Source organism: Cygnus olor, chromosome Z, assembly GCF_009769625.2.
Source record: "Cygnus olor isolate bCygOlo1 chromosome Z, bCygOlo1.pri.v2, whole genome shotgun sequence".
NCBI lineage: Eukaryota > Metazoa > Chordata > Aves > Anseriformes > Anatidae > Cygnus > Cygnus olor.
This window is the reverse complement of record NC_049198.1, coordinates 55,572,274-55,716,452: the sequence shown is the minus strand read 5'-3', so window position 1 is coordinate 55,716,452 and position 144,179 is coordinate 55,572,274. Positions and strand designations below refer to the sequence as shown.

At 39.6% G+C, this 144,179-nt stretch overlaps 1 protein-coding gene across 1 annotated transcript; it reads right to left on the bottom strand.

Moving 5' to 3' along the window:
• Positions 1-78,469: 78,469 nt before the first annotated feature.
• On the bottom strand, positions 78,470-141,394 carry ST8SIA4 (ST8 alpha-N-acetyl-neuraminide alpha-2,8-sialyltransferase 4). Its single transcript, XM_040541081.1, has 5 exons — positions 140,889-141,394; positions 136,272-136,403; positions 126,103-126,360; positions 115,952-116,245; positions 78,470-84,331 (listed from the first exon to the last, which is right to left on the bottom strand). The coding sequence occupies exons 1-5, from the start codon at positions 140,999-141,001 to the stop codon at positions 84,049-84,051; spliced, it is 1,080 nt and encodes a 359-aa protein (XP_040397015.1). The 5' UTR covers positions 141,002-141,394; the 3' UTR covers positions 78,470-84,048.
• Positions 141,395-144,179: the final 2,785 nt, after the last annotated feature.

Genomic DNA, 144,179 nt, shown 5'->3' with positions numbered 1-144,179 from the left:
TGCCCTGGGGAGCCTGTCCTAGTGCCCGACCACCTTCTGGTGCAGAACTTTTCCCTAACACACAGCCTGACCCTCCCCTGTCCCAGCTCCATGCCATTCTCTCGGGTCCTGTCGCTGTCCCCAGAGAGCGGAGCTCAGCGCCTGCCCCTCCGCTCCCCTTGTGAGGGAGTTGCAGGTCACCATGAGGCCTCCCCTCAGCCTCCTCTGCTCTGGGCTGAACAAACCAAGGGACCTCAGCTGCTCCTCATATGTCTTGCCCTCTGGACCTTCAGCCATCTTTGTAGCTCTCCTTTGGACACTGTCTAATAGTTTTACGTCCTTCTGCTGTGACACTCAAAACCATACACAGTACTCAAGCTGAGGCCACACCAGCTCAGAGCAGAGAGGGGCAATCTCTTCCCTTGACCTGCTAGCAATGCTAGAGATGTACCTCTTAGTAATGCAAAGAGGTGTCATTATTATTAGAGAAATACATTAATACGAAAAATTATTGAAACTACCCCCCACTCAAAGACAAAACAAAACAAAGCAAAACAATAACAAAGGAAAGCTGTTGCCTTCTTTGCATTGAAAGGAAGACATTTTTCAAAAATTATTCTGTTGTTTTCAATATTTGAGGGCACTTCTAGCACATCTCGTTGATACACCCACAAAGTACCATAGGGCCTTAAATTATACATAGCACTAAGTAAACAATAATCAAATGGAAAATGGTACATCAGCAACCAAACTGCCTTAATCATATAGCACCTTCCACAAATGATTCAGTTCATTGCACAAATGGAGCGTAATAAACTTTCTTGTTTTATCTTGCTTGGGGTAATTATAAAGAATGTACAGTCTGAAAACTAATTAAGGTGAAAGTCTAAACAACTGCAAAGGCTAATGAATTTTAAGCAGCATTCACAGATAAGTGGTGGGGGAGTTTTTTTGAGTTTTTTATTTCATACACACATACAATGAATACATGCTCAAATAATATTTGCTTGGGCCCAAACCAAAAATAGGATCTATTCCCTGTGATACAGAAGCACCCATGAACTGCAAAAGTTCACTTATGCTGTTTTTTCTTATCAGTTCTACAGCAAATATCAACAGGAGTTATGCTGGCAAGTACCTGTGGGGCTTTTTTATATTACTGCTACTGCAGCTACTGACTACTCTGGCATACTGGAGTCTTAGATCCAGAGTTACTGAGCCCATGGCCAGGCATAACAGGGTGAAAACTGGTTATCTTGGACAACTTCCTTTGATAAACCTGAATAGCAGAGCCTGGGCCACTGTAGTGGAAGATATTGTCAGGGCAAGGACTGGTATTTTCCAACGACTTGTGTTTTGAACCTTGGTCTACGCAGATTAAATGTTCATCACTCATGTAGATAACACTACAGCAGCTGCTACTAAAAACAGCCTAAGAGAGAGAGAAATCAGGGAACTGATCCTTATGACAGATGTGAGAGCAAAGGAATATTGCCAGCTGTTTTTGTGCAACATTTTATACACTCAGTGCACACAATTTGGCATATTTCTTTCTCTATGGACAACAACAAAAAAATGTATGCATTTTACAGGAATGAAATACTTACTATGAAAATATCTTCTATGCAATTTTTATGTACCAAAATTATTTTTATGTACCAAAATTATGCTACATATGTGAAAGTTAAAAATATTTTAAAATTGAAACTTTTTAAAAATGGTATTTCATTGATGCTCATGATGGAATGAAAATTATTTTTCCTTAACATGCAAACACTTCGTTTGTTTGTTTTAATTTCTTCTAATTTTGACTAGGAAAGAGAATATATGTATATATAAGATATATATCTGTTATGTCATGTAAATAAGGAATAGCAGAGGGTTTAGACAAGATTTCAGAGCTGCCTTTGAGCAAATCAAGTGACTAAGAGAGAATGACAACAAACCCTTAACAGTTTATTTTAGAAACTTCTCTTTTTTTCTGTGCAATCTAGCTCATAGCAGGAATGCAATTTTGAAGCAAATCTCCCAACTGTCCCCATTTTCCATGCTGTAGTTCGCATCACTGAATGGCAAGATGAAAATAAGACAGAAGATGTACTCTGTGAAAGCACCTAATGGACTCCAACCACTGATGGACATTCAGTTCTTGGCAGACTGGAGCTAGTCAGAGTTAAACCCCTTAAATGCGTGTAGCAAGTAGTACCCTGATATATCAGCATCTTTTTTTTTTTTTTTTTATTTCTCTACAAATGTACTGTTTGCTAAGGTGAGCATACCCTTGGAGGACTAAATTTAAAATCTTGCTATAGTAACACACATAGCAAGCTATGGATATGATAAATTCTTGTAGGAATGTTAAAATGGGTGTATGTGTTAAGCTTTCTTGATATATACAGAGATAGCATCAGCCTAATGTTATGGGTTAAGCAGGTCAACTCCTTGAGTGAAAAATATTACAACACTATTATAATAGCTAAGCTACCTCAAGCGGAAGCAGAATATTTAGTCCTTCCTCAAGCAGAAAACAGTGTCCAGGAGGGCTCTTCCTTGCTTTTTTAGGGATGGGAACAAAAAGGTGGATAGCTACAGAGAATGCAATGCAACAGTGGTTTGAAAGCTCTGTTCATTAACTAACTTAACAGAAAGATGAACCATGTAAGAAACCAATTAAGTGGAATTGATGTGTATAATCCTTACTTGTGCCAACCTTTGTTTTTATACAAAGCTGACAAAATGCGTCAAGTACATTTCCCTCTGCCTGGATACAGAAAAGCAGTTTTTTTCTTTTTTCTTTTTCTTTTTTTTTTTTTTTTTTTTGACTACACTTCAAAAAATGGTTTGGGTCTTGTGCTTCCCCAAAAGTTTTCACAGCAATGCTCATTCTTAGTGTCTGCTTCTCTGAGACCCAACAGGCTTTGGAAATGAAAAGGAAATATATAAGACAGACACTCAGCTGTCTGAATATTAGAATAGTATTAGAGAGTGAGTGATACATTGCAGGCATGGCAGTTGCAGATACAGATTAAATGGTTTAAAAACACTACTTGTCAACAGGTTTTCAGAAATGCAACCCACTGGAGGTGACTGTCCCCCCACATGATGCATCACAAGGGCTGTGATGTGAGTGTGCAGTCCCTCCACGCTGCTCTGACTCTGACTCACCTCTCTCATCTGGCTTGTTTAGTCAGCTCAGCTGGGCATGGGAAAATGCCAGAAGGCCCATAATGAAAAGTTGAAGGAGCAGGATGGAGAGAGGTTCTGATATGCTATTTCAGTTGTTTCCAGTGTCAATGCATAACAGCTGGAGGGAAGTTTCTTAACAACAAAAGAGGACCTAGAAATGTTTTACTCATCCTCATTCTTGCGAGTGGCATTGGTTTGTTTCCTTGCCCTTTTGATGCTCAATGATGCTAAACCCTTGTTGTATCAGGCACTGAGACTTGGGTAGCTCTTTCTTTACTGAGAAAATGCCTAAATAAAGAGCCAGCAGGCCCCTCTCTCCCTGGTCTGCTCTGTGACCCATATGAAATCGGAACTTGGCATCACTCCAGACTTGCGAAACTGGTTTTCATACCCATCACACAGTAAGACATGTCATATTGAGGTGAAGAATGCTGATGGTAGAAGGGAGAACAGAAGGGAAGATGTGGACTCAAATTTCCCTATTCAGATGAAGAAATGGCAAAGGTGAAGCAGTATATCTGTGTACATCTGCCAAGTATTGGTTAAAAAAGTGTGTCTGTTGCTGCCAGATGTGTTTTCAGAGAAAGGCCAGGCATAAACATCTGACCTCAGAAGGGAGTTCAGGACTTTACATGCCAAATGGCCTTTGAGACAAAAGTGTTGTAAGTCTAGAGACAGACAGGAATGCAGTCAGACCTTGGTCCCCAAGGTTTCTTTTGGCTAAAGCACCTCTTATTTCCTGCTGATGGCTGTTAGGGACCATCTTCTAAGGCATATTTATCTTTGCATACTCAGATAAGGCCTATATGCACAATAAAGTGTAATTTCTCCTGGCCACAGAGAATTCCAAAATATTTAAGGTATCTGAAATGAACCACTTCAGAAACATAAATGATTGATCTACTAGCTAAATACAGGGAAAAAAAATATATATATATATGCAATATTAAACATTCCCTTATTTCTGTTTAAATTTGGGCTAAGTTGCCTAGTGCGAGTCACCAACCCAGTAAAGCTCCAAGTTTTCCAAAGCCCATTTACCTTCATGCTTAGATGTCCCCAAAACTTTCTAAACAAATGAGCTAGTCCAGTAAGCATCCCTTCCAGAGTCATATTTCCCTGAGTACTATTCACTGCTTTATGCGCATCAGCTTGTTACACAGCACTGGGAGTCTAATAGGACATAAAAGAAAAGCCATAATGAAATGCAAGACATCATTTAAGCACTCTTCTGGTCTTTTTGTTATCTGAATATCTGCTGAGAATTTAGACAGTCTGTCATTTTAATAACTTAGATGTTTTTGTGATCAGGATGTATTTCTAACTAATGCAGAAGAGCAGAGATTACTTAATAGATGCCTGTCCACCATTACATTCAATAAGCAGGTCAAAGTGACCACTTTCTGCTGCTACCAGTCACATTCATGATACTAAGACTGTACATTATTAATTCATAGGCTGGCGTAACCTCTAGTCCTTTGTACCAGCTATATTTTAAATGTCTGACTATAATTTTGATAGTCCCTCCTTAATTATTGAGTAACAATAGCATGATTAATTAAATTGTGTGACTATTACCATATATAACATCTTTCGGAAGTTATACTGCATTGAAAATGGAATTGTATCTTGTCAGCTTTTCATGATCTTGGATAACTGTTCTGTTACAGCTTCTCAATAATAATGCTTAATTATACTAGCTAAATATGTAATTTTAAAAAGCTTCACTTAGAAAAGTGTCATCACTATCCTAATAAAGGATAAAACTTTTAAAAAGCATTGGGGAAAATATTTCATGTGACCATATAGTATGAAGTCATGGGCGATTTCACAAGAACATGTCATACCCTCTACTGTAGGTAAGTCTAAAAAGTGTTAAAGTATCCCACCAACACAATAAAATAAGTGAATGACTTTTTAGTAGAACGGACAACTTGAAAAGAGGTTCTTATTTCTCTGATATTTATACAGCTGGTAGCACTTGTTGAAGATCTTGAGGATGCTTTATTAACTGTTCCCTCCCTGTCCCATCACCACAAGAAAACTACACCTTCCTGGGTACTAAGTGCAATGTCCTTCCAGATGACAGTTTCATCAATGGCTTTTTTAGATACATAACATCTTTTAACAAGACGCTGTTAAATAGTTCCTCAACCGACTGATAAAAAGATTTAGAAAAGCTTTGCTGAATGAGCTGAGGAGAAATGTAAAATGGAAATGAAAACATCTGTCAGGTTTCATCATGTGGCTTTCTTTAAAGCTTCATTCTCCCACAGTGTGAATCCTTAACTAGCTATTTCAATTTCTGAAAGAAACCTTTTTTCTCTCTACATCTTACTGTGGGTATCAATATCAAGACAACTATTTTTTACACAAATCTGGTCATTGGATTATTTTTATTTTTGTAATCAAGGTTTCAAAATCTTTTCCCCGTGATTTGTGAAATCCTGTATTCAGAGTGTTTGGATTAAACACGATATGTGTATAGGGTAATGCTCTTGTATTGTAAAGATTTTGCAACAACTTTTCTGGAAATTTAATTATCATTAAAATTTTGTGAAAAGGTGTCTAAAACACACCTGGAAGACCAGACTTAAATAGAGATACTAAAGCAGTCAGAGGAAAACAGAGAAACAAAGCAAAACAAAAGGCTAAACTAGAAATATGTTTGTTCGATTGAAGGGCAAAGAATATTATTGTGGATGTTGGATATTACACCTGTGTATTGTAGCAAATCAACAACTCCCCCACCATGCTTTTCAAACTGGCACTGCAAAGATGTGCATAACACTCAGAGCCTGTGAACAGAGCAAGAGAGCATAACATTGTATTCCTGTCTGGGTAACAGCATACATCCAGATTGCTTTGCTCTGCAGCTTGAATACTCGCTGTCAGGAATAGCAAGGAGAAGTGTGTGTACTTGTATACAGAATTACGTTTAGACTACAGGTCTCTATTATAATAGCATGCAACAGTAAATAGTCTTTTTATTTATTGAATTAATTAATTTTCAGTAATAATAAAAAGATCGCCTGTTTGAAGAGGAACAGTACAGGATGTATACAATACTTAAGTTAATATCAAGGATTTAGATGGGATTTATTCAGCACTAGCACTGCCTTTAAGAAAATTTCATATATTGCCATTTGCCTTGAATCTTCTTATTTGTGCTGCTGAAAAACTCTAATACAATCCCTGTTTTTATATGCATGCTATTTCTTGTAATTGCAAAAGCCAGAAAACTGTACTAAGTAATTATCAGAAAGACAAAAGTGTTTAGATTGCTTTCAGTCTTAAAGCACATTTTGGACTGCAATCCAATCCATTGGTTGTAAAGCATTGTTACTTTTTAATTTCATTTTTAATTTAGAAAACACTTTTTTGTTGGATTTTCTTTGGTTTTGCTCAATATAAAATTTAACTGAAGAAAAGGCTACTAGACATAGGAAAAGTAATTTCTAATCACTCATTACATTTTAAACATTGTGTTCAGATTTTATTTTTTTTTTTAAAGGAAAAAAAAACTCTACACAACTGATCTATAATATTATTGTGGTGATGGTATGATGTTTTGTAAAGTTCATCTTAACAGTGAAACAGAGTCAGTGGGAGAATAGTACTGTAACTCTAAATAATGGAAGGATGGATCTGAAATCTAGTTTTGAAGGGTGCCATAAATTGTTACATGAGATAAGTTTCTGATAAGCATTTGCAGACAGCAATGATAATGCTGGAATTTCCAAGAGAGTGAATGAAAGCAGTTCCAAAGAACACTGCCTGAAAATGTCCCTGCAAAGGCTTTGCTAGTAAGTATGTAAGTGATCACATTGAGGTGGTGACCTGGCACAAGCATTTCTCTAGTTTTAGGTTCCATCCATTTCCCTGGTACTGCTCATGGGTTTAAAAAGAGCCAGAACAGTTCCAGAATCTAGGCCTCTGGACTGGGTGAAGACAAGCTTTGCATATATTTTCACGAAAATGTTTCACTGTAATTTTCCCAAGCTCACCAAAGCTGGGTTGTTGAACTCTCTTTGAGGAAGAATCAGAATTCAGGTAGGCACTTCCGTGGCTCTGCATAACATGAAAAAATTCAATGTTTAAAAACTTTTCCCCATATTTAAAAATCAGTCACCTTTGAATCACATTGACCTTTCTTGTTTATCCACATGTGGACTGAAGTCAAAAGATCATGTTCAGGTGCAGTCTGAACTTTAAAGCTCTGCTTATAGAAATTGTTAGAGGCCCAGCTTTTTATGCAAAATGTCAAGCTGTTAATTTGTTCATTCCAATTCAAAACATGACAGCCTTTTTCTGAAAGGCAATCTACAGCAGACTGTCCTGGAAATAGCTAAAATGTGAATTATAAGCAGCCGGTATTACTTTGACAGTGGGATAGAGGGAGTGTGTGCTATTGTTCTGCTCCACTTTTTAGAAAGACAAACTAGGACCTTCAAGTAGTGTTTTGCTCCTCCAGTTCTTTTGCATACAAAGTGAGGATAGATGTTTTGATTAGTATGTAATATACAGTGTCTTAAGTGTCCTAAGTAGATTTTTTTTTTTTTTAATCTGGTAGTATTCTGTATCATTGAAGTGCTGTGAAATAGCTTGGCTTCTTTGTGATACTTACCTTGACACTGACTTTGATAATAGCTTGATGAGTCACTGGCTGCTGGATGGGATACAAAACAACAGGCAAGTGGGGCATCAAAGAGAAAAGGAAGATGCCTTAATTAAAGATATCTAAATCTAAACTGAAAATTTAATCTCTGTATATATGATAGTATTAATTATCTTGACTTAAAATTCTAATCATAAGGTATTTAAAATACCTCTCCTGCTAACCACTATGTAATCTACAACTTGAAACACATGCAGGAGCCAAGTGCATTTGCTGCCTGATGCACAGAAAAATATGCTTTTGTTTGCAAATACTGATAAAGGCGCTAATGTATGTCTTAAAGCACAGAGATGTAGCCCAAAAATGTATGGTTATATGTTATGTTAAAAAGAATTATCACAAAGAAAAATGCATGCTAGGTTTTGTTTTGTTTTTAGATTATTCTTTTTTCCTGGTTTCTTAGCTGGGATTAAACATTGTCCAGAAATAAATAAATAAATAAATAAATAAATGCTGACCTGTAGGCTGTACATTAGTCTCTGCAATGCCTTTTACTCTTTGTTGCCTGGCATAAGCAGCACCCTGGGCTTCAGCCAAGTGTGACAGGTTACACTGCCTGAAGGGTGCAAGTGTGGGACCCCCATAGCACTGCACTGTCTGTGCTGATTTACTGCCAGGTTGGGGGTCTCTGGTGCAGTGCTGTGCCATAACATAAGGACTTGCCCTGTTCCTGTGCTTGTGTGAGGGAGCCCTGCAGCTGTGCCTGCAGCCAGGTGACAGGCCACCAATGCACGAGGAACCCTGGCTCTCTTGTATTCTACTTTTAGCTTTGGCTGAGACATCATAAGAACTCACTTCATCTCATTTCCTTCCGTCCAAATCTTCAAGACTGAACAGGAGCTGAGAACCCATGCTCTGCTGACATGGAGAAGAGCCCAGAGTGAATAGTCACACTGAAATCGTTGGGTTTGGATCAGAACTTAAGGACACGGTTGGAACTTTTTAAATTTGTTGGCAGCCATACTTTCATCCAGAACGGGTGTCACTGTAATCAGGTCTTGCGATCTCATTCAGTCTCACAGCAAATTGCCACCTCTAAGCTGTAAGAACTGTGCTAGCAAAAATCCTTTTGTGGATATTTACAGGAAAATTTCAAATTTCTCCCCTTAACAGTGAGTCAGGTGGAGAAACACAAAGCCAAGGGCACACATTATAGAAATCCTGGATGATCAGTACACACACATGCAAAACTCTGAAGACAACCTCTTCATTCTCTACTGAATAGACACAGAGCTAGAAATTCTTTACTCAGAGGGTGGTGAGGCACTAGAACAGGTTGCCCAGAGAAGCTGTGGATGCCCCATCACTGCAAGTGTTCAATGCCAGGCTGGATGGAGCTTTGAGCAATCTGAACAAGTGGGAGGTGTCCCTGTCCTTGGCAGGGGGGTGGAACCAAGTGATCTTTAAGGTCCCTTCCCACCCAAACCGTTCTATGAGTTTATAAGAAATAGCATTTTATGCTGTTAGGGAATAGAAAGATTTCAGGGAAGGAAAAGATTTTTAATACTAAGCAAAGTTCATCATTATTCAGTCTCACAACCCTCAGAATTGCATAGGATGTGCTATTTCTTCCAATTTCTGCCAGTAGTTAATAATATTTAAAAAAAAAAATAGATCTGTAAGTGCTCAGTAGTGACGATACTTCTTTCCTGTGATTTCTTTTCTCATCAGTGGAATGCAGACATGAAGCTCTGATACCACTTTTGGATAACAATTTTTTATTTTTATTTTTTAGCAGCAGCATCTGGCATCTTGGCAGACAACTCAAGCAATTTTGTTGGCAGTTCCAGACTTCTCCCTTGGTGCACCTACTGTTAATGGCCTGTCTGAGATATCTCATCCTCTTAACCAACATTGTTTGATGATATATACTTTCTATTCAGGGAACTCACTGAGTTTCCATTTGCACATCAACTTTCACAGAACAGTCTGCAATATGGAAAATGTCAGAAACTGCAAGAACTTCATAACCAGCTGACCTCAAATAAAGTCACATAATCCCTACGGCTCTATTAGCATGTAATTTTGAACTTCTTTTTCTCTCTTATTCTTTTCAATTACCACATCAAAACAAATCATTTCCACCCTGCAAATAATTTTAATTCTTTATGTCCAATTTTATTTATCAGGTCATACAGAAAAGCAGGTTGTGAACATTTCCATGTCTAATCAAAACAGCAGGCTAATATTTTTACCCACTTCACCTCAGTAAAAACTTTCATTTTGCATTAGAGTTCATCCTATTTAAATTACATTACACCTGTTTATTAATATGTAATACAAAATTTTCTGTACTGTATTAATCAAGAAATAGATATTGGGCCTTATATCTTCTGCTGCTCTGAATAGCTTGATTCCACAGTAATTAATGCATAATTTGTCTGGGAAACTGAGAAATATTTGGCTTTACTAACCTTTGGAAGGAAAACCACTTAGAAGTCCTACACAGGCCTGGTATTGTGGTGAATATTTACCAACCACTTGAACATAGAAACAAATGAGTTGAAATAATCTTTTAGCCTCTGCTGCCACTACTTAGATATCAGAAGGGAAGGGAGAGGGAACTTCAAGTTACAGTCAGCTTCCCAGTGGCCCTGTTGTGGAAAATAAAAAAGATGTTTCTAACAGCTTGGGTTTGGTGGTAACAATTAATTCATCTGTAGGGAGATTAAGAAATGGGTAATGAATCAAATATGGATTGACTCTTTCCTGCTGAACAGATAAACTTTGTTTGTTTGTTTTTTAATAAGAAGTTGCTAGCTTTCTTTTTTAAGTGCTATGAGGGAACCTGTCATAGGCACTTGGGACAGCTGTCAGCAGTAGTGGTGCTCTGGAGACACAGGAAGAGAAAAATACATCTGTGCATGTATGTGTGAAAGATTAAGTGGATGGCAAGCCAACAATATCTAATAAATATCAGAAATATCAAATTGGACAACTCTCATGACTGCATTCTCAGAAAACAACAAACACCAAAACCCAACATTTTCCACAGCAAAAAGAAATCACCACAATTTTCACTGGAATCTGGAATTTGTCAATGTTTTTCAAAATGCTTCCAACTAGTATGACTAATATAGATCATGTATTTACTTGTAGGCACAAAACTACTGTGCAAAACATAGGGTTTTTCCTCTTACATCTTTACTGGTTCCACAAAAGAGAAGTGAGCCATCAGTGTGCATTTTAAGATATGACTTAGTTGCTTCAGTCTTGAGGGAATTTTTGGCTGTGAATCCCCATACTAAATAGGCATCTCTAGCAGCACTTTAATTTGGGAGGGGAGAAGCAGGGAAGATCTCATGAAAGTGTTTAAGTGCTTTGGAAAACACAATAAATAAATATTAGACTGCTCATCCTGTAATTTTCTAACCCACAATTAGATTGAATGTGTACTGCTTAAAATAAATTAAGTAAACTGTCCCATTCTGCATTCACCTCTCACTGTCCCAGATGTTTTTTGAGAAATTATACCTTCTGAGAAGGCATCTATTTTCCCTGTGGTTTTCTGCAAGCTAAAGAAATTTCTGTACCAGTTTCTATTAAAAACTGTATATCTTTTCTCTTTTAGCTGCAGGAATATCATCAGAACAGTAATTCAGGAGCAGGAGAAGACTGAAACATCCCTTTGAGACTGCATTGCCCCATCTATCATACCATGCTGTGGAGAAATGGATTCTGCATTTTCTTTATTTATTTTTTTTCCCTTTCTTGGCTTCACATACAGGAAAATGAGGCCTGTAGTTTGCACTTACTACTGGAACCCAGTTAATATGAGCAAGAGCAGGCTGGGGTTACATGACAGCTCAGCAGAAAACCAAACCCCCGGTCCAGTTTTCTGTGTTGTTTCCACCTCTCTGTCATAGGATGTTATCAATAAAAAAAGTCCCTTTACTGTTAGCATAGATGAGGACTTTAACTCTGGTTTCACCTCAGCGATATTACCAGCCCAATCACAAGTAAATGGGATGTTGCTCCTTGGCAGCACATTGTTGTGCAATATCCTTGAGTTGCCTCCCAAGCAGGTGGACAGGATGCAGCTGCCCAAACAGGTTTCATGTCCCATTGGAGAATCCGTGGGGCGTGCAAGTTATCTGCTTGGCTTGGCAGGCAAGCACAGGCCTCACAGGGCCTGTAATGAGAGGGCCTGTAATGACAGGGCAGGTCTGCCATGATGTATTTTATATGGCCTAATATGTTATATGGCCTAAAATGCCATAAAGTTTAGGCACGACATGGTTTAGGGAACTGGCTGCTGCCAAATATGCCTAGAAGTCACAGTGTGGCATAGTTCAGAGATGTAGGCCTGAACCAGAAAGCAAGACAGCTGTTTTGGCATGCCACTGCACTTCTGGTGCTTTCCAGAGGAACTGGATTACTTTGCCTGTAGTGATGAGGATGATTTGCTTGTGGTACCATAACTAAACAGACCAGAGCTAGCTTGGGAAATGCCACAGGTCTGCGTGGGGCAATGCTTCAGGAATGATACCTCTAGAGTTACTGCTCAATGCGTACCCTGTATGGCAACAGGTGAATTTTTGTCATTAAAAAGTACTTTGCTTAACATAGGCTAGGAAGTTATTGCTTAATGACTGCTGTGTAGAAGACTAGCTAGAACAAATCATGCATATAAACCACAAGAAACTTATAGAACTACAAGAAAAAAGTTATACAATTATCCTGGTTTCAGTTAGGACAGAGTTAATTTTCCTCCTAGTAGCTGGTAGGGTGCTATGCTTTGGATTAGGATGAGAAGAGTGCTGAGCGAACAGCTGTGTGGTGTTTAGCTGCCAGCTGGGTTAAACCACCACAACAATGTTCTTTATGTAGGGTGACACAGCTTCAGAACTTGAACGTTTATGAATTGAGCCAAACTCAGAGGTGCTGAGCAGAAGCATACTGTCCCAAAGCCACTGAGTCCTATATTCAAGGATATGCCATTTGGATTTTTGTTATACCAAATATATTTCGTATGTTTTTTGTTTGTTTGTTTGTTTGATTGATGTTTATACATTCTTGGGTACCTAAGAACAGCTCTTTTCATCCTTGAAATCTGAATATTCAGAGTTCAAAGCTCTACATCACCTATCCCAGTTACAATACCTTCAAAATGCCAGTCCAGTACCTTACCATCTAAACAATTCCTTAGTCTCTAAGCAAGAGGCCTCTGAACTCTGTTACTGAAAATCAGGCTCCTCAGGACTGTCTAATGCATTTTATATATAGGCAATATGTCTTCAGCAGCAGTTTAAAAAGAAAAAAAAAAAAAAAAAAAAAGGACAAAGAGCACTTAAGGGTAATGCAGAAATTGAAAGAACCAGTATCAACATTTGTAAACCCCCACATACTAACATAATAAAAGAGAAGCTGGACATTCATAAATACAAAAGCTTTCATCCATAGTAACTACTCAGCAAATGCAGCTTCACGAGCTATAATGGTAACACAAATAAAATGCAGTGAACTGCTACAGTATACTGAAACAAGAAATAGTTCCTCAGTGCAATAAAATGAAAGACTGTGGGTGAAAGATTTCATTGTGGTTATTCCTAGAAGCCTAGAAGAGAAATGCATTTTTTAAAGCAGAGTGGTGACACCCAGACTGACACGTGAGAGCTGGAGCGCCAGCTATCAACCAACAGAGCTCTGGAGTAGGCAAGATGAAAACTCCTTCCAAAATATGAAGGAGCTCAGCCTGAAGCATAGTGTTTTGCCAAGAAAAAGTGGGCCACCAAACCACTAGGTTTTCCCCTGATTTGTAAATGTCAGCCAGCAGCCAGCCAGTGTCCCATCACAGCCTACCATGCTGCTCTCTGAAAACTTATAGAGGTTTGGAGTCTCCCTTTCTTCCTTTTTTTTTTTTTTTTTTCTTTTTCATCACATGTCCAAACATCAGACAAGGACTCACCTCACATTTTTCATTTCCCATGCTTCCTACCTCTCTTCATCTTCTCCCAAAAGAAAGAAAAAGCTCCAGCTTCTCCAAAAGACAGACACGCCCAGGCTAGTGTTCCCTGACTTTCAATCCTAGCCCAGAAGAGCAATAGGATTTGTATGCTGTCAGTTTAGATGTGTTCAGGCCTCCGCCAAGGAGAGGCTGTGGGTACTGGCAGCTCCTCTCCATAGAAGCCTGGCTCTGCCTGCTCTTACCCCGACTCAGCTTTATGCAGCAACCTGGAGCCCAATGCTGCTGTGCCACTGCCCACCCTGGTACCACTTCTGCTGTTAGAGCCATAGTAGTCACAGGCATTTTTCTAAGCAGGCAACTCAGACTGGTCAATTAGTCTCCACTGAACCTGCTACAATTTAATTACATATTTACAGTTTATTTCTTTTTCTCAACCCAAGAAATTATTAACCATGTAATGCACTACTACAAAATTTTTGGCTTTAATACTTTGCCTAAAATATTCCTATCCTATTCTCTGATTCTTTGTAGCTATATACAATATATATGAATTCATATCCAATAAATTTGAACTTTAAGTATAAAATATATGTAAAAGAAAGAAAAAGTATTTTAAATAGAGGGAATGTACAGAATAATTCTTCAGCATATGACTCATTTTTAAATCTGTGAGTTCCAGTATTTTTAGCAGATATATCTGGACTTCTTTTTCTTAGTTCTTTTTCTTTGCCCTAATTATACTTTTGGAAATATGCTTAATAATTCCTCTCTCTCCTTTTGTGCTTTAGTAGGAATGCTATTCTAGTGGCTCATTTTTATGTCTAAGGTAGTTTCGTATTTGTGGCAGAGACAGACAGTTTAATAAAAAGTGGTAACTACATCAAAACAGCCTGTGCATTCCCTGTCACAAAGAAACCCCAGCTCTGAGACCCTTTAGAGCAAATCTCTTCTGCCTGCATTGATCAAAACCAGGTCTTGATAGAATAAAAGTCTTCATGCATGGTGTTTATTGTATTCAAAATTGTATCTTAAATGCATGATTGTCTCATAAACCTTTCTTACTCAGGCCTCTGTCACTATTTGTGAACCTCACATATGTTACACCTGATTTACCATCTAAAGAATTATCCTAAGTCTTCGTGAACCATGGCACCAGTCTCTGGCAACTCCACCTATTTTCATCTGTGTTATTGATCAAGAGTATAGTATCAGGGATCATTCCTGATCCCTTTGTATCAGGAAGCCAAGTGATTATACCATCAGATAATAAACCTGTAAATGGCTGGAGGAGCTGCTAAGGTTTTGTGTTTAGACCAGATTTAGCAGCACCACATATATTGGTCACAGGCCTGGATCATTTGTTGGCTCATGAAAACTCAAGCATTCTTATCAGGATCACACAGGGGTTTTGGCTTACCGACCACCAGCTGACGAATGTGGAGGATCACTTCAAGGCCAAAATCAATATTACCATGGAGATCACATCAGCCCGTTGCAGTCTGGGTAAGGATGTTGCAGAGACAAACTACGAAAGGTCTCTATAATGTGTCATACCATGCTTTCCCAGTTCTCACACTCTGCGTAAGCATCCTGTTTTCACCACTGTCATCCTGAGAATATAACTGGAGAACATTGGATCAAATACATCCCACACAGTTGTTCTTACATTTGTGCACACACACACATTGCACATTTGTGCACCCCACCACCACCCCGAAAATAAAATAAAATAAGCTTTGCTTGTCATTCAATTCTTTGCCTCAAAACCATTCAAAACAAACTCAGCCTGCCTTCTTTCATTCTTCTCCCTCTTAGCCTCCAAGAAAAAGAAAATAAAACCAAACAAACTAAAACTCTATTTTTGTCTCTGCCCTTCTTTTCCAACCCTGAAAATTCTTTGCTTTTCCCTATGCAAAACTAGAGAAAAAATGTTTTGTTTTGTTTTGTTTTCCCTGTCTTCCAATCTGAAAGACAGCAAATTTTACTTCATCTAGTGGTCTCCTTTCCCAATCACCCTGCACAGCTTCCTACTTTTCTATGAACCATTCCTCGATGTCTTACTACTTAACTTTATGCTCATTTATCCACTTACCCTTACCCTAAAACAGGCATGCATGTATGAGCCCAATATTGAATGAACATTTGATATAACACTCGATATAACATTCGAATCATTCGCATGAACATATCGAATAACATTCTCACACCTACACCCACCTTGGGGCCTGAATAGTCCCAAGCTATTCTTTTCTTGCCTAGCCATGCTGCTATGTCTTAGGGTAGGTTAATCACACAAATAAAGTTGGAAAGGAAAAAAAAACAACAACAAAAAAAAAGAGTGCAGTTTAAGTCAAAGTATACCTTTATTGAATAAAGATTGCTAAACGAGAAAATTGAAGGAAAAAAATGAAACCTTTCTGCCCAACAACCAGAAAGGGTCAGTGAGCATATATCACAGCAATCATAGCAGCAAAAATCCTGGATAAATAATCCAAATTAATAAGAGAGAGAGGCTACTAAGAGAAGTAGAACCAACTGTGAAATGACTGGTATCAGAAAATTGTGGAACAGGAAACACAAACCTCTGTGTGGTTCTGTAAAATGTAAGAAAAATGAGGATGTTTTGCAACATAGCCCAGGAAATTGATCTACTGTGTCTAAAGTAAATCCTCTCCCACTGGACAGAGGGCCTGTGCCTGAAGGCTGCCAGGGTAGCTCTTGCCGAAGTCAGGGAATCAGGAGAAATACCAGGAGTTTGGCAAGGTGGTAACGACACTTTGCAGTTCAGCGTTGAGGTTTCTGACTTCTCCTAGGCCTCTTTTGCTGGGAATCCCTGTGGTAGTTTCACCTGGTGGCTAGAGTGCTCTATAGTGCCTGTCAGCAAATACTTCTTAGTTGCTTTTTACCATTGTCACATGATCATTTGAAACATCTGTGGCAAAGAGAGAAAGCACTTCATTACTAATGGCTGGAAACAAACAATATACTGCACTGCTGCCCAAATCAGTCTTTCTGATGACCATTCACATATCAACACCATCTGAGAATATGTCTGAAGCCTGGACCCTAGAACTGGGCAGGTCCTTTTCATACATATTTATTTATTTATTTATTTGGCGGGGGGTGGGGGGGGGGGGGGAATGGCCTTTTGATCAGCGGCATCTGTGTACCTGAGACTGCAGTTCCTCTGGGAATTTAGCTATAAACAAGGGTTCAGAAAAATCTGCCAGAGACTGATAAGAAGTGATATGGTTGAGAATGGCATTATAAAAAGTATTTCAAACTGCTGTGAACTGTCTAGCTCTCAAATACATTGTGACCTGAAGAAAGGGGGGGGGGGGGGGGGAAATAAAAAAAGCAAACAAACAACACCAAAACAACAACCCACTGTTAAAACAGCACAATGGGAGATAGAATAATATATATGTATATATATATGTATGTATATATATGTATGTATATATGTATATATATATATATACAAAGATCTACCTCTAAACTCATGATCAGCATTTATATAAAATATTATTTAGACACAGAGAGTAACAGACAGGAGAGCCTTGCCAAACCTCAGACTATCCCTGCCTGACTTATTGGAGTGAGACACTTCTGGCTCCTGATGCTAGAACTTGTTTAATCTTACAAGTTTCCAGGTTCCTGGGCATGTTCTGCTCTGTTGTGGTATCCATGGAGAAATCACCACCAAAGTCCTGAACTGAGAGAGAAGAAACAGGTAAATATCCACAGCGTGCTTGGCCAGTGGCTTCAGGCCTCACTGCCCTGTGGGGAGAGTTAAAGAAGGCTTCTAGAGTTGCATTTAAGACTAGAATAGCCTGTTTTATACTAGTAGACTGACTTTCAGTAAAACTATAGGATATGGAACCCAGAAGTATTTTTGTTTTGTTTAGGGGCAGATCATGGACCACTGTATTGGGACTGCACCTCAGCCCTTTATGGGAGGCAGATATGTCTGCGAATACAGCTTGTGGCTGCATACTGCTCTGACATAAGATAAGCAGACCCACTGAATCACAGAATCACAGAATTGTAGGGGTCGGAAGGGACCTCCAGAGATCATCGGGTCCAATCCCCCTGCCAAAGCAAGTTCTCTAGAGCAGGTTGCCCAGGTAAGTGTCCAGAGGGACCTTGAATATCTCCAGAGAAGGAGACTCAACAAACTCCCTGGGCAAATACACTGAAATACACCTACATTTTTGAAACACAAGAATTTTACTAAAATATCTCATGTAGACATTTAAGTAGTGAGCAAAACAACAGGAAAAAACAGCACATGCCAAAGGTAATGGCAATTCATTTTCTCTTAATGGAAAATGCAGCTTTCACTGACATGGTGTGTCCTGATCCTGTCAGAAAAACAAGCATCCTTGCTCTTTAGTGAAGTTCAATAAGTGAAGGAATCATGGTCTCTCATTTCTACAAAGGGCATTTGTAAATAATTGTGGTAGAATGATGTGTGTCAACACAAAAGCTAGAAAGTTAGGAAATACGACAGGCTGATGCTAAAACGAGATGGAATGTGTAAAATTGGCATTGTCAGGGTACATATTCCTGAAGCACTGCAGGGAAATTTGAAGCGAGAGGAAAACATTTAGAGAAATATGTGAGATTTTAAAGAAAATTTGTTCTCAGATGCAATGCCTATGCACCCATGGATTTCATTTGCCTTTTTTTTTTTTTCTCTCCTTTTTTTGTATGTAGAACTCTTTCTGACAGGAAATGAGTTACAACTTTCAGCATGATACCTCTGTAAATTATATTAAAAAATGGTCTTTTTCTTTGCAATAAACTACTTCAGTACTTAAGAACAGGAAGCCAAGAATCTGCATTAATTTTAACATTTGTAATTCAGCAGACTGTATACATGTCATCAAGTAAATAATACAGAAACTGGCTACAGCCCTAATAGAAAAGGCACATAGCACACAGATACCAAATGTGAAGTGTAGTTGATAAAATTTAAGTCTGCTGTTCAATAGCAATACACAACATGAATGCAAGAGAAACAATGTGCCTGTGTACATACAAGTAGAAATGCTTGTATGTGGCTGATGGCATAAGGAAATTGATGACAAATGGGGAAATTCTGGATTCCTTTCTCATCTGGTGTAAATCATGATGCAGCAAACACTGTGAATCTGGTCCATGAATTTAAGGAAGATTCCTTTCATGTGTGCGTGTCTGTGTGAAATTGTTAATTTTTGCAGAGATAAAAATGCAGAATATGCAACAAAGAAAATACCCACATAGAAATATAATAACCATAATATCGTGTTGTATTAAGCATCATATTGTAGTTATACTTTTTACTAAAATGTAATCAACTTGACATTTATCCAGCATTGTTTTAACAGAGTGGTTTATGGAGCAGATGCATTTAAGCCTCGTGGAGAAATTGACTTCTTTTTGTTATTGCTAATTATTACTTCCATTTTTGCAGGATTGACTGTTTGTGATATTTTTTCCTCAGTAACATGTCACTGCTGATTATAACTATTTTCTTTGACTAATTAATCAAATACAATTGATATTCATGAAAAGAAAAAAAAAAGAAAGTACTGTAAGATAAGGAAGACAAATAATATTTTCAACAGCATCTTAATCCAAATTTTCAAAAGGTTTCAAAAACCATTACTCCCAAGGTGATTAGGTGCATAAACTACTTGCATAAGGCAGCACTAATTTTCAGAAATATGTAAGAATCTGAATGCAGAAGCAGAAAGAATGGCTTTAGGGGCAGAGGGAACATGTGCTGATGAGAAATTAGGAGCAGACCACATATTCAGAATCATATCAGTCATTGCTTACCACCTGAACCGACATTATATATCTAAGGTCTGGCTCGTAATTCATAAGTATTAGTCCTGGTCCTGAATAAAACCCTAATCTAGGAGAAACTGACCTTTCTATTTCTTCGCTTGTGAAGTCCGGATGATGCCTCTCATAAGCACAAAGGGCCACAGAGTGCAGGTGGGATGCTGCCATGTCTAGGCTATCCTAATTTTGCACCCAGGGAAGCCTGGGGTTTGTGCCATTCTGAGGTCAGGCCGTGCTGACCTGTCCACAACATGGGCTCACAAAGATTTGCAAAGCAGCTGAACTAAAGGGAGTATGACCTCTGAGATCATACTGATCTGTGACAATATATTTTGGAGAGTTTTCATGCAATCCGAAGCTAATGAGTCATGAAGACTTTGTAAGGAATCATCGTACAATGATACTTTGCGTTATTGGAATACTAAGCAATATTTTGCTTATGTTCCTCTAAATGAAATTAGTCATATATATTAGTCTTCCTGACCCTTGAAAGTAATTACTAGTGTAAAGACATTGTATAAAAATATTTGATAAATTGTTTCATTGTTCTCATTTGTTCTGAGGTCAGCATTTTTTGTTAGTCCTTTACTGTGTTTAAATTTCCAGATGATAGAAGGAGATACTTCCGTAATTAGTGGTAAAAGGATTGGTTTTATCAAAGATTACTGTAAGTCTCCCTGAGTACAGAAATTTTCAAAAAACAGATTTTCAGACTTTATCTTCCTCTCAAATACTGCCTTTTCTGTGTGCAAACAGCTCTTCTTTTTTTATAACAGCAACCACAAAAATTGACGGAATCGACTTACAGTTTTAGACAACCCCGTTATCCCCCTACAGACTCTTCCCTGAAAGTCCACTTTTGCAATGACCATACACAAGTGTTTTCGGTAGTAGTAAGGCATGTGTTAAAGCAAATGCTAGTATAAGAAACCTCTATTCATTTTCCCTCAGAGGAGTTTCATACTGTGTCTCACCAAGTAGAAAGTTAGCAAAATCTTCTGTCATAGTAGGTTTGTCAAAGACTTGTATGCCTGACATGGCCTGATATGCCAAGGAAATAAAATCTTTTGGCTTCAGTGGCAGTATAAACAGTAAACTACAAAAGCCAATTCTTCATTTTAGTGCCAATCCTCAGTAAGAGGTAGATACCTCACCTTCAGACAGCATGATCCTACAGAAACAGAGTGCACAATACTTCCTACACAAAAGTGTTTTCCAGGTGTGTTTAAAAAGAAATATTACTGCTAGTCTTGCAGTGAGTTATCTGTAAGTCATCTTATTGATTGTTACCTTATAAAGCAGAATAGATATAGAAAAAAAAAAATCAATACAAAAATACTGGGAATACAGTTAGCCTAAGGAGGAATTTCAGCTTGCCAAAGTCATGTCTGACAGGTATCAAACTTCTGTCATTATAAAGGAAAGAACAGTGGTCTGGTAAGACTAACTCTGACATAACTTGGGAACCATTTACCCCATCTGGAGCACTGTGTTCAGCTCTGGGATCCCCAGCACAAGTAGGACATGGATGTATTAGAGCAGTCCCAGAGAAACTGGGAAAGATGATCACAAAGATGATCAGAGGGCTGGAACACCTCTCCTATGGAGACAGGCTCAGGGAGTTGGAGCTGTACAGCCTGGAGAAGAGAAGTCTCCAGAGAGACCTTATAGTGGCCATCCAGCACCTTAAGGGAGCCTACGGGAAAGCTGGGGAGGGACTCTTTGTCAGGGGGTGTAGATAGGACAAGGGGAAATAGCTTTAAAGAAAACAAAACAAAACAACAATAACAACAACAACAACAAAAATAGAATTTGATTATATATCAGGAAGAAGTTCTTTACTATGGTAGGTGGTGAGGCCCTGGAACAGGTTGCCCAGAGAAGCTGTGGATACCCCATCCATGGAGGTGTTCAACGCCAGGCTGGATGGGGCTTTGAGCAGCTTGGTCTAGTGGGAGCTGTCCCTGCCCACGGCATGGAGTTTGGACAAGATGATCTTTAAAGGTCTTTTCCAACCCAAACTATTCTATGATTCTATGATGCTGTGATTCTATGATTCTACGTTTCTATGATTTAAGAAACACTGAAAAATAACCAGAGCCTGATGTATGTCAGCCTTAAAGTCATGGCACTGAAAGCCAGGACAAAACATCAGTTGTCTCTGTATTGCGTCTGATTCAACTATACAAACCAATGTTTGTATACAAACCAATAATTTGCTTTTCTTGGTGCACATTTCCCCATAAATGATGGCACTTTTTGATCAGAAAACAGCAAAAGAGGGAGAATCTGTCATGTTAATACTGCAGTGATTTCTTAGTTCTCTTCCATTCTGTATCCAGTTTTTTTTTTTTTTTTTTTTTTAAAGCTACATGCCAGAACCAAACAGTCTCATCAATTCATCCTCAAGACTCATTTCCTTCTTGTTTTTACTTTCATGTTATTTTGCTAGAGGAACACTCTAATCGTTTATTGTGTGGTCTAGGTATTGAAGTATAACTCAAAAACCAATCCATAAGGTAGACTTTTTGGAACGTTTGCTATATTGTTTTTACTATATTGGTTTTGTAGCTTTTACTCAGCATGTTACATGGTCATATAACTTACCACATCTAAATATATCTGCTTCATTACCTTTCTCAGGTAAATGTGTTATTTATCAAAGAATAAAATTAGACATGTTTGAGAAGATCTATTTTCCATATAAGATTATCAACTGAATTGATTTTTTGTTCTTCAAACTGTTTACCAAATCATTCTAGTAACAGTTTTTTTCACTATTTATGTAGATCTTCCTTTGTTGCGTTTCCCTTTTTTTTTTTTTTTTTTTTTTTTTCAAAATCAGCATAGCTTTAGCAGTCTTTTTTTAAAAGTTTTTATATTACTGGTTTTTTTTGGAACTCTCAGGTGTCAGTTACTGCAGCCCCACGATGTAAAAATATTTTTCTTGATGGACCTTAGGTAGCACCCTCCCCTAATAATTACTAAAATTCATATCACTCTGAGATACAATCAAATCATCCTCATTCATAAATATTTGTTAGGTGGATCCCTATTTTTAAAAAGCCTTATCAAGCTTTCCATTCCAGTGTAATAAATATCAAATTTCTTCTTGAATATTGTAAACTCCCTATCTAGCTATGGAGTGTTAAATTAAATCTTTACTTCCCTTACCAGCTTTCTTTACTGCTGAACTTCTCATCTGTACCAGTAGCCATTTGGCAACTGATTTCCTATTTGTTATATATATCCTATTCATAATACATTAAATTATGGCATGTTATACAATACTGCTTTTAAATATCTAATTCACTTCACAACCTCAGCAGAGGTGGCTTATCACCAAAGTTTCCCGATTCTGTGTGAGAGGAGGTGGACTTCAACATGCCTTGCAGGTGTTTTCAGCAAGCACTTTTCCTTTACATTGTTCTCTTAAGAATGTGGGAAAGAAAACGATGAATTCTGAGTACCCTTTAGTTTTGGAGAAGACAATATGATCTGATGGAGGGATCAAACAGCTAAAATGCAAGAGTCATTGAAACAGCTGTAGTGTCTAAAGCCTCCCCAGGAATACACATGGCTGGCTGATCTCCTCTTTTTACGCATAGGCTGATCTCATGAAGCTGTTCTAAGTACTTGTTCTGGCTGAGAGAAAGACTACAGTTGGGCATTACACAGTATTTAAGTGTTTAAACAGTAATTTAAAGACAAGGAGAAAATGAAATTACTAACCAAATTGATCTCTATACTTCAGTTGATGGAGTTAACAGGAGATTAAGCAAATGATATTATGGGTCAATGAAATTAAAATGAAAGTGAGTAGTGTAGAAGGTCTACATTCTCTAAAACAGAGATTTTCCAGACTAAACTGAAGTCTTTGAATAGCAAATGCCAAAATGAATGAAACAGAGATTGAAAGTAGATGGATTAGAAAAATAAAGTAGGAGAAACAATCTGTCATCTTGACTTGCCTGAAAGGGAGAAAAAAACAAGAATGGAAAAATTAGGAAATACCTCTTTAAAGAAATGTTTATAGAAAATTATATGGATGCATCTTTTGTCATGCAAAGGACAGAGAGCAGAGCACCTGGTGGCCTCCACAAAGCAATGATAATAAAGTTCCTTAATTATAGTAATACAGATAAGCTGTTACAGCTGGCTAGACTGAATAAAAGTCTGATTTATAATTCAGATAAGTATTGCTATTCCTTGATTGCAGTATGAAAATACAAAGGAAGCAGAATCCATAGAAACTGAGAGGAAGCTTTGGGGTTATGAAATGGAGCGCTTGCTTTATCCTGCTAAACTTGAAATTGGTGTGGGTGAAACCAGACTCTTTCTTCTGTAGTACAGAATGATTATCAACCTTGATTTACACAAGAGAGGAAAAAATGAGATTGCTATAAAACAGAAGTGATATCCTGAATGTCTCAACACACATGTTTAATAGTCCTCAGTGAGTGAAGCATCCTTAAGGACCATTCTCAGTATTACCTCTGGATTTTAACCCATGACAGCTTTATAGGTAACACTCAAAGCAGGACAGAGCAGTAACTATTCCCCAGGTGTCCTGTCCTAGTGTTTTAAAATCATGATTCTTCTTTCTTGAATCCCCCTTCCTTTTTGGGATGGCAGGGAAGGGTACATATGTGTCATGTATTTCAGTGGGCTCCCTGACTCCTACAGAATGTGTGCACACATAACAGCCCAAACATATATGCCTGCAGACAGACAATCACTACAAACAGACACACACAAAGACTCTCAAGCTCACTCTCTAGCATTAGTTTGGGTGCTGCAGGCTCAGATTCTTGCAGTCTCAGGCACCCACCGTTCTGCACAGAACAGGAGATTAAACTGTAAGAGCACCGTTTGAAATAGGGTGTTTTATCCATAGGCAGTCAATGGTTCATTTTTAAAAAGCAAATAATTTATTTGCCCATGCCCAACTGTGTGAGATGGACACCTAATACTGGACACAGTTTCACAGTTTCTGTCACTGAGCCCGTCTCACAGAGGAACTTTCCTCAGTGCTTTTATTAGGCTACTAAGAAGGAGAGAGCACATTCACTTCTTCATTATTTCTTTTTAAACATATTAAGGATTTTGCTGCTCAGTATGCTATCTTCTGTGAATGCCTTTTGGAGTGTCTAAATCTGCTCAAATTGCAGTAGAGAATTTAGTCACTTTAATTCAGCATTGTGAATTTCACTTCTAAGAAAGAAATCTAACTTGTAGATGTGGTAGTAGACGCAGCACAACATGTAATCTCCTCCTGGCATTTGATCCAAGAGCTTTGCAAAGATGTAGAGTAGGAATGTTCAAGCAATCTTAAGAGTCTCTTAGCTCAGCCTCTTGTATGTTCACTAGCTGTCAATTATCACTTTTTGATAGTGTTACCTTTTTAAGGTATGGGCACCTCAGTTTGTGAATATATTTATGATTTTTCTATCCAAGAATGATGCAAACTGAATAAAATATTTTGGCCTTTAAAATAGCTATGGAGTAAATACTTTATAAATATTCTGTATTGCTGTTTCTCTTGAGGAATTTCCTGGTAGGGGGTTAATGGAAATAATGTCATTCACTGTGGTAACTATGGCAGTTTCTGTGCAGATAAGGCAGCTGGAAATGTGATCAGATTCTCCCAGGCTAGTTCTTCACAGAGTTGTCTCATAGTCACTTATCACGAGCTCTGTTGTGATGTGGAACCAGGTATTACAACTGTGTTTCCAAGCTTTACGCCTTATCATATGTTAAGACTCTCCAGGTGGCAGGTAATATAACAGTAATAATAACCCCTTCCTCTGCTTTCTATGTTCACAATGAATTGCTGACAAGTCTTCCTGATAACCTAATAAAAATAGAAGAGATCAATTATATACAACACATGGTTAAAATGTTGAGCCCATGTTGGGGTAGTGGAGGAATGGAATTGTTGCAGCTCAAAGACTGGTGTAAAATTTACAAGCACTATCACTAACCGCTCATGAACATTTTTTTTTTTTTTAAGAAAAAAGCAAATGAAAAAGAAAAAAGTGAAAGTCCCAATAACAATCCTCCTATATTCCTGTCACATGCTGAATTTTACTAAAACCTCCCCTCTCCAAATAGATGAGCAGACTGAAAGGGTCAAAGAGCTGGACAATCTTTGGAAGTAAATGTAGCAGCTTGTATTTCTTAATGGATAAGATCATGAAGGAAAAGGAATCACCTTACTTATGAACATTTGCCACATCTAGATGTACAAACAGAACTAAAATGGCTGTGTAGACATAAACATTGCAGTAAGAATAGAATGATCCAGAAGACAAAACACTTGGGTTCCTCCATTTTGTGGGAAAGCAGCTCAAATGCCTAAAGAAAACCTTGGACAACACAGTCTACCAGAAGAGAATGTACATATTCCAGATTGGCAAGTGTAATACACCCTAGACAGAGAGTAAAATGAAGAGCATATTAGCAACCGTGAAATCACTTTTGGAAAGAAAACCACTAAGATAGTGAATTCTTTATAGAACAGTACAAGTTTAATGCAAATTCTAGAATGTGTGAATCAGATTACCACATGTGCACACTAACATATAATTCTGCAACATTTGCACAAAATGTACATATTTTTGTAAGTATAATTCCAATAATCTAGTCTCTGAATCATTTTTTCAGTGGCAGACACACCAAATGTTCTTGCGCTACTTTTACAGTTTACCAGATACAAATAAGGGTATAAAGCTCAACAGACTCTCAGATTTTGGTAACATCCCGCCATATAGATCACAAACCTGAAGGCACAGAAGTGTGACAGGCAGAATTCACTGGGAAACACAAAAAAGTGGCACAGATCTCTGAGTCATTTCTGCTTCTTCTCTAGCCTGTTTATTATGCTGATCCTAAAACATATGAGGTATACTACAGAGACATCGCTTGTTCATGTCAGATCATGGTTTACGTGTTTCCTTCTAATTACACAGAACACTAAAACAAAGGCTGACGTCTCACTTATTGCACCTTCACACACTGAATTTTCAGCAGACTGCATACTGCTGCTTTTATGTTCCAACTACAGCTATCATATAAGGATCTTGACAGTCTACTGAGATAGGAGTTTGAGCAGTAATAATTTCAATAACATGGAAGAAAAAGTTAAACATACATTATCATGATCTGCTGCTAGAAGACACTGAGAAAATGCATTAGACACACATCAGCTATTTTAATTACCATTTTTAAAGCTCCACTAGTTCTTTTATCCTTTGTGCTTAATAAGCTCTTATAGCAGCTTTATATTATCTTCAAATTAAATTTTTTTCTACTCTATTTTTTTCTGTAGAAACTAAGAAGCAAGTCAAATATTTTGTTTCCAATATACAAACATTAAAAAAAAATAATAATCTTAGTTTCTCCTTACCACAATATTGTCTGAATAGCTAATGAACATGAAGAACATCTTCTACAGGGACAATATTTCTCATCTATCTGTCTTCAGAATACAAATAAATATGGATTGATATTCTACTTTCCTAAGGACTTCAGAGAGCTTACAAGCTAATTAATGGCTTGAGAAGAGGTTGATCCTGCAATGCAAAGTCCTAATATTCAAATCTGAAATGATGTGAAACCTTCTTTGACACAGGCAGATATGTGTTGTGGCTGACATATACATGTATTCATCCCTTTAGTTGGTTAAGATTCTTCACAGTGATTGTACTTCATGTGTTTTTCTAGTACCTTCTCAACAACAAAGGCCATGATTTGTAGTAGAGGATTTCTCTCAGGTTTGTTGCCCTTCAATGGAAAGGTATATTCTAAGAATTTTAGAACATTAAAAAGATCAGTGAGAAGTCTAGGGAAGAATATGCACTTTGTAGAAGACCTCTTTCAGGGTTAGATAATTAGAAACTGTTGGTTTCTGCTGCTTCTGCTGTTACACTGCATGACGAGTCACAAGAAAAGGAAGGAAGAAACTAAAAGACGTTTCTCACAAACAATTACACACCATGCTATGAGTGATCATTTATTCTGATTTCTGCATTCTATATATTATTATTATTATTATTAAGGTCAAAAAAAAAAAAATTAAGCAGGAGATTCAAAACAGAAAATGACATACCATTTTGGAAACAATGGTATTTTCAACTTTAGCAAAGTACTTGATCTTCTTATTTAAGTTATTGGTTTTACTGACAAGACATAATTATTGGTGCTGCTTGCATTGCTTTTAGAGAAAAAAGAAGGAAAAAAAGGGGGGGGAGGGGGCTTTGCAGACAGACATATTAATCACAACAAAGATCTAACCAAATGAAAAGTTAGCACACAAGTTCCTTTACTTTGACAGTCTGCTACATTTTGATTTTAAGAAATCAAAACGAAAAAGATAATGTACAGAATTAATTCCTGGTAGTTATGGCTGTTATTTCAATTATATGAATATTCATTTTCTAGAGAACTGGGTTTTAAAAGCTTTCATCTAAGAGAAAGATAGTAAAAAAGATTTAATGACTCCAAATTATTACTGTTCATTTTAAGGGCCTTTTAAAGCAAGGGGACTCCCTTTGCTGCTGCTCCTCAGGATTATGTTCATAAAGCTCTGTGTTTCTGACTGCAATTATATCAGCTAGTGGTAATCAAGGAAGACTAAAATACTCATAGGCCACATTTCTTCTGCTTGCATCTAGGAAAAGGCATAATAAAGTCTAAAAGGACTCCTTGGAGGGATTGTTACATGTTTTATTCCGACCATCTTCAAAAACAGACTGTTTAAATATGATGGTTTTTCACTTTTGCCACTGTAGCCAAGGATACATAATTTGTGTATACAAAATCTATCTTAGCAATGAGTCCAACATACTTTGTTAAATGTTGTACCATACATTTGTGGAACATTATGTTGTTTTTTGAAGCAGACCATGAAATAATTCTGAACATCAGACTCAGGGATAGGTTCTTCATTAAGACATCCTTTGAACTAGGAAAATGAAAGTCATGCACACAGTGAAAATAGAAAGATGGACAGTGAAGTCAGTGGGGCTTTCTAGGGAGACCATTCAATGCTCTTTTCACCCACAAATCGATTCAGTTCTGATCCTGCACTGGTCAATCCTTAGTCTCCTCTTCTCTAAGCTAAACAAATCAAGTATCAGCTACTCCTTCCAAGTGAGGCCCTCTAGACCTTTCAGCATCTTTGTTGCTCTCCTCTGGACACATTCTAGTATTTTTATGTCCTTCTCATATTGTTTATCCCAAAACTGCACACAGTAGTTGAGGTGAGATCACACCAATGCTGAGTATAGAGGGACACTCGCTTCCCTTGATGGGTTAGTTGTACTAAGCTTGATGCACCCCACAATATGGTTGGCCCTTTTGGCCACCAGGACACATCATTGACTCATAAGTATTTATCACCAGCCAAAACCCCCAGATCCCTCACTGCACTCCAGCCACTTGTCCCCTAGCCTACATATCCAGGATAGCAACGTCCCGGCTGCAGAATCTAGCATTTGTTCTTGTTAAATTACACACAGTTTGTTATTGTCCAGTGCTCCAATTTACCAAGATCTTTCTGAGACCTTGTGGAAGTTGGCTACTGGTGACCAAGGGAGTCTTGGTCATCCCTGACAACACAGGTGTGTGTTTGTGTGTATGTATATGTGTGAGAAGCTCTGTGGCAGCCAGAAGAGTGGGGCTGTGGCCTCAGGGGCTCGTATACCCAGGTGCCAGCAGCTACAGAAACTGGAATTCAGGGGCAGTGTCCTGGTTTCAGTTAGGACAGAGTTAATTTTCCTCCTAGTAGCTGGCAGGGTGCTATGTTTTGGATTAGAATGAGAAGAGCGCTGATAACATGCTGATGTTTTAATTGTTGTAGAGCAGTGCTTACACCAAGCCAAGGACTTTTCAGCCTCTCTCTGTGCTGCTAGCGAGCAGGCTAGGGATGCAGCAGGAGCTGGGAGGGGACAGACCCAGGACAGCTGACCCAAACTGGCCAAAGGGGTATTCCATAGCATCTGACGTCATGCTGAACAATATATAGGGGTGGCTAGCCGGGGTGGAGGTGTGGCCGGCTGCTCGGGGATAGGCTGGGCATCGGTCAACGGGTGGTGAGCAATTGCATTGTGCATCACTTATTTCGTACACATTATTACTATTAATACTATTATTATTATTATTGTTGTTGTTATTCTTTTCCCTGTCTTAATAAACTGTCTTTATCTCAACTCACAGGCTTCACTTTCCCGTTTCTCTCCCCCATCCCGGAGAGGGAGGGGGGAGGGTGAGCGAACGGCTGTGTGGTGTTTGACTGCCAGCCGGGCTAAACCACAACAGGCAGCTACTGGGCAGTGCAAGTGTCTGAGCCCAGCTGTCGGAGGGACCCACACTGTAAATACATGTATACATGTGCTCTCTACGCATATGTCTGCTGGGAACACACCTTCAGCCCCACAACTGGTCATACCTGGGCTATGGAACTGCAGTAGCTTCAACTGTCTAGGGCTGTTAAATCTAGCATGATATATTTTTCTCCTAATAATACTGACTACAGTGATAAATGTGAAATTGAATCTATACATGTGAGGCCTACTTTCCTGGGCATGGAACAGCGTATCTTGAAGACAACTTACAAAAGAGCTGAGATTTGGGACTGTGAGCACAGGAATTGTTTCTGTTTTTACCTATGCTAAGGAAAAACAAGATGTGCAACTTGGGGGGAGGGGAGGAGGTGAGAGAGAGAGAGAGAGGGAGCTGCACAGAGAAACCTAACTTGTCAACAAGCATTTACATGCTGAAAGGTCAAATGTTCAAAAAAAAAAAAACAAAACAACAACAACAACAAAAAAACAGGTTAAAAAAAGTATAACAGAATTTAAAATATTTGACAAATCTGAAGTATTATGGAGGATAACCTAAATGTACAATTGGCTTTAAAATGAGGAAGAGAGGACAGGACTGTACTAGCCTTGTGAGCTACTCTGGACATGTGTTTTAAACAACTGCTCCTATTATAATCCATCTCTTCTATTCTTCATCTAGTGTAAACAAGTGTCTCTTCTTTGCAGAGTTAACCAAGATAGTTAACTGGTTGCCCCTCTCATCCACGTACCTTACGGTAAACTGTACTGTGGCAGCAGTATGGATTGAACAGCACATTTTGCAAAGAAAATGCAAGACAAAGCCATCAATTTCTAATGGCTTACTTACATTTCAGCTGTCTTTCCAGAAGAGGCAGTTGTTCTCCCACAGTCTACCAGCATGAGATCAGAACAGCTCACCTTTACTGAAGCATAAACTAGCAAGGAATATATCCCAGAAGATTACATATAACAAGAGGAAATTACACCTGAGTTCATCTAGCACATCATTGCTGCTGGAAAGGGTGTTAGATTGGTTCATTCCACGTTGTGCAATTTTACCCTTGATGGAATACATGTGCAGCAGCAATAAAACTCAGTAGGTATTGTCAGTTAAATCTTTGCACCCAAATTTATAACAGAAATGTGAGTTACACTGAATGCTGTCTCTTATAATCTATACTTTGGATTTGTTTAACTTTGTTCCAATACTTAAAAGAGGCTGGATCTGTCAGATTCATGAAGTTTCAGACAAAGGAAAGACTGATGCATTTTTTGTTTGTTTTTGCTTTCTTGTCATTGTTGTTTGCTTGTTTTCCTCACATGTTAAGACTTTATCCATTTTCCTTTCAGATGGAAAAATAGTTTGTTAACTTGATCTTCAGGCAGTACCTTTATGGGTTGGAGACCAAGCTCTGGAGTTTCCATCATTTTGCTTGTTTTGCTCATCACTAAACACATAAGGATACATAAAAAGGAACAACAAAACGCTCAAAGCATTTAGCATGACTGCCTAGTACTATTTTATTTTATGCACTACAAAGCTCTTCATATTAGGCAGGTTTATTATGGCTTTTGCAAACTCGGTCAGCTGCAATACTGTTTCGGAATTGATCTTTATGGTAATATAAATGTTAACTAATAAAGTAACGGTTGTGTTCTTGGGGCATGTTCTCCTTCCCTAGTTATCTTTTTTTCATTAAGATCAATATGACAGAAAGATAGATTGCTTTTCCACTTCCAGGGGCACATCTGGCAAGCTTTTAACTATGTAGTTATTACATCATAGTGTTTAGGAAGATACCAAAAATAACAGTAATGCCTAAAACACCAATCACTTTCATCTTCCCCTGTCCATTTGTGATTTATTACATTCACAGCAATAAAGGTCCAGAGGAAGATGACCAAAATTCTTTGTTCTTTGTGTTTCATGTCGGTGAGAGCCCCTGAAGGTCCCAGCAGGAAAAACAAGACAGGAGGACTTGGAAGAAATTTAGGCTACATAAAGTTGAGCCAACTTTTTTTGACTTTGTGCCTATAATTTTTTTAAATCTTTTGGTTGGCATTCTTGTGGACTCTGGGGGTTTGTTCCACTTTCGATCTTTGATAATGTGTGTCTTTCACTTCACATTTTTCATCTTGCAAATCAGGCACAGTGGCTCTGCAGCTTCCAGAGGTGTTATTAACTTCTGCTATCTAGCTGTCATGCACTATATGACCCAAATAATTCTCAGCACGTTCCTCTCTCCTTCTCAGTTTCTGCTGTAGATACTGTCTCCAAACAATCCTAGTTCTCTTTGCCTGGTGTCTTGTTGCACTCACATTACAGCAGAATACATCAGCCTATGTATGTACTACTTTCTTCAAAAGCCAGTGTCACATTTAAACATTGTCTTAAGCTTTAAGATCCTAAAGGATTCAACTCAGAACCCTCATTCAGAGAGTGGAGGATAAGCAACATCGTTTCATTTATCTAAATTTAGATTTCACTTACTTTTTTTATTATTTTTTTTTTTTAAATTGACAACAGCATGCACTAAAACCACATTTACTGAAGTCTGTTGTTGCAGTGAGGTCCACTTTTTTTTTTTTTTTTTTTTTTTTTTTTTTTTGTGGTCCACTTCGTGGACTCACCTTTCAGAGGCTACAAATCCTCGTATTGCTAACAGCTAAGGATCAGTACCTTAAAGATCAAAAGAAAGAACTCTTTAGTTTTGGAGCCAAAGACTTTAATTCCACTGTTATATGAGCTGTCAAACAGTACACACGGAATGGAATAGATGATAACTTTTGATTCTTCTTCTTATAAACATCTTACATGACAAGCAAATGAAGCTGGAAGATATTTAAAACCTCAGATAAAAACATAAAGTACATGTTATTTATAACTTCACCGAATCACTGAATGGTTGGAAGGGACCTCTGGAGGTCATCTAGTCCAATCCTGCTGCTAAGGACACCTAGAGCAGGTTGCCCAGGACTACATCCAGACAGCTTTTGAATATCTCCAAGGAAGGAGACTGCACAGCCTCTCTGGGCAACCTGTGTCTGAGCTCCATCACCTGCACAGTAAAGAAGTGTTTCCTGACCTTTGGACAGAATTTCTTGTGTGACAGTTCCTGCCTATTACCTCTTGCCCTGTCCTTGAGCACCACTGAAAAGATCCCAGCTCCTTCCCTTTGCACCCTCCTTTCCAGTATTTACATACATTAATGAGATCCCCCCTGATCCTTCTCTAGGTGGCATAGTCCCAAATCTCTCAGCTTCTCCTCGTAGGAAAAGTGCTCCAGTTCCTTGATCATCTTTGTGGCCCTACCTTGGACCTTTTCCACCTAAACTAATTTGGTTTAGATGCAAAGTAATGAAGAAATTAACCTAAAAATATTAGAGTATTTGGTACCTAGAAATTCTAGAATATTTGATGAAAATACTAGTAAATTGAGAAAGACAACACTATGAATTTGGAAGCCAACTCAAGTGTCTTACAAATAGAATAAATCATAGTTGTAAATCTTTGTTGTAGTTCAGTGAAAATGGACTGTGTATTCAACTTGAAATCCTAATGAATACACAACTATAACTGAAATTGAACAATGCTGAAATCAAATTAATGTATCAATGAATTAATAATGACTGAGAATTAAATCAACAAATCCAATTAATAGAAATCCTCAAGCATGATGTTATCGAACTTAGTATAAGCCCTCTGAGACAGCAACCCCAGATAATCTGAATAACAGCGCCACTCTTCAACACTTTTAGGCTGCAACTGCATAATTTTAGGTTACTATTTTCCAAGCAACATGTGTAGCAAACTCTTACCCTGCCAAAATAATTTATTGGGATACAGAAGAGCTTGCAACTACTACTCTCACTTTCTTATGTTGTACTAGTTTTATGTAGATCCTCCAGACTCATGGTGAACAACTACTTAGTAATTTCTAGAAATATATCCATGGACACACTAATATTTTAATTCAATTTCACTCATACTATAAAATTATGGACTGTAGTAATAAGTAAACAAAAAGTTACTGAGAATAAAGAAAGAATCATTCTTTACTTTGCTTATCATTATAGCATATATTTACAAACAAGCATAGAACATGCATGTAGAAGCCTTTCCAGAACCAGTATGATGTTCAAAGCAGATCAAAAAATATACAGTCAATGAAAGTCTCCCCTAAGCAACACTCACTCTGCAACAAGCAAGAATCAAAGCTGCCATTTCAGGTGCCACAGTTTTCAGTTAGTATCTCCAAACATAGTTATCCTTTGGACCCTTAGCTCTTGAGTTGATAAATTAAGAAGAATTTCTCACTTTTTACTGCCTTTTAGACTGATAGGATAGCAAAGGTTTGAACCTTCCAGAATTATGAGTATGCTGAAGGAAGACATATCTTTTTGATATTTTTGAATACTGAACTTCACAGCTGAGACATTAGGCATTTCTCCAGAATTATTCTAAACCAAATAGATATTCAATTGTTTGCTGTGATACTTGTAATAGGATAATAGTTTGATGTCAGACAATATAGGTACATCCCAAAGCAAACTTCCTATCAGTCAAAACTGTTTTTCAAAGATGTGAAAAAAAGTTTGAAAGGAGATGTCCTCACAGGCACAGTGTTAATGTCATCACCCCTCTCCGAGTGATATCTGCACAATCCCTGATGCTTAACCTGCTTAATTTCCTCTCTCATTCTTTTTATGTTTAGTTACCAAGTAAGTAATACTCTTGTTTTTCCATTTTTTTTCCCCTCAAACTTCCCTATTTTCATTTCCATTTCCATTACCTAAAGAAATGTAAAAGTTATCATGACCCCCCCGGTTTACCTGAAGGAACTATAAGTAATTCTATTAACTTGGTCAGTGAGTGCAAAGACATCCCTGACAACCCATCTCTCACTTGTATTAATACAGGTTTCTTAGGTATCAGTTACTGCATAACTTAAGGTAAAGTTTGCATGTTTTCATTTTACACACATAAAACTCCACTCAGCTAAGCCAACACATCTACAGTAGCACAGGTTATAAAATAAAATCCAAAGTATTTTCTATAAAGGGCATGTATTTGATTTTGCAGCAGTGAAAATATATGTGAAAATAATAATGGAGATTATTTGTAGGAGATTTTTCTTTAATGTTAATTGTTATAGTGCTTCTATACCACTTTTCCTACAAATAACAGTTTTTTATAGTTTTAATCAGTATTTTACAGTGTATATCTATGTCTGCCAAGACTAGATCATAAACTGTAAAAAATTCTTATTCTTGTCATTCTTTAGGAAGTACAGAACTTAAAGTCTTAATTACTTCATAAGGTGAGACAGATTTTTTCCTTGCTGGAGCTACAGCTACTGATCAATTTATTTATTTATTTATTTATCTATTTATTTATTTATTTTACTCTGAAAGATAGACTGTGCAAAAATATCATTTTATCTACTCTTCAAAGTACGGCCCACCATCTTTTATTTTCACCTTCTAAGTTTAGGGACCAACAGTAAGCACTATGGAAAAAAAATCAAAAATCTACGGGAATTTTGTTTTAAATACGCTGAAGACATTTCCATTAACCAAAGATTTTTGTTCGTTTGTTTGTTTGTTTGTCAGTTGGTTGGTAGTTTTTTTGATCAAGTTTAAATTTAAGACCACTTTTAGCAGGAAGCCAAACTGACAGAACCTTTGAGCATCTTTGCATATGATGATATGAACGCTGCAGAAGTTCTGCTGTGGTTACAGCATGGTCCCACAAGCTCAAATAAGAACAATTTTCATAAACTCAATATTAAAAAGAAAAAAAGAGCAATGATCTCACCCTAAGTGTTTTCACTATCAGATGAAATTTCCAAATGCAAACTCTTGCATTGCAGAAAACACTCTTCCCTCACCCTGGTGTTTCCACATCATTCAGATAAGCACTGGTCCAGGAAGTGAAAGAATGAGTGAGACTTTCATTTCTCCAATCTATCAGCGTGGAAAGTTTTTGCAGTCTGATCTGAAAGCATTGATTTTAGAAATGACTACTTTTCATCATATCCTTGCTTTCTGTTGAAAGCACAGGGCAGAACCAAAATGGGGTGAAGCATGCCAGTGGGAGAGCACACACGAAGGCATTAACGTAATCTGGAGTAAATCATCCCTTTTCCAGCAAAGCTTACAGATCTCTGCGAACATACCCAGGTTGAAGGACTGCTCTGTGTTGATTAAAATGCCAGAGAGAAGTGGACACTTAACTAAGATGGGACATACTTGTCAAAATTAGAGTAATTGGCCCAGTAATGATTACCAATGGTGTAGACAATGCACAGCTAATTAAATATTTGCTGTTTAACAGCCAAGATCATAGAGGGCTTCCTTTTTCATCTCAGTCCACACACTATGGGCTTTCACAGCCTTCAAAAAGAAAGGTAGATAAAAATTCCAGGGCAAAAAAATGGGAATAATTAAAAGATAATATGTAACACATACAGAACAAAGTAATAACATGGCACTACTTTTCGAGGAACTGAAAATCTTGCAGAAAATATCATATGTAATTTGGCTAGGTTATATATGTATATTTATTATAAACAAATTTTGCTTCAAAAATTCACTGTTATCTCTATATATCTATTTACATCTATCTATGTTCTAAACCTGTGAGAAAAAAAGTGCAAATGCACATTCACAATTAGTAAGACAAGAAACTAACTCCATGTCCATTGGGAATTAGGAAAATGAAGAACTTCTGTGCTCAGAATAGAAACTGATTTAGAAGACTTCTGTGTTGTAGAGAACCTGATGTGAAACAGACTGACTTCAGCAGTAAGACAACAGTTCCCTAATATCTCAGTTTCCTGAAGTTAAAGAACACAAAATATCTTCTTAGCTTTCCTGGGTATGTTGTCAGGGAGTCCTGAGATTTCCTAATGGCTAGGTATGAGAAAAAGTAGGCACCAGACCTCAGAAACCCAGCCACAGAATCATGAATAAAAGAATAAAGGTCAGGCATGGGAACAGGCTCCCCAGGGCAGTGGTCACAGCACCGAGCCTGCTGGAGTTCAAGAAACATTTGGACAATGCTGTCAGACATGTGGTCTGATTTTTGAGTGGTCCTGTGTGGAGCCAAGAGTTTGACTCATCGATCCTTGTGGGTCCCTTCCAACTTGGGGTATTCCATGAGTCTGTGATTCTATGATCAAAGCACACAGACTCCATCATCATTTGTCATGGTAAGGCTAGAGAAATCAAATTTTGCACTTTCTAGGGACTAGATATCTTCCAGTTCCCCAGAAGTCCCCCTTTTTTTTTTCCCTTGGGATAGCATTGTTTTAGAGGCCTGTCAAGATCTTATCCTGTTCCAGCTTAGCTCTGTATATATACCCTCCATTCTCCAGAGTTAAGCTCTGGGGCAACCACGTCAGGGAGACTGTAGAGTAACATGCTCCCTGTTCATACAGCCATTAACCTTTATCAAATCCAATTTAAAAGTGTGGTTTTTGTTGTTGTTGTTGTTTGTTTGTTTTTCTCCCAGGTATGGTGGGCTTTTAAGTATATAGGAATGGAACAGTTTCACTTTAGAAGTTGACATCTGTGCTTTCAGGTCCTTGTACAAGTCTCTGTTACAGTACTAAATTTATGCATTTAGAAACAAAAGCTGAGCTGACAAAATATAAACAGGAAAGCTTGTCATTGCCAAGTGTCTCAGGTTTTCTTAGTCTATGTACCACTTTACAGTGATCAACCAGGATGATCTTAAAAATATATAAATATATATATTTGTGTGTGTATATACATATGTGTATATAAGTGTATATCTATATATATATTTACAAAAAATTAGGGTGAGAGAAATTGTTGTAAAATCCCCATCTCTGGAGGTTTTCAGAACTTGACTGGACAAGGTGCTAGATAAACTCATCTAGGCTCCCTTTTCCCATGAAAAGTTGAACCCGATGGTCTTTCAAGGTCCTTTCCAACCTGGGCTATTCTATGACTTTACGATTCTATTGGCTTTGGAGACTTCAGAGAAAGTCTCTAGCATCATGAGGGTGAGCATATTTCCTTTTTTGTTTGTTTGTTTGTTTGTTTGTTTGTTTGTTTCCCCCTTCATCTGTTTTGGTTTATGCACACACAAAATTCACAAGCGAAGGGAAGAATATATTCCCACTTCTTCACTCTGTCGCTCCATGATATAGTCCTATTTTTTTTTTGTTTTGTTTTACCTTCCCTCTGATTCTTAAAAACTCAATTTATTCTGACCTAATCAGCTATGATAAGTCAGTCAATAAACATGTTTGCCTCAGGGGAAGATTTCTGGAGTATCTAGAAACACGTTACCAATCCCCACACAAACCATGGTATGAGCCTGGGATTAGACAGAGGTCAGTTTAAGCCTTTCCTTAGATGTGTGATGTAGCTGATGTGTTCCTGGTTACATATGTAAAGTGCCCAACAACACCCCAATTATACACCATCATTCTAGATTTTATCATCATGAAGTGGATGAACATCCAATAGCTATTGAGGTATCCACTCTGGTGCACCTAGCCATGTTTGCTACTTGCTTTATTCTCAACAGTGGGGAATGAGTTAGATGACATGGATAATTTGTACTAAAAGGAGAGTGTTTCTAAGGCCTCGTTCCATTTCCACTATGAGTGGCCTAATAGCCAGTCAGCTAATGCTTTGACTGATAGCCTCTTTGCCTCTGGTTCATCTAGTCATGGGATCTTCTTCCCAAACAGCTTGTTCCTTTTAGTCATTCTTCACCTTTATCCTTAGATCTCAATGCTCATTTTGGCTCCTCTACAGAAATTAAAAGATTCCAAATTAAACCTGCACAAACCAGTTGAAATCAAATAATCAGCAGAAGCAAACATAAAGATTAGCTGATTCTCCCACAAACTAACCTCAGCTAAATACTGAGCTGAGAAAGAAATATACTTGGTTGCAAAGCTGAACCAGTTAGAAACAAGTAAAGGAGAATAATGGTATCTTTCCATTTCAGACACTGGTTTAATATATCACCATCTGCTATAAATGGCTATTCGAGACTCACATTTTTATGTTATTCTTACTTTTCTATCATTATAGCTGATGATTAAAATTAGGCTGAAGAACGCTTTAGTCTGTTTTGTGCACTCTTTAGTAAAGAAAGAAAAAGAACCTGAACAGTTTCATTTCCCCCTCTTACCTGTAACTTCAGGAAGATTTGTTTAATGAAATTTTCAAAAATAAAAAATAAAATAAGGTAATGGGGTGTAGTGGTTTTACCCAGCAGGGCAGCCAAGCTCCACCACAACCACACTCTCACTCCCCCTCCTCAAACAGAAAGGGGGAGAAAATACAATGAAAAGGGCTCAAGGATTGAGATAAAGACAGGGAGATCACTCAACAATTATCGTCACGGGCAAAACAGACTCAGCATAGGAATATTAACGTAATTTATGACCTCTTACTAACAACCTAGAGAAGTGAGAAACAAAGGAAAGAAACCAAAAATGCCTTTCCCCCGTCCACTCTCTTTCACCAAGCCATACAGGGAAACAGGGAATGGGTGTTGCGGTCTGTGCATCTATAGCGCTTCTCCTCCACCTCTCCTTCTCAGTCACTCCCTGCCCCTGCTCCACGCGGGGTCCCTCCCACGGGATGCCATCCTTCCCGAACTGAGCCTGCGGGGGCTGCCCACAGGCAGCAGCTCTTCAAGAACAGCTCCCACATGGGTCCGTACCATGGGGTCCATCCATCCCCCAGGAGCAAACTGCTCCAGCACGGGTCCCCCACGGGTGGGCGGCAGCTCCCCCCAGACCCCCTGCTCCTGCTGCAGGGGCTCCTGTCCACGGGCTGCAGCTCCGGCCCGGGGCCTGCTCCTGCGGGGGCTCTCCATGGGCCGCAGCCTCCTCCAGGCCACATCCACCTGCTCCACCGGGGGCTCCTCCACGGGCTGCAGGGGAACTGCTGCTGCCTGCCTGGAGCACCTCCTGCCCTCCTGCTGCACTCACCTGGGTGGCTGCAGGGCTTCTTCTCACTCCTCTCTGTCCCAGCTGCTGTTGCTCAGCTCCTTTTTTTCTTTCCTTTTTTCTTTTTCTTTTTTTCTTTTTTTTTTCCTCTTTCTTAAATCTGCTCTCACAGAGGCACAAGCAACATCAAGTATTGGCTCAGCTCTGGACAGAGGCAGGTCCCTTTGGAGCTGGCTGAAACTGCCCCTTATCTAATGTGGGGCAGCTTCTAGACTCTTCTCAGAGGGGCCAGCCCTGCGGTCTCCACTACCAAAACCTTGTCACATAAATCCAATACATGGAGAAAGAAGACATAAAAGAGTGAGATTGGTAAGCTAAAGGAGTACAACAATTCTAAATAAACAATTAGGAGATCAAAAATGAAAGACAATCATAGACTCTGCCTGCAAGACATCACCTACATGTTTAACTAAACAACAGTTAATTATAGCTTCTTTAAATGGGTCATCAGTTAAACAAATAGCATGTAGATGAGAAAATAATTTCTACATATCTTAGCAAAATGCAATTTCTTAATGTATGGCACCTTTTGGATGACAATAAAAGTAAGACTGTAAGAGCCGTCATACATAGAAGAATTTGGATTTTTTTTTTTTTTGAGCTCACACTGTCATTTAAATACAGTCTTGTTTGAAATTATCCCAAAGAAAGAGATTAACTTGATCTAACAAGGAGTAAGGCTAAGTCCAAACTGTTTACTTTATGAGTGCTGTTTACCTTAAATTCAGAGGGGAAAAAAACAGCTTTATTAGTTGAATTTTCCATTTTGTTATTTTCACATGAGCTTATTTAAGATGCTTTCCATTGATTTGGTGTGAAGACATAGGAAATGCAAGTGTCATTACCAAAATAAAAGAGACTTTTACAAGTATTATAAGTAAATATTAAGATTTTGTACTTAATCTCATGTATATATATTCAGAAGCTTCTTATCAAATAAGATTTAATCAATGTCATGAGCTCAGGGACACAGCAAGGAGACCCAAGAGAGGGCTTTCTACATTCTTAATTGACTGAACTTCAAGAAGCAGAAATCAAATCATCAGAAGTCAAGGATCGAACATCCAAATTAGCTGCTATTCATATAGCCCAGTTTCAGCTGAGGCACTCAGCTGCAAAGCAGCGTATTTGTCTGTAATTTTGAACTTTTTGTAGGCAAGTAAAAGACAGTATTGAACACTGGAGCAGAGACCAGAGTATCATATGTTTAAAAATTGCAATGCATTCCTTTTATCCCAGGACTTCTGTTCTGATTGTTTTACCATGTCTAAGTCTCTATGTTTACTATGCTTATGACTTCCCTAACAAAATCCACTACTAATGTTTTCAAAAGGCTGGGAAGGATTAAAACAAAAGTAGGTTTTCTTACTGTAACTTGCTGGGGCAGCAGGATTGATACTGAATCTCTGTGTTCAAGAATTTAGAATTGTGGGGCATCCAGAGAAGATCTGTTTCCAAGAAAGACTGAAAGGGAGGGCAGGGGTGGAGGGTAAGAGACAGCGAAGAGGAGAGAGAATGAGAGGGACAGAAAGAGGGGAAAGCGAGAGAAGGAGAGGAGCAAGAAACTGAGTGAGAGGGCATGAAAGAGAGAATGGGGTGGTGGTGGGGAGGCAGAGAATGAGAAAACAGAGCGGGTATAGGTGAGAGTGTGTGAGAGAAAGTGAGGAGAGAACTTTATCTTGGTACAACCAAAAATTATTTCAGACATCTAACCAGCAACTTTCTAATGAGAAGTAAACATAATTTCACAACAAACATTTTCCTGCCATCATTTTTCCTATTTTGTTAAATTAATTTTCATCTTCATTTTTCTGAAACTCTTTTAAACCAGAAGTTTTCCCCTTTTTGCTGCCCGTGCCAACTGGCCATATCCACAATCCACTGACTGACAGGTCCTTTCAAGGGAACTGGTCTGCCCTGTCAGAGGCTACTACATTTGGACTACAGTGCTGCAAAGCTGTGACATCAAAATGCTTCCAAAATGCCTTTCTACCAGTAAGCAGGTCAGTGAGTCCAAGTGTAACAAACATGGAGTTTAATCTCTTTGCTGTGAAATGGTGAGTGGCTATTCAGGTTCCATCCCTTCAGGCACTGTGATGTACTTAGCACAAAAGCTGTATTTCTGTCAAACTGTGTTTAAGGGTCATTCTATATTAAGTTGGTATGAGAATCATTAGCACTTTTAGAATTTGGAGTACAGAAGTAACAAGCAAAAAATAAAATCCCCACAAACAGCCCACCCCCTATTTGTCACCTCCTGAAGATTCAGTCTGCAAGAGGCAGTTCATTGCGTGTACTGTGTGCACTATATAAAATCTATTATAGCCACTGATTATAATGAAGACAGTGTTTTAATACGGTGGCATCATCTACAGCACTTCAGCTGGGCTATGGCTGCTTTCTTTAAGAGTTTGACTTGTCTAATCACAGCCATTTTTCTGGGATGCTAACCACAGACTTCAAGCAGAACACATTCATCCCTCATGGTGTCTTGCAGCATACAATGTGGAATAACATAAATGGGGGCCTGAAAAATGGGATCAACATAGAACTAAAAGCCTCTGCTAGAACAACTGGACCGCCTGAAGGTGAGTCACAGAGATGTGAAGGGTTATTGAGAACTTCCCTATGAACCATCTTAACTCTGAGCAACTGGTCATAAATTAAATGCCCATTCAATACTTTTCATTAATGTGATTTGCATACTGTTTTCCACAGAATTTCTTTAAAGAATTACAGCTTAAAATATATGCTAAGCTGCAAGCAAAAAGACATACAAAACACCTTGAAAATGATAAAGGGATGGCATTATGTTTTGATCCATTCCTGTATCAGAATGTAGTACAGAATGGAATCGTCCCATTCCATTGGACAGTTTCTCCACCGATATTCACAGTCATCACTGGTGTTCGGGCTATTCCAGGCTACTCCCAAGTACTACTGTGCTACTGTTCCCTGTGTCTGTCCAGCACAGTAGCCTCTGAAATGAACAGGATGCAAGAGACATATGTTGGTCTGGCAGTAAAGCTCTTTTTGCTGGCTGTAGCTTAACAGCAAAACCAGATTTAACTTCCTCTTCTCTGTATTACTGGCAGGGGAAAGGAAAAGGGTGCGGTGGTATGAGAGGGGCTGTGACTGCATCCTATCACTTAGATCTTGCATCATGCTTACCAGAGTAACTTAAAACACAAGATAACAGCATATTAACCTTTCATATTTTTTTCCCTGTATATTATTTCAGTTAAATTTTCAATCAGGAGGAATGTAGATTTTTTTAAAACCCATTGCTAAGAATTAACAGTTTTCACTCTAGCAATAAGAAGCATCAAAGAGTTATGTATTCCTTTGATTCTTACTAGAAGTCATGGTTATTTTTAAAACTATACGAATGGCTGTGGTATATAAAACAATTACACACACATCTGCCTAACAATGGGTTAGCATGGGTGTATTTGATGCCAGCAATGTTTAGTCCTGTAGTCCTCATCCAGGCTCTTTTCAGAAGATACTAGCTCTCTCAAATAAGATTAACAGTGCAAAGCTGTGTACGATAGAGTTACACAGATGTCCTTTGCTAACTGCACACGGCTATCTGTTTTTGAAACGCAAGGAAAAACAAGGAAAATTAACAAAGAAGCACAAGGAAAAAAGGAAAATTAACAAGGTAAAATATGTGCAAGGTGACTTTATCATAACTTGTAAATGAGAATTGCCCACAGAACCTCTACTGTAGCCATCTCACCATTAGCCACAAACACTGCCAAATACCTTACGACGTCCAGGAGATCAGTAATGCAAAGTAATTCATGTTCTGTATAGAGGCATCAGGGACTTTGTCAGTCTTTGTAGACAGCTCTATTAAAAAGGAAGATATACCTCTCTACCATGTTTTGCTGATACCAGAAAAACTTTTGCAGGTGCGGGGTTTTCCATGGTGCTTCCCATGCTGTTTTCTGCAGGCAGAATGACCACAGATCATAGGATTTCTTCCTTTTAACAGTTCAGTGATTGACAGGTCTCCCAAGGCCACTTCAGCTCAACTCAAGTGAGCTCCAAGAATACTTTGATATTGCTGAGGGGCTGCTCCATGGATCAGGGAACACAAAGATGGACAGTCTGACTTTGCAGTTTGTTTATTTTATCAGTCACACTTAAAATGTCAGAGTTGCAGCGATCCCATTAAATTACATATATTTGAAAGTTATTGCCCTCTGAAAATTTGCATAAACATTCCATGCATATTTTATAGAAAAACTGACAAAACACATTTACAGAAAAATGGTATTAAGCAGCTGAATAGTTTTGGGGAAAGAATATATGCAGGCCAATTATGATCACATTCATTTAGTGATATAAGATAATGAGTTAGGAAAATGACAGTATGAATGTTATCTGCTTTCCAAGGACAAAGCTCGTGGAACACAAACATGAAATATCATTTTAGATGAGAAAGCCATTAAGAACCATTTCTCTTTTTTAAAGATAATCAGAATAAAAGGAGTAGTTACAGTCTTCTCGATGATATATGTTAAGAATATATGTGACAAATAAAGACTTTATTTTTGTCTTTGGCATTTAGGGCTTGCACTGATCCTTGAACATCAAACATACACCTTCCCCCACCCGCCCATTTTCCCTTACTCACTCCTATATAAAGTGAGGTTTCACAATCACATTTTTAATAAGACACACAGACACATACATACAGACCTTTGTTATTAAGTACTGAGTTGTAGTTTGTTGTTTTGTTTTTAAATACTCAGAGGAATGAAAAGCTAGTATTTTACAGTCTTTTAAAACCAAGCTTTATTTTAAATAACTCTTCAGTAAGCAGCTCCCTTTCCAATAGACTTGAAACTTTTAAATATATTAGCTAATTGCTTTTTACACAACTTGTATTAAGAGTTGTCTTAAAATATTGAATAAAAAAAAAAAGCATATACAATATTTATTAAATAGCTTTTACCTAAAATATGCTTAAATAGACAGAATGTATGCTTACAGTCCTGAAGAAGGGTAGCTGCACTGCCCCAGGAATGAACTAGTAATACAGGAGGAAGTATTCTATGCAACTGCATGAAAATATTTTACTGTAAAAATTACAACCATGTACACTTCTCAGCAAGCTGATATGTGTCTCTGTTGGGAAAACTTCTGTTATGTCCCTCACAGAAAGTAGGCAGGAATGTCCAAAAGGCATAACTCCCACCAGAGATGAAGGTTGTCTAGAAGAGTGATGTTTATAGCACACACATAAGTGTGTTTATAACCATCCAGTTTTCCCTGTCATGACATCTTATACTGTCTAGTAAATAAATGTCGGTAGGTAAAATCCACCTGATTAATCAAGCTTTTTTTTTTTTTTCTTTTTTTTTTTTTTCCCCTGTTACTGTCACTGATATTTGAAATTGTAATTAACTATGTGGGTAGAATTACAACAGAAAACATAAATGAGAGGGATGATCAGAACTGAGTTTGCAGTTCTAAACCTACATGGAGATAATTCATTTTCTTACATCAGATAAATAAAGTGTATGTAAGCAATGGTAACTGATAACTTCAGTTAAGGAAAAATCATTTCTTGTTTCTTTCCCTTCCTCTGTCATTGTTAAGACTAATTCCACCATCCCTGAGGTACATAGTTTCCAAATACCAATTACCTTTATTGAAAAAAATATTTTTTGCACACAAGCAGTACAGAATATATGTCTGTACATATATTTCTGGATTTTCCCAGAGTAACATAAGTCCCTTTCAGTAATGGGATCCTACTCAACATGGTAATTTCATCATTTATAAATAAATTAATATATAGACTCTTCTGAAATCCTTTTAGTCATCTCCAGTCCCTTTGAACCAAACTTTTGTCAGCTTTCTTCTGTGAAACATCATCATGATAGAAGATATTTTTTGCCAATATTTTAAGCTAAACAGGAGCCTCCAGAAAAATAAATAAATAAATAAGTAAAATAAAATAAATCAGAATGTCTTACCAATGAAATTCTGAAAAGCATACCCTTTGAAACTGTTTCATCTTGAATATTAAGCTTGTGTGGCTGGTCATTTGAGAATACTTTATGTTGAATATTTGGAGTATATAACTTCCATATCTGCTTCACCGTCAAAATGTTTTCTAATACTAATTTAGCACAAACTTTCACTTTATTCTGTATGACCGAAGTGGAATATACTTTGTTAAGGTCTATGTGATTCTTCTAAACCTCATAGAAGTCTTGCTATGATTGATGTATTTTTCTGGGGAAAATGAATGTGACCATTCACTGTTCTAGACAAGTATACATGTGAAGTGATAACACCTGAAAGAAAAGAAGAAAGGATTGAAAATATATAAACCAAGGGACTGATGTGTCTGCAAATTTACACCTGAATGAAGATAAATAGGCTTTACATTATGGACATTTATTCTCAGTAAGTGATAATAAAACGTTGCTGTTTTTATCTGCTATCTGGCCATGTACAAAAGAGAATTCGTTTTAAAAGCATGAGGCACCCCTCAAAAACCGGGACTGGACCGTAAGTCTGGAGAATGCTAGAAAGGTTGCACTAATTCCTTGCTTTATATAATTAAGAAAGAAGTGAGCCTGCTAGCATTTCTTCTTTCACATATATTTGCCAAGTAAACGGGTGGCTTAATATATTGCTTTTTCACTCAGCAAATCTTTTAGGTAGACTAACGTTATTTTGACATTAAAGAGCCTGAAAATTGAAAATCATCTTTGACCAGCTAATCGTTGCCTAATATCTGGGAGCTTGAACAAGATTGATTAAGATTTTATTGACTTTTCAGCATCAAATATTACATTTAAAGAGATGCTCTGTCATTTCTCTGGCAATATGATAAATTTCATAGTGATACTTTGCAAAATATAGCTTACAGTAATGGCTTGTGCTCTCTAGTAAATCTAGTTTACACCTATGTATATATACTTATATATATATACCTATGTAAGCTCACAAAAAGCAGAACATTGCTTGAAGACTTTGGCCTTTCACTTTAAAAGAAAGGGCAAAGACTTGGCCAGAGAAAAATAATTGAATTGCTTACCCTTATCTTTTTTATAGCTCAGTGCTGGTTGAGACACTGGAAGAGGAAAAAATAAAACAAAACAAAAAAAATCCTTTGTATTCATACATATACATATGCTAATTAAGCAGAAATTGAATAAGCATGCTTCCTCAGCACTCTGTAATGATGCCCAAACTGTTTTTTTTTTTTTTTTTTTTTTTTGTGCATGTGTGTGTGAGAACAGTATATAGACTACAAAGTTGTGATATCCCTAGTTAAGAAATGCTGTATCTGTTCATTTCTGGTTCTATTTTCTCTTTTACTTCTGTATCTTCAGCCTGCTTTTAGCTTCAATAGTCATCTTAGAGTGGTTGTTCAATCAAAAATGGCATATTTTATGATTACAAGTGTCTGACAAAGTCAAGAGCATTTATTCTGTGCTCTCTTAACCAAAGATTAATGCAACATGAAAAAAGGTATTACATGTAAAAATTAATCAGCAATATCATGATAACTTTAGTCCAGAAATTTTTCCTGAAGCAGATTTATTACAAATCTGCCACTAAATTAAAATGCTGTACTTCCTTTCCCTCCCTACCCCAGCCTGATTTCAACAAATAAAGAACTGAGAGGCATTCAGGTTGTTTTTCTAGTTCTAAGATGAAATCTGAGGTTAAAAAAAAAAAAAGAAAAAAAAAAAGAGGAAGAGGAACCACTCCAGAAACCACTCCATATGTCAGAAGTGTTTGGTCAGTGGTACTTGAAAGATGGGATTTCACAGGCCGCTGTTACGCTCATACCCATGTGTATGTACAAACAGCCCAGTAAAACCTATTGACGTTGCTAGTAATATGCCATGAGCTTTGCAACTAGTCTTCAAGGCTGCAGGACTGAGGTTTGTCACTAGCTTGCTCTGATCTTTTCTGCCTTCTGCTTTGCATTGCCTGGTTTTGTGGCAACAGCAATTTCTAACTGACCAAATGTCTATGGCTAATTTGTTGTAACACGTATATATCTTCCTATGGCACAGTAGTGTTTTTTCTATAGATAGCAACCAGCAGTCACCAGATATAGCATGAGATAGTATTCTGATTTTGTGCTGAGAAGGTCAGGCCTGGAACAACACCAAAAGCCTCACAGGCAGGAGGCACAAAATGTGGCACAGGACAGTGGGGTGAGTGATGGGGCACAGACTGGGCCCTAGAGAACCACTGTCTACAAACCACTCACCAGTAATTAGGTCAAAAAGGCAGACCTGGAGCTGGGAAAAAAAATAATCTGATTTTAGGTGTAACAAAAAGCAACAAACAAACAAACAAACAAAAAAAGCATCCAACATACATAGGCATCTAAGATATGCATATAGTAAATTTGGATATAAACAGTAGCTGCAGACTAGTGAAGAAATAGCACAATGTAAAGGCACATTAGTAAATATAAAAATGGCCCCAAGTGGATCTTAGGGTGAGAAATAAGAAGCCACCAACATGAACACTGCACTTATCATGGCGAACAACTCCAGGAGCTCACAACACCCCTTAACGTACCACGAACCATGAGAATGACTATGTTCGCCTAAGGACCTGAAGGAGAAGAGGGAGCAGAGAAAAAGCAGAAACTAAGTGACTGTATTATAACATAAACTGTGTTGTTACTATTACTGAGATTTTTTTCCCTGTAGTCTAACTGTATTATTGTTCCTTCTCTGTAGTAGTGAGATCTAGCGTAGTAATGATTTTTAAATAAGACTGTTTAGATTTCATTGATGCTGAAGAACCTTTTAGATGAGCTCTGCTCTCTGGGGACAGCGACAGGACCCGAGGGAACGGCATGGAGCTGGGACAGGGGAGGGTCAGGCTGGGTGTTAGGGAAAGGTTCCTCACCCAGAGGGTGGTCAGGCACTGGGACAGGCTCCCAAGGGGCAGTGGTCACGGCACTGAGCCTGCCGGAGTTCAAGAAGCATTTGGACAACACTCTCAGACATAGGGTCTGATTTTTGGGTGGTCCTGTGGACCACCCGAGTTGGACTCAATGATCCTTGTGGGTCCCTTCCAACTGAGGATATTCTGTGGTTCTATGACCTATTCTATGGTTCTATGATCACAAGATTACTTCCAGCACTGAAATAGGCCAGCCTTTTTTTTTTTTTTTTCTTCCTCCTTACCCACTGTGGGAGTAAGACAGACAAGAGCAGAACAGAGAGCTCGTCAAGCAGTTATCACAATGTAATTTACTATTTTTTTTGTATTGAGTTGGAAGTGGCGTGGCTGGTAAATTCAACAGGTTAAGGCGGACTGAAATATGTTTTAATAGTTATTGCTTGGAGACGCTCCTTCTTTTTACTGTTCCCTCAAAATTTCTAGCCCATTGTTTCAGGCTTCTGGTTTGGTTCTAAATGCTTGTAGCCAAAGATGTCATTGTCATCAAGGAAAATATTTTTGTCATTTAACTTATCAGATTCAGTATTTCAAGATCTTTAGGATCAGTTACAAAAGTACCTAGAGAAGGAAGACTGATTTTCACTCACATTTATAGCCCCTCACACCGCTATAGACATCCAAACTATCCTCAAGAAAAAGAAATCATTAATCTCCTTTCCACCTCAAAGCTTCTGGCAGTGCAGCAGTAATGTAAAATTGCTACAGAGTCACTTCCTGTACTTCAAGTCTGTGTATGAAACTGTTCCATAAGCAGTGAACTGTTTCCCAAAGTATACAGTAGTAGAAGGGCTTCTGGTTACTGGAGTTTTCTGAATTGTTTCTATACAAGGCTTAATAGCTCTTTATTATTTAAAATTCATATTCCAGAAAAGACCACAATAAAGGGAGAAGTCACCAGTTTGCTACCTAAGCCTTTTGCCAGAAGTTGACAAAAACAATGGTGCATAAATTCCTTACATTTTAGTTTTGCTTGTACCCTTGTTCAGAGTCCTGAGAAAATGAACAAAAGTTCCAGGCGGTGAACGAGGTAATTTTTGCCTTCTAATAAACATAAATCATTGGGCTTAATGCAAGACAAAAGCCACTTCAGGGTAGATAAAGGGGCTAACAGGAATTTTCAAAATAACGTGGTTCCATGAACCAATGTCTACTTTAGAGCCCTCTTCCTAAGTGAGGCAGCAGCTGCCTCTGCTGCACACGCTTACCAGGAACCCTTTCTTATCCCAGCTGAATTGACAGGCAAAGGTGATTGAACTGCCATGACTCTTGCATGGTCTGCAGGCACTGCCACACAGGCCCTTCCTGCTACACCAAGGGGGTGTGCAGCACTGAGGGGTTACCTGCTTCTTCTCGACGCACAAGGCTCCTAAAGTGAGTTCCAGCTTTATAGCTCCTCTTTCCCTGGTCTGTAGCTTCTCATGTTCACGTTGTTCCAAACAGAACATTTTTCCACTTTAAAATAAAGGACTCATTTCTGTAAAACAAAATAGGATTTTTTCTTTTTTCTTTTTTTTTAAAAAAAAGGAAAAATCTGAAAGCCTTGTTTCAGACTTGAACCTATTAGACCCTGTGTTAGTCCTTTTCTTTTTACTAGATTCAACAGGGTACTTCTTCCAGAATGTTTTTTTTCTTCCTGGCCACCACACCTATATCTAGAGTATGTCAGAGTCTTTAACCACCCTCCCTGCTACAATGGTATTGCTTCTTTCCTGCTTTTGAATTTGTCTGGCTTCAGTTCTAGCCATTCATTCCTTTCAAAGCCTTTTTTACACTTTTTGCTCCTGGTACTTTCCCTATGTAACTGTATATAGAAAATGTTATCTCCTGGATTGTTTCTGCGTCCTACCGGTTATTCACAGTGGTATTAAAAAAATAAACAAACAAACAAACAAAAAAAAAAAACCACCAAACCAACCCACAAATGTTCCTCTGCTTATTGTGTGTTTATCACACATAGCATGCTAAAACCATCTAGCTACCAGCTATCTCTAATTCTTGGCTTGCTGCAGCATATATTTTAAGCTAAGAGGAAAGCCTGATGGCCATCACCTATGATGCATACTTGCCTGCTCCAGAACTTGCTCATTAGCCTAAAAGGTAGTGTTTTTTTTTTTGTTGTTGTTGTTCTTTATTTGTTTGTTTGTTTTAAGAAAGGAATGACTGGCATGTGGTAATCTGTGAACAGAATCATGGTTGCCCTTTGTCCACAATAGGTACTGCATAGAAAACAGTGTTTTTTCATGTTCTTTCATTTCAATACATTTGTGCAGCATCACAATAACTAGTGTGTTAAAGCACCAGTAAACTGAAGGTAAGAACAGGAATGTTTATGAAGCTTCTGCGCTGATGAACCTCATTTAAGCAGCTTATGATTCAAGCAGGCTGAGCTCATCAGCTCAAATTCAAATCAATGAATCAATGACGTAGAAGCTGCAGTCAATGCCAAGAAGGTAACACTAAATTTAACTGATTATCAGCCTATGGATGCCTCATGTATTCACCCAAATGAGAATGTATTGGTCTGTTATCCTCAAAGTCATTATCTGTAACTGGCAGTTCTTAAGAGGCTAAGCATGTTCTTCCTCCTCAATATTTATTGTTGAGAAATTTGTGCAGCCAAGAGCACAAGGACCCATTTTCATTAATAACATAAACAGCTTTGTTGTGACACTATTCCGAAAAAAATTCACCCAGAAAACATTTGTCGGAAGCACTTAAAAGAGCCACTCCCCCATCATTCCCTCTGTCCCCCCAGCAAACCCCTCAAACAAAAACTGACCATGATGAGCAGCCCTAACCCTGCCCCTTGCCTCACAGCTGCCAAGAGGCTCATGCAGCCGGGATGACCCAGCTGCTGGAAGGGCACATTTGCACAGCTGATCACACTCTACTTATACCACTACAGCTACAGGGTCACTCCATTAACATCAGCTTTCTAAACACACACTGTCTGTCTCCCATTATTTTTATAGTCCTCATAGTCTGCCAGTTACCTCACTAGTACTGATGGCTCTTTTGGACCAAGTTTCCTTTCATTTGCTTATTTCTGCCTGCGTTTTCAATCTTTATTCCAGAATGCCCTTCCTAAAGTGACAAAATCTCTGTTCTTCAATAAAACTAATTTATACACATATTAGCTACTTCGGACACATATCAAAATATCAATACTCAGTTACCATGCTCTTGCTGCGTCTGCTTCCCACCCACACTCTACCCTAACTGCAACAAAATGGCCACAACAGTGACTGTGCTCTAATTTCACTGCCTATGGACTATAAATTTCCGCTGGCTGGAAATATTTCAATTTATCCTACAAACCAGCAGAGAGAAGCTGTAAACATACTGTTAGCCAAAATCAAATCTAAAAACAAAGTATATGTTTTCCAAATTTCTACATTACATGTTTGGGGGTTTGTGTGCATGTGGAAGCAAGCTCTGAAAACTCCTTTGATTAAGTACTGAGGAAAACATACTTTCATCAGACACAATGCACTTTCAAACAGCTAAAACCTAAACCAATTCTATGTCCATATTTTGTATGTTTTACTCCAGTATTAGCCAGCACAGTGACACAGGTGAACCTGAGGACTTCACCTAAGTAAAGCAACAGAATTGTAACAGACTTCTTTCTTATGTGGGCATAAAAAATAGTACAACAGCAATCCTGCCTGCAGCATTATCAGAAAGTAAGTTGGCCTCATATGTAGGCTGATAATCAAAAATAACCTAATGATTTACAATACATTCTGCATTCCAAAGCAACAGTTTTTGCCTTTTGCAATTTAGAAGTTTGCTTAAAATTCATATTGATCATCTTTACTGCTTCAAACACATTTAACTAATTTAGACAGTCAACAAAATGTCTACACTTTGTAAATTAAGTAAATATGTATCTGCGTGTTTTATATATTCTACTCCGTAAAATATTTACTAGCTTGTCAAGGCAACTGAAGAAGTATTGTCTTACATTAGAATCTCTACACTTCTCTTCATCAGCTAAACAAAACAGCACTACCGTCGACCAGAGATATTTCAGAGCAATAATTCTTCCATATGGTGTTCTGCCAGAGGGTATTGTCATCTCCTGTGAAGTCCAAAGACTGTTATAAATAACACAAGGGTCATTTCCCATAGAACTTCTCCTATTTCTTTCTCAGGAACTGCATGTCTAACCTTTCTTTCCATGATTTTGACCTGGAAGTTGGAACTGTCTGTATGGGAGCTAACAGGGCATTACTCACTGTTACTGACAGCTTCCGCTCAGGTTACACAATTTTATTGTTGCTGAGCTCTCCCCACTAGCTGGAGCTGATAACCTACACAGGTAACCTGGTGAGGATAGAGTGACTGTCCTGAGACAGAAGATTGGCTGCATACAGGTTATCCTGGTCTGCAAGGTTTTTGCTAACTTTCCTCTCCGTGATGATTGGTATTTATAGGATATAGACCTTACATGTTCTGTTAAAAATTTCAAGTAAGAAAGGAAGCAAGAACACACTGAAGAGGAAAAGGTCTTCATTAAAACAAACAAACAAAAACCACCCACACAATGAAGTCAGAGAACCATCCTTGAACTTTCCTTCATAAATTTTAATTCACTAGAAGTATTCCTATATCAGATTAGATCCTCTGCTTACTGTCTAGGCCCCACTTAGATGTGCACAATATAAAAACAGAAGGACATTTGTCTTAACTCTGCTACTTCTTTTCTATGCTTCGGTTAACTTTCATTAAGGCAGCAACTGAACTTAAAATGGAATTTAATAACACTTTGCTAGTATACTAGTAAAAAAAAAAAAAAAGCCAAGTAATTGCTAAGAAATAGAATAGAATAGAATAGAACAGAACAGAACAGAACAGAACAGAACAGGATATTCTCTATTAGAACTGTTTCTATGCCAAATGATTGCAAACATATTCTAGTGTTATGTGCTATACTACAAATAAACAGAATACAGACAAGAACAATCTTTCCAAATTTTAGAGAACCACTTGTTTTCCAACCACGAGAACCAAGAGAACCAAGTTCTCTTTTTCTTACTACTGGTTTCAACAGGAAATTGGAGCAAATCCAAAATCGTCTTCTTTCAGCAAACATTTTTGTCTGCAAGCCATCTTCCAGATTTATTCCTTTATTTAGCTCTATGAACAAAGATCAGAAGACAGCCATATGTTTTAAATTGATCTCTTATTAACTGAAACCCTGTTTAAAATATTGGAATTAACCAATACATAAGTGTGTCTAGAGTCCATTGCTTTGATATAGTTATCTAAAGATGAGCTCATTGTGGTTACGTGACTATAATCTAGTCTAGGGATTCACAGGAGTCTTGGAATTTTCTTATCAGGATTTTCACATCATCTTTCCAAACTTCTTCATATGCTCAGAATAAGAAGCTACTAAAATAGACAGTTAGAGAGTATGGAGTAGATTTCTACTCACCTGCCTTTGTTTCTCAACTGATACGCACCAGTGAGGGGGTTTGAAACACGGGGAGTACTAGTACAGACTGTGAACAAGGATTTACTTTTATTGACAAAATAAACACTTAGCTTCTCTTCAGGCACCTGATTTCCATCTAGTCACATATCTCTGTCCTTATCTACAGCTCACTTCAACCTGTTTTGCTAAGTCAGTAAGGATTATATGACATCATTGCTTGTCTGTCAGTTCATCTTAATAACTTGTCAAGAGAGTTCAGCACAGGGCCATTAAAATGGTTAAGGGACTAGAGCATCCTCTCACATGAGGAAAAGACTGTTCAGCCTGGAGAAGAGAAGGCTTAGGGGGGTCTCATCAATGTGTACAAATACCTGATGGGTGGCAATGAAGAAGAGGGAGCCAGACACTTCTCAATAGAGTACACTGACTGGACAAGAGACAACGAGCACAAATTAAAAACAGGAAATTCCATATGAACATAGGAAAACACTTTTTTTTTTTTTTTTTTTTTTTTACTCTGAGGCTGGTGAAACAAGGGAAGTGTCTGCTGAGAGGTTATGGAGACTTCATCACGAGGGGCTTTCAAAACCCAACCAGACAGCGTCCTGGGCAACCTGCTCTAGCTGATCCAGTTTGAACAGCAGAGTTTGGCGTAGATGATCTCAGGAGGCTCCTACCAACTGCAGTAATTCTGTGATTCTGTAATAAACTCTTCACCAAATTCAGTCACATTTGCTGGAATACTAGCTGTCATTAAGTTCCTAAAACTTTTTGAAAATAAATTACAAGACAGAGGGACAGTGAACACATCTTATACTACTGCAGGGGAGAGAAGCTACATTCTATACTTCCTCAGCAGCAACAGCCAGATCCCTAATTAGGGTACAGGTTTATTAGGATGCTTTTATCAGCCCTTGCATAGCTGCAAACTGGAATTATAGACACGTTTATTTGCCTGACTAGTGAGCTTCTCCTGTCTTCAAAAAAACGATCCTCTGTCCTGTATTGCAGCAGTGGGTATTGGAGGGATGTGGGATTGTAGCAGAGGGAAGCAGCTCAGTGAGAGGACTCTGGAAGACAGTGGAAGCAGAAAGGTGAAAGGTGCACAAGCAGTGATACTGCTGGCATATGAGGAGCTGAGGTTACCTCAGGACACTACTTCATGTATAAATCAAGCTTTAGACATTCTAACAACTCATAGGGTGAATTGTCTGATGAACAGAGTTAGAACTATTACAGCACTGAATGCTGTTTATATATTACAGAGCACTCTTCTATGCCCTGTAGAAGCAGAGTAGAGAGCATTACCATGATGCAGTGCCCAGGCTACTCCATTCTTCTTCTATAAGAAGCAATTCATCCACATGGAGTACCATATTACAGTAGCTATTCTTCTTCCAGGCTGGTGCATCACTACATAATGCTGCCTCATTCTTCAAATATTCTCTCTTTGCACACAGATTTAGGAGTCAGCTTGCATTTGCCAAAGATTCAGCAGGAGCATGGACAGAAAACTTGGAGAGCAAATGGACTATCCCAGAGAGGAAAGAGTCAATCCTGTGTATTCGTTAGGAGTGGAGTAGAACACCTGAAGGCATCTGCTCTTATTTTGTTATTGTTTTTGTTGTTGTTGTTGTTGTTGTTGTTGCTATTATAATGACATTAACCTTCAGTTTCACTGTTGCTTTCCTTTATCAGAGGATTATACAGGAAAATAATGTGGGAACTAACTGCTCAGTCACTGTTGTTGAAGTTATTGGACCCAAGGCTGTTTTTTTTTTTTTTTTTTTTTTTTTTTTTTTTGTTAGCCCAGCAAAGCACTGGATGGAGATAAGGTTTTGTATGCTCCAGAACAGATGCTGAGTCATGAACCTAAGTCTGAGAAAGCTGATAGCAAGGCAGGCAGGTTAGTTGAATTTAATAGCAGCTGTCAGTCTCTGAAAGCAACAGAAGTCTCTGAGAATAATGTTTACTCAGACAAGATGGAAGTCTGAGTAGCATTACGTGGACAGCACACCTAGTACATGCATATTCTTTTGTTTGTTTGTTTAGGTACTATTTGAGAATAGGCGTGTAACAGTAAACAAAGACTGTATCTACCTACTTGCTACCATCCACGAAAATAACCCACTCCAGCCTTTCTGTTTTATTGAAACATTTTGTGAGTTTAAAGCTAAGACACTCTCCATCATATTTGAAAAATCATGACAGTCAGGTGAAGTCCCCAGTGACTGGAAAAATTGAAACATCACTTCCATTTTTAAAAAGGGTAGAAAGGAAAATCTGGGGAACTACAGACTGTTGAGCTTCACCTCTGTGCCTGGAAAGATCACGGAACAGATCCTCCTGGAGCAATGTTAAGGCACATGCAGGACAAGGAGGTGATCTGAGACAGCCAGCATGGCTTCACCAAGAGTAAATCATGCCTGACTAATTTGGTGGCTTTCTATGGTGCTGCATCAGTCAACAAGGGAAGACCGACTGATGTCATCTACCTGGACTTCTGTAAGGCCTTGGACACAGTTCTATATGACATCCTAATCTCTAAATCAGGAAGATACGGATTTGAAGGGTGGACAAGGAATTGGCTCGATGGCCACACCCAGAGAGTAGTGGTCAATGGTTCTATCTCCACGTGGAGGCCAGTGAAGAGTGGTGTCCCTCAGGGGTCTGTCTTGGGACGGGTGCTTTTCAATATCTTCATCAATGCCATAGATGATGGGATTGAGTGCACCCTCAGCAAGTTTGCAGATGAGACCAAGCTGAGTGGTGCAGTTAATACCAAAGAAGGGATGCCATCCAAAGGGACTTGGAGAGGCTGGAGAAGTGGGCTCATGTGAACCTAATGAGGTTCAACAAGTCCAAATGTAAGGTGCTGCATCTGGGTCCGGGCAATCCCAGCCAGAAGTAGACTGCGAGAAGAACTCATTGAGAGCAGCCCTGCAGAGAAGGACATGGGAGTTCTGGTGGATGAAAGGCTCGACATGAGCCAGCAGTGTGCGCTTGCAGCCCAGAAGGCCAACTGCGTCCTGGGCTGCATCAAAAGAGGTGTGACCAGCAGGAGGAGGGAGGTGATTGTCCCCCTCTACTCTACCCTCGTGAGTCCCCACCTGAAGTATTGCGTCCAGGTTTGGGGCCCCCAGCACAAGAAAGATGTGGATCTGTTAGAATGAGTCCAGAGGAGGGCTACAAAGATGATGAGAGGGCTGGAGCACCTCTCCTATGAAAAAAGGCTGGTATAGCTGGCACTGTTCAGCCTGGAGAAGAGAAGGCTTCGGGGAGACCTCACTGTGGCCTTTCAATACTTAAAGGGGTCTTATAGAAAAGATGGAGAAGGACTCTTTACTTGGGTAGATAATGATAGGACCAGGGGGAATGGTCTTAAACTAAGAGAGGATAGATTTAGAGTAGACATTAGGAGGAAACTCTTCACTGTAAGGGTAGTGAGGCACTGGAACAGGTTTGCAAGAGAAGTTGTGGATGCCCCATCCCTGGAGGTGTTCAAGACCAGGCTGGATGGGGCCTTGGCCAACCTGATCTAGTGGGAGGCATCCTTGCCCGTGGCAGGGGGGTGGAGTTAGATGATCTTTAAGGTCGCTTCTAACCCGAGCCATTCTATGATTTTATGATTAATTTATTTTTGTTGTGATTTCAGAAACTGACTGTTAATAACTTGAGGCAAGAAAGTCAACTAAAAAGAGCACAAAAGCATGCATTTGTTAGAGATATCAATTAATATTAAGCATGATGATGATTATATGGAAGTATTAATTGAATGTACAGAGCATATTTTCAGCCATTTGAGGTCGCGGCTGATTCTCAATGTCCAATCTGACTCTAGAGCCAATTACTTTCTCATCTTTACATTGGTCTGGAGCTTAACTCCTGGATAGCATCCCAGTGTGCTAGCAGGATTTCTTTTAGCAGGAGGATTTCTGGGAATGCCTTTGAGTGTCCTTTACTAGGGGACTGTGTTTCAAGGCAGGAATTGAATTTTACTTCAATATACTTATAATTGTTCTCTGTAGGTTATTTGCACATTGACATAATAGTAACACTCAGATAGTCTTGAGCCACAGAAAATAGAAAAAGACCTTAATAACAATCACCTAAAAATGGTCTAGTTGTGAAGAGAAATATAGCAGTCCCATTTAAATTATTCTGGAATAACTTTAAGGATTGTTTCACGAAACACGATAATCAATCCAGAGATACACAATCAAAAATACTGTTGCTTAGGCATTTTTCTGTGGATCAGACAAAGAGCTGAGAGCTAAGAGATTATTTTTTTCTTGTTTTATTTTTATTTTTTAAATAATATTTGGAAATGCCTATACATGTACTTTTGGCATTTGGAGCACTTTGCCATTCCTGACTGGAAGTAACTTCTTTTGTAATGTTTGCCTGAGCTTTATGGGACTTGTATTTTGGATGTATGTCCACATTTTCCACTCTGGGATAGAAATTCAACCTTCACACTGCCTCTCAGAATGGAGAAGAGTCCTAAGATGCCCCCTGGCTCTTCAGCAGAGATCAAGAGATGCTCACCTGTAGAGGAGAAAGATGAGACAAAACTTCTCATCTAACCCTAGGCATAAGCTTTAATAGCAGCAGAATCTTTGAGGTACATGTAATATCTGATGTGTTTATTTATATGTATATGTATATGTATTTTTTATTTTTATTTATATATATATTGCACCTATCACCATATTGATAAACACTCTTTGTAACTACCCTGATGGCAGGGGTAAAAACAGGAGCTGGCCTGTTAATACCTCAGCACTTCTATTTCCAATCAATTAAAAAAAAAAAAAAAAAAAAAAGCCACAGGACTTCGCTGCCAGCCTGGCTGGCTGGCTGGTGTTTAATAGTGTCACTCCATCAGGGCTGGAGGGAGACCTATTGTGAATGGCAACAGTTTGCACCGTGACTTCTCCAGCTGTGCTGCAGAACACAGCAGGTGTCACAGACAGGCAGTGGGCTGTGACGGCCCAGACCTGTTACCAGCCAAAACGTCTCAGTAGCAGGGAGCATCTATTAGGAGAGAGCAAGCTAACTTTGCGCACAATGCACTCGATTTCTGTGCTTAAGGCTCTGTCAGTGAACCTTCTGGATTCTTCCTATGTTTCAGTAGATCACCAGACAGAAATAAATGTCAGTTATAAACATGTCATGTCAGTTTTGGTGTGTGCGTGCGTGTGTGTTTACAATGGATAAAGGGAAGAGAGAATGGAAGAAGACATCATACATTTCCAGTTCTGCAGACAACAGTTTTGACCACATGCAGTAAGTCACTGGACCTTTTCAGTAATCTTATCTACCTTATGTCTCATCTTCTATGTGTATAGACCTGTTTTTCCTCACTCTTTTAAAAGACTAAATACTATTTTATTTTAAACACACTCTACACTAAATAGAATGCGCTCCACTGTTTCCACTCACCTATAGCAATTTAAAATGAGTAAAATAGGTGAGAAAAGCCAAAGTATGCACACAATAGCCTAGAGAATATAAAATGATTGTGAAGATACTAAGAATCTGACATGCAGTCATCGGACACCTTTTGAAATCGTTACATTTACAGTCTTCTCTAAAAACAAAGAAAGTCAATGGATATGATTCAGTAGGCATTATATAAATGGCATTTCTTCAGGTACTGCCCAGTGTAAGTGTGCACAAAATCTGACCAACAAAAGCATATTCCAGGTTTGATCTAGGCATAAATTACTACTGTATTCAAGGAGACATGTTTCCTGTTTACTCTAAAACCATCAAAGACCATTAAGACTTGAGCACTGTCTCCTTTAGAGCAGATTCTTTTTGTTCCATCTTTGCCATTTTATGTTTCCATAACACTTTACTTTAAATACATTTTGGTCTCCAGAAAAGAATTATTCTTTTTCCTTGAGATCACAGCCTCTCTACTGTGCTGTCTAGCTATCTGTACACTTGGATAGCACCGTTATAATCTAAGTGCCATAAAGGGACAACTAAACTGGAAGTGCAAATTACACTTTCCATGGCAATACTCCTTTGAGAAGCAGTCTTTTGTATTGCTAATCAGGTTTCTTAAGGCTTAGAGAATGCACTTAAATCAGTTCACATACCTTTAAAGTGCAGTTATACATGAACAGTTACCCAAAGATCCAGATGCAGTCAAGTAGGTGTGACCCATATGCTGGAAGTTTGTACAGAGCACACCATCATTGTATGCCAACTCATTGGCAGCTATGACCTGGAAAATGGAGACATGGTGGATGAATTGGCTGGCCAACACCAGCGGTATGAAGAAAGTCTCTTTTCTTCCTTACAGGTCTGCATTTTGTCTGTGGTGAAACTAGTATAGCAGGTTAAAGAGAGAGAATAAGTCTTTTCCCCCATCTCTACAAACCACTGTCTCAGCTATTAGAAGTAAGCATTCCTGTGCCCAAAAGGAAGGATATAGTGGGTATACACCACAGGCCACCCTCTAGTTTTATCTGCAGGACCACAGGGAGGACATGAGGAAGTGGGATGGAAAATCTACCTTGACATTAGAGGCAAGGGTACCTGAGCTGCAAGGAAAAACAATGGGAAAAAGGGGGTCCTTCCAGAGAAATGGTTGTTCCAGTTTCCAATTTGCAGTTCTCCAGACAGAGTAGATGGGTTGATCTTACTTCTGACTTTAATGAAAGGACATTTCATTCACATTTACAAAAAGCGAGTAATGAATTTGAATGCAATGACCAGGACTAGAGGGGCCCTGCCTGCAGCCAGGTGGAGGAAAGATTTATTGGACTGTGTGGATTTGATGGCCAAGCACACCAAACCCACAGGAGTATAAGGCTCTATTGGACACTGATGCACAGTGTACCCTAATGCCATCAAGCTATAAAGGGACAGAACCCATCTGTATGTACGAAGTGACAGGGGGATCCTAATAGCTAACTGTATTAGAGGCTGAAGTGAGCCTACCTGGAAAGGAACGCCAAAAATACCCTATTGTGACTGGCTCAGAGGCTCTGAGCATCCTTGGCATAGACGGCCTCAGGAGAGGGTACTTACAAAAACCTAAACAGCTACCAGTGGGCTTTTGGAACAGTTGCCTTGGAAACAGAGATGACCAAACAGCTTTCTACCTTGCTGTGGGGAGGACCTTTCTGTTGTGGGATTGCTGAGGGTTTAAGAACAGCAGCTGCCAATTGCTACAACAGTGCACTGGTGGCAGTATCACACCAACCGACATTCTCTGATTCCCATTCGTAAGCTAGTTCATCAGCTGGAGAGCCAAGGAGTGATCAGCAAAACTTGCTCACACTGTAATAGTCCCTTATGGCCCATGTGAAAGTCTAATGGAGAGTGAAGACTAACAGTGGACCATTGTGGCCTGAATGAAGTCACACCACCACTGAGTGCTGCCGTGCTGGACATGTGAGAACTTCAATATGAACTGGAATTAAAGGCAGCCAAGTGGTATGTCACAACTTTGCAGATGACACCAAGTTAGGTGCGTGTGTCGATCTGCTCGAGGGAAGGAAGGCTCTGCAGGAGGATCTGGATAGGCTGGACTGATGGGCTGAGGTCAACTGTATGAAGTTCAACAAGGCCAAGTGCCGGGTCCTGCACCTGGGGCGCAACAACCCCGAGCAGCGCTACAGGCTGGGAGATGAGTGGTTGGAAAGCTGCCTGGCCGAGAAGGACCTGGGAGTACTGGTTGATAGTCGGCTGAATATGAGCCAGCAGTGTGCTCAGGTGGCCAAGAAGGCCAACAGCATCCTGGCTTGTATAAGAAGCAGCGTGGCCAGCAGGTCTAGGGAGGTGATTGTCCCCCTGTACTCGGCTCTGGTGAGGCCACACCTCGAGTACTGTGTTCAGTTTTGGGCCCCTCGCTACAAGAAGGACATGGAGGTGCTCGAGAGAGTCCAGAGAAGGGCAACGAAGCTGGTGAGGGGTCTGGAGAACAAGTCTTACGAGGAGCGGCTGAGGGAACTGGGGTTGTTTAGCCTGGAGAAGAGGAGGCTCAGGGGAGACCTCATCGCTCTCTATAGGTACCTTAAAGGAGGCTGTAGAGAGGTGGGGGTTGGTCTATTCTCCCACGTGCCTGGTGGCAGGACGAGGGGGAATAGGCTAAAGTTGCGCCAGGGGAGGTTTAGGTTGGATATTAGGAAGAACTTCTTTACTGAAAGGGTTGTTGGGCATTGGAATGGGCTGCCCAGGGAAGTGGTTGAGTCGCCATCCCTGGAGGTTTTTAAAAGACGTTTAGATGTAGTTCTTAGTGATATGGTTTAGTGGAGGTCTTGTTAGTGTTAGGACAGAGGTTGGACTAGATGATCTTGGAGGTCTCTTCCAACCTAGACGATTCTGTGATTCTGATTCTGTGAACTGTTGCTAATGCATTTTTCTCCATCCCTTTGGCAGCAGTGCACAGGCCACAGTTTGTTTTCACTTGGAGGGGCATCCAGTACACCTAGAACCGAGTGCCCCAGGGGTGCAGACACAGTCCTACTATTTGCTATGGACTGATCCAGTTTGCACTGGAACAGGGGGAAATTCCTGAACACCTGCAATACATCGATGGCATCATCATGTGGGGCAACAGAAGTTGGGCAACATCTATGGAGCTGAAGAAGTTTTTGAGAAAAGGAAGAAAATAGTCCAAAATCTTCTTGGTGCATAATGTGGAAGGATGGGTAAGTCCAATGTGTACCTCAAGGAGATTTAATTTTGGGTGAGAATAGCCAAGGATTTGACTTGTGTGATGCTAATTGGTATATAATGCTCTATTTCATGACTACTAAGGTTGCTATATGTCACATAGTGGTACTACAGAAAGAATCACACAGATTAATGAAGAATGAATTTTGATGGAATTGAGCATGGTGCAGTGGAGAGAAAAGAGGAGAAGTGCGGCAATGATGGAACTAGAGCTGGCATCAGCATGCAAGAATCCAACACCACACAGCATCTCTTCTACCCCAAAGAACTGCTATGAAAGATGGAGCCCAAGTCGTGGACTAAATCAACTCACTGGACATTTGAGAGGGATGGCCCATAGCCTATATGATATCTGTGTGTATATATCAAAAGGCAAGAGAGGTGGTGATTAATTTGGATGTAATAGAAAGTATGGGCATGATGTAAATGGTATGGAATAAGGGGTGGATATTGTCCTGGTTTTGGCCGGGATAAAGTTAATTTTCTTCATAGTGGCTGGTATGGTGCTCTGCTTTGGATTTAGGATGAGAATAATGCTGATAACATGCTGATGTTTCAGTTGTTGCAGACCAGTGCTTAAGTCAAAGACTTTTCAGTTTCTCATGCTGTGCTGCCAGCAAGGAAGCTGGAGGGGGGAACAAGAAGCTGGGAGGGGACACAGCCAGCACAGCTGACCCGAAGTGACCAGAGGGATATCCCATACCAATATGACATCATGCGGAACAATAAGAACTGGAAGGATTGGCTGGGGTTCAGGGGTATGGGCTTGTGATGGTTTTGCTCAGGTAGGGAGCTGCGCACCACCACAACCACTCTCTCACTCCCCCTCCTCAAACAGAAAGGGGGAGAAAATAAAATGAAAAGGGATCAAGGGTTGAGATAAGGACAGGGAGATCGCTCAACAGTTATCGTCATGGGCAAAACAGACTCAGCATAGGAAGGTTAGAAAAATTTATTGCCTATTACTAACAAGCTAGAGAAGTGAGAAAAGAAAGAAACCAAAAATGCCTTTCCCTCATCCACTCTCTTCCACCAAGCCGTAAAGGAAAACAGGGAATGGGTGTTGCGGTCTGTGCATCTCTAACGCTTCTCTTCTACCACTCCTTCTCAGTCACTCCCTGTCCCTGCTCCACACAGGGTCCTTCCCACGGGACGCCGTCCTTCCCAAACTGGGCTTGCGGGGGCTGCCCACAGGCTGCAGCTCTTCAAGAACTGCTCCCACATGGCTCCGTACCACGGGGTCCATCCATCCCCCAGGAGCAAACTGCTCCAGCACGGGTCCCCCACGGGTGGGCGGCAGCTCCCCCCAGACCCCCTGCTCCTGCGGGGGCTCCTGTCCACGGGCTGCAGCTCCGGCCCGGGGCCTGCTCCTGCGGGGGCTCTCCATGGGCCGCAGCCTCCTCCAGGCCACATCCACCTGCTCCACCGGGGGCTCCTCCACGGGGGGGCTGCAGCGTGGAGATCTGCTCCGTGTGGGACCCATGGGCTGCAGGGGGACAGCCTGCTCCACCATGGGCCCCTCCCTGCACAGGCCACAGGGGAACTGCTGCTGCCTGCCTGGAGCACCTCCTGCCCTCCTGCTGCATTCACCTGGGTGGCTGCAGGGCTGGTTCTCACTCCTCTCTCTCCCAGCTGCTGTTGCTCAGCATTTTTTTTTTCATAAGTCTGCTCTCACAGAGGTGCAAACAACTTTGTGTATTGGCTCAGCTCTAGGCAGCAGAGGGTCCCTTTGGAGCCAGCTGAAACTGCCCCTTATCTAACATGGGGCAGCATCTGGATTCTTCTCATAGAGGCCACTCCATGCAGCCCCCCTCTACCAAAACCTTGCCATGTAAACCCATGAAAGGGCTGGGTGTCAGCTGGCAGGCGGTGAGCAATTGCATTGTGCACCACGTTTTATATATAATATAAATAATATATAGATATTATAATAAGTATGTGTATATATACACATTAATAATTAATAATAATATACATTATTATTATTATCATCATCATTATTATTTTCCTTCATTTTCTGTCCTGTTAAACTGTCTTTATCTCAACCCATAAGTTTAAACCTTTTTTTTTTTTTTTTTGTTCTGATTCTTTCCCCCATCCCACAGTGGGAGGTGTGGGGGTATGTGGGGGTATTCAGTGAATGGCTGCATGATGCTTAGCTGCCTGCCAGGTTAAATCACAACAAATCAGCTCAAATGTCTTTAAGGTTTTGCAATAAGAAAATGGCATAAACATCTACATGACTTAGGGATATATTTGTGTTGAGTTGTAAAAGACAAAAAGAGGATAAGAATGCATAAACCAAGTACAGAAAGGTAAGGCTCACCAGTCTGCTGTTAAAGGACGCAGGAGAAAGCACAGCTAACTATTGTCAGTGTAAGCAGATCTTCAATATAGTGCAAGATTTTTTCATGGTCAGTTATTGATAATCATTTATATGCTTACATTTTTGCTGTAGTATGTGATCAAAAGGCATCCGTTTTCCAATAAGTACTGACAGTCATTTAAAATTATCTAATCAATAGTACAGTACTACTATAAGCAGGATTCAGCAAAATAGGGCTTCTTGCATCTGTGCTATGGAAAAGAACACACATCAGCAAAATATTGACTGTCATAGAATTCTCAAATACACACAAGCTCCAACAGTGTTTGAAGGCTGAGTCTGAAATTATAGAATAAAAATAACAAAATACATTACGGAAAAGGAGATTTTTATTTTTTTTTCTAATTTCTTTTGTAAGGGTGGGGTTTTGTGTTTGCTTCTGCGACGTGGCTGGTAAAGGGATAGAATTTTTTTCTTGATTGATTTAAGAGCCTTTAAAGCATAGTGTAGGGTTTTTGCAATTTTGACAGATTTCTACAAGCTATTTTTTCTTTTTATTTTAAGCTTTGAATTTTATATAGAGGTTAATTCTAGCCCTCACAGGATAAGTTTTGCTCTCTTGTGAACCACCTTAAGCATTTTATAGTAATTAGGATAATGGCCACCCCCTCCAGCCACTAAATCCCAGGCCCCTGTTGCTTGGCTGCTGTGGCCCAACCTGGCTCCTGGAGTCCTACTGTCTTGCCCAGGCCAGTGGATGTGGCTGCATCTTTTCCCTCAGCCAGCAGTGAAGCTGAGCAGCTCTCCCAGAGACTTTCACCTCCCTTGACCTGCTGGCAACAGTTCCCCAGTGCAGCCAAGAACACTGTTAGAGTTCTTTGCAGCAAGGGCACATTGCTAGTCCATGTTCTAGTTGGTGTCAACAAGGAGCCCTGGCTCATTTTCTGCAAAACTCCTTTGCAACTGGGCAGCCCCAGCATGTCCTGGTGCCTGGGGCTGTTCCTCCCCAGGTGCAGAGATCTGCCTTTCCCCTCACTGAACTCCATGCTGTTCCCGTCTGGGCAGGGCACAACCTTGGCTTGCTGCAGAGAGAAGCAGCACCAGGCCATGACTGCGCACTGGGGGTATCTGGGCACTGCCAGTGCCAGGATGTGCCTAGCAGGGGAGGCTGGCAGAAGGGCAGAACCCCAAGCCCCCCCGAGGCAAAAGAGGGATGATGAGCAGGAGCCTAGGCCAGGGGCGATGGGGGTGGGGCACAGGCTGGCCTTCTGGTAATCTCACAGGCATCTGGGGCTACCACAATGCCACTGTCCACTGCAGCCACCACATCACTTGCAGACCTGCAGCTGGGCAGCATGCACTTTCAGGAGGAGCAGAGCAGTGGTGCTGGGCACCTGGGGAAAAGAAGCACCAAGACAAACACCTCAGCCCTCCTGGCAAAGAGCGGCATTACCCTTTCCCACCAGACCAACCCCATCAGACTCTGAGTGCAGCAGGCACATGAGAAGGCTGTGGGCACAGCAGCAGGAAGAGAGGGGAATGGCAGCAGGGGTGGGGATAGCAGTGACCAATGTATTATTGGCAACACTAAGACTTTTTCTTGTAATTTTATTGCTTTGCTACTCTGTGTGATAGTGAGACACTGAGGACCTCTCTGTGTCCTGGGGTGCCGGCATGTGCCCCAGCAGCTGGCTTGGCCCTGGTCTCGCCAGCTCCTGGGCTGTTGTCCCAGTGCCACCAGCAGCGTGGCCTCTTGGGGCGTGGTGCTGAGGCCTGGGAGGTGAGGGCCTTCCTCTTTGGGGCTCACCGGGCCCCCCAATGTGAATGGTCCCTGCCCCAGCTGGAAGTGGAGGGACCTGCCACAGGTTGCTCTGGCTGCTCCTGGGGTGCTTCTTGGTCGCAGGGCACAGGAACCCCCATGTTGTTTTCCTCGGGGCTACTGAAGGGCTCTGGGCTGGGGGCAGGAGCCATGGCTGGGGAGGCAGCTGGGCTGGGGGCAGCTGCAGGGCTGGCATCCTGTTCCCCAGCAGCACGGGCGGTGTCCAGGCCCAGCAAATGCCAGGCCTCTCTGCTGCACCACTGCACAGTGCTGACGATGAGGCATCGCACAAAGCTGGCAGCCTGGCTTTGCAGGACTGTGTGCAGCAGCATGGTCAGAGCCCCCTGGTCCAGGCCAAAGAGGTGCAGGCTGGAGATGACAAGGCACTGCGGAGGCTGCCCTGCCATTAGCCCCCAGGAGCTGCCCCAGCTCCTGGCACAGCCAGGGCAGCAGGGGCCGGAGCACAGCTGGGTGCAGGCGGAAGAGGGACACCCAGGTGGAGGGGTGGAGGCTGCCCACAGGAGCCGTGGGTACCTGTGGTTCAGAGGCATCTGGCTGCTGGGGGCTGGGGGTGTCCAGGTGTGCAGGAGCTCTCTCTTCCTGGTGGGTGATGACAGATGCTACTGTGGGTGGTCTTACAACGAGCTCTTCGAAGCAGTCATCCACCAGCACTGAGTGCAAGATGGACTGTACCATTTTCTTGCATCGGGGGCACTTGGGCTGTCTCTCAATACACAGCTTGATGCAGCCAAAGCAGAACTGGTGGAGGCATGGCACCACATAGCTGGTGTTGTTGCAGGTGTCCAGACAAATGGGGCAGCAACCGTCCAGCTCAGAGTCCATGCTCTCCATCTGCTGTGGTGAGCAGGACAGAGCAGGGGATGATGGGCTGCTCCTCCTCACTGGCACTGCAGCAGCAGCAGTCACACTGGAAAAAGAAGAGAGGCCATGGTCACTCACTGACCCTGGGAGGGGAAGAACAAGTGTTCGGGTCCCTCAGGAAGCAAACCCTCCCAGCTGCCCCAGAAGAGGTCGCCCCCCCACTGCTCACGTCTGCTGCTGCCGAGCACACCTCCTGGGTGCCCCGGCTGCCTGAGCCAGGCAGGACTGGGGAAGAAGCTGCGATGGCTCTGGGAAGGGCACTGAGAGCTGCTGTCAGCAACTCCCAGAGCACGACACCAGCACCAAGGCTATCCTTGCTCCTCACTCTGGACCTCGTGTAAATGCTCAGCCAGAGTGCAGGCACAAGCCAGATAGGTGAGACTGCACCCAGATGTAAGCAGCGAGGGCCATGTGGTCACAAGCCATAGCTCGGGGCTGTCACTGTCCCTCAGTGGTAGACATCACAACAGGCTCTCCTTGCCTATGGCACTCAATCTGGCAGCACTCTGGTCATTGCACAAGTATCTGGGGCTATGCAATGCCACTGTCCACTGCAGCCATCACATCACTTGTGCTCAGCACCAGTGTTTCCAGCCAGAAAGTGAGGCCCTGGACATATCTTCCCAGGCCCCCATCCAGTTGCCCTTGCCATGGTTCACGTCTTCAGGCCAATGCAGCAAGATGGTGCAAGTGTGCCCTTGCCTCAAAGAAAGCCAAGGATCTCCAGGGCTGCAGTAGGCGGGAGGGAACTGAGGGCACCCATCTACCACAGAGGGTTCTGTCCAAGTGGCAGAGAAGAAATGCCAGCACCAAGGCTAGATCCTGAAGAGTGTGCAGAAAACCTGTGCTGGAGGGTGACAGCACAATCACCTTTCTCTTTGCCCTGAGCAAACACCATGGGGCCTGGCCCTCTCTCAGTGCAGGTACCTTGAGAGCATAGGAGCCAGCCCCATGCGGACAAAGCAGTGCACAGAGGTGCTGTGAGAGCAGAGGTCCCAGCCCCATGGTCCCTCTCACCTCAGGGCACTGAGGTGCTACAAGACCACATGTCCTATACCTGTGGCACATGGACCAGGGCACAGGGGTCCTGCACTGGCAGCAGGACAGAACCCATAGCCCCCAAAGCCGGGCAAAGAGGTCCCAAGGGACAGGCCCCAGGCTGATCAAGCGAGGGGAAGGAAGCCCTCAAAGACCAGTGAGCTGGCCAGGCCCACAGGACTTGAATGGCGGCTTAGAAGCCCTGCAAGAGCAGAGGACTGGGTGCCATGGTGCTTGAGTCAGCGAAAAGAGGCCCTGCAAAGCCATAGCACCAGGATCTATGGCACTCACCTGATGGGAAAATCCCTTGAAGGACTGGAGGCCCAGCTATCACGGTGCTCTGCTTTGGGGAAAGAGTGCCTGCAAGAGCAAAAGACCAAGTGCCACAGTGTTCAAGTGAAGAAAAGAGGTCCAGCAAGACCACTCAACTGGTCTCAAGAATGCTCAAACCAGAGCAGAGATGCCCTTCATATCCCTGGGACCATGGCCCATGGTGCTCGAATTAGGGGAAAGGAACCCGCCGAGAGCAGAGGGTCTGGCTCCATGGCACTGTGCTCTGAGGAAAGATGTCCTCAGACAGCACAGGTCCAAGCCCCAGAGCATCACATCCAGGTCAAGAGGCTGTGCAAGAGCAGTGACTGCTCAAAGAAATTGCAGCCAGCTTCCCCAATGGAGTCACCGGAGGACACAGTCACTTTTCCTGGCAGATTCTTGTGGTCAGTTCTTGCTGGCCCTTGGACTGGGATGGATGTAGTGATCGGGTCCCCGCTTGGATAGGGGGCTGATTGGGACCCAGCAACCCCTGGTCAATGTCCTTTTCTGCAAACATCTTGCAGCTGGGTGGCCCCCAGAATATTCTGGTGCAAAGGGATGTTCCTCCCACGGTGCAGGACTTTGTATTTGACCAATACGTTTACTTAAAAAGAGGCTATTCTTCACAACGCGATAGTTATGTGGGCACTCTTAGCACATTGTTGGATTTGGTGACCTTCAGAGGCCCTTCCAGCCAGTAGGTGCTGTGACTTTATGGCCAGGGAGGTGTATGCATCCTGCTCTCATTCTGTCAGTGCCTGTACATCTTTGTGTGGCATGCACTAACCACTGAGATATCCCCATTGGCTGTCATCAGCCTGCTTTCCAGGTCATGTAATTTCTCCATAAAGTCAGACTTCAGTGCTTTATTTAGTATCTGTAAACAAATTCCTGTCACTGTTATTGTCGTATGTTTTGGGGCTTGCCAAATGTCAGAGTGAAGAACAGGCTGTCTGATCATGACTGTCCCCTAGTGATGCCTGAAGCGAGCCAGCCCAGCCTTTCCTGAGCCTGCAAGGAAATGTGTGGAGACACCTGTAGCAGGAAAATTTCCCAAGAACAGCATGTCCCAGCAAGAGCTCTCCTGAGGGTGGGGCTAAGGATTGTGCTTAAAACACTTTCATGCCATCACAAAGATGTTTCCAGCAGTGACTTTTGACTCTACAACATCAATGGAAAAGTACCACTGTGTTCTCCATTGGTCTCCTGGCAAAAGCTCTTATGTAGCCAGGGATGAGAAACAAAGAGGAAGAGAAGGGACAGTGAAGAGTTTGAGGATGTAAATAGCTTCGCTGAGTTTGGAAAGATGCTTTCTCTTTATGGACAGTTCGTCTGTTTCCCAGGAGGAAAAGTAGGCCAGTGTCTGATATACTGTCATGGCTATACTCAACTCTTACTCTGATGGAGTTTGCAACCAGGAAAATATCTTAGCCTGGAAATCCAGGCAGTTCTCATGTATCTAGGTAGAGGTAGCATGTGAGATTGTCTCTTAAATCTATTAAAAGATTTTGAGCATCTGTAGAAAGCCCTGGGCAGGATGTCAGCTCTTTGGCAGTGCTTGTTTAACAGCCCAATATTAATGGTGGGCCAGTACACAAGAGGTTGCATTTATGGCAATGGTGTTGTAAAGACTCTTTCAGGGCAATAACCAAAGTGCTGAAGAAAGATATAGTGTTCTTTTTTTCTTTGTGAAGATGTAATATTCTCCTTTCTGGGTACAGTTTGTGCTGGGATCCACTTGTTCTGAGCAGCCACACAGAGAAGAAAGGCAGGCCACTGCCTCCACAACATTTTAAGAATATGAAGTATATTGGATTTAGTTTGATTTGAATTCATCATTTGAACTCTTCTTAAGATCTGAGCCTTTGAGATGTCCCCATTTGCAAATGGATGTTTCCAATACCCTAATGCAACTGGCACCATGTATGACCTGGCAAGACCCAGGTTAAAGCTGGAATTTTGCAGGGGATATGGCAGCTCCTGCCAGCCCTGAACATTCCCTCAGGAATCAGGACAGCTGCTTTTTGGTCATTCCAGTCACTTTTGTCAAGCTGTGGATGAGGCTGAAGCCAAAGGTTATATGTGTGGATGAATTAAATGGTAATTCCATAACTCTGGTGCTATAGGAAAGTACTTTCACAGGAGGACATTTGGTGCAGAGATGTACAAAAACTGAAACATTCATTTTAGTATGGACAGCAAATTGAGAGGGCAGAAAAACAACTGATAGTTCAGAGATAATGAACTGTGCTCTGAAAAGCAGATAAAGTAGAATAAACAAAATAATCTGATATATTCTTAATAATAATCTGTAGGATTTGCTAGAAGTTCTTCTGAAATGAATCAAAGCACACATTCCCGGGACAGAGTACACTTTGCCCAAAAGGGAGGACTCAGCTTACAAATGTGATGAAAATAAATAAATAATTAAAAAGCACAGAATCATACACTAGCCTCGGTGGTGAAAGGGGAATGAGGGAGCACATTGTGTTCTTAGGAAATGATTAAACAGGCAACTTCAAGCAGAGAACTATAATAAGGTAAACAAACAGTAAAGAAAATTTTGCAGTGGTATGGAGAAGGAGTCTTCAAATGCATCATGTCAAGCAATGAGATAGGTAGCAGTATGCAAGAAAATTGCTGCCACAGAAACTCCAAATCAAGCAAGACTTGCAGATTACAATTGGAAAAGAAGCAGCATGAAGAGTGAGTCAGAAAGACTTTTTAATGCTACTCATGGGGAAACTGATGGCATGGACTTTGAAGAGTATGCTGGGGAGGAGCAATACATAAATCAGTGCTGGAGAGTGTGCCACTAAGGATTAGATGCTCTGCAAGAGGAACAGTGTTGTGAAGACACACATACTTAGCAAAATGGCATGGATAATAAGACCTGATTAAAAAGGGATGTAATTTGAACAGTGTGTGAATGGGAAACACAAAACTCTGCTGAGAATCCCTAGGTGTTGAGAGGCCCCATAGGGATAATACTAATGAGAAAGATGACCATTAGCTGGATTAAACAGCAACTGAGGTATCACAAAAAAGACTTTTGACACAAACAAGGAGTCAGCTTGAAAATAAGTAGGAAAGAAACAGGAACCTTTGTGATGGCAGGGAAGGAAAGCATTAAAGAGAGAAGAAGCTGTCATGTCATTTGGCAGTACCAGAAGTGGAACCTCTGGCACCCTCGATCCTGATGAAGCAGCCTCCCCATCAATGCCACAAGCAGCTGACCCTGAAGCTTGTGGGGCTGCCTGATGGGGTGTGACATGTGGAGCCAGCCCAGGGGGTACTCCCACCTGCATGGGCAGGCACACATTGGAGGGAGCGTCCTGGGAGCACCTAAAGCTCAAATACTGACACTTGCTCCCTGTGCAGACCGGTGTGGAGGATTGGCTCACTGCATGTCCCTTGAACATCTCTGGGTTTGGAGAAGGAGGACAGATGAGGTGTCACTGTGGTGCCAAGAATGTTCAGCTGCACGCCACGGCACAGAGTTAGTGGGGAGGAGTGGAAAGAGTCTTTCTGCCTCGTACTTTAACAGCTAATACCCCTGCCTTGTTGACTCTGTTCCTAAGAGAAGCTATGGTCATGGGGAGACTGGATGAAACACAGAGAGCTGTTTGTTGTTGTTGTTGTTGTTGATGATGATGATGTTTGTTTGTTTTTTAATTCAAATTGACTTCAATTTTTTTTTTTTTTTTTCTTTTCAGCGGAACTCTTCTGAGAAGGAAGACAGGAGTAGTTATGGGATGAAGACAGGGGGCTGCTTAAGGTGGTACTGTTGCTGAGAGATAGGTTTGGCAAAGTACACCCTGCAGTCTTTCAGGAGAACAGTGAAGGCATCCTTGAATGCACTGTTGAGGACAAGAATCTTTGGAGAAGAGAGGAAAATAGAAAAGTAGGCTCCAAGAGCAAGACAAAGGCAGATGCAGATATAGATGTGTTATGTTCGTTTTTAACCTTATAGTTGCCCTGTCAGTGTGGGTCTTTATCTTTTCTGGAATTCTCAGGTTGTCCAGCTGGATACACACTTCATTGACGTTTCCCCTCTGGCTGCACTCATTTACACACTTAAAAATGACTTGAGATTCCTGATGTGCAACAGGTAGTTATGGTTAGAAACCAGAACAGTTGGGTAGATACTTCAGTTCTAGCTGCTCCAGTTCATCACATTGTTCCACTGCTTTTGTTCTGATCTCTGTTCAGGCACAGACCTCTGCCCTGTCTGAAGAAATGTAAGTTTTCCTCAAAGATCCCGTGTTCACCTAGTCCACGTACATGTTCATCTCACTAAGCCAGAAACATAAGGGTCCTAGATATGGAGCAGGGGAACAGCGTGAAGAGGAAGGAGCAGCAGAGATGGAGCTTTATGAACTGATTACAACCTCCATTCCCTATCCCTTTGCCCCAGGTGGCAAGCCAAGGATAACCTATGACACATGCCTTCCTGAAGGTAGCCACAGGACTGCGCACATGGTGCGCTGCTGTTGCTCCATGTGAGACCACAGGCCTGCCCTTTCCCCTAGGAATACCACCACCTCTTTTCCCACATATGTGGTGCTTTAAATGAGCCTGTGTAGAAATATCGTCTCAGAGAAAGAAGAAAACACAGCTTTTCACCACCCGCTGCTGCTCAGGGCCATGACTTCTGTGGTGCACTGGCAGCTGCACACCCATGGGTGCCGGTCCCACAGCAGGGCTGGCCGAGCAGGCTGTGAGTGCCGCTGCTGCTCAGGCTGTGAGTGCTGCCACTGCTTGCAGGCAGAGCTCTCTGCTGCTGGGCTGTGCTCTCCAACAGTCGCTTGGCATTCAGGCTGCACAGGCTGCCCCAACAGGGGTCTGGGGCCTGTTCTGTAAGGGGCATATGCCTGGCATTCTGCACTGAAGAATGTTGTACATTGCATAAAGTCAGTGGCACCATCACAAGCCCAGCAGCTGGCAGTGTGTTTGCTCCCAGAGTGCTGAGACCATCTACAGCCACACCACTGGGCTGGCTGTCAGTGCTGACCCAGTGCAAAGTCTGTGTGAAGAAGAGACAAAATAGATATGTTTCCAGGGAATCACATCCAAACGTACTAGTAAGCTCCCATAAAAAAAGGAATGTCTTGCCAGAAGGATATTGATAATGTGTACTTTAAAACTAAATACAATGTATTAATAAACAGTTTTATCCTACTTCAAGATTTCTGATGTAAACATGGTGTGGATTTTTGTTTGTTGTAAACCACCTTATGATCAGAAACTTCAGAAACTCCCTCCCCTTCCTCCACTGAGTCTTGTTCAGAGACATTCTGTCATTTTCCTTGCCCTTGTGCAAGAGGCTTTAATGTATCCCAGTTCTCACTTCTAAGAAGATATACTCATCTGGATAATATGCAAATTGTAAGGGGAAAGACAGAGAAACAAATGAAGGACTGATGGAGCTGCTGAAAAGCTGTTAGTTCTTCTAACAAACATTTTGAAAGTGATAACTAGAAAATTTTACCTTTACTGATTCCTGTGGCTTAATTGACTCTTTTGAAGCTGAGTCACTTGCTTTGACAGCCCTGTTCTAGTTTTAGTCACTACTTGTCATCATAGAATCACAGAATGGTTTGGGTTGGAAGGGACATTAAAGATCTTCCAGTTCCAACCCCTGCCAGGGATGCCACTCACTAGATCAGGTTGCTCAAAGCCCCATCCAGGCTGGTCTTGAACACCTTCAGAGATGGAGCATCCACAGCTTCTCTGGGCAACCTGTTCCAGTGACTCACCTCCCTCTGAGTGAAGAATTTCCTCCTAACATCTAATCTAAATCCCTTCTCTTTTGGTTTAAAATTGTTCCCCCTTGTCCTATCACCATCTGCCTGTGTAATAAGTTTATCTCTATCTTTTTTAAAAGCCTCTTTTAAGTACTGGGAAGGCTGCAATAAGGTCTCCCTGGTGCCTTCTCTTCTCCAGGATGAACATCCCCAGCTTTCTCAGCCTGTCTTCATAGGAGAAGTGCTTCATCTCTCTGATCATCCTCACAGCCCTCTTCTGGACCCACTTTAACAGGCCCACATCTTTCTTGTGTTGAGAGCCCCAGACCTGGATGCAGCACTCCAAGTAGGGCCTCGTGAGGGCAGACACTTCTCCGTTCATGTAACACCAGCCAGACTCGAAATGCCTATAAAGTGCAAAAGTTAGGACAGAGGAGGACACTTGCTCTGCCTGCTGGCAGACATGCCAGTTGGGCAGCCTCGCCTGTTCACAAAGCTATGTAGTAGCAGTAGTGAGACAGTTTTTTTGAACCATTACGTGGAAAAATATAAAAAGAAAAAGAAAAAAGCAAGAACTCCCCAAAATCACATTGGCATGAACGGATCACGCTGCATTTTACTCATGCTAATACCGGGAGGGAAGGCATTCCTTTGCAAGGTGACATGCTGAGCAATCCCAACACTGGTAATACAAGAGGAAGAAAAATGATTTTTTTATATTCTAAGAGAGATATCCTGCCCTATTCATCCAGCTGATACTCGAGAAGCTTATTTGGCTTCTAGTGTAACTTTAGACAAAGCCAAATCTCTTTCCTCCCAAACTCATAATTGACCTTTAAGTTACTGAGTGGGGGTGGATGGTGTAAATTTGCAGCACATCCCTTCCCAAGGAAGCTGGAGGGTGTTTCCTGAAGGTGGCATGTGTCTGTGGTTTATTTTAACACTTACAGTATTTTGCCACAACTCGATATTTACAATTCACCTGCAGGACTAATCACAGCTCAGAGCAGTGAGTTGTCAAGAAACTTTACTCTCAGTTACTGAATTCACTCATGTTGATCCTGGGCTTCCTCATCTGTTCGTTTTCAGTAACTCTGCATCCCTTTACAGAAGGCTAAGAGTTTAATAAGCAGCATTTGACAATACACATTTCAGGGTCAACCATTGTGGAGTGAGAGGTCTTACTTGTGCATAATGATATCAGACCTGGTTCTTGAGTATTTACAGGTTGGAGATGTAAACCCAAATCTTCTAGGATCTCTTTTACCAGGATTAGCACCACGTATTAATAGGGTGTCCCCTAAGACAAACTAAAGTGGGTGCAAACATGATGACAGGCCAAGGCACCATGTTCTCCCTGGGGTAACCATAGCCTTTAATGTTGCTCCATTAAACGATGCTAATTGAGCTGCCACCAGTCCCCTGGGCTGCTCTCTAATTCTGATTCCTCCAGTCTCAGAATAACAGTGCTCAACAAACATGGCTTAAAAAGAGCCAGATTCAAAGTGGCTTACTGGCTCCTTAATTACATGCAATTAGCTGCCAATCAACTTGTTCTTCCACTCCTAAGAGACTGTGCTGTGGCCTGGGAGGGCAGACAGGCAGGTCTTGCTTTAACTCGTGTCCCAGCAGACTCAGAGGAGGTCAGTACCTGGTGCAAAGCAGAAACAGAAAAGGCAGCTGCAATTGCTCTCCCTGGCAGGAAGAAAACAGCCTTGGCACCATCCTGAGCCAGGGCTCCCAAGCCACAGTGGGAGAGGAAAACACAGCCCATAAGTGTTATTTCTTTCCCAGGTTTAGAGCAACATCTTTACTCTGTGCTTCAGCACGTTTCTGCTCCTGAAAAAGAAAGTTTGGGGATATTGCCTGCCTGCCAGCTCTGAGGGGGTAGAAAAGACCCTTCATGCGTTAGAGGAACTGCAAATACAGGCTCCTGGTCTCTGGGGCAGGCAGGGAGGTGGTATGCCCCAGGGACTGCACAGGGAGGTCTTTGGTGCAGCAGGTGCAGCTTAGGTGCTCCCAAAGGGGCATGCAGCTTAGGAAACACAGGTAGAAGAGAAGGGCTACTTGCATGATGGCAACCATGCTCGCTGACCTTTACCAACAAGCAGATGCTCACCACGGGAATTTAAGAATTCTGTGGTGGGAGTGTTGAAAAGGGGTGATCAATCTGTCCAATGTCAAACTTCTTAACTAAACATATACACGCTATCTCTTGAAATCACTTCACTTCCTGCCCTATGGTTATGTACCACTCCAGTGCTCATGGAGCTGTGAGTACAGACTACTGCAGAGCAAGTGCCACCTGCTTTGCACTGCAGGAGGAAGCAGTAGGTTGTTCTCCTTGCCCCCTGGGCTGGCCCCACTGTTGCCCCTGGGAGCAGGAGGGCTGGGAGCTGGATGGTGGCCAGGATGCAGAGCTGTAGCTGCCCCCTCAGCCAACATGGGAGGCAGCTCAGCACGACCCCAGTAGCACCATGATATGCTTTGCTTTCGGCTGTATAAGTGCAGGGCTCCCTGGGCTTTGGTGGGCCACACAGAGGCCTGCCACCCACCACCCCTTGGAGCAGAAACTCTGTAGGGTCTTTGTATCAGTGCTGCCAGTGGGGCTTGCCAGGAGGCAGAAACCCTCAAAGCAGCTCTGTGAACAGTGGATGGCCTTGGTCCTGGGCCCCTGCTGCTGAGCACAGATGGGGCCCAGGGAAAGATTTGTCTCTCTATAGCCATCTCAAAGGAGGTCCTAGTGATGTGGGGGTCAGTCTCTCCTCCCAAGCAACAAGTGATAAGAGGAAATGGCTTCAAGTTGCACCAGGGGAGCTTCCAGCTGGATTTTAGGAAAAATTTCTTCACCAAAAGGGTTGTGAGGTATTGGAACAGGCTGCCCAGGGAAGTAGTTGAGTCACCATCCCTGGAGGTATTCAAAAGACGTGTAGATGTAGTGCTTAGGGACATGGTTTAGTGGTAGACTTGGTAGTGCTAGCTTAACAGTTGGACTTGACGATCTTGGAGGTCTTTTCCAGCCTAAGTGAATATATGATTTGTAACTGGAGCTGGCTGCATGCACCACTGTTCACGCAGTCAGTCCATGGGCACCCACATTCGCAGCCCCCTGAGCGCCAGCATGGGACCCCCACCCGCTTGATGCCCGCAGTCTGACTCCGGTATCCAGCAACTAGCCCACTCACCCCCATCCCCAGGAGCTGTCACCGAGTTCCTGCTGCTCCAAACCCTCACCTCCCCGTGCCCCCCCACCCCCACCCCCCCCCCACCCAGGACAGAGACTGAGATCATGCAGAGAGGTTGCTGAGAGAGGATTTAATGGGAAGACAAGACAGGCTGTGGCAATCAGGTGCAGGGCTCAGTCAGACAAACACACTGACTGGCTACAGCTCACACGCGACCGGCCCCTTTTCTACCCTTTCAGTCTGTTCCCCATTCTGCTGCCCCCTGGCCCTTTCCCCTGCCCATCGCCTCATCACCTGGCACAGTCCCACTGACCCCCTCCGACATCCTGGACCCTCAGGTCTGCATCCTTGTCAGTCACTAAGTCCCAGTTCATGTGCAGTTTCTTGACAGTCCATCGGTTAGTGTGAGAGACCATCTTGTCTTTGTTGCCATTATGTTTGTTTGCCATGTTTGTGTCTCTGTGTACTTTATTGCTTCCCCCTTTTCCTCAGTGCCCACTTGAGAAGCTCTTCAATCAGATAACCATAATGGAAGAAACATTCTCACTCTCCACGTGTCCTTACCAGCAGCGTGACTGACTGGGCTTGGTCCTGGTTAATACCTCTGTTACTTGTCAGTCAGGTTTGTGTCTGTCTGTGTTCTTGTTTATGGCTTCCTCCTTTTCTTAATATCCCCTTTTGTGTTGAGAAAGTCCTTGAACAGACACCCTTAAAGGAGCAGACACTCTCTCCTTCCACATATCTTTACAATTAGCATGTAATTGAAAAATACTATCACAACTGTGTTACAAAGGAATATGGAATAGAATATAGCAGAAAAAAAAATGAAAAAAAAATCTTTATTTTACAGTTGTACAAATAAAAAAAACAATCCCCAATAGCTATACTTGAAATAATATTAAAGGGTCAGACATGACAATCCTGACAGAATACATATCAATACTTTAAACCACAGAAATTGTATTACATATGCTCAGTAGCAATAGTACTGTGCAGGAATGATGCTCTCTGTAAACGCTCTTCCTCTGTTTTATCTACATTTAGAAGAATTGTGCTTTTCCCTACACAAAGTAACAGTGCTCTTAAAAATAAATAATGTGCAATTTCAGAGTCATATCCTGAAATATACTAATCTAGATCCCCATCTAAATCCTGGACATGTCTCACCCAGGAAAGTCACTGTAAGGAGTGCTCAGCACTTTTCCAGATCAAATAAAATAAAAGGTACTGAACCCACAGCTCTTTTTCTTCAAATTGCAATGAATTTTTAAAAAAAAAAAAAAAAAAAAGGAAGAAAAAAGGTGCTGTCCTCAAGTATGTCTTAATTTTATTGTTTAACAAAAGAATGGTACAGTTTTTATTAGACATCAGATTGTGTAAACCGGCCAAAGTTTGAAAGGATCAGTAGATCTTGTGTCTGGAGAGTGGCTCAGAGCTGTGGGAGAAAGAATTGTCCCAAAGCTGAAAACTTAACAATCAAAGGTATTTATCTATTATTTTTATGAAATATAAGAGAAAAACTCTCTGCCACAGAAACATTAACGTAGCGATTTGAAAAATTACACTGTCTGCTGTCCTGATGTAGCTCCCGGTTCTTATTTTTAACATACATTTAGGAACCATAGCTGGCAACTGATATGACTTATGTGAGGATGAATTTGAGGAACACTCAGTCCATAGGTGTTCCACAGATGATCCTCAACAGTGCAGATATTGTCACAATATTAGGGATCCTTATTTTTATCCTATCTACTTCATATTAGCTGTTGATAGTGTTGGATGATAAAAGTAATAATCATAATAAAGCCTGCTTATCTGGTATGTGCTGTAGGCAGCACAGGATGTATGAATGTTTATGAAAAACAGAAATTATCCAAGGCAGCTACAGAAGCTTAAGCTGGTGACTGCTGCACTGTGAAGGACCACAAGGTGCTGCTGTAAAGTCCCTATTCATTTAAGGCATCCCTCTCCTTCCCCAGGTCATCTGTAGGGAAAGTGTCACACAGGGGAAGTTAACTGGTCTCTTTAAGGACCTGGGCTGCCTGGATACAAATGCACAAAGACTTCAAGGGCAATATAGAGCCATGACGTCTAAGGGAAAGGTGTGAGAGGATGTTTGCAATGAGTCCACTGTTACAGCCTCCCAGCAATGAGAGGACTAACAGGAAAACATCTGAGCATGTCCCACCTCAGGTCACCCTACTATAACCGATGGTCACAAAGCACCTCAAAATGGACACTGCAGCACACCAAACTGCATATATGCCAGGGACCCCCAGAAGCTTTGGGTTCCATCTGGACACACACATATATATATTTTAATTCATACAACAGCAGTAGAGTAAAAAGTCTCTTAGCACTTGTGAAAACCTGCATGGTCAAAGATTACAACATCTACTTGACTCGGATGATGTTCTGAAACCTACCACTCACCTCCTTACAAGTCCAACTCAGGACAAAGCTGAGGCAGGTGCGACAAGACATGGGTTAGTGAGGAGTCATATGCTTTCTGTGTGGAGACATATCTGGGTGTCAGTTTGAGTGGATGGTGCTTCGAGAAGGATTGGGGGTGAGGGTAAAAAGCCATGAGACTGCGGCTCATGGTACCAGAAGTGTGAAATATGAAGGTGGAAAGTCTGCAGGTTAAGGCCCAGTTTTGAGAAGGTATAGACAAGCTACTGTTGCCTTGGAAGGAGGTGCTACTGTCACAGCGTGTGTCAAAGCAGCTTTGAGAAACCTTGCCCTGAATCACCCTGTTCTATCAGACGTTAATCACAAGGTGGAAATTTGGACTCCATGGCTTGTGTATTAAAGTTGATTTCATTCACAGAGAATCAAATGTGACTCTTGCAAAACAGGCTCAGGACAAATTTTTCTTCATCTGCTGACTTGCAAAGGCAATCTTTGGAGTGGATGATATGCCAAAGGATCATGCTGCTATCCAGAAACACCTGGACAAGCTGGAGAAATGGGCTGACACGAACATCATGAACTTCAACAAGAAGAATGCAAAGTCCTGCACTTGGGAAAGAACAAGCCCATTGTGAAGGTGACATAGCACTGGGACCGGTGGCCCAGAGAGTCTGTGCAGTCTCCCTCCTTGGAGGTGTTCAAAAGTCATCTGGACATGGTCCTGGACAACCTGCACTAAGGTGGCCCTGCTTGAGCAGGGCGGTTGGACCAGATGAGAACCCTTCCAACCTTGGCCATTCTGTGTGATTCTCTGTGACTAAAACCTGCCTTGAGGTGAAACAAACAAACAAACCAAACCAAAACAAAACAACAAACCAACAAAACAAAAACAACAGCAACAACAATAAACTGTCAGTTTGTGTTTTAGTCTACTTGAATTCCCTTTTTGGCCTAACACTACAGTAAAGAAGAAAAGATATTCTCAGAGTAAAAAGTAAAGCTCATCAGGTGCTTTTCTGAGCTTCTGTGAGAGTGGCATCTGTGAATTCAACAAAGGAAAGTCAGTCAATTTATATAAAAAATGTTTTAAAAACTTGACAGCAGCAAAACCCTAACAGAAAGAAGAGGAATGTGCCCACCCTTCATCGAGGAAATACCCTTGTCCTAAACTACATGTTTATACAGCGTACATAGAACACTCTGTGGTTGATCAACAAGAATTAAATACATTCTGGTCTGTACTATCTAGTACCTAGTGGTGTCTTGGTTTCAGTGGTGATCATGTTATGACCACATTCCAAACATTAACATATAACTGTAGTAAACTGTCCTGTGTAGGAGAGACAGGTGAATAAGAAAAGATGCTACCGTGTCCTAGGTACAGCATAATGACTTTCTGTTTCCCATCAACTTCTGGCAAAACCGTTTACAAGGCAGTGGTTTAGCCTACTAAACTTGCATAATCACAGACCTCTGGCCATGCATGATGAAACACACTTGAACTTAAGAAGAAAATTGGTAACAAGTGGTGTTTTTATCTAGTAAATGTTTTTGAGTATTGTGCTACATATGAAAGTGTTCAGACTAGCTCAAAGTTCAAGAGATGCACTGAATATAATATTTGGAGATGAGGACCTAACCCAGAGTTGAAAACATAGCAAGAAAATACCCACACATTGTACCTGCATGTCTCCTCCTTATCCTAGACTGACATGAAAATGGTGGAACCACGGTGTTCTTCATTTACCTGCTCCATTAGAGATAACACGTGTCATTATGCACACATATTTTGTATCTTTGTACAAGTTGCACTGACACTCCACCCTTCCCTACCCTCCTGTAATTCCTTGTTCTCTTTTCTGAAAGAAGAGAGGAAAAGAATTCTCATTTTCATGAATAAACAAGATGCTAAGACAAATCAATGTAAGATAATGCAGCTCTATGTTATTTCAGGCAATTACATATCAGAACATCAAGCTCACAGAAAAGAGGTATATTAGAGATATCATCCAACACCATTAGAAATTTAAGCTTTAAAAGAGCTGCTTGATCTGCAGTTCATTTATTTTGCATTTAATTGGCTAAACCATTTTTTTTTCTTTAAACATGTTCCACTATGTCACCTGAGTTCCTTTAGACTTTATGTTTTCCTTTCAATTAGGAATAAAAATCATATTTATATTTGAATGCATGAAATAATTTCTTTACTCCTGCAGATTTTTCTGAAGAATTAAATTCTATAGGCAAAGTAAGTAAAGAGTCTTTGCTTTGAGATGCTTCACTCAAAACTTAAAAAACATGTTCCCTTCAGCAGCAAAGAAACATCATACTAAATCTACTCTATTTCTTCAAGGAAAGGAAAAATAGTGTACACTATAAGAGTAATCTTTGGTACCAAAAATAAGGGCACCTTTTTGTAAGTGTGTCTTCAAATCTGAACACAACAGAAACACTTCTCATTAAAAAATGGCTCAAAATGACCTATCTCTGAGTGGTTCCATGTATTGACAGCTGTAGCTAGAAAAACAATTGGGAGGTTAAAGGTTGTGTGACAGCAGGATACAACACAACAACAATTGACAAAGTATTTGATACTTCCCTCCACCCTCCCACCTTTTTTTTTTTTTCTTTTCTTTTTTCCCCCAAGACAATTCAATAAGATATTTACTTTTAATTATTCATAACATCCTCAAAACCGTTTAAGGATTCAAATACTCAAAAACAACAAAATCCAACCAACAGGAATAAGAAAAACAGCAACAAAAGCTGAGGTTATAATACAAGATCAGAAACAGTCCCCTGACTGAAGGCATTTACTTATCTGTTTGATCTTATGGACTTCACTTTCTCTACTCAATCTCATCATGATTTTTTTTTTCTTTTTCTGCAAAAGCCTGGTTTATTTGCTCAAGAGAATATTCGATCCACAGGGGATTTGTTCTGTGGGCTGTCTGACCACAGTGGCAAGTCAGCAGTAAGCAGGCTATATTTTTCTTCTTTAATTCATGATGAATGTATCACTGGATTCTGTAAACACTACTGAGTATACATTCAGGCTTTGTTCTTAGTGAAAGTGGCACTTACTTGAACCCTTGCAGTCAAGATAACTTAGTTTTATAGCACTTTACAGGTATAATAGCTGGTTATGTACTTCTGATAAAATTCCTTTTTCCAATGGCTTAGCGGGTATTGAAACATATCCTCACTGGGATCCCATTGCCATTCCACAACACCTTTATGATGAAGTGCATCTTCTGTACTTCTTACTGTACTTTGTATGTGCTTTATTGCTGTACACATTTCCCTGTTGTTAATTTAAGTGCTCCTCTATTATGTAATACATATAACGTTTTAAACTCTAATGGCATCCTGTGAGGACTGGCATTAGAAAAGTACCGATACTTCAGATCATCATAATAATGATATTTGACTGGTTTTCCATGTAAATCCTTCGGGAATGGCCAAAATCCATACAGGTGAATTTCATCACAAAATCTGGTGGCAAGCGTATACATGAGGAGACCAGTGCTGGGTCGTTTGATGTGGACCTTGTTCGTCAGCCAATAGCTGCAATGAAAAAAAGTACGTTAAAAAAATCTCATACAACTTGATGTGAATTATTCATGTCAACCATGTAAACGTGCTGATTGTGGATGACACCAACATGACACACTGGAGTGTCAACACACTGGAGGGAAGGAATGCCATCCAGAGGGCCCTTAACAGGCTTGAGAGGTGGACCTGTGTGAAACTCATGAAGTTCAACAAGGCCAGGTACAAGGTGCTGCATCTGGGTCAGGGCAATCCTAAGCACAAATGCAGGCTGGGTGGAGAATGGATTGAGAGTAGCCCTGAGGGTAAGGACCCGGGGGTGCTGGTAGATAAAAAACTGAACATGAACTAGCAACGTGAACCAAGAGTATCCTGGGCTGCATCAAAAGAACTGTAGCTAGCTAGCAGGTTGTGGGAGCAACAAGAGAAAGACATGGACCTGCTAGAGCAAGTCCAGGGGAGGGCCACAAGGATGGTCAGATAGCTGGAGCACCTCTCCTGTGAAGACAGGCTGACGGAGCTGGGGGTGTTCAGCCTCAAAGAGAAAAGGCTCTGGGGAGACCTCATTTCAGCCTCTCAGTACTTAAAAGGAGCTTATAAAAAAACAGTTGGGGAGAGATTTTTTACTAGGGACTATACTGACAGGACAAGAAGTAATGGTTTTAAATTAAAAGAGGCTAGATTTAGATTACAAATAAGGAAGAAGTTCTTTACTATGGTGGTGGTGAGGTACTGGAACAGGTTGCCCAGAGAAGCTGTGGATGCCCCATCCCTGGAAGTGTTCAAGGCTAGGTTGGATGGGGCTTTGAGCAGCCTGGTCTAGTGGGAGCTGTCCCTGCCCACGGCAGGGAGTTTGGACAAGGTGATCTTTAATGGTCTTTTCCAACTCAAACCATTCTGTGATTCTAAACTTATTTTTATCTATTCATTTTTATGCATTTATTTTAAACATAAAACAAACAAAAAGTTTCTTCTCTCTAAGCTGAGATCATGAATGGTGACACTGGATTTGGCATGCCTTTATACCACCTAGAAGAAAAGTGACAGTGCTGAAGAAAAGCTGTCTAAATGAGGTTCTCAGTTCAGGCTTTAAACCTAATAAGAACTCACAATTTCTGCAAATGCTAGAAAATCGCAGTTAACCTCCTCACTCCAGTGGTCAGGCAACACAGCCTCTTGCTATAAGCTTTGATCTCCTGCAGCATCCAGTTCACCTTATCAAGTCAGCCCTACTCAGGCCAAATGATTATTTCACAGGTTGTAGAAATAAATATAAAAATAGGAAACGTAACACGTTACAGAACTAAATACAAATGAAGCTTTACTTACTTTGCTTCTGAGTAACTACTTAAAGCTTCCTGTTTGCTAATGGCAGTCTTTGAAAATGTCAAAATCTTACATTAATAATTGTAAAATGGTTTGTATTTGTGCTCAGTAGCACACAATCCTACTGAAGCTATGGGACCGTTTTTTGTTTGTTTGTTTGTTTGTTTGTTTTTCTGAACCAGTAATAACGCGTCTGATTGCGAATTTAGAGGCCACAGGGAGTTTTCAAAGACACAAACACTGGGGAGATACAGAACAAATGCGAGAACTGAACAGGATTGCAGAATGTAACTCACATTGGTACCTTCAAAATTTGTCACCAACATTGTTTTTCACCCCCAATCTTTAAAAATAAAACTTCAGTGAAATAGTGCTAGCCTGGTTTGGTAATATATATATTAAATATATATAGTAAATAATGGCAGTCTGGCAGTACTGGTAAAGTGCTTTTCCCAGGTCTGATTCAATATAGAATTTATTAACACTTTACAGAAACACTGAAAGGCATTTAGAAACCTAAACCTGGTCAAACTGTGGAAACAAGCACCTGCAAGTAGGGAAACAAATCAGGACCTTAGATAGCATTGCCACACAGACATAAACCATTACACTGTATCGCTGTTTTCTTAGGTAACTGTAGATAGTTAATTATTACTACCACAGCCATGACAAGGGGACAAGGGAGATTAGCCTCCCCAGACCAGAGTTAGCCTTGTGTTAAACAGGGTTACAATAAGTTTGCAGCTTAAAGTATACAATCAGATTATTTTAAAGGCACTTAGGAATATAGCAGGGTGATACTTGAGAACATTCACTCACTTGAATGAGAAAAGATAGCAAAAATATGTCTTTAATTGAACATTAAAGTGTCTTAAAAGCATCAGGTGCTATGCAACATTAAAAATAATCATCCCATTGAACCTGGCCTCTTCAGTTTCCCTCTTTTCCAAAAATACACAGGCTCTAAAGGCTGGTGTCTTGCAAATCACAGACACATATGTGTGAAAGAGTGTTTTTTTTTGTTTGTTTGTTTAGTTTTTTTTTTTTCTATTGTACTCAATTTCTTTTTAGAAAACTGAAGGATTCTATAAGCAGAAAGCAATTCTAGGCTGACTGATTGCCTCTCCAAAGTCAACAGAGGGAATGACTCAGAATTTTGTTTGGCTGTAAAAAAACAGGATGGTAGAAAGCATATTCAAGAAGCAAATGCAATGGGAATAGTTATATATACAAATGACTCATGTACTATATACCATTTTTTCCAATGTTTTCCTAAACCTGAGTTTTCAGACAGAAGTTCTGGAGATATAATACTAAGCAGTTTGCTTCCTACTCTGAGAAACTGATCTGTCATTTTAAAACAAGACAAGCCAAAGGGGAGATTCTAATGACTCTTGGTCGACAGCCGGCTGAACATGAGCCAGCAGTGTGCCCAGGTCGCCAAGAAGGCCAACAGCATCCTGGCTTGTATCAGGAATAGTGTAGCCAGCAGGACTAGGGAAGTTATTGTCCCTCTGTACTTGGCTGTGGTGAGGCTGTACCTCAAATAGTGTGTTCCGTATCAGTTTTGGGCCTCTTACTACAAGAAGGACATGGAGTTTCTGGAATACATTCTGAGAAGAGCAACAAAGTTGGTGAAGGGACTAGAAAACAAGATTTATGAACAGGGGCTGAAAGAACTGGGGTTGTTTAATCTGAAGAAAAGGAGGCTGGGGGAAGTCCCCGTTGCTCTCTAAAACTACCTGAAAGGAGGTTGCAGCAAGATGGGTGTGGGTCTCTTTTCTCAGATGACAAGCAATAGGATGTGAGGAAACAGATTCAAGTTGCAGGAGGGCAGGTTTAGATTGGATATTACGAAGAATTTCTTCATGGGAGGGGTGGTTAGGCATTGGAATGGGCTGCCCAGGATAGTGGTGCAGTTGCTATCCCTGGCAATATTTAAGAAATGTTTGGATGTGACACGCAGAGGGACATGGTTTAGTAGTAGACTTGGCAGTGTTAGATTGATGGTTGGACTTGATGATTGTAAGGGTCTTTTCCAACCTAAATTATTCTGTGATTATTTTTTTTTCCTTTATTTTATTTTATTTTATTTTATTTTATTTTATTTTATTTTATTTTTATTTTTATTTTAATGTTTGCTTGTAGAGATGTTATTGAAAAAAACAATGCTGACCACTTTTGGCAATTTGCATCACAGATACAAAACAGACTGAAACTGAAACCCAATTATTTACTTTTTGTAGAAACTAGCATTTCCCTCTTTGGAAGTAATTTGGTGCCCACTCTAATCACATGCAGTCAACTATCTACATGAGTGTCTTTAGCCAAACAGTAATCAAACTTGTTGCATCTAGTAAAATAGTGCTATCATCCAAGCTGAATTTTAACCTTACAGGAATAGGACAATGGCTGTGATGAAGAAAATTAGCAGTAAACAGGTATATCTAAATATCTTAAAAGGCCACAACTACTTAGTGAGAGTTTCTGTACAGGAATAAGTATTAAAGATGTAATAAAGAGCTTCTCACAATTTTAGAATTTAAATGCAAATCCTTTCTTCTGCTCTTCGTAGTCCAAAATCATAGATAAAGGACGTTTAACTTACTGGTTTCCAAATTCTGCATTCAAAATATGGTACTGGTTGTGCTTACTGTTGAAAGTTTGCAACCTGGCGTAAATCCTGCCTCAGATCAAAAGAATACAAGTAACGCAATGAATGAAACATTTAGAGGCATTCAGAGCTCCAGCTTTCTGCAGCACATTTGATCTTTGCAAACTCCTGGCTCCCAACCTCTTCTTGAATTGATAAAATGGACTGTGTGGTGTGAGTAGCCTTTGTGATTTTGGTACTGAAATATGGGTTATCTTTTCAATCACTCAAGCTTAGTCACTTAGCTACTCAAATATGAAACTTTGTTAAGGCTGATTTTTAGAGATAATTGATGTTGTAAATGCTTTTTTGCACCTGCTTTCAGTTTCTAAAGTTTTGTTATAACATCAGTTTTAAGCCTAAACTTAAAGATAGGCCATAATATATTCTTCTTACCTCTTTATCTGATATGCACTAATTTTCTGTGCAATTAAGATTAGAAGGTGAGGGAAGCACACAGATCCAAAAGCACACAGCACCACAGATCCAAAAGAGGATCATTTGTTTCTCACAACTTTTCTCTAGATCTTCACTAATGACCAGGCAATTCCTGATTTTCAGGTAGGATAGAGAAGTAATTTAAATCTACAAAGGAATAGGTGCATCTTGCCATATTAGAAGTTGGAGTCCACGAAGCCCATATGTAGCTGGCTGCATTCACATCCTGCATCACTACAGTACTCCAGTCACTTGTTCTCCTGATAATTGTGCTAAAAAAAACTCTGTTGTGTGGCCATGCTGTAAAGCAGACTACTGAATTTACAGAAATGTGCCAATGTGTAAAAGCACTTTATTTCTGCAGCTTTGATGACTTGAAGATAGGTAGCTTAGAAAAAGACTGCAGAGATTGCCTGCCCATCCCCACGGCCACTGCCAGTCTGTCCTCACAGGGAAAGGCTTCTCATTACTTTGTTCTCTCTTGCCTTATACCTTTTTGCTGCCTGCCAAGATGTCCAGGTCCTTTCCAGGAGAGCTGATCTCAGCCACTCAGTCATCCCCCAGCCTGTATTGCTACAAGGGTTACCCCTTCGCTGTTGTAGGACTCCGCATTTGTTCTCGCTGAATTTCTTAAGTGTCCTGCTGGTCCATGCCTCCAGTCATCCAGCTAGATTTTCACCCAGCTAGTTGTCCAGTCATCCACACTATAATATCCTAAACTGAATACAAGGGTATTGTGGAAGACAGTGCCTAATGCCTTGCTGTCATTGAGGTGTATGACACACAGTGCCCTCCCCTCATATACGAAATGTAGAATGTTTGTAAAATGCGCAGTTATTTTACCAGCTAAACTTAGTAAAAGTGTGCAGTTGTCCCCTCATAAAGCAAGTTCCTTTTAAAGTGACTCACCTTTGTCACATAAGATTGTGTTCTGTTCCTATTCACACTGACAACAAACAAATTCTAATTGCTACTCTTAGAAAAGATTTTGACATTTTCTTGTGGAAGCTTATTTTTGTATTTCTATAAGAATATAACTATAATCATCAGCAGACAGCAGTAGTTCTCAATTGATAGAAAGTTGCACATTGAGAGATTCTGCAAGGATGTGTCCTGTTACCACGTGAAAGTAACACAATGGTTTGACATTGTGAATAGAAAACATTGCTGAAGTGAATGCAGATAGCATAGGAGAAAAGTGGAGGATAGGACTGAAAACAAAAACTGAGCTTGCTAGATTCAAGAAAAAAATAAGATACAATTCAATAATTCATGTACTTCTTCAGAGGTGCATGCAGAGGTTAGAACTGGTCAAAAGCTGCATATGAGCCAACAAGGCAAACTACCAATATCTTTACTATCACGTGTCTGTCATTTGAGATACTTGCATGTCAATTCTTGTTATCCCAGAAACTGAAAGAAGCCTTTCCACTCCAGGTAAAGAAGCAGAAATTGGATGACTCTTTACCAAGATGTTGCCATCCCACACTTGCTGTACCTCTATCAGAATCAAGCAAATTACATTAGAAAAATAGAAGCTTAAGGACTTTTTTACCATTGCAGTCAACAAACTCTCAGAATACCTGAGATCTGGCTTTCTAAATCTACTTTTGAGTGTGTGTGTGTGTATATATATATATATATACTTGTTTTGTTATTTAATTTTTATTTTTTTTAAACATTTTACTAGGTCTTTCAATCCTCAGAAAGTCATATTTTCTTGACCTCACTGAGCTCAAACGGTTTAACTCAACCTTGAATAAAAGTAATTGAAAGAAAGTAAAAACAAATGAAATGTAGAGTGTGAGCAGAATATAATATAATACATTCCTTCTTTGATCAGGCAGTAAACCACCTGGCAAAATGATTACTTTCAATCACAGGTACAACACTCCAACCCAGTTCTTTGTCACTGGGTTCTGAAACAGTTACAATGCAGTGCAAGTTACAAATCAGGTGTCTTGTACATTGGTCTTAAGCCTTGTGTCAGCAGTAAATTGGTATAATTTGTAATGATCTGGAAAAATGAATAGAACAATGAAGGAAAGGCGTATGAGCAGCAAAACTCCTTCTACAGTAGAAAACTGCAAGAAAAGCAATTAAGGATGTAAAAGTCCACACTAATGTATGTGACATGCATGGAATTTTATACACCCAGTAATCATTGGCACAAAATTGCTTTGACACTTGCACTCATGTGTTTACGGAACCTCAATATTTTGTCCTTTAAAAATACTGAACCTGCTTCTGCGATATGAAAATATCACCTATAGCTTAATCTGCAGTCAAAACCACCAGGCTTCCACATCTAGCAAGATACCTTTAACAATTATAAAAATTGAATGCGCTATTATCAGCATGATTTCACATGAAATGTTAATTGAATAACATGGTACTACCTGGTAATGACCTCTCACAGCTATTGACAAAAATTAAATTCGAATAAGCACACAAAAAATACAGACATCCGTTTTAAAGATAGTTGATAAATGATCTTACTACAAATGACTAATATATAGAAGAACTGATGCCAATCTTCATTACATTAACTGGAGAATTCAGATAACAATTGTTTACTCTGCTCCTGTGGAATAGGTGACTTCTGAATAGATTAAAACATGATATGTTCTTTCTCAAGGCTGTACTCAGTCAACAGGGAAAATCTGACCTGGTGAGCTACATTCAATCATCAGATAATTTAGCATATTTAACGTCTTTACTTGCTATAACTACATACCAAATTCCACAGGGTTGTTCAGTATAAATGGGATCAGAATCAGTCTGGGTATATTCCACTGCATTTTTAATTACTTTTCTGGACACGACTGAATCTGAGGAAACATATATGTTTATAACACTGAATAGCTCTCCAAGATTACATGTCAAGCTCTGTTAATTGAGTGGCAGGCTGATCTCTGTGTGAACCTATTCATACACATTTGCCTGTCACTGAAATTCCTTCTACAGCCACTAAATGGAGGGAGTATTTCAAATTAGCAATCTCAGAAATCTGATATAGTACATGAAAAATTAAAATTAACAATAAGTAAAACAGGAGAAAGAAGTGTGTGTAAAGATGAAACAGTCCAAAATTACTCAAGAATGTGTCAAAGGAATGAGCTAGAGCCTGTATATTGTTTTACTTACGCTCTCTCAAAAAATATCCTCAAAAATAATAATAATAATAATAATAATAATAATAATAATAATAATAATAAAAATAACCAACAAAGGATAACGGGAGAAAAAAGTAACTTCTGTATGAAGAGAGAGAAAGCAGAGTAGTGTGAAAAAGAGAAAACTAAGAAAGCTCTAAACTTATGTAGTGTGTAAAGAAGGTGAACAGGCTTTTAATGACTACTTTTAAACGAGCACTGCAACATAAAAGCTATGGACCCAGTGGAGATATTCAGTGGTACATCTAAAATAGGCAGATGAAAGTACTTTTTCATACAATGCACCACTGAACTACGAAATTCATTGTTAGAGGATGTTTTGGATGACGATAGCCAACCTATTAAAAAGTGTCAGATTGGTAACATCCACAAATACATCATTGCAGATGAAGCTCCTTCTCAGGGATCTGTTAAACTGTTGACCAGAAGAGCACAGCTTGGCACCTCTGCTGTTTCTAACTTTTATGTGTTGACACCTGGCATCAGTATGACCACAAGCTAGGGAGGGCTCTACTTGAACAGACACTTGAAGAGAACATGGTATGCTGGATGACATGGTGCAAATAGCAAATTATACTGAAGAAAGAGGTATCTTGTCACACAAGCAGCAGATAGCTTACCAGGAATCTGTGTTTGTAATTGTAGTCAGTTACATATTTAATCCCCAAAAAAGAGAAGTTGAATCACTTGTCTGACCTTAACCTTTCTGTGGTCAAAGCCTAAAATTCCACTAAAATTCCACAACCCTTCATCTAACCCTCTCAGTTTATATGAATGTATTAATTAAAAATGTGTATTTGCCCATTCCTTATTGAGATATGCCTTAGGCAGAAGGCTGCATAACAAAAATGTGAAAGAATTAGTGTAAATAATACTGTGAGTATGACAGCCAGCATGGAAACACTGCTGAAGGTTTGCATAAGACCTACTTTACATCTTTCAATGTACACTATTTTGAAACGGTATACACAAGAACCATTTCAGCAAAAGAACATGGCACTTAATGAAAATCTGAAACACTCACCAAAACCGTCATTTGCCTTTTTGTAAGCTTAATTCACTACATCAAAATTAAGGGCTCATTTTTGTTTTCCTATTATGCCTTCACTTACGTTGGCAAGTAAATTCAAATTCTTGCATATGAAGCAGATTTCAAAGAACACTCAAGAGCCTGGACTCTGCCTGGCAATCTTCCTGATAAAGAGGGTGAAAAGAACTAATGACATTAATGGTGAACACAATATGTTGCATCACCACAGCTAAATGTGGGCACGGCCAGCAGGCTGGCCTTCAGCGTTAACCACCGTTCCACAGAATCTTAACCACTGAATGCAGGCTTTACTGTCTCTGGCAAAATAATTGAGAACATATTGAAGTTTACTTTTACCTGTCTCAGAATAAAATGGTCCAAATTCCCTGTACAGAAGACTATTCTGCTTTGCACCATTGTTCTAGAATGATCTGCTCCCAGAGTGCTTTAGTCAATTTATGGCAAATCACCTAAATAAGAAAGGATCAGCTAAGGATAAAGAAATATCAAGATACAGCATAACACTGCACTTCTGTTGCCAGTGAATTAAGAAACGCTGGTCAAAGTTAAGACCAGTTAACAATATGAATCTGTTGCTCATACATAACAAGATTTTGGTGTAATGACTAGAATCCTCCACAGCCATAAGCCATCTAATAGATATTATTTGGAAGGATGGGGCAGTAAAGCTTATAGCTGAAGTAGAGAGACTTCATGGCTAATTAACAGGATACTTTTAAGACAGAGCATGTCTCAATCTTTGACCCATTTCCATAATATTTCCAAGCCATCACAATACTCTCATTAGAACCCACACAAGCTTCTTCAATTTTCATCTACAAAAAATAAATATTGACCTACATTTAGAAGAAAATCATAGGATGTACAAATCTCTTTAGAAATTTGATAAGAACATTCAACCAAAGGAAAAGACCCCTCCTTCAGTCCCTGAATCAATGACAACAGCTTTTTATGTTAAACCATCATTAGTCTTAGTGTACTAAGATCCCATGCTGCAGAGTTTTTGACCCATTCTTCATGAACAAGGACTTTCAAAATTGCCCACATATTGTTTTGATTTTAAAACAGGGCAGAGAGACAACAACCCTTTCTTCAGAAAAGCCCTCCAACATATACATGGCATAGCACGTCTACAGAAAATATGAGCCTCAATCTTGTCACATCTTGGAGAAATAGATTTAAGCCTTCATGTCCTTTGCAAGTTGTCTGCACTCCATGCTGTAGTACAAAGGGAGAATGAAGGCCTTCATCTTCCATCTGCTTCAGTAACTTCTGAAAGAAAATAGCAGCACATCTTTACGGAACCTGATTTTTAACAGGCACAGGGCATCCTCAAAGCGTACCTACAAAGCCAAGGTCTTCTTACAAGGCTGAGAGAAGGTCACGCTGTCCTCTGCAAGGCTAAGCACTGAGGTAGCTGACAACCTGACCACTGCTGTCATGAGATGCACTGCTATTTTCTTTCAGAAGTTACTGAAGCAGATGAAAGAGGATGTCCTTCACTCTCCCTTTGTAATACAGCATGGGAGTGCAGACAACTTGCAAAGGACATGAAGGCTTAAACTTACCCCAGATGTGACAAGATTTAGGTACTCCAGAATGTGAAAAAAAGTTAAATTTTATAACAAAAATTCTAAATTTTAGAAAAATCCAAGTTGTTCTAAGCACTTGTGCCTTTACACAAGACTGTTTGTACAAAACATACTTCAGCTGAAGACAGTTAATTTCTTCACTTAGCCATGAACTTTGGTAAATACTCTTATTTTCACACTAGTATGGGCTATGCTGAGTCTATGAAATTGGTTAATGGAAGTTATCTTTAAGTTCTATGGAATAAATAATAGGAATAAAATTCTATACTATTTAGAAATGGAAGTATTTTTTGACTGTGTAAAGCTTGAAGTATTTTGTGTGTTGTCTGCTTCCTACACAGGAACCTAATGACTACATATCCAGCCGGATAATAAAGCCATTCAAAACCTACTAGAGTAAATAAAGAAGTGACACCTAGGCAAGTAAAAAAAACTCTTTTTTTTTTTTTTAATATACTCTATAATTCCAAAGAAATGTTAAAGTTTCTATTAGAAACACTCTCCTTGAAGAAGTTGAATGTCAATTGGTTTGTTCCAGCAGCAAATAGTAAAAACCTGGAAGAAAGGACTTCAAGAAACAGTATCTGAAAAGCTTACAGAACAAAAAAGAAATGAAAGTGAACCCACAATTTAAGTAATAAACAATACATATTTATTGCTATTCAATACTACACAATCCAATTAATTCTGCACTTAATCTACGGAAATAGTTGGAATACTTATCTATGTATATTTTTAAAAAAAACAATTGTAATTATCTTCAAAAAGACTTTCTACAAGAAAGAAAACTACGATTTAACACATAGTTGACTTCAGATTTCACTGATGAGAATACCTGTCATCACTATAAAAGTGATAGTATACTAACCTGGTCTAGCAGGTTCTTAAAGAACCAGCCTGTAGAGAAACATCTTTCTCTAAATTTCAGTCTCTGGGCTACATGAAAACAACAGGAGTGCAGAGATACTAGCAGAGGCCTGTATATTTTTCTTTTGTGACAGTAAGTTACTCGTAGCACTAACAGGAGATGTCTCCAAGTGCTTCTGTTGAAAGAGAATTGATGCAGCTTCCAAAATGCTAGACATGTCAAAGAAAGTGATGTCTTTTTTCAAAAGACAGCTACAATGTGATTGAAAATGCTTTGCTTTCATTCCATGAGCAATATACTAATGATCAAACAGGCAAGATAACTTTTCTGGCTATTTATACAGACACTATCATTCACATTATTTAAACACCAGCTGAGTACAGGTACTCAGGAAAAAAATAAATTTCTAAAACTATTTTGCATATACACCAGTAGGCCTCTTCAAAAATATAGATGCATACTGATTTCTCTTAAAGGACAATATCAGTAAAGGTCCACCTTCATACAAGCAACTTTCATGTGGCTGGGTCAAGTGAATGACATGCAGACATAACTGTATTTAAAGATAAGTTGTTTAAAGATAAGGGTTGTAAAGGAGATTATATATGAGGAAAATTATCTACTTTGAATTTGAGTGTTATTTACATGCTACTGGCCTGTCGGATGTTTTGAACTGACTTTAGTCTGAAAATGCTATGGCAGTTATCTTTCTAGAAGGGATTTATTGATAAAATAGTTTAAACTATTATGGGAGTATTCTGTGATATACAGAGAATGTCTCTGAAGAAGAATGTCTGTGAAGCCAGAGACAGACTAACAGAGGAATAAATACTTCGTAATTCAGTTAACTGGATTTCTGGTCCCTCTGGAATCAGTGGCTAGGTGTACATTAGCAAGCAGTGTGGACAATTAGGATTTGCTCTGTAGGATGGGACAGTTGGTACTGAGTATGGGATGTCCACACCATGCACATAACAGATTTTTTTCCACCTGGCACCACAGACTGAGTGCCCATTTGCAGCTGGGGCATACTTGCTGTGCCACAGGAATGGTCCGGTTTATTTTCTCCTGAAGATAATGTGTTTTAAGATCCTTCCATAACATAAAGAACAGTAAAGGAACAGGACATTTACTTTAAAAATGCCCTGATTCAATATGGACATCCAATGACAGCTAACTATTGACTTAAATGGTAGCAGGAACAGTTTCCAAAATATTCCCTGAAGATTTTAATTAGCATGTTTAGGCTGTTCTTTGAGGTCTCACATTAAAACTAGCCTACTGTACTTAAAAAAGCAACATATCTATCTATCTATCTATCATCTATGTACGTATGTATGTATGTATCTATCTATCCATCCATCCATCCATCTCTATATAGATAGATAGATATCTATTTCCTAATAATGAAGGTGATGTCCTTTTTATTCTCCTCAGAGTCAACAAACGTGTCAAGAATGGAGACCATGAGAAAAGGTGCCAAATCTAAGCTGGGTTTGGTACTCATTAAGAAAGAATGGTTGCAACTATGCTAGCACACAAACTAGGTCTTACTTGCTATTGTTATGCTTTGGTTGCCACTGTGAAGAGCAAAGTAAGTAAATGACAGAAAAAAGAAGAAAAAGGAATAACTGTGTGCATATGTACTTGTATGTGAGAGTGGAACTGCATTTCTGAAGGAGAACATCATCTAGGAAACAGATATTTATTTTTCAGGACAATTTAGACCAAAATAAAAGCAATGCAACAAGGACATTTTAAATGTGATAAAGAAGATCCCAGTCAGAGAAGCTGGAAGTAAAGATAACTACAGAAGCTTGAATAATTTAACTGTTTATAGCTTAGTGATATTGGCAGACTGGGCTTGACCTACTTCCAACTAATTACATGTCTATACGTTCCCTATATTCACTTCACAACAACCATCTTCTCATAGCCTTACTGGGTAGACTGGAATGCACACACATCCTGTAACATTGACATACTATTTTTAAAACTTCCTTTATCAAGTTATTTTGTGCTTCTGCACAAAATTCTAATCTTACAAAGGCCACATTGGAGCAAAAGGTGCAATCTCAGGTATTTGGAAATTTTCTGACCTTTTTTCAGTAGGGCTTTGCATTTGATCCACATTGTCTAACAGGAATCTTTCCTCATGGCACACTTTCATTAATGATAAGAAAATGTAAGTCACACTATGTCCCCTCTTACATAAGTATATCCAAATTTCATTCAATTCAATCAAACAGAAATATCTGGTTGGAACTTCATAAACAACTCGTGTATAATCTTGAAGGCAGTTCAGCTCAATCTTTTGTAGGCTCTTCAGGTCTCTGAAAACCCAAGCTTTCACTACCTGGTTCACTTTTATGACTGAGGAAGAAGAGGCAAAATACCCAGCAAAGCTTTTTTTTTTTTCTTGGCCTTTTTTGTTTCGGCTTTTTTTGTTGGCTGGAAGGACAGTTCTATCACACAGTCTTATAGACCTACATAATAGATACTGATAACAGCAACAGTCCTGTGTTACTCATGAGTGGAGACAGCAAGACATTCAGAGAGTTTGAGCTAATGGTAATGCTCATGACTGGTGAATATGCTAAGCACAACAGAAGAGATATGTGCTACTTTGCCCACACAGATTTGCTAATGTGCTTCAGCTAGAGAATCTCTCTGCTCTAATGCACTTCATCAGACCAGCAACTTTAATTAGTGCTAAGCTCTGCAGTTTTCCTTTGTGATTTAACATACACTAGGGAATCTTTAAACTCATTGTAACTGGTTGAGCACCATTATGTCCCTATTCTCAATCACCAATTCAACACACACAAGGAAATAATGCTTAGAAACATTAAGCATGCTAACAGTGCTAGTGAAAAACCTCAACAGGAAAAGTAGTATTGGGTTTCCATTCTGGAAAGCACACTGGGCCCAATCCTAACAAGGCAGTTATGGAAGTAGGCAAAAGAAAGCAAATGCATTTTAAGTAAATTTGACAAGAAATGTAAGTATTTTTTAAGGAGTTGACTGTTTTTGTTGTTGTTGTTTTTCCTTCTCATATGCATTTTAAATGTTACATATATCCTTCTCTAAAGGATCATTAGGATTAGCTTGGATTAAACAGAAATGATGAACCAAAAGGATGAAAGGGAGGAAGAAAAAAAGTCATGATCATACTGGAAATGGCACAAGAGAATTTAATTGGTCTTACAGAATGAAATACCTTTGCCTTCACAAATAATTTTCTAATAAGGCTACCTATTTCATGGAAATTTATGATTTTTTAGAAATTTGCCTACTTACCGATTTACTGGATTAGTAAATTAGTAAAATTCCAGAATTTAGAAATAAACCCCAGAAGCTGCAGAGCTCAGTACATAGAGACAAACCTAAAGGCATATTTTCCATTTAAAACTGTTAAATTATTTGAATAATTATCTAAAGCAATGTTGGACATTACACAAGATGATCCTGCTCATACAAAAAAAAAAAAAAAAAAAAAGAAAAGCTTTTGGTATATCAAACTTTCATACACAGAAACACATATAGAGGTGGAAAAAATGCTAAACAGAGAGTGAAAGTATGAAAAACATAGGCAAAATATGTAATGTGTGTAAAAAAAACAAACCAAAGAACAACAACAAAACAACCAAACAACAACAACAACAACAAAAGCAGCATTTTCTAACAGCAAAATAAGGCAGTCACAGAAGACAGGTATTTTGCTTCTCTGGGATTTTCAAGATATTAGTTAATTTATAGCTTAAGCTCATACACTGACTCACAATCATGCAGGTTTTGAATGAGAACACTGTCCTACACTGAAAGAAAAGCAATGTTGAAGACAACTTTTCCCCAGCCAGTAAGACTGTTGGACAACCTCCCTTCCCTCTCCACTCCTCTTACAATTGCAGAATCATGGAATGGTTTGGGTTGGAAGAAATCTTTAAAGATCATGTTGTCTAACCCCCCTGCCATGGGCAGGGACACTTCCCACACATAGGTTGCCCAAAGCCCTATCCAACCTAGCCTTGAACACTTCCAGGGATGGAGCATCCACAACTTCTCTGGGCAACCTGTACCTGTGCCTCACAAGCAACACAGTAAAGAATTTCATCCTTAACCTAAATCTACCCTCTTTTAGTTTAAAACCATTATCCTTTGTCCTACCAGTATAGGCCCTGGTAAAAAGTTTGTCCCCATCTTTCTTATAAGACCCCTGCGAGTACTGAAAGGCTGCAATAAGGTCTCCCTGGAGCCACCTCTTTTCCAGCTTTTATAGGAGAGGTACTTCAGAACTCTGATAATTTTTGTAGCCCTTCTCTGGACCCACTCTAGCAGGGTCCATGTCCTTCTTTTGCTGGTGGCCAGAGAACTGGATGCAGTACTCATGTGTGGTCTCACAAGAGCCCTCTTCTAGGGCTCCCTTCCCATACCAATGTGGTACAAGGGACAGTATGCTACTCCCTGCTGCTGGCACATGTTATGGGCCGAGAGGGGTGATCCAGACCAAATGTGATGGTGGGCTGGCTTCTTAGGCAGAAATTTGTTATGTAGTATCAGCAGGAATGATACAGAATCATAGAATCGTAGAATATCCGGAGTTGGAAGGGACCCGTAAGGATCATTGAGTCCAACTCCTGGCACCACACAGGTCTACCCAAAATTTTAGACCATGTGACTAAGTGCACACTCCAATCGCTTCTTAAATTCAGACAGGCTTGGTGCAGTGACTACTTCCCTGGGGAGTCTGTTCCAGTGTGCGACCACCCTCTCAGTAAAGAACCTCTTCCTGATGTCTAGCCTAAACCTCCCCTGCCTCAGCTTGACACCATTCCCACGGGTCCTATCACTGGTTATTAAGGAGAATAGATTGGTGCCTGCCCCTCCACTCCCTCTCGTGAGGAAGCTGAAGACTGCGATGAGGTCTCCCCTCAGCCTCCTCTTTTCCAGGCTGAACAGGCCAAGTGACCTCAGCCGCTCCTCATACCTCTTCCCCTCTAGGCCCTTCACCACCTTTTGTTGCCCTCCTCTGGACACTCCCCAACAGTTTTATATCCTTTTTGTACTGTGGTGCCCAGAACTGCACACAGTACTCGAGGTGAGGCCGCACCAGCGCAGAGTAGAGCGGGACAATCCCTTCCCTCAACTGACTAGTGATGCCGTGCGTGATGCACCCCAGGATACAGTTGGCCCTCCTGGCTGCCAGGGCACACTGCTGGCTCATATTCAACTTGCTGTCAACCACAACCCCCAGATCCCTCTCTGCAGGGCTGCTCTCCAGTGTCAGAAGTCCACCTCCAGCTGAAGGTTGGGGAACACAAGCTGAAGGCTGGTACCCCACCCACTGTTGGGGCTAAAACTGAGAAGTTAGAACCTAAGAGTGTATCTGATTTCACCTGGCCCACTGAAGCAATTACAACAGCAGAGATCAAGCAGAGTAATAAATAAGTTTTCTACCAGCCATATTCACTTCCTGAATATGGTCTCTATTTATATGCCTCAAAGTAGTTATTCAAGCCTCAGAAAGGCTATTGAAACAATTTCTTGGTAGGAAACCTTGACAATGGCATGGACCAGTGTACTGGGTTTAGAGTTAATATTCCCCACAGTAGACTATACAGTGCTGTGCTCTACACCTGTAGCTAGAACAGCATTGGTATCACACCAGTGCGTTGTCTATTGCTGATCAGTGCTGGCACTGCACCAGGACTCCCTTCAAACCTACCCCCTCAAAGCCAGTAGGATGGAGATGGGCAAGATCTGGGGAGGGGACATAACCAAGGCAGCTGACCTAAACCAAACAAAGAGATATTCCATACAGTGTGGTGTCACACTCAGCAATAAGAGGTGGGGAACGGGATAGAGAAGGGGAGACTCTCGTTATGAGAACATCTGTCCTTCCAAATAACTGCTGCATGTATTAAGGCCCTGCTTCCCAGGATGTGGCTGAACATCATTTACTGATGGGAAGTATGGCATCCCTGCCCATGGCAGGGGGGTTGAAACTAAATGATCTTTAAGGTCCCTTCCAACCCAAGACATTCTGTGATACGTAGAGAAAACATTGTTTGCTTCTGTAAGGCCTTTATTTTTTTTCCCTCTTTTTCCTTTAATTGAATTATCCTTATCAACATGTGAGCCCTTTTGTTTTCCATCATATTCCCCCTGCCTCCCACCCCCCCCACCCCCCACCCCCCCAAGGAAACCATCACAATTAGCAAAGAAACTACAACTACAGCCAAGAAACAAATTTGACCTATATAATTCACAGTAATGATATAACTTCTAATAAACCCATGTCAATCTATTTGAAGATTGTTTTTCTACATAGAGAATGATAATTTTCCTGTTGCATGATCATGTTTCAGCTATAAAGAAGTAGCAAAATGTTCTATTTTAATTTTGAATGTTAGTTACAACTGAAATAATATATGCCCATATCACTGAAATAATAATATAGTACAATATAACCACAGGTTAGTCTTGAACTTAGGTGATTGTTCAAATCGTTCTCTGGGGCCCTGGCTTCTTCTGGGAAGTGGTGAGGTCACGACAAATCATTCATTTAAAGTAACTGCATGCAAAGCTATCTCTCATGTCAAACATGACCAAACAGAGTGGAAAAAGGAATTGGTTTCCAACAACACAAGAGTGGGACTGAGTGCATAAGATTCTCTAACCACATCAGCCAATGCTTCTCTGAGAAAGCTGTATCAAATGAAAAACAGGGAAACACTTTTTTTTTTTTTTTTGTTTTTAAATGAAAATGACAATTCAGCTAAGTAAGGGAAAAAGAACAATGTAGTCTTACTGCAAAGTTACAATAATAGTAATGAGCAGCAGACTGACTGGGGGATTTAGCTAAGTGGTTTGAAACAGTTTAAATTTATAAAATGTTTATTTAAAAAAAAAAAAAACTACAGAATTCTTATAATTTTATGAAAGTATTACTACAACTTGGAATTGATTAACATTTTTCTCTGAAAATTGCAACAACATGTCACCAGAGTGGCGTAATTAAAGTTAACAACATGTACTAATTTTACTTTTCACCATTAGATTTAATTTTTCCTACTGATGTAAATATTTGCTCTTACTCTAACGCCCAGTAACAATATTTCTGTAACAGAAAAAGAAAAACGCTAACTAATTTTCTTTCTTTTCAAATCAATCCAATTGCTGTCATGGCCATAAAAAATACATGAGAAATTAGAATAAAATACACAGGAATGTATATTAACGAATGAGGAACACAACAGTGGAAGGACCTACGTGAATTACTGAGTTTTGTCATTGTCACTTCAGGAAAAATCTGGATTAATTTTTTAGTTCACCACAACAAATATTCCACAGGTCCCATACTATTGAGTGTTTTCTCACCTCTAATATCAAATATTAAATCTAGCCTAAAAAAGACAAAAAGACACAACTATGGGAAATTCTGTTCTCTGCTGTAGAACATTATATTCTGTGTCCAATCTACAACTTATGTACATGATCACAAGACGAGGACTATGCCATGTATCAGTGCCATTAATGAAATGCTCCGGGATACTGAAACTCATGTTGAGAAATGGTAACTGTGCACTTGAGAACATCTTCAGGATGCGCTTTGCTCACTGGACTGATAAACAGCTTAAAACTGCTTTTGGCTTATGCTCAACTCCCCTGAAAGGCTGAACTCCGTGTCTAACATCAGCTCCTGATAGATACAGTAAAACAACATGTTCAATGTTACATTATTTGTTAGACTAACTTTAATTATATAGAAAAAAATATCTGACATCTTTTGATTTAATCAATTCAATTTGGAGTCTCCCTTTCAGAGATTATTATATAAAATATTGATTGCAGGTACTTAGATTTGATCAATGCAATGAACCAGAACAGATTAATCAGATATAAAAACTATTGATTTTACCATAGTAAATCCCACAGCTGTCATTGCATTAATCAACCAAAAGAGACAGGCTTCATACAAATAAAGTAAACTACTTCAGTAAAATAAGGAAGTATAAATTACTCCTTAGGATCAAGATTCTACAAAACTACAGACAGCCAAAAATAAACATTCACAAAAGCACATTTTGAAGAATACGATCAAATAGAAACAATTTGTTGCACAACTCAGGAGAACTGAGAGATTCACCTCCTTATAACGGCCATCAAATATGAAAAACACACTTTAATAATACAGAGGCATGCTGTCATGCCAAAGAAACTGCCTATAAAGACAGACTGTTGCTCACTTTTCACATTCTATTAAGCTCTAGCGTCACTGCAAACAATACCAACCATAATGTCAATTAGCAGCAATATGATATGATCGGAGCTCTGCCAAGCCCACTAACTGGTTTCACAAAGACATGCTGAGAAAAAACTGCTTTTGGTCACTGCTACACTAGCTCAGAAATAAACGTGATACCTATGAGGAAGGCTGCAGATCACACTACCAATTTTTCAAGTAATTTTTGACATAAATTCCTGTGGTTTTCAGGTAGGGATATTACTGTATGTTTTTCCTTCAGAAAGATTTCCTGTCTTTAGCTTCCCATCCTCCAAGTTTTGCTGATGTGACAGCTTTCTGCATCAATTTCTCTTTTCAACTATGTATTTCAGAAAGGAGTATAGAGAAATATGGAAAATAAATAAATAAATAAATAAATAAGGGATGTGTCCTCTCTTTTGTGTAACTTATTTTATTTCTGTGTGCTTCCTACATTTTTAAACGCATCAGTAAAGGTATCCAGGTGAGTAGTTGTCTACTTTTATTTCTGCTGTTATAAATCACACAAAGAAAAAAGGAAATATGATGAAACAAAACCAAATCAGTTAGTTAGTTCACTTAACTGTAAGATCACATAAAAAAAAGAAGTGGCATGAATGCATTTTTTAATAATTCTTTTACAAAGAAAGGAAGTACTTGTCACTTTCTTGGTTAAAATATTTAAGAAAAAACTGAACGGTCTTACTCTTATTTACTTACTATTATGCTAGTCACGGTATAATGCCAGTGGCTTTACTAAGTTACCTTCAGCCATGTAAATTAACAACAATTTGAAGGGAGATCTTCAGTCTGAATGCAAGCTACTCAATTTCAAACCATCAGTGTTACAGGAACAAAGTGTGTTTACTCGTTGGCATATTTCCCAGATATTTTTTGCCCAAACTTGCTTTGCATATTACAAACAAGTTAAAGAAATTGAAAACAAAACCAGAAAGACAGATTTCCTCTTCTCTTTCACCTGTTTCAGAGGACAACCATGGTAACAAAACAGCAACAAAAGCTTGGCGATCACATAAGCTAAAACCAGGAGATGGTCAAGCAAATCCTGCAATCTACAACAGCCCTTCTGCATCACCCTTGTCGGTGAAAAGCCAACTGCTCTCTAAGTGGATTCAGTAGGAAAAGGACAGATGTTCACTAGCAATGACGTTACAGAGCTGAGATTTCCAAATGCATCAGCCAAATTTTCTTCTACCCACATAGCCTCAAACCTGTTCATCTCCCTCCCCAGAATTCATGCAGTTCACCTGTAAATTGACTCAACAGCCAGCAGCATCATCCCTGTGGATTTGCTCCTGCTGTGAAACATCCCTGGGGACTCAGAGAAATCCACTAACTACAGCTCATCAATGTCTCTATTAAAAAAATAAATAAATAAATAAATAATCATGCAACAACCCCTTGCAAACAGCAGAAATCTCAATGGTCATCAATGGTCTACAGGGCAAACCTGTCACCAGTTTACACCCATCCCCTACAGCAGGCACACAGTTTCCACAGCAAGGCTCACAGCTATGCTTGTGAGGTTTCATATGGCCATGCAGCTTCCCAGTGGGTGCCAGTCAGTGTACATCACTATTTAGAAAGGAGAACACACTGCAGCATTGAAAGAAGGGTTCCTTTTCCTGGATCCTGTCTTTATCAGCCCTCAAGTTTTTTGCCTTTGTGATTTTTATATGACTCCTAACTCTGCAAAAGGGACTAAAAAATAAAATAACAAACAAGCAAACAAGAACCACATTCAAGATTATTTTCTGAAAGCTTCTTGTTATCAAGAGCTATGTTTCATGGTCTGTGTTCCATGGTGCTCTTTCTCACATCTTCTATTCTGTCCCTTATAGACTAAAGGTGAAAAGGGCCTCCTCTGTAAAGTTCATGCCCAACATGAGCCATTCAAACAGTCTGCAAAGCCCACAGATGAATTTTACATTATAGGAGCACTCTGGAACAATCACAAGGATACAATCCTCTTAGGCCTTCTGCATATTTCACATTTCTGCATGTTACATGTCAAAGATTTTGACATAAGACTAAGACGTGCCACCTGTTGGTTTCAGTATGACTCTGATATGCCCGCTATTTCCTCTCCTTCCTCTCTGCACCTCTGGTGAGCGTACCCACATTTATACTGAAATGAAGAATCAAAAAAAAAAAAAAAAAAAAAAAACCCACAACCCTCATGAGCCTCATAAACATTCTGAAACTAGTAGTTGCTCTTACTCTTGGTAGGGTCTTAGATCGTTTTGCAGGTCTTCTTGACATGTAAGAGAGAACTATTGCTCATTCTGATTGGAAATTCTGCTGTTTCCCACTGCTAGCCAATAAAGCACAACTAAGTTTAAAAAGAAATACAAGTTCTAGCAATAACTTTCTCAAAGTCAATTCTCTTTGACTATTTCACTAAATGCATGCTTCAAAGAACGTAAATAATGACTCTTGTGCGTACTAAAAACAGAAAGGAAAATGCAAATGTCTCCAAAATGCTCATGAGGTACATCAAACATTTCAATACAGAAATATTGAAAAACAATGTAAAAATAAAAGATGGTGTTTTTTAGTTTGTATTTGTGAAATGTAAAACAAACAAGTTGTACTCAACTTTTCTTGTGTCCCATAAATTCACTTCCCAAAGTTTGAAGGACAAACCTCGAAAAAAAAAAATTACTTCAGTGCAGCAAACTCATCCTGTTATGTCTATAATATGAATCCCCATAGAACTTAATCTCCCACACGCATATGAATGTGTCCTCATGTCTACATAGGAGCATGAGGACAGCAGGAGACCTAAAAACAGGATCTCCAGGAACCAGCCTCTGCTGAAAGCGGTGCTTAAGACAGATGTACAGCAAGGCAGAGTCTTCAGTCTAGCGTGGGAAGGAAACGAGGCCTCACAAGAGATTTAAATCTCACTCCCTCTGAAACTCAAGCACCCAGTTTCTAACTCAGATATGGTGTGTCTTCTGACACTAAGGAAGCACAGAAATGTCACCTGATCAGTCATGTTTGTTCAAAATATGTTCTGTGCTCAAAAACTCTGTACACATTACAGTACTGACCTAACCACCTTGCCTTCTAATTTCACAAGTGCCTTAAAAAAGTAATGCTTACTCATTTTCTCACCCTGTAACACACAAAGTCTCTTAAATTCTCTGATGCAAAACCAAACAGGCCGGAAGACTTCCTCAAGTCACCAAAAAGCCTATACTTGGCTGATTTAGCACATACTCAAATAAATTCCTTCCCTCATGTGGTGGGTTGACCCTGACCAGCAGCCAAGCACTCACATAGGCGTTTGCTCCCTCCCCAGTGGGATGGAGGAGAGGGCAGGAAGAAGAAGAGGGCATGACAACTCATGGGTCGAGATAAAGACAGCTTACAACATGAAGGAAAGAGGGGAAAAAAAAAAAAAAAAGGCGATGCAAGGCAGTAACTCAGCATCTTCCACAAGCAGACTGCTGAGGCCCAGCCAGTCAGTCTTTCACCACCAGCTGTCTTGGAAGACAAAAACCCCTTCTTTTTCTGATGCAGTTTTTTTTTTGTTTGTTTGTTTGTTTTTGGCTAAGTGTGACATTACGAATATGCCTTTGGTCATCTCAGGTCATCTGTCCTGGCTGTCTCCTCCTGGCCTCTTGTGCACCCCAGACTACTCCTTTTGGGGTCAGATATGGAAAGGCCTAGATGCTTTACAAGCAGTGTTCAGTAATAGCCAAAATACAGGTGCATCATCAGCACTGTTTTAGCCAGAAATCTAAAACATGGCACCTGCATTTTGGCACAGTGCTGCTATGAAGAAAGTTAACTCCATCCCAGCCAGACTTAGGAAATCTCACAAAGTGGAAGGAACAATAGCTTTTTCTTGTATATAATGGAAGTACTTTAAATCCTGAACTCCTTGTGTAAAAGGAAGACATAGACTACTTCCCAGCAAACTAACTTTGGGAGGAAGGTAGCTATTAGCCTCGACATTTGTTAACTTCAGGTATAAAAAGCCCAAATTGAAGTCTTTCTCTATGCATAAAAAGGAACCTAAAGACTTCAAACAAACCCATTAAGATGTTCTTGAAGAAGTTCGAGTGAATTAAACGGGGACGCTATGAAAGACATGAGGCTAAACTGCTAATTCATACAATGACACCATTATAAGGCTTATCCTAGCGTATTATTTTACTGAAGGACTGGACTATTTATTCACTTTCATAAACAATCCAATTATTTGAGTTGGAGTAAAAGTTAACCTTCAGGGCCTGCCATCATCATCTGTCATATATCACAGTCACCCATGCAGAAAAATATGACTTGCACTGTTCTTTTTCTAGCTCTGTTTAAAGTCAGTGTGACAGTCAGAAGTGTCACAGAACAACAAGAGGAGCAATCACAAGTATGTGTATCCATTCCTATCTTCTCTATCTCTCTTCTCTCCCCCCCCCAAAAAAAAAAAAAAAAAAAAAACAAACAAACAAAAAAAACAAACACATGTAACATAGATCAAAAGAGAAAACCACTTAGTCTACTTACTTTACTTTTATAACTATTTCTATTTTTTTTTTCAGATGAGGGATCCATTTGGTAAAAGATATTAATATGTTTAGAACTAGTAGAATTTATCATATCATAACAACTCTCTTCAGTTTTACTGAAAAGTTCAGAAGCAAGGCCATTTTTACCCAGATCATTTAAAGCTATATTTGTTTGCTTATTTCCACTTTACATCAGTAATTAACTAATCATATGAAAAGATCAGTTACTGGTTAGATACTCCACACAACTGCTACTCTTCATAAAAGTTCACTAAGATGAAAGCTAAATACACACATCTTTGAAAACTCTAAGCATTCCAGTCAAATCTAAAGTAGAATTTGTTATAAGTTTCACCTTCCTTTAAAATAAGAAGTAAACCTGACAGAATCTTCTCATCCATACATGTGTCATACAGAATTTACAGCCAGCTCAACTGATGTATCAAAAAAACAGAAAAGCTATTCCCTATCCTATTAACAGTACCTGTCTAAGGTGGCTCTCTGTAAAAATAAAACAGTTTCTGGTTTGCTTTTCCACTGAACATCTACAATTACTTTTACAGGATATGGAGAAATTAGAGTTAATCAATTTAGCACATTTTTATATTTTTCAGAAACACAGAAATTAAGAGATTTTTTTGTATGCAAAGTTTAAAAAAATGAAAAATAATAGAACAGTGGCAAAATTGCTGTAAAACTTAAACATATAAATATACTGTATGAATAAACTATGCAGAATTTATTCCCTACTTAGTTGCTAATAGTCACTGGCAACAGGCAAAGTGCTGTTGCTCATAGTAGACAAACTAAGCTTCAAAAACTTGAAAATAAGCAATTTCCTTACTATTTTTCCTATAAGCAATTCCATTGCTCTCCTCTACTTGAAGCTGAAATTTAACCTTAGGAGAGTAAGTTTTACAAGTCCTAGGTACATTCATTGCTGATAATTAGGAACAAAGCAGTTGACACAGCAAAAGGAAAACAAGCACACAAACAAACAAACAAAACCAGAATCTTATTATCAGCAGATAAATGAAAATAAGAATAAAAGTTCTCTCCCTACAATCATGACCAGACTCTTCAGGGTCTACTTTAGTGACTACAAAAAATATACCGTATAAAAAACAGACGTTCAATTTCCCCCTTGTGCCCTCTACTACTTTAATTGGGTTTGCTCCCATTAAAAATATGACTTCTTTCTCCCCAGAAGTGTCATATCTCTTGACAGATCTTGCTAAACATTCCCCAAACAGGAGAACCTTGTGCAAAGGGAAGTGAAGGACATGCTGAGAACCTCTACACCAGAGGAGCTGGCCTTTTGTTCTGCCATGGTCCTGCTGTCCTGGTCATCAGCTGCTGGGCCAAGAGCAGCTTTGCAGCTTCAGGAAGGGAAGTGCCACCTCCTTCTCGCCCATCAGGAAAGGATTCAGAGAACCAAGGAAAGAGTTCAGACAATATGCAAGTTCTGAAAATCTGAAGTGACTGGCATCCCATTTGTTTGAAAAACCTGGTGAACAAAGCCAGCTCTACTGATAGGTTATTTATGGCCAAAAGGGTACCTGTAACACAGAACTATTTTAACACTCACATTTATGGAAAATGGGAGCGTACTACACTGGAGAGTGGGCAATCATGTTTGTTTGTTTTTTTTTTCCTAATATTTTGAATATTTGTCTGACATGATATGAGAGACCTAGTCATTTTATATTAAATATAGTATTTTATTTTTAGCTTAATAGCCTTGCTTTTCTTTGTTTTTGTTTTTGCTTCTGTTTTCTGCAGTGATTGTCATTCATGTACACAAAAACATCTTTTTTTTAGGAATATATTTTAGCAATGAAAAACAAATTTGTTAGCAGTACAAGAAACAAAGGTGTTTTACAATATTGATTGCTCCCAGCAATTGTTTGTTTATTAGCACAGAGCTGCTGGAGAACTATTCGATTTCTGCATGTTTCAGTTTCTCAGAGTACTTTTTCTGTATTTCCCAGAGTGAAGGACTCTGGAGCTGTGGTGAAGCTGTGTAAAAGGTCACTCTACTCAAACACCAGCTGTTTGGTTTCACTAACAAAAGGAAGAAGACTCTGCACTGAAAAGTGACCATAAATAGGCACAGGAAACTCTTTACACAGGCACAGCACAGAGTTTTAAGTGGGAATTCTGCTGTGGTTAATATAGGATCAAGTCCAATACCACTCTCATACAGGCAGTAGCAAGGAGGAAGCAAGCAGAGCCCAGGCAAATCCCACAGGATGTCCACATGATTGTTGCATACCTAAAAGGCCAAGGAATTTTACGTGAAGCAATTGCAACAATTTACTGCTGCCGCGTGACTAATAGTTCCTGGGACGACTCCAACAGGAAAAAAAGCCAAGAAAACATTCTCACACATTAAGATGAGTGTGAGAACTTTGTTTTGAGGAATCAGGGGAGGAAACATGAGAAAAAACTTCTCAGAACACTACAGAAAATAAGACGGCACTGGCAAGGGTGAGGGGGTTTCTCCATCTTTAGCCTATGTCTTCCAGTATGCACCAGGATAGGCAGACGTGGGCTCTGGGAGTTAACCCTGGCCTCCACCCAAAATTTTAACATCATGTCTAGCTTCAAGAGCCCTCCTTACTCCCTCTGGGGAACTGGAGGCCACGATCCATAGCAGAAGGCATCTGCTCATCCTCTTTTCAGATTTGTTTGTCTGCTACCACTGAATGTAAGATAGAACATCTGGACTCTGATCCCAGTAAACTCAGTTCCCATTTGCTTGCAGTTCAATGCATCTTCCAGTAGGGCTCTGCTACTGAGAGTAGACCATACAGACACTCCACACCTCAAAAAGTATCACTTACTTGGAATAGTATATCATTAAAAAGATCCTAATGAAAGGATTCATTATGAAATCTCAGATCTATTAATAAAACTAGGTTTATGAAATTTGTTACTAAATTCAACTTAAAAAAAAAAAAAAAAAAGCAGTGTGGTTTGTACATTGTAATTACTTTATAATTAGCCTTCCTAGAAGCGCCATTAGGGAACAGAGAATCCTTTTAATCAATTGAGCTCTTCATCTATAGATTCTACGTCCATCTTAAACTCTGTTAGGTACTGACTACCTCAATTATTTTGTCAATAACATGTACAATTAAATTAAAAATACCATAAAAAAACCTTTAGAAACACTTCATGAGAAAATCACCCATCTGCCCCCAAATCACGTTCCAAATCCCATGTTCTAACTTGAAATACAAAATTTTTGCCCAAGAAGTGTACAAGAAAAACAGAGAAATTATCACATGAAACTACTTGATCCTCTTAGTCTAAATCTACTGAAGTCAAACATCTGAATCCATCAGTCATTTAAAATTTATGCTACTGGTTAAAAAATTTACCGTGTTAGACTTAGTATTTACATAATATGTTTTCAAAACTTTGAATCCCTCTGAGATTTTAAAGGGGTAGCCATCACTCACAGATGTTTAATAAGGCATGGAGTCTGCCAAAAAGCAATTTCTTTTTCAAACACCACATTACCTTTTTTATGACCCAAAACCTGCACAAATGGACAAAAAAAAAAAGTTTTTCAAAATGTTATCAGAATACAGCTTTTATGCTAGAATGTGATCAGAAGCAACTGCCTAACACTATGTGCAGCTCAGAAAGTTGCTTTTATTAAAAGTGAAGGAAAAATAAGAGACAGAATTTCAGTGCAATATCTGATTGCAGCAAAACTGTTCTGTTATTATTTAAAACTGTACACAGAATTTAGTGATCCTAGATTGGAACACCAGTCAAAGAAAATTAGTGTCCTATCTTTGGAAGAAGCTTATGCTTTAAAGATAGATGAAGGAAAAAAATAAAATAAAATAAAATAAAATAAAATAAAATAAAACAAAACAAAACAAAACAAAATAAAATAAAATTCATTGAACAATATGGCAGGGTGGTAAAAACAAAAAGAATAGAGAGAATCCTTTCCAAATCTTATGGCCATCAGCCTGGTCTCTTCAGCATTAAACATCTCTGTTACTACTTCATGTCAAATTGAAATTAAAATGAGCATTAGTTATTAAATCATTTAGCCCAAAATACATTACATTTCCATATTTTTCATAAAATGTTAGGTGCATTAACTCAAAGAATTCTTGATATCAATTAAATTTACATGAGCAATTTGTTCTTCTGGGAAAAAAAAAAGAAGTTGTAATTCTATCTATTCTAACAAATAGATATACTCTCATCTTAGGCAATTGTTAGGCCTGAAGCACAATTTTGTATTTTTAGATTATGAAGACTTGTAGTTGCAATTAAATGAGTTTAAGTTTCAAATACAAGCCTCATTTCACCCAGCTAAATGATATAGATGTGGTACAGCCCTCAACATTTTACCTTTTATTCATCTTCATAAGCAAATGCTTTCAAATTAAAGACACTGGTTCAGTTGAGCCTCCTGGTGTTGTCTTTGGCATAGTTGAAGAAAATTCTCTTTGTGTTTTAGTTGTTACGACTTTGGGAAGATTTTACAATATAGGAAGCAACATGAGCCACACTGACTTGAGCGATTCTCTTATCATTTGAGTATGATTTAAAGTAGCACTAACTAGCTTCATATGAATACCCTGCATTAAATAATAATTTATTCTCAAATAAAGCCAGAATGCTTTGACACTATCAAGACAAGAAAAGGGAAACAAAAGTGAATTTTTATTTGAATAAAGGTTAAAAGGAGCTTGAGGATGTTACAAATATTAATGGAGAAAAGTGATTACAAATGCTACATTCCTGTCTGTCCACTCTAAGCATTTGTAGGTTTTAATAAAAATCATTCATTAATTCATTCATTCATACTTTCAGACACAAAGATAGAAATATTTGAGAATGCTCACAATCTACAAAACAAAGGTTGCAGGTGTATATGCCAGTAATTTCCTCACGTAAAGGAAGGCAATCTACAAAAAATACCTCCCGCAGTTCAGATTTCCTTATCATTTTTTTCTCAATAACTCAAATTCCATCTCCATATTATGGCTTAAGACACCTTAAGATGTACCATAAACCTCACATTTTCAATCTTGCACATGTGCTCAGGCACCCTATTAAGGAGATTAAATGCTCTGCACAGGTCTTGCTATGTGTTTTAACATGCAGTTTTGTGGGTAGATTTCCTGTTTTCTCATCCAGCTAAAAGCAGTCTTCACATTCTGTTTATTTTTTCTGTTTTGCAGCACCACAGGCCCTCACCAGATCATCACTGTTTACTTAACATTGTTGCAAAGACTTAAAAACACATAGCTTGCAAAAGTATCAACAAAAAAATACACAAATAGTTCAGATTGGTATAACAAGGAATGTTCTATAGGAGTTTCATTTTAGGAAGTGTCTCTTCAAAGGCTCATAAGTTATCACTTTACAGTAGATTTGAAATAAACATAAGTACAACAGATATCTACACCTAGAATACAGTATTATGAAGATTTTCCTTAAAACTAAGATTAAGTAGATAAACTTCACACACTGCTTTAAATAGCAGTGGAGTTAGCTGTCCCCTAGTTTCAAACTAAAGTTACCACACATAACTTTCTTAAGTCTTGACAAGTCTTACTGTTCAAAGTGGACTGATTCAATCATACTATTATTTGTGGAAAGTATTAATTTTTAGCTCGGGTACAGTTTAATTTAAAAATATTTTTTTGCTTATCTATTTCTCATCTGCCATGGTATTCCATTTAAAATATAAACCAAAGAGATCTTAAAGAGGTGTAACGCAACCTTTAAAGAGACAATACTTGATCCCTAAATTTAACTTTGCTATAATACAAACCTCATTATTATGGGCTGCTGTTTTAAGTCTGCCTTCTGTAAAATCTAAAGAGTATTGTTCCAAATGCATTATTGCTAGCTGTATCATTTCCAAATTTCACTCATAAAGGCATACTCGCCTCATGCATCACGCTTTTTAAAGTTGTTAGACTAAAGATAAATTTCACATGTAATGTTTGACTTACTTTGTTCTTATTCAAATTACAAAAAAGAACAGTAAAGAATATATGATTATATTAAGTTATCTCCCAAAAGAACAACAAAAACAAAAGTGATGTGATAAAACAAAAAGGTTTGAAAGTGGAGGGGCTAAGGGTTAGAGGACAGATTCAACAACGTGACAAAAATGTGTAGTTATATCAGATGACAATGCTAGGTATAATTTGAAATACATTACAGTCTAAATTTTCATCAGCAATTCTGATGACAGCTTCTGTTGCTTTTCTTTCAAAGAGAAAATAAAGATGCTAATTCTTCAAGTTGAGCCCCTGTAAAGGAGTTTCAGGTTGGCGAACTGAAAAACCAAATATCTTGAATTAACACTCACACTTGATAATTTTGCATAGATTTAGAAGACGGAAATGAGAACAGCTGTTTTTAAACTGAAAGTGAACTTAATTTCTTCAGATTTATACACACTTGTAAAAACTACTGCACTTACCCATATGCTATAGGCACCCTGAATACACAAAAATTCAACACAATAAAGGCCCATAAATAGCTAAATTGCAACTGTATAACAATGCAACTATCCACCAGCAAACTGAACAACACAATAAGAAATTAAAGGAGACAAATTCCAAAAGGGACAGATTTTTTTTTTTCCAGCTAGAATTATACCACATGAAGAATGCCACAGTTACCTATCTGGAACATGGTAGGAGGAGAAAAGCACATCCAAAAGCCTTAATATGCTCAAGAACAACATATTTATAAGCTTCATTCTCATATTCTCATACTGTATTGGGGTATCAGATCAACTCCCTCTGTTCTTATTTCTGCTGTTGTAACAGAACAAGCTTTTCAGTCAGACACATAACTATTAATTGTTGTACAAACCAACATTAATACTTTAAGACATTTCCCCAATCCCACAAATAGGATAGTTCAAGGAAAACAATCTGAGTAGTACCATATCGTCATAATTTGCATAACAGATATTACAATACCATTATCTTCTGAATGTTTTGTATAAATGGCTCTACATACTCTTATTTGGAGTGGCAAAGATATCGGAGCCTTCAACTAAAAGTCTTCTTTGATTATGAGCTTGAAAAAACAAGTATCTGCATGAAGCATGGACATATACCTTTTTTCAACAACTTGTCACATTAATGTTGTCAGTGATTCTGGTCACTGTTCTTGAATAGACCAAGCATCCGGCCAAATTCAAAAAGAGAAAGTTTGCTACAAAATCCTAGACATTTTGGAAAGGAGCTCATTTTCACATCTGCCAAACTTCGTTACTTGTATGGTTGTTATCTTACCCCCCTATGTTACCTAAACTTATTTTTTATCTCCATAGCCTTGCACAAAAGAAGACATGCAGCACTTTCATTGTCTTTTGATTTGCTAAGATTACCACATTTGAATCCAGTTTGAATTACCACTTTGAATCCAGTTTAATTTTCATCAATTTCTCACTGTAATGATCATAAAGATATATTGTACGTAAAAGCAGAAGTGAAAAGCTGTTGTGCTAATACATTTCAGTTGTTTGCATTGGAGCAGGACAAATGAGCGGACATTTATTAGCAAACAAGCTTGTTTCATCATTAATGCAATCCATTAAAACAATAATGGAAATATGCTAATCCTTTTAACATTTTACTTGCTCTTTTTTCGGACTGCTAAGAATTCTAGTTATGAGTTTCACTGTGCCAAGGACAGACCAGTCTTTTCCAGACACTTACCCTCTGACAGCATGAATAAGTCTCAGTGACGGATAGGCGGTTTGCACTTTCAATTTATTCTTAAGGATTAGTGCATTAACCCACTCCACATGCTTCTCTCCGCCTTTGACCATGAAAGCAGGGATCCAAAGGACACTGTCATTCAGCATGGATAGTCTATGCACAAATTTTTCTCTGTCACTCTCATTCCGAAAGCCTCCAAATGCTCTTTGTACAACTGATGGGTTCATGGTAATAAAATCAGACTTAGTTCCCACGTCTGCAGCAAACTCCACCACAGGAGCTAGATTGCACCTGAAGAGGAAGAAATCAATGGAAAATGAAAATAAATATGAAATATTAACTCAGAAAAATGTATGCATGAAGGAAAAGCCGAAAATGAACAGGCAAGCCCATTTCAATCTACGTGAAGAAAAGCTACCAGTGATAATAGGTGTGATAGCATATAGCATTTTACCAACTTGAACACTCTTCGGACATTTTTTTTAAACATTGAATGTAAGTAAGTCTATGATGAAGATAGCATTCTGTACAATTGAAAGCCATGTAATCATACTTTAACATGCATCATCGGCTGGAATATGCCTTCTAACACCTATTACCTTTCATTAGTGTTCATTGGTCATCTTCTTGTTACCAATGGCTCACAGTCTTAAAGGAAACCATATCAGCCAATTAAAGTATAATTTATACAGGTTAGTCATTGCATTTTTGTAGAATACAGTATTTAAATATCATTTTTTTGTTGTTTGTTTGTTTGTTTTCTATTTTAGATTATCACTGCAACTGAGGATGTTTTGAAATTTAGCTTTTATTCCATCTTGAAGTATTTTGTTTTAAAAAAAAATTCATCTTTTCATTCTCTCATGATGTCTCATATTCAAATCTTGTCTAATTTGCAGTAACTTTGTGTTTTTTTTTTTTTTTTCTACGCTTAAGAAAAAGGTCTCATCAGGCCTTTGCTCTCCAAAGTCTTTTATATCTCTGTTATATAGTCTCTGTTTATAGTCTCTGTTATATAAATATATATGCATCACACAGGCAGCACTACTCCATAAGCAGCACTGGAGGCAGGTTGCAAAATGTAATTCAGAAACTAATTGTGATTTTAGTGGTGAGTTTGACCCAACCAAAACAAATCACTTCCAGAACATCTTCAGTGAATTCACCTATAGCTGATATCCACCAAATCACCAAATTTTCACAATGTAGCAAACTGTTAGGTTAAAGGATGCTAAGAAGTGATGTCAGATCTAGATCTTTTGAAACATCTGCATGTTACTATATTCCAAGTACAGTGTTATTTTATTTGTTCTGCATTCTTTTCTGGCACTGTGAACTTTTCACTTAAGCTTAATCCTTTAGCATCTTCTAATGGCCAGATCTTCATCTGATATAAAAATAACTCAAGTCAGCAGGGTGATACTGACTAACACCATCTCATGATCTAGCTGTGGATGATAATACTAATTCCTCAGAACATCATTTTTATTCCACAATTGTGAAGTAACGTGGTCCAGTCTTCTTCAGAAAGAAATGTTCTTAGGACTATAAACCCTATATATGCTGAGGAGATAAAGCTGTTCAAGTTTCTGACGACGTGGGCAGATGTAAGCTTTCTTAGCAAATGGATGCATGTTCTTCTGTTTTTTTAAATATCTGTTCCACAAACACTCTGCATGTATTACAGGCTGCTAAGAGTAATGTCTTTTAGAAAATGGTTGTTAGGGCACACACACACACAAAACAAAACAAAATTTTTTACTAGCTTTGAAAATTGTTGCGAAAACATTAACATGTGAACTTTTAATCTAGAGTTCTCAAAAGTTTTGTGTTGCATAAAATCTAAAAATAATCAGACAGAAAACTTAAAATCAACCCATGAAATTCAACGAATTACTGTTGCTCTTTAAAATATCTCTTCTGAGGATGCACTGTTCACCATAGAAAGGATTCTTGCCCAGCAGGATTTTTTTTGAGCACAGTCAGTTATATGCAGATGACAACATTTATTACTTACAAACATGAGACAGAGCTTGACATTGCAAAACTCTCTCTTTGTTCAAATTTGAGAAGAACCTATGTACAAACATAACCTTGTTTAAAAAGCTGTGCATTATATTCGAAGTGTGCACAAATAACATATGCCATAAGGTTCTAATATGATTCTTTATTTCTTTGGACAGCTCTTTTCTTACCTGTCAACAGAATTAGTGCCTAAATCTTTTTTTTTTCTTCAGTTTAAAAACATATGCAGTTTTAAAGCAGTGTTTCACTGTAACTTCAGCTAGAGCCTAAAAGAAATTATCAAACACAAGGTCTACCCGCCCTGCATGTCATTACTGCTTCAACAGCGTAATGTTTAATATCAACTACTGTATTTTAGAAAGGTTTACAGCATAATGTATCTAGCAGCATAAATCCTTAATATGCTGTATATTCAGATTTTTCAGGTAGAATTTTAGAAAGCAATGAGCAAATGTACTCTATAACAATGGGGTTGTTTAAAAACTTTTTTTTTTTTCAAATCTTATGCACCATGTTTTTCAAGCTTCAGTGTCTCACATTTAATACCTGATTATAGTATTAAAGGCAGGTAAGACATTTTGTATTCCAAATGCTGAGCACCTCTTAGCATTTGATCTTTCAAAAATTCAGGTATACAAATGTGTATTTGTAGTAGTACTGAAGTTTGAAATGGTGTGGTAATAAAGTACATGTGAACTTTGTAAGGCTCTGTTTGCAAAGTATTAACTAGCTGCTGTTACCCTGCCAGTGCTGACATTGTTAATTTAGTAGAACACAAATACAAGATAAGCTTTACAGTAATTTCTAGCTGCGTTAAGAAAATAAACACTACCATATCAGTTGTAGTTGACCAAGTTATAAGAATATTACTTTCATTAAGCCACTCCTCATTTTCTTAGAGTTTACTTCCTTCAATGAATAATTCTAGTGCTCATTAAATCAGAAGCATCAGAATTCAATATTTACTTCATATTTATCTACATAGTTGGAAAATATTAGTTCCAGTAATACTTCAGTAGGGAGTAAACAGAACTGTTACGTCAGATGCGTTTCCATATGTATTCAAGAGTTTGTGTAACTTTAACACTCACCCTAAACTGCTAGTACCCGATTATACATATTTCCAGTTGAGTGCTAGAAAATTTCATAGAAAGGAATGTTTCAGGGCTAATAACACCGGCTATTGTGTATTTGCTTGTACACCTGAGTATATGTTGATAGCTTTTGTTACCTGTTTCTGAGCTTTTATCTCTAATATATCTTTATGCTATACTATAGCTTCATACAATTGTGGCAATTTTTATTTAAGTTGCTAGTAGATATCAATAATCTCACACTGTCAATTCCCAGGACTCTTTCATAAAAAAAAAAAATCCTATACGTAGACACGCATAAACATATACTTATTTTCTATTAAGTAAATTAAGAAGTTTATTAACTCAGCAGCTTTGAAACCGGCATTGTATCCTGCTTATATTCTTTAATTCCAGCTCATTTGTGGTAAGGCACAGAACACCAAGTATATCCACAAGAGTGATGAGTAGGTGAGGGGAGCTTTGCAGCACAGTTTTGCCATTAAGTGCCTGGGAATTTGTACGGAATAAAAAAAAACCTTTTTTTATTTTTATTAGTATTAAGTTGTCATTGCTATACCAAATCCAGCAGGAAGTATAAACAGAAGACTGTCATTTACTGAGTTTCCGCTTTCTCATATGCCGTGTTATTGACACTTTGAAACTACAATACTGCTTAAAATTTGACCCCAAAACACAATTTTCTGCAATATACCATTATTTTCCATGACATACATACCCTTTCATTCTAAAAATACTTCAGCATTGCCTTCACCTAAGCCAACCCAAGAAAGGGGACTACAGGTCACAGCTAAGCAGAACAAACTTATTGCAAAGTCACTCATACGGAGATCATAGGAACAGGTTGAAATTAATAGCCACATGTAGCACTGAAGACCTGACTTGGGCAATTATAAAAATAGCTGTAAACACGAGCATTGAGCACATCCATCACATTATATGATGGCTTCTAGAACTCCTTCTTCTGAGCCCAAGCTATTGACTGTTTACAGAGAAAATGATGAAATGCTGCTTGCCCCAGAAAAAAACAATTTTGCAAAATAATGGTTTTCTTGTTCATTTTTTTTTTAATTGTTGTTGTTATTTTGTTTTCCCATAAAATTAACTGTAAGTGTATTCTTTAATATTAACAGGCTAATGGATAATATTATATACATATACATACACACATATATATATATATAAACAGAAGCTCTAGCTACATCGTTTTTACCTTGCACTAAGATAATGACTAATTGCTCCCTTACTTCTTCTAAGCACTTTTTCTACAGAAGTGTTAAGAGATTGGTCTAATGAGACAAAAGGAAAAGCTGAGAGAGGGATTTAGGACAAAACCTAAGTGGGAAATGTTCATAATGATAGAACACAAGGGAATGGCACAAAACTGCACCAGGGCACGTTCAGATTGAATATTCGGAAAAACTTCTTCACCATGAGATTGATCACTATGAGATTGCTTCCTAAGGTGGTGGTTGATGTGCCAAGCCTGTCAGCATTCAAGAGACATTTGGATAATGTATGAGCAAGTGTATATGGGTTTATAGAAGTAATTTCTTATTGCTGTTCCCTTACCCTTCTAAACTTAGATCCACCTCCTATATTACCTAATTAATAGTTAACTTCCTTTAAAAAAAAATTAAAAAATGTTGCTCACAGGGATGATCAGAGGGCTGGAGCACTTCTACTGTGAAGACAAGCTGAGGGAGTTGGGGTTGTTCAGCCTGGAGAGGAGAAGGCTCTGGGGAGACCTTACAGCGGCCTTCCAGAACCTAAAGGGGGCCTACAGGAAAGCTGGGGAGGGAATCTTTGTCAGGGAGTATAGTAATAAGACAAGGGGGACAGTTTTGAACTGAAAGAGGGGAGATTTAAATTTGATGTTAGGAGGAAATTCTTCACTCAGAGCGTGGTGAGGCACTAGAACACGTTGCCCAAAGAAGCTGTGGATGCCTTATCCCTGGAGGTGTTCAAGGGCCGGTTGGATGGGGCTTTGAGCAACCTGGTCTGGTGGGAGGTGTCCCTGCCCATGGTAGGGGATTGGAAGTGGATGATCTTTAAGGTCCCTTCCAACCCAAACCATTCTATGATTCTGTGATTACAGAATGTATCCAGTATTGTGGTCCAACAGTGTAGGTAGCAACAGGTGCTATGTGCTGACAGAGCAAAATGTCTGACTTCATAAGAATACGTCTCTGCATTGGTGTTCTGTCCCCACAACAGGCTTCCTGGAGCAACAGTAATGCACAACCTCTTCTAGCAGTAGAAGTCATCATGAGGTGAAGCCAAAAAGAGAAGTTATGGCCACAGAATTTAGGCCTACTCCAAGGTTCTCCTGAAGTAGAGGCTACTCATGTCTATGCGATGCCACTTAAATCACTTGAGTAAGAACATTTGAAGGTCATATTTGTTTAGCACTTTGATGCTAAAGAAGGAAACGAGAGAGGGCAAAAAGGAGCTGACACATTTAAGAGCTGAAAACAGTCTGATGAGATAGTAATGACACATTCAAAGGATATTTTTCAGGGAAGAGTTATGTTCTGAAGTAAGTCTGTTTAACTGGCAACTTCTCTTTCAACAGATCTGCTTTCTTTGTGTATCTGACTCTGCTGGCACAATGGTAATGCTCCAAGTAAGGAATATTAAATAAATATTTGGATATAAAAGCTGTTACTTACGTGTAACAACAACAACAACAAATTAGTTTCAGAATGAAACTAAATTAATACCCTCACTCTTATGCTTCTGACAAATTTACAACTGTTTTTTTCCTATCAATTTAAGGAACAACACAGAAAAAAAGAAGGTACTACCACTCTTCAGTTACATATTAAGATTAGCAGAGATGTAGAGAAATTTAAGCTATTCTCCTGAAATGAAAAACCACATCTCGCAGTACAGTTAGCAGGTCTGTCCTTTTCTTCTTTTTCTTTCTTCATTTTTCTTCTTGAACAGAGCTGCTAACTGTGGCTGCTCACATCACAATTGCTCGCTCACAAAAAGAAGACATCAGGAAGGAAGTGGGACAGATTATCTTCCTCCGTGCACAGGATCAAACAACAAACATATTAGGAAGCAATTAAATACTAATATCTTCTCAGGGCTGTTCCTTGTCAAAGCAGCTCTACAGCAGTCAAGCAACTTCAGTCCACATGTGTTAGATATTTCAGGTGTGTTCTCCACATAGGCTAACTAAAATGAAAAGGACTTTTCCAGAAGTAGTGTCATAATGAGCAAAAACACAGGATTCCACTACTTATTTACCCTTTTTCCTTCTTAAGTAAAAAAAAAACCTCTGTAACTCTATCTCGTGTGTGCCTTTGAAAAGTTCCTGTCATGAACACCAAATTAAAAAAAAAAAAAAAAAAAAAAGGAGGGAAGGAAAGTGGAGATAAGGGAAGGAGCAGGGAGGCAGGGAGAATGTGTTTCCTCTGATCTTTGGCATCATTTGAATCAGTACCAAAAGCTGAACTGAATTTCTGAATTTATTATGGTGCTTCTTGGCTGTTAGAAGTAGTTCCAATAATCTGAAAATTATTACTTGGCAATGTTCAGTATTATTGTTTTACATCACATATCTAAAAGAATTTTCTTTTTCAGAAAGTTCTACTTAACTACTGCATTTCAAAATGTACCACTTACTATAACTAGCTCATCTGTTCTGTAATAGGTAACACAGATGGCAGAGCCCTGGCTTGAGAGTTCCGGCATGAGAAAGTGGAGACGATGGGAGAGTAAGTCTTATCTTGTCTAAATCTCAGATAGAACGAGCACTATATATCTGACCCAACAGCTAAAGAAGAAGCTGCTGAAACGAAGCAGCTGAAAACACCACCATGTGAAAAACAGCTGCTGCAAAAGAACGGTGTCATTCATACATTTTGAGTGTAGTCAGGTTAATTATCTTATATTTTCATTCTAATTTACTTTATGGAGTCAGATTTTAGAATGCTTCAGAACTTTTTCTGGGTATAGTATCAACGTATCAAAATCATAAAAAAAACAGTAAAAGGAAATAGTTATGAGAAACAAGAAAGTAGTTTATAGTCATCGCTTTTTTTTTTTTTTTTTTTTTTTTTTTTTTTTTACAGCAAAGAGTCTGTTTCCTATTTTAACTTGATGGTTCACATTTTCTACTGTCAAAACAAGCATGACTTTACTAAACTTGTGGAACTAATCCATTTTATCCTGTCAGAAGACATGTCCCTAGACTCTTGATTTCTGATGCCATGAGAACAAAATAAAACACTATGTGACCAAGTGACTAAAAAAAGGCCACTTTAAAATCTTCAGTAAATATAGTAAATCTGCTTATGTTGACAAGATATTACCTCACTTGCAAAAATGACTTATTTATGCACTTTCAGAGATATCTAAAGAAGACTTGCATTGTTTTACTTGTCAAATTTGTTGGATTGCAAGCATGCTTATTATTTGCCTCTAGTTTAGATGTCTATTTTTAAATCTTCTTCTTGAAGTATTCTAATTATCTTGTGTCTTCGTTGCATCACTGTTCTTTGAGAAGCATTGTTAAACAGAAAGTTGGAACGTCTCAAAGAAAGATGGCCAGTTATTAGCAACTTTGGATGACTTTCAAGACACTAATTTAAGCCTGATAGCATCTGGCAAAACGCTATGTACTGACTACCTTCTGTACTCTTGGAAAAGAATATATTCTCTGTCTTGATTATTTATTACTAACATCTTCATATCATCTTTATAGAAACATTAAAATTTAGGATATTGGGGTTTATTGTACCTTAATGCAACTACTGCTGGATGTCTACCATGTCCTTTTCAATATCACAGACCTTCAACATCAGTTTAATCATGAAATCAATGGATCTAGCATTAGAGGTCCTGTTCTAAGAAGAAACTCTCCTTCAAACACATGTACTTCTGTTTCAGATTTCATTAGAGAAGAACATAAAATACTATCAAAATCATCTGGACTATATTTTTAACCAAAATAGCATAGCATACTTTTCATTGCACTTAGGCATAATGTAGTCAGCATCATGAGGTTCTATATAAATGTTGATTATCGTTCTACACACCTGGCTGCACTCATGATTTTCTGTATACGTACACTAACTGTTTTTCAGAACAATGTCAGGTGGTGAGTAGAATAACTGCATTTTAATTCTAGAAAAATCAGCTGAAAGCAAAAAAAGCAACTGTGTGCCATGCTACAATTTAATACCAGAATCCTAACAGCCAAAGGTAAATGGTTATAAAGGGCACTGGCACTATTAGATCATTTGGTTTCATATGAAGCATACGACTTTTTTTCTGAACAGAAGAGGAATACAGGAAACTATAACTTTGAAGGATGCTTTGCCTTTCTCTTCAAGTTGGAATACAAATAAATTTCTTGCTATTTACTTTGAACAGTTAAGCCATATACCACCCAAATATACATAAATAATTATATAGATTAACCATGGTGAATTGATGAACTTTGTGATGTTCAAAGTATTATTTGTAAATCCAAAACCTTAACTGTATTAAAACTGTCTACAGACTGCAGTATCAAAGATGTGCTATTATCCTCAAGACTCTCTACTTCTTATACTGATTGCTTTACCTACTCACACACCAAATGCTTTATCTTTCAAGTCTAAAAACGTGACCTGCAAGTGTAACTTTCTGATGTTCCTATTAAGTTTCGGTATTCATACACAGATCTTAGAGAATCTTACCTTTACACCATATGGTTTAAATTAATTAAAATCTCCCAAGATATCACCACCTAGCTTCATGTCTAGTTAAACTTGGGGAAGAATGTGCATCTAACTTCAATGAAATTTAACTCATGATTTAGGTAAAAGAACATACTTGAATTGATACTGAATTGATACTTTCTGAATGGCATTCCTGAGTTTGCCTTCTCAAAGAAATTTTCCTCTACAAAATCAAGTGTGTTAACTTCTCTGAAGTTCTGTTAAATGAATTACATTTAACCTATAAGAAAGTACATAACCATGCCACAGGGTAAAAGCTATTCAAAAATGTAGTATATATTTGTGGATTCCTTCTGCAATAATGGTGCTAATTTGAAAGACCAGTTCTGTACAAGCAAAAAAAATTTAAAAAATGAAAGAGTGGCTTGCTATTGTTTCAGTGGCCATTTGCTAGTATACTTTTCAAATCAAATACAATTTTCAAGTGAATAACCTATTTTGATTTAAGTAGTGAAAATCTGTAATTTTTCTTTTCCATATCCTTTTGATATATATATATATTTTTTTTTGCTACCATCTTTCCTTCTTGTGAGAAGTTGTTGTTATCACAGGTTACTTTTCTGTATTGTATTCTAACACTGCCCTTCCACCCTTCTCATAGCAAACAAATGGAAACTTCTGCTCTAAAATCAAGGGGACCTATCTTTTGCCTAACTTCCTCTAACTGAAACCAGTTACTCCTATTCATTTCTTATTTACATGTGAAGTCCACTGGTATTCCATTGTCCAAACTTGACAGATGAATGAATAAAAAGTGAAGCATATCTACATTTTTTGCCCAAACTTACATTTCTAGAGCAACATAAAAAGACTTACATGTGTGGCTTCCAGTTACCTTAATGGCAGCCGTCTGGTCAGCATCAATACATAACACTGAAATTTTACCCAATGATGCACAGTGGTAATGTAGTAATTTACTAAACCATCTCAATTACCTAAGAAATATATTTTTTTTTTGATAAAGAGAACATTTTGCATTTCTTTCACCATGGCTTCCATAAGAATGATTATTTTGTTTGTAATAAAAAAACAACAAGCAGCAAAAATAAGTAGCATGAATCTCTCTCCTCTAGCCAAGTGTGCCTCTTGTTTTACTTTCACTGTAAAAATAATCCTTTTGTAAAAAATACAGGAATATATTCAAATTTGGGGAATCCCACAGTGAAGGATACAGTTTCACATTAATTTCTCAGTACTTTCAGATAATGTGTATCTGAAGTTAAAGCATTTCTCCCAGATTTTGACCAAGAAACAGAGCAGGTTGCATCATCAAAAGCTGAAGAAAACTCACCTTATTACAAAGTCATGGCTATCAATCTCTTTTCCACACCCACTGTCCAGAAGGATGCCAGAATTTCCAACAACTGCACAGCTTTTAAATCGGCGATTCTTCATTGGGGAAACCTCAGGGAGAAGGCTGTGCAAATTCTGAGAAATGTTTAGGGTGCGACGTCTGTCCAGTACATAATGGATTACATCTCCAGGCTTGAAGCTGCTTTTGACCACTGAGACATCTCTTTCAGCATCCAAGAATCGAAGTATACTCTTTCTGGGTTGACAAAAAAAAAAATGCACAGGTAAGACCCAGAATTCACTGTTAATCTAATAGTAACAAAGACTGTACAGAGTATATAACACAATGCAGAAGGTAGCATCAGACAGACTAAGGTCACATCCCATGTTCTAGAATGGAGTTAGAGAAAAGTTGTTCCAGAATTAAAATCTTGGTTACAACATCACGTGTAAATACTGCAGTGAAAAATGTCAATCCCTCCATAGAGATGAAAGCACTGGGAGACCAAGGGAAGATGACTTTAAAAAATTAGACAGTATATACTATTTTAATGTTTTACAAACCTTTGGAATATTCACCTATTTCCAAAAAGACTACAGCAGTTTGTTTTCATAGAAACATGACAGTTAAAAATATGATGTATTTATGATTTTGGAAATAAATGTTCCACTGTAATCCCATGTCTCTCAAATCTGCTTGGTTCAGTACTGGCCCTGCTTTCTTATAGTTCATTATTACACTATAAGAGCAACACACTGAGTTTAACATAAACTTACTACTAATTAACTGAAGTTCAGCCAGAGTTATTCTAATTAACTTGAAATAAGAACACCTACTGTCTTTTACACTGATTTAAGCAAAATCAGCTTAAAAACACACTGCAAATTAAACTACTGCAGCTGAAGGTCTAGTCACGCTGTTACCTGAACTCATAGAAACACTTCTTGGGAACTCAGTCATTGCTTTAAATCAGTTTAGCTCAATCCTCTAGCTTGCTTCTCTGCCATTAAATGTTTAAACTATTAACAGGGTTCATACACACATGATCAAGATAACAGGGTTTAACAAGCTACCAGAGATCAAGTGCACTATAATTAAGGATTTGTATAGTCCCAGTGCACAGCAAACAGGTGAAGTTTGCATACTTAAATGTCAGCTGAGGAAGTTAAATCATGGTAATTTGTACCTGCTTACGGGGTGGTAAAAGCTGAAGCACTTTAAGTACACCAGTTCAGAAAGACTCTTTTAATGACTGCAGCTACTTATGGACTGATACCTGCACTGGCAGTCTCCTGCAGGCTGCAGTATGTGTCTATCCCTGGGATAAAATTCTGTGAAAGACCCCAGGCCAGAGCTGCAGGAGCCACTGTTAGCTCAGGACTGCAAATGAGCACAGCCTGATGCACTTGTGCCCACCTCTGCTCTGCAAAGCACGAACGTTTGTGAGCAGGCATGAGCATCACACCTGATCTTAAGCGCACACAAGTCCACTACACATATGGAACAGACAGGTCATGTTGAACTCAGGCAGGGTATCACCCTGTGTTAATACAAATAGAAATTTTTGTCTCTGCAACACTAACAAGACAAGAAAAAGAGCAGTAACTTTACACTTTCCATTGCTGTCAGCAGGTAAAATGGGATTTAGAATAGAAAATCTGTTGAGTAACACAATGCTATTTTTACGTAATCAATTTTTAGAGCAGAACTTCCTTACAGCAGATCAAAACAGGAAAAGATAACTAGAGATGCCACTCCAGCAGTTGCAACACCCACTGAGAGACATAAAGGGGAAATAATTTCACGTGAAAAGGGATGAACTATAGGTACACACCATGCCCACCAGCCAGCTCTTGTGTCACTGCCTTACGAGGGAAGAGTAAGTCTAACCCTTGCAGTTCCACAAAGCACTCACTCTGGAATTGACCTTAAAAGCCATAGGGGAAGTGAAACACGATAAAAATATATTTTTTTAAGTGTTTCCTCTCATTTCCTACATGAGGACAAGGGGGAGAAAAAAAAAAAAAGAATGGCCTGAGCTGTCTTTTACAGCTGTCATGTATGAATGAAGCAGCATCAGAGCAAAGACAGCTTTCACTGAGGCATACAAGGGACTCAGAATAATGGAGAAGGGTGGAGAATATTAAAATCACAAGTACCAAAAACTTTTAGCAAACAGTGTAAAAGGCCAGGCAAGGTATTCTGTAAAGCAAGATAATGACTTCACTTCAGCCTGTAAGTTTAATGGACTTAAAATCCCCATGGGTTTGATAAGTTCATTTTGTGGGTACTCTGCAACAGGTACAGAAATGACTACATTAAAAAAAAATGAAAAAAAAAAAGTAAGAAAGAATGACTTGCCCGATCTGAGAGTATTGTAAGTGATTAGAATTATTAATTAGCACTCATTAAACAGGGCTGCAATTTCCAAAATGTCTAATGAATTTCTTTTTCAGTAAGATTTTGAGGTGGGCAAAAGTCACTGAATCTCAGTATCATCTCCTATATTTTTAACCTGAATTTGTCATTAGCACATTCAATTGAGTGCACAGATTTTATAGTGTACATAAGAAACAGTGTCAATAAGAGATGTGTAACAATGCTAGGATTAAAATTTGTCATTACCTGGCTGTATCCAAGTATCTTTTAATACTAAAAGAAATATGATTATAAATGCAGATGTTCGTGTTATTGTTTTTAAGTTCCTCTGTGCTACTGACTCATCTGTACCATGGAGATAGCAGTACTTCCCATTTTCACATAAATGTTGAGAGAAAAAAATAAACTAAGGGATATAATAAAACCTAAAAGTATGAAACATACATGGGTGTTTCAATCAGTCTTTCTTATGGTTAATAATAAAAACATGTTTAAACATCTATTCTGTTCCAGGGCACAGAACCCTGAAATTAGCACAACACGGTTATTCTGATTAAATGGATATAACAAAATAACTTAAAATAAGTGCTAATTTACATCCTGCTGCGCATAAAATTCAAAAGCAAGCTCAATTAGAGGAAGGAAAAAAACAGCATGATTTTTAGTGAACCTTGAAGAAAAAGCGTTAAATAGATGGAGTTTCTGCAACCTTAAGCTAGAACGTGTAAAGAAACTTTTATCCAAGGTAGCCTTAAAGTTTTATTTTGATGAATAAAACAATACCTGGGGCGTGGCCTGAGCCCTTTGTGGGCAGGTGAGGCAGATGTGGCTCATGCTTATCTGGAGCCCAGCAGCTGTTTGCAACATGTTTACATGACTCACAGAAACATGGTGTCACAACCTGTGGTTGGCCTGGGATTTTTCTTTCATGACCAAAACCAGATGTTCATAATATTTAAATACCAAATACAACTCCTGGTTATCCAATAAAGTACATGTTAACAGCACTTTCTTCAAATAGCTTTCCAAACAATATAAAGTGTATTATTCTGGGTCAAAGTGGTGACATTATTCTACCTACATGCATTTTTCTAGCTTGATTTTGTATTCTTTGAACTACACGAGGCAATGGCTGCCTCACGTTCATTTGCCTCCAAACTGCGTGGTTAACAGAAAAAGAAAAAAAAAAAAGAATCACTGAAACATTTAGCTTCTAGGATTGCAAATAAATTTCCAAGCAGTTTTCAAGAGCAATGACATACAACCTCTCAGTACGAGCCCATATAGGCCACAACTCCATCTCCACTTTTCCTGGGAAAATCTTTCCTTCTGTACAAGGCAGTTCCGGAATGCCTTGATGCTGGAGCACCAGAGCTTGTCTGGCCAGGAGTTCCAGCCATTTGGGGAAGCCCCTGACCAGCAACCTCAGCATCCAGGAAGCCAGGTTAGCTCACTACCCACCACATTATGGAAACAGAGAAGGACTGAACAACTACCTAGGCCACACCCTGCCCTTCTGAAGATACGCATTTATCAACATCAGGCCTGCCCATGTTTACCTAACATACTCCTAACAGCCTCTCCAGTGGTGGAGACTCAGCAAACTCTCCATGGTACCTATTTCACAGCTTCCCTATCCTTATTGGAGCACAATATTCCTAGTGCTTTCTTGCAACAACTGCAGCTGGTCTTTTTCCTTTCACTTTGTACGTGACAGATGATTTTTCATTACTATTGGTAACAGCCTTCATTTAACTGAGGCTTGGAAGCCACCTAACTTAAAAACAAAACAAAACAAAACAAAAAAAACACTTCTTTTCAAGGACAGGTATTTGTTTAAGGTCTTTGACCCTTCTCATTGCTGTCCTGCAGACTTTCTCCAACTGATTTACTCAGGCCTTTTAAACAACTTGGTTTTCCAAAGATTCTACTCTAACCCTTGCAAGTCCTGATGTTGCTTCACATTCCCCAGATGGAGGGCAGAAGGTGGCTCTCAGCCATTGATATCACCGAGAACTATGACCTAAGTAAAGTATACTTTTTTGCCAATGAAATGCTGCTTCCCTTGAACACGTTTTCTTAGAACTCCCTTTCAGTTAGGCTAAAGAGAATTACACAAGCCTCCTTGGCCAGAACATACTCAGGTGCACTTGCAGACCCCCTGTCGCCTCAGGAGGCAAACAGGAGCTGGAGCAATCTACAAGGGCAGGCTGTGACTTTGTGTTACTGCAGAGTTCTTTCTTGTTTTGTTGTTTTTATTCAAGAACACTAAAAATAATCCTGTGCCAAAGGAGCAGTGCTCTCCAACTCTCTGCTTGCCTTCAGCACTGAAAATGAAACGGATACATAAAGCCAAACTGTATTTGTAAAAGGAAAAAATGAATAGTTCAGTTTGATTAATTATCTTTCCTGTCCCGGACATCCTTTTTATGCTCTCTGAATGCATACTGATCACAATGAGCCCCCTAACAAACTAAGAACAGTTAGGAGTTTTAACCAGCTTTAACAGCGCAGCTCTGATTCTTGAATATGCTCTTCATGCAACTGCATGGAAGATTTTTCACATGCTAACTAAAAAAATTACATATATCCAAATGATTTTATTTGCTTTGTAAGGCAACTAACCATAAATAATTATTTCAATTTCTAAATATTGTTTTGATCATTTTGATAGGAACTAGTCTGTTAAAGTGCTGATTTCATATCTCTCTTAAATTGAACCTAGGCTTTTCAAGTTTTAGATTTTTTGGGCTCTTTTGATTTCATTTTATTTTATTTTATTTATTTATTTTGGTACAACAAACCATACAAAATCCTCAGGACATTCCCATGTCTCACTGAAGTCACTGCAGACTTTTCCTTCCATTTAACTTTGAAAATTTTCAAAGGTTTGGGTTTGTTAAAAAACATGCATAACTGCAAGTAACCAGAGAAATGTTCTTGGCAATCACCAGCCCCTGGAGGACCACACCACCAGAAGTGATGTATTACGGGCAGTTGCTGTCTGACTCCATCTCAGTTCCTCATGCCCTTTAGGGTACCCAGGCTCTCCCTTGACCAGAAAGGTCACTTCCGTAGCTGAAGCATGTACTAATCAAGCTACAAATCTTCAGTGATTTCCAGCAAAAAGAAAAGTGGTCTCTTAAACACAGCATGACACTACTGCTGCTTACCATGTGAAGACCAGCCATATGTCAGCTTTTAATGAGTCAAAGGAAGCTGGAGTCAGAAGAAAGGAGTCGATGGAGTTAACCACCCCAACTGACAGAAAACACTGAATTTTCAGTTGACGTAAGGAACTGAGGAGGAAAAAAACGTTAAGGTTATTGTGACTAAACCAGATTGGAAAGCCCCAGTTTGCACATCTTAGAGATGCAGAGGATCTGAAGGAAACAGCACAGCTGGCCCTAAAATGTTCATCCAAATGCTTCAAGCAATTTCACTGCTCCATTGCCAGTTCAGTCTTTACTGCTTGCACTTCAGCAACTTATCATTGCTGTTTCCTATTCACTTGAAAGATAAACAATGATAATAATCAAAACCCTTCTAAGGGGGAAGTCACATGTGCTTTTTCTTGTGTTTTTTGTTTGTTTGCTTTTTTTTTTTTTTTTTTTTAAGTTACACTGTTTGCATCTTACAAGTTCTCACACATTTCTGACAGGAAATTTCCACTCATCAAGTTCTCTCTCACATTGCAAAGCGATGAATACACCCTAAGCATTGGTTTTTCATTTTGCTTTCCTGCAATTCAAAATATCTATCTGTTCCTTCCAACACAAACATATTCCCACATTTAATCAAAAATAAGTGGAAGAAGAAAGTCGAGCACTGAAACCTCAAACTGTAGTTCAGTTCACACAGCTCACAGATGTGCTAGCATCAGTCCTATTCGGTAGGCTTCCTCAGGTAGATTCTTACCATCTCAGACACATCTCTCCCCTTTGAAAGCACAACCCCTAATGCCACAGAAATTTCCCAATTTCTGTAAAAGGAAAACCTTCACATTACTACAGAAAGTAGGAAGGACTTACGACATAAAATCTTGCAGAAGGTGGGTTCTCTCTCTTCCACATGCCTGAAATCATTCTGACAGAAAGGAGGCAGAGCAAGCAGTCTTTTTCCCTTAGGCACAGGAATTACTAATTATTTTTCAAAAAGGTTGTCAGCAGTCAGAAGGTAACATCAGGTGGAAAAATCACTCTCCCACTAGAGCAATCATGACTGGCAAAGCAGCAACTTTGCTACAGTCTCTAGTAATTGATGATACCCACCATTCCCATCTCAATCACAGAAAGCCTAGCATTTTCTTCTAATGCTTGGTTAGCATCTCAAAAATGGGCTGCTGCCCTCCCAAAACAGCTGCTACACTCCCCAGTCTCTTCTGGCTGCAAAGTCCCAGAAACATCCTGCGGCATTAGAAACTCAGGGGAGCCTTGTCATGCTCCCGTAGGGTCCTGATAAACGAAGCTTTTTCTCTCACTGACTCTCACTGCGTCTGACCTGGACAAGAATTCATAGGATCTTTGCTGTTGACAGAAACTGGTCACTAACCTGAGCAAAAAACAGAGCCCATGGTCAACAGGGAAAACACCACAGAATAATAACAAAGTCTAACATTCCCGCTATCAGACAACTATGTCCAGACATACCATTAAGGAACGGTCCTTGCACAAAGCAAAACTCACTAACAAATATTTTCCATGTTTTAAAATAGTTGTTGTGGGTGTCAAGCTGATATAAGACATAAAGTGGCTGCAATCTACAGGTGATTACAAGTTTTATGAAATGTCTTTAGGTTACATACTAATAGTTTCACAAATTATGTCTCCACTGCTAAGAAGTGATAACTCTTTATACATTATTCAAAAGATGCTAGCTTTTTTTTTAAAAAAAAAAGTTTCTCTCCTACCATTACTTGCTAAGGCGAACCTCACACCACAAGACTATCACTGCTCACGTTAACAGTTGCTATAATAGAATGTGAATCATCTTCATGGTCTACACAGTGCATGCAATGTACTTTGGAGGGCAGAACAGTTAGTTGAACCATGAGAGCACTCTAGGAGATTGCTCGCTACATTTGAAGTTAGTCCTGATAGGTCTGTAAGTATAAAAATATTTACAGCTAAGATGTTTCTCACTGCTGAGACAGGGAAGAAAGGTATATAGCAAATCTCCTGTTAAAGTGAAAGAAGAATGAACATTGTTTAGTCAGCATTTAGAATGGAACATATTTCACAAGGAAGGGGTTCCTCAAGTGAAATCACGCCAAAAGTTCCCTCCCTCACAGATGAATACCATAACTGAATATGCTACATAAGTTAGCAAAGAAAACAGGACTGGTTGGTAGCCCTGATTCCATTCATACACTGTATTCCAAATTTTGTCCCTAACTCACATTAATCTAAAATCTTTTACTGGTTCAGTAGAAACACAGGCTCTCTGCCCCATTAATGACGATCATTATTTCATCTCAAAATGAGACTAGCAGCATCTCTAAATAACTAAAGCTTTATGCTCTCTTGTTACTGAGAAACATCTTTAAACTGATGGAACCTTTGCTGCTTAAACCAATGTTCAGGATATATGTTTTTCTTCTCTGAACTACTGAGACAAAAAGCACCCTTCACTGTACCATTTTTTAAAAACACCATGTAATCACATCATAGGCTTCTTCACAATACATTAATTATTTATAAAACAAAAGAACTTTCCCACCCTCCAACAGGAAGGAAAAAAATATTGATTTTGAAACTCATGTTTTTGGTAGACTGAGATGATACTCACGTAGGTACAGGCTTGAAAAAATAAAATAAAATCTAAGTTGCTCTCCACTGTTTTGCCCCTTTTTCTGAGTAATATATTTTGCTTCCAAAACAGGTGAAAAATGAGCATAACCAAAGCTTCATTTTCTCTCTTAATTTTAATCCATAATCTGTTGTATTATTTTTACTTGTTTGTTTGCCTTGAGCAGCAAGGTGTATTTGTTTTAAATGGTTCTGAAATAAGATACTTTTTTTAAAAAAAAAAAAAGGAATGACTGAGAAGAATTATTATCTGTTTCTACTTACAGTCTCTCAGTGGATTCCAGATCAGTTTACTTCAAAAGTAAACCAGTGTGCTATTTTCCTCTAATTGTCAGAACTATAACATATGATTTGAAATTTCAACAGTGTTCTTCTGAAGTTCTCACTATTTCTCCAACTTAAACTGTCAGTTACATGCATATAATTTTTAAATATTGTTATTGGTATATGAAACGTGCATATCTTTCCCAGGCTACCTTTGGAGCAGAACTTAACCATTACCTCACGACCAATACAGGTTACACCAACCAGACGTTCTTGGGAAAAACTCCTGAGGCCTGGGAGTGTACTTCAGCTGCATTTTAGGGTGACTGCCAGGAACCCCACCAGTAGGAACCCCAAGCGCCTGGGAAGCAGTGGGGTGTCCAAGGGTCCCTTAGTCCAGGGGATAGACACCACAGGGCACCATGGAGCTCTTGACAGACAGCTGAGGCACAGCTACAGGCTCCAGAGTACCAAGAGGAGCAAAATTCAGTGCCTATTCACCTTACTTTTTTCATCCCTGACGCTGTTCCTCTGCTGTCACAGTGGGGATGCACTTCTTCCACCATAGTACAAGACTTCCAGAATGGGGTGACAAGTATTCCACTTGCTCTTTTTACTACCCCTTTGCACATTAGTAATTTCTGTGCTAACCATATGTTCTACCTGTTTTAGAATTAGAACATAAACAGTAGTCATAAAAAAAACCAAAAACTTCAAGTTCTTCATTCAGAGAAGCCCTGCTTTTGTAAATGGAAACACTGCCTGCTTAAGGGTTTGGCTAAGACATCATTAATTAAAATAAAAAATAAAAAATAAAAAATAAAAAATAAAAAATAAAAAATAAAAGAGTAGAAAGAGAAAAGACATAGAAACTACATCTTAATTAGATCAAATTCCTATTCAGCATCCTAATATTCCAAAATCAAGTCTACTCTGCTAACCAATTGGAACTAAAAATGTCTCTTTTCTATCATGTCTCACTCCTAGCCCTTCACACTGCTGACCCCTGCCCCACACTTCTCCCACTGGCCACCTTACTGATCAAGACAAGGAAGCTATGATGACAACACTAGGAGGCTTCTGCTTTCTCTCCCCTCAGGCCGCAACATGGATAGACCCACTCTATTACGACACATCAGAACTACCACTCTAATTCTTCTACTGTGTTCCTACCCTCAGCATAAGCCAAAGGCTCTTTCTTGCCTCTTTGACTCCAAGAAAAAGAAAACTGCATGAGATGTTGGTGTTGCCAGTGTCTGACCTTGTGACTTAGACCAGCTGCACATGGGGCTGAATTCACAGCACCTGATGTCCGAGCTCTGACTCCTACATCTAAGTCATCTACCTAAGCTCTCTTTTAGGGAAGAAAAATAGGTACTTTCAGACCACTCCCATCTGCCCTATTTTAGGATGAGAGAAAATCACGTCCTAAAAGTGCCAGTTTCTCACCACTAACTGCAAAAGAGCACACATAATGTAGACACTGTCCTCAAGGTCTGACTGACACAGTCAGATGAAAACATTTTATTCACTCGTATAAAGAATGACTTTACTTTGGAGTCCACTGTCATCTAGTTGCATTTAACATTGCACCCTAAGTAAGTACAGTTATAAAACATCCACCTCCAACAGTAAATCAAATGACTGTTTTCTAGACCACACAAATTATAGGCAACAGTAATACAAAATGAGCTGTGTGTTATTTAAGAAACTTACCTTATCTCCAGTACCAAAGAAGAATTGATTTTCCAACCTTCTACAGAATGCTGGAAGATAGCAGAGCCACCCTTTCGGATTATCTTATCAGAGCTATTGATCATTGATCTACTCAAACTCAGCTCACCATCTCTGCAATGCAATACAGATAAAACACAGTTACATTAAGATTAACTTTGGTTTTAAGTAATTTACTTCACAACCACCAGTGATATTTTCATTTATGCACAACAAAAAGAAGCAATTATCTCCCCTTCTTGCACATTCTGCTTGCTAGAGCAAATAAGCTGTACCTACAAGAAATCTATGGGACATCTTTAACTAATATTTGTATATGCAATTTAAGAGCTTTAATATGTTTTTATTTGTAAAAAAACAGACCTGAAGAAAAACAAAAACAAAAACTATGTATAAGCTCCAAATTGTGAAACTGGACTGAATTTCAGCATGTATGCAGAGCAGATTCTGCACTTCTGCATTCCAAATTTCCAGTGTTAAACTAAGAATTAAGTGTTAACTTTCAATCCTTCCCCCAGCAATCAGTCGTGTTATATACAACAATTGCCAAGCAGTCTCCCTTTCCCTTCTGTTGATACTAAGGGACTTTAATGCATGGGATTCTGGAGTTTAATGACATAAAACCCACAAAATTACCCTATGATGCCATGAAACTTTTGAATGCACATAACCAAACAACCTCAATTGTCTTAATCTTCTCTTCACCAATCTCATCAAACCCGTAAATTTTGCTAGTTACTTTAAAAAATAAAAAATGTAGCAAGCTGTGACTGATGACCACTGAACATCTGATGGAGTAGCAAAAATGTTACCAGTTACAAGACATTCAGCAATAGGGTCACACGGATGTAACAGAGACTCTAAAACACCACACGACGTTAAGGTCTAAAATTTCTTTTTATCTCCATATATTTTCATTATCTTCCACACTGTTTCCATTCAGGCAACATTTAGCTGAGTTCAAAAACAGCTATTATGTATAGTTATATAAAATGTTTTGTATATAAATATATCAAATACACTAGATGTAACATTCTACCATGTACAATGTCTTGTATTTGAGAAGGACTATGTATCTCAATAATACACAGAAATCTCTTTATCTGTTAAATAAGCAGTGTCTCAAATACCATCAATAATAAAAACTTCACTTTGCTTGCAAATAGAACTTCTGACCACCAACCATTCAACAATAAAATGTAAGATAAAAGACGTGAGACTGTAAGCCATCTATGGAATTGCTGTTTTCATGTGGCCTTAAGTTCATAAAACAATTGGATCCTAGGCCTTAATGGGAGCTGCAGCTACATTACTGCAGTACATATCTGTACTAAGTATTAGTATTTAGCAAATTTAGCAGACCAAACCTCAACTATCCTTCAGTGGGACATTAATTAAGCTAACTTGGCAAAACTTGTAACAGGTGGTCATTTGTAAAAAACTGCTATGACTGCAAAAGCCCCTGTAACTAATAAACCAGTATTTTACACTTCATCAAAAACAGCCCAGCATCACTTGCAGTACTCTCCCTCCCTCATCCCCACTATGCCAACAAGCTGCAGCACTGACACTGTGCTGACTCATAGGTAAGAGTGCCACCTACTGAAAAACCTACCACTATAAGCAATTCTGTACGTACAAGATGTGTATGCAAATTTTCCTAATCACACTAACTTAATGGATGGGAGAATGATGCTGAATGCTCTAAATTCAATAATTAGAATGTAAGTATTATTATTATTATTATTGTTGTTGTTGTTGCTATCCTTTATTTTTCTGTTCATTAAAATTTTCCATAATGGCTGTGGATATATTTTCCTGCAGTGAGATAAAATGTTTACACCTAGAGAAAAATTACCAAAATACATCCCGGTAAAGTGCACAGTCTGGAGGTATTTCAGAGATGTCTCCTGTTTATGCTGCCTTAAACCTTATCCAGTAGACACTTTAACAGAGACGTAGGTGACACAACGTAACAATAAATTACGTAGACAACACCTGAAGTACCACAGCATCTGAAATGTACTCACAATAACATGTGCAGTGAGCTATACATGTATGGTATGGTAACATAATATTGAATTATGTTCTCATGAGCCAAAATAAGGTCCTAGGCACTTTGTGTTAAAGTTTTAGTATGAATACAAACATGTTCACTAACATGCTTTCCTCCTTTTTACTTATTAGTAGTTTCATATAATTTTCAATTAAAATAATATTAAATAGACTAATGCATAAAAAGCTCAATTTACTCCAGAAAATTCTTCACTGTGTAAAAAGTTGTACAATAAATTTGGGCTTCTTTTTGTCTTCCAGAATCACGGCAAATCCTCTCTGGTGGATGTTAATGAAACAACCGCTGTAGAATGATGGCAACTTCTGGCAGACGGTCTCAACCCTGACTCTGAATTACCTTGCTTTGGTGACCAATCAGACCAATACAATAAGACTCTCTCTTCTCCTGAATACAGCTCATTAAATATAAATAACTGATTTAAAGTTTTAAAAGCATATTCCATATCAGAATAAGTTAACACAGTTTAAAAAACGCTGCTTCCATATAATGCGTTTCATTACTTGTGTAACCTTTAAAAGGGCATTACTGACTAGTTGAAGAATGGCACGCTCTTGCAATTATTGTCCTTGCAATTTTTTCTGTGAAAACACTGCTGATTTAAGGTGTATCACTGTATACTCAGGAATCACACAACAATACATTTTAGAACACCTGGGATTTACCTGCGGTGTCACGAATAACCCCAAAATGGGACACCTTGAGCCTTCAGAGTTCTGTGCTACTGGTACTTCTGGAAGTAAGACATCCCATGGAAAACATCCCATTGTTTTCCCATGTGGCCAGTCAAAAATAACTAAGCATTCCAGTGAGCCCTTCCTTCGGGAGAAAGGCAAGCATAACATCGACAGCGGTGGGAGATGGTAGCAGTACACTTGCCTTTTGTTTTCTGCCTCCTAATGGTAAGGGATGGGACAATGGGCTGGGAAAAGAAACCATACTGCAACATCCTCAGCCAAAGCGAGCAGCACCGTTCTGCACAAGTCTTACCAAAGTAGGCATAATGCTAAATGTCTGGGCACAAGTACATTATGGCTCCGTCTTAAAGTGCTGTTAAACACATACATACCTATGACTAAATACACCTATATTCTTTAATTTAATATTAAAGCATCAGCTCCCTTTAGTACCTTTTAAATCACATCGGATTAAATGTAGCATAAGATGTAGGGGGCTTCTTATGCAAATATGTATGGATTCTACTTAGTGACTAATTTCTGAATCATTTTAGCAACTACCTCTAGTTTGACAGGAAGGAGTAGGTACTAAGAAACATGGGTTAATGCTGATTCTCTCTCACAGATACATTCTCTCATGTATTTTTGTGCACCTACAAACCAAACATTTTACACGTTTGTACATCTTGCAAGTATGTGGATACCACAGCACCGCAGAAGAAACTGGGCTTCCACCCAAGCTGAAGAACAGGGAAAGTTACCAGCAAGTTATGAAAACCTTTAACACCAAGGGAAGCAAGCACCACATCAATAATTGTACACACAGAGAGGCACAACCAACCCGCTGCTCTGGGAGGCACTGGGCCATTGTCCCCCAGATGGGTCCAGCTGTGCCCACGCCCCCCTCCCACACGGCTGTGCCTGCACAAGGAGCAGGGAAGAGGGACACACCTTCTGCTTTTATTTCTGAGGGCCGTGGTGACAAAGCGGTGGCGGGGGGCGGGGGGGGCTGGAATAAGGAGGCTGGGGTTGTCCCAGCTTCTTCTCCTGGGCATTCACAACCTCTTTATTCCTCCTCCTCAAATTAAGGCAAGGGCTTACACCAAAGGACAAAAACCCGCGGTGAATGCATCTCCCCGCAGCACATTTGCACAAGCAAATGCAAAGCGTTAAGACCCCTCCCCGCCTTTGCCAGGTTCACTATGCCGCCACAGAATTTATGCATCCTTCCTACGAAAACAAAAAAATCACATCTCCCAAAGAAGAAACACCCTTGGCTGATAATCCAACTTCTTCACAGGATAGCTGTAAGTTGGGAGAAAAGGGAGAAAACGCAGGCATGCACGTACGCAGACGCGATGAGGAACAAAGAAATAGAAAGCTGAGGTGCAAACAGGAAACGGCAAGGGACTTTTCGCCTTTTCTTTTCAGCCGAAGACGAGCAGGAGGTGGGGCAGGGGCGGGGACAAAACCCAGGGTCTCGGCGTGGGCGCGGGGCTTCCACCAGAGGGGTCCCAGGAGCCGAGGGGATGCCCCCAGGAGCGCCGAAGTTACGCGCGGCTCCCAGGCAAACTTCAGGGAGGGAGGCGCTCGCCTCGGGAGGGCTCCAAGGGGCTGCAGACGGGACCCGGCGGCCGCAGCCCCCCGCCCCCCCCCCCCCCCCACCTCCCCTCCCGGCCCTCGGGGAGCAGCCGTGGCCAAGTGAGCATCCTCCGGGCCGCCCCCCGGCCACCTCGCCCCCGGCCCAGCGGCGGCAGCACCGCGGGGCAGCGGGGGGCGGCCGGGGGGCGCCGGGGGAGGACCCGAGGCAGCGACACCGCCCCGCCGCCCCTCGGGGACCGCATTTACCCGGCGAGCGGTGCCTCCTGGCGCTCCTCGGTCCGCGCTATTTCTTTCGTCTTGTAGAAGATGAGGAGGAGACTTATGGTGCACACAGTCCACCTCTTCCTGACTGAACGCATGTCTTCTGCGAAGCGCGGTCCCCCTCCCCCTTTTTCCTTTGTTTGTCAGGGGTGTGCGGAAAACAACTCCACGCGCGGCACAATTTGACAAAAAGACTGCAATAATTTTTTTTTCAGAAAAATTAAAAAAAAAAGGAAAATTTAAAAAAAAAAAAAAGGACAAAAAGCAGGCGGGATCAGACACCGGGGGTTGTTTGGCGTTTAGTTTATCTTTTCTTCCCCCCTTCCCTCCCTTGCCCGCCAGCCGGGCTGGCAGGCGGCGGCTCGCTCCCCTCGGCCCGGTGGGGACAAGTCCGTGTGCCGCCTCTCCGCTGCTCCTCCGGCTCCGGCTCCGCTGCGGCCCCGCTACGATCGCGGCGGCGGCCCGGGGGCGACGCTGGCGCCTCCCTCCCCGCGGCGGGGCGGTGGCGGCGGGCGGAGCGCGGCCAATGGGCGCCGCACGGGGGCGGGCACCCAGCGCCGCCGGCGGGACACGGCCGGGGGGCACTCACAGCATGGACCCTACACCTCAGACTCCACACCCCGGACCCCGGACCCCAGACCCCAGACTCAGACCCTGGACCCCGGCTCCCAGAGGTGCCGCCGCGGGGTGGGGACCTGGGGGGGGTCTCGGCTCACGGGGAGCACCCCTCGGGACCGGGCCGGCTGCCCGGCCGCTCCCCGCCCCCCCCCCCCCCCACGTAGCTCCCCTGTATTTGGGGAGGGGGCGACTTTCCGCCCTGGAGCGCGTTGCACCCCGTCCGCCGCTGTGTTTCGGAAAGTTTCCGCACAACGCCGCCGCCGCCCGCGATGCAATTGCAAAGAAACTGCACGCTTCCTTTTCTCCTGAGGATGGGGGTTTTGTGTTCTGCTGCTGGTTTGCTGTGGGTTTCTTTTTTTTTTTTCCCCTCTTTTTAGCCCTCTCCCCCGATGCACGCGGGAGGTTTTTCCCAGCCTCGCAGCACCGGAGCAGACTGCGGCGGGGGCAGGAGGCGACGGGAGGCGAGTGGCAGCGGCCGTGGAGGCTGGTCCCGGAGCCTGGTCCCCCGCGACCCGGCGACCCTTTTCATCCACCGTACACATTGTCGTGACTTGCCAACTTCTGCTGGGACGATTTCCCTGAAAGTCACCTCCTCAAAAAAAAAAAAAAAAAAAAAAAAAGCACACTTTAAAATGCATAATGGAACATGAAAGAGAAATCGTGAGCTATATCCACTTTTCTCAATATCATTTCGCCCTTTTCAAAGTGACTGGGCTGTCCTGCACCATCCTTATTCGGTGTGACAGGGATCTGCCTACAGCCCTTAAGTCTGCATTTACGGAGCAAGCTTCAATACCAACATCACTCTTCTCCCACGGGGATCCAGGAAGGTTTTGTGACAAATCTAGTGTGACCCTTCTCCTCTTAACTTAAGGGAGCTACCCACGTGTGGGATGACAGAACCTTCCCTGTGTCTATTTAGTCTGATATGCTGTCTCCAGAACTGTTTAGGATCAGATATTTCACAGCAAGATGCAGGCAAATTTGGAGATTAGTAGGGATTTTTCTTACCCAAGAGAATATTCACTCACAGGCATTTAAAGTGAAGAAAGGTTTTGAGAAGTCGTTGAGAATGTCAGGGATGCTAGTAGTTTTGATGCCTTAAAAATCAATTTTCTTTAGTAGGAAAGGTTTAATTCAGCTTCAGTGGAAAGGAAACTTTGCAATTTCCTTTCACACAAGCCAGATGAAGCTATGTTTTCTGTGCTCTTCTCTGCTGCAGCTCTGATAACCTAGTCTCAGAAAGTGACCTCAATAGCGTCAGTAGCAAAAGGAGAAAAACCCTTTCTACCTTTTAGTAGTGTGAACTTCAAATTTCTCTTGGTATGATTTGCATTAGACAATTTCTTCTAGAAAAACAAATTGATTCAATGCAAAATCCTATCTTGACACAGTTGCAAAAACCGTATCATTTGTTAAGCATGAAAGTTAGGGTTACATCAGTCCTGTCAGCCCTGTTGAACACCTGTAATACTCTTTTTCATACTTTACATTATTTTTGCATTGTTTTTGTAGTTAGATAGGCTCATCAGCAACAGATACCACAATGCATACAGAGGATCCCAAATTCTCCCATCTTCAATGGTGGTTTTACTCAGTGGCAGTTTTTTTGCCACCAATGGCAGCTTACAATATCACAATTAGCCACAGCCATTCTTGGTTTTGCACCAGGCCATGTGCATATTCAGAAAGTAATGTGACTTCTGCTTCCACGCCTTCAGCTGCACTTTCTGCCCCCTTAAGGTTAAGACCCAGCTCCCCTGATATGGACTGATCTTCATCCCACACAAAGGTTGGCCTACTTGCATCCAAGAGGCTTTAGAACTAATGGGGGTGGGTGCCATGAGGAAAACCTCTGATCAGCAGTGCACTTTTCTGTCTGTGCTTCACCTGCTTGCAACGAGTCTTCCTAAAACCCACCTCCACCATCTGAAGAGGTCAAAAAGGTTGACTTCAGACTGACTCTATGTCCAGGGAGCTACAACAGTCTCACCCAGGAAAGTGGACTGTTTTTTTATTGTGGTTTTGGTGTGTTCTTTGTTGTTGTTGTTGTTGTTGTTATATGTTTTATTTATTTATTTATTTACTTATTTATATGTGGTTTTAAATACCATCAAGAGTATGTAATCCTCCCAGCACTCCTGAGGAACCTATCTAATATTCTGGCCCTGAACCATCAAGTATACAAAACTTTTATTCACTTATTAAAAGGTAAATCAATCTGTTTACACTTTAGTGAGAATAGATACTGAGAAAAAAACTTTCACAGAATAACAGAATGGTTGGGGTTAGAAGGGACCTCTGAAAATCATCTAGTCCAACTCCCCTACTGACCAGGATCACCTGGAACACATTGCGTGGGATGGCATCCAGGCAGGTTTTGAATATCTCCAGAGAAGGAGACTTCACAGCCTCTGTTGGCAACCTGTTCCAGTGCTATGTCACCCTCACAGTAAAGAAATGCCCCCTCATATTCAGCCGGAACCTCCTGTGCTTCAGTTTGTGCCTGTTGCCTCTTGTCCTCTCACTTGACACAACTGAAAAGAATCTGGTTCCATCCTCTTGACACCCTCCCTCCAGATATTTATTGATGAGAATTTTCATCAGTCTTTCCCAAAGCACACTTTAATAATGAGTTCTGTAAGTATGCTGAATAAC

Excerpts from the sequence above, each read along its gene's own strand:
- ST8SIA4 (XM_040541081.1), bottom strand. The coding sequence starts at position 141,001 with ATGCGTTCAGTCAGGAAGAGGTGGACTGTGTGCACCATAAGTCTCCTC. Across the intron at positions 136,404-140,888 it reads CAGGAGGCACCGCTCGCCGG|AGATGGTGAGCTGAGTTTGA; the intron begins GTAAATGCGGTC and ends ATTGCATTGCAG. Across the intron at positions 84,332-115,951 it reads CTTATTCATGCTGTCAGAGG|CTATTGGCTGACGAACAAGG; the intron begins GTAAGTGTCTGG and ends TTTTCATTGCAG.